Source organism: Balaenoptera musculus, chromosome 5 (genome assembly GCF_009873245.2).
Source record: "Balaenoptera musculus isolate JJ_BM4_2016_0621 chromosome 5, mBalMus1.pri.v3, whole genome shotgun sequence".
NCBI lineage: Eukaryota > Metazoa > Chordata > Mammalia > Artiodactyla > Balaenopteridae > Balaenoptera > Balaenoptera musculus.
Genome location: NC_045789.1, coordinates 34,277,321 through 34,385,305, shown reverse-complemented (window position 1 = coordinate 34,385,305; position 107,985 = coordinate 34,277,321). Strand labels below are relative to the sequence as shown.

At 42.6% G+C, this 107,985-nt stretch overlaps 1 protein-coding gene across 4 annotated transcripts; it reads left to right on the top strand.

The window, feature by feature from the left end:
• Nucleotides 1-43,987: 43,987 nt before the first annotated feature.
• On the top strand, nt 43,988-89,156 carry TMEM154 (transmembrane protein 154). Of its 4 annotated transcripts, none has more exons than XR_005020098.1 (8): nt 43,988-44,131; nt 66,492-66,749; nt 66,840-66,878; nt 72,071-72,098; nt 73,255-73,340; nt 75,186-75,246; nt 75,493-75,708; nt 85,655-89,156. XR_005020098.1 is itself a non-coding variant. In XM_036853971.1 (8 exons), exons 3-8 carry the CDS (start codon nt 66,494-66,496, stop codon nt 85,668-85,670), a joined length of 486 nt encoding a protein of 161 aa, XP_036709866.1. In that variant the 5' UTR covers nt 44,016-44,131; nt 65,935-66,049; nt 66,492-66,493; the 3' UTR covers nt 85,671-85,735. The 4 variants fall into 4 exon arrangements, 3 of the variants coding, with proteins under 3 accessions (XP_036709865.1, XP_036709864.1, XP_036709866.1); XM_036853971.1 differs by lacking the exon at nt 75,493-75,708 and adding an exon at nt 65,935-66,049 and having other exon boundaries at nt 44,016-44,131; nt 85,655-85,735; XM_036853969.1 differs by lacking the exon at nt 75,493-75,708 and having other exon boundaries at nt 43,995-44,131.
• Nucleotides 89,157-107,985: the final 18,829 nt, after the last annotated feature.

Here is a 107,985-nt window from a genome sequence, read left to right as displayed (position 1 = left end):
CTCGCTCTCTTACACTTAAAACTCCCCAACACCCCATGCTGTGTCACAAGGCCGTGTCTTCCCTGCCTGGAAGGCCCTTCCCTCCTTGCCTGCCTGGTCAGCTTCTAGTCATCCTTTAAAACCCTCTTCATGCCAATGTCTCCTCCTCTGCAGAATTCATTTCTGCCTCATTTGTGCTGTCTCTCTTTCTTATAGGTATTTCTATGAGGAATTACATCATTCATATTGAATGTCTTTATATATTTTCTGCCCACTTTCTGAGTCTAATTTTCTCTTCTTCCTGTCTGCCTCTCCTACTTGTTGTAAACTCTTTTTTCTCTTTAGGGCCCAGTGTTTGTTGAACTGAGATCGACTCCATGGTCTACCCCATCCATATTTCTCCAGCTGTATTTGTTCACAACCCTCTAGGATTCACGCTTCTTAGATTGGAGTATGACCTAGACCATCACTCCACGTGGGAAGGGGCCTCACTGGTTACTACTCACTTTGTATATCTAGCATCTGGCTCATAGGAGGGGCTTAATCAAGGTTTGATGAATGAATGTTTGAAACCATGCATATCCCCCTGGAGAGTACAAGGCCACTTTGGGTGCGGATGTGTGAAGTCACATGGATAAAATATATTTTCCTGTAATATCCATTTTACTTGAAGATTTGAAGGGAAAATACTAAAAAGTTTAACTAGTAAGGCACCTAAATCATATTATATAGTGAAATGAACCTATTAGGAGCAAGAATATTAAATTCACAGCAACTTTAAATTCTAAACGGACACTTAAAAGAAGTTTTGAGTTTGTGGCAGGTCCCTCTGGGCTGTGCCTTCTGGTCCGTCAGAGGTAAGAGCTCATTCTCCTCTGCCTGCTGGTGAAGCCGCTTTCCCTTCCACTCACTCCTCCTTTCATTTTACTTGCTCTTATAGGCACCGTCGGAAGGTTCCATTGCACCTCCGACCCTATGTCCATTCAACGTTAGAGGCTTTCCTCTTGTTATCCCTCACCATCGAACCCTTAAAATCCATTCTGACTCCCCCCCCAAACATAACACCCACATTAGTAGATATTTCATAATTGAGAAGATACCCAAATTCTTCGTCCCCTTCCTCCTTGGGGGAACTCCTCCTTGTGTGAGTGTTGGTGGGAGACAGGACTGTGCCTGTCACCACATGATTTGGGCTGTAATTTCGGTGACCCAGCTGCCCTTGGCTTCTTGATACAGGTTTCCTGCCCTCTGTCAATTCTTGGAGCTACCTTGTAACCTTCCAGCAAAATTATTTCCTACTTAAGTTAACTAGATTTCTGTTGCTTCCAAATAAGAACTCCTGCTGACATTGCGTGCCCACACATGCACACACAAACACACAAACACACACACACACCGTGACTTTTTTTTTAAGCTAACAGTCAGTGAGCATTTACCATGGGGCAAGCGCTAGGCTAAGACTTTACATGCATTATCATATTTAATTCTCATAACAACCCAAATGTAGTATCTGGATACTACATATGAAAAAAACAAACACCAAAAGGTTTAATGCTTTGCCTAAGGCCACACCACTTATTAAGTGCTAGAGGAAGGAGTTAAACCTAGGGAATCTGACGTCTGAGCACCTCATACTCCCCACAATAACATGTTGCCTTAACCTCCTGAATTTAACTCTGTCTTCAAAGCCTATGCTCTCTGAAAGTGCAGTTCTGACTTCCTTTTTGAAGCTGTCCTGTCTACACCAACACACATGAGAGGGGCCCCTTCTCAACTCCCGTCGCACTCACTGCTGATGCCAAGTAATTCAACTCTTGTTGTATACGTGTGCTATTATTTCAATTCAATACACTGTGCTACAATAGGTTGCGCTATTATGTAGTAGCTTCATACAGATTCATTTTTTCTTCTCAATTCATTTCTGCTCCCCTCGAACAATCCAGTACTTCTTTGGTACACCGCTTTAGCAACAGAGGGTTAGGCTATACAGGGTCTTGTATGAGATCCTAGGTCTCTGTCCATGGCATGGTAAGGGCTTAATAAAGACTAGGGACCCGGGTTTTTGAGGCTCATTCTATTACACTCCAGATGAATTTTTAGTACCTAGATCACAAATAATAGAGAGATCATAGGCTTTAGGGCCAGACTGTCTCAGGTTCATTCTAGACCTGTCACATTACAACCCCAACAAGTGGCTTGTTTACAGAGCCTACTTCTTCATTTGTACAAATGGAGAAAATACTAAAATACACGGTTGCAGTGAGCATGACAGGTATTAGTTAGTAAAGCCTAAACTGCTCAGTATGACTTTCTGCTCTTCTCCCTTGCCCACCGCCCCTCCCCCCAAGATGGCTCTCAAGAGACATCCGAGAATCATTTTCTTTTAAACAAAATCAGATAAAGCAGGGTTTCTCAACTTGAACATTATGGACACTTTGAGCGGGATAATCTTTTGGGGGGTAGGGGTCTGTCCTGTGCATTGCAGCACGTGTAGCAGCACCCCTGGCCCCGACCTCTCCACTAAATGCCAATACACGCCCCCGCCCATCCCACCCCTCAGTCCTGATGACCAATGATGCCTCCAGACGTGGCCACATGTCCCTGGAGGACAAAATCGGGAACCTATGAGGTAAGCAACATGAAGACATTCTTCAGGGCAGGCAGTTTGTACAAATGACACCCTAGTTAGCAGTTTATACAAAAATCCTTTACAACTGAAAGTGACCTACTTGCAACTTAGGTAATTAGACAAAACCTTGGGGATCAGGTAAGGGAAATAGACCTTGCTTCTCCTTGAGGAAGGAATTTCCTTTTGACCTTTGCCCAGACTGGCCTGCTTTCTGCAGTGGGGCCAGTTGGGGCAGACAAGGGGAGGCTGGTCCAGCAGCGTCAGAGCAAATAAACTGCGTTAAAGATTTGAGATACTTTCCTCTTCCCGTTTGAAGTCAATATATAAGAGAAAGTGAAAGGATGTCTTTTCTGTTTTCTTCCTACATGCAAAATGATATAAAAGTCTTAGCCTGCTACAGTATCTTGCTAAATGCTGGGGGAAAAAATGGCTTGATTAGTTGTAATCAATAATTAAAATCATTCATAGAGTGCCTGATCAGATGCCCAAGGTGAGCATTATGAAGAAAAGGGCAGCTTGTAGAATGGTTGTTCTTTCTTGGGATTTGAAGAACATTTTAAATATTTCTGAATCTAGTTTAAAATTTTTATTATGAAAAAATACTTTATAGTGAAGGTTTCAATATTCCTCTGTAGAGCTGCATTCTTCCATCTTATAAAACTGCTATTTTTTTTCTCTTGCTTCCTTTTCCATTTCAGAGAATTCTAGAGTTTCCAAACTGACAACCGCTTTGGAGGTTTTAAGGAGTTCTTTATTTTTTGTGTCATGGACCCCTTTGGCATTCTTGTGAAGCCCACTGTCCCCTTTCAGAATAATATTTTTAAATGCATAAAATAAAATGCATAAGATTCCAGAAACGTCAACCATGTTGAAATATAGTCATCAATATATATTATTATTTTTTTAAAATTGTGATAAAATACACATAACATAAAATTTGCCATCTTAACCATTTTAAAACGTACTGTTCGTTGTCAGTAAGTACATTCACATTGTTGTGCAACTGTCACCACCGTCCACCTCCAGAATTCTTTTCATCTTCAAAACTGAAACTCTGTGCTGATTGAACAAACACCCTCTGTTCTCTCCCCATCCCAACACTGCCCCAGGCAACCACCCTTCTACTTTCTGTCTCTATAAATTTGTCTACTCTAAGTACCTCAAAAAACAGGGGAATCATATGGTATTGCCCTTTTGTATCTGGCTTATTTCACTTAGCATCAAGTCCTCAAGCTTCATCCATGTTGTAGCATGGATGTAGCTTTTTCACAGCCGAATAATATTTCATTGTAAGTACAAGCCACACTTTATTTATTTCATTCATCCCTTCATGGACATTTGAGTTGTTTCACTTCTTGGCTATTATAAATAATGCTTCTATGAATATGGGTGTAAAAATATCTGTTTGAGCTCTTTCTTTCAATTCTTTTGGGTATATACCCAGAAGTGGAATTTCTGGATCATACGGTAATTCTATATTTAATTTTCTGAGGACCTATCATACTGTTTTTCATAGTGGCTGCACCATTTTACATTCCCACCAACAGTGCAAGAGGGTTCCTTTTTTCTCCACACCCTCTCCAGCATTTGTTATTTTGTTTGTTTGTTTTTAAATAGTAACCATCCTAATGGGTATAAGGTGGAGTTTTCAACATATTTTTAAAAACAAATTTGTAGTAATAGATATATATGCTTTTTATTAACATGTTATTTTTTAAAAAATCTAGCAGCTGGTCTAATAATTACCATAACTTCAAAGTAATAATGAGCCTAAACAATATTTCAACATATTTGCAACAATTGCCAAATGAAGATATCTTTGGTTTCTATTTGTGGCAAAGCACAGCTAATACATAGCTAATACAACTGTGGTTTGTTGCCTACATTCACAATGGGAGGAAATGTACTTTTTCAGTTAGAGGTGAGTGGAAATACAATGCGGTTTTTCCCCATACAAGTTTATTGACTGGAATATTATCCTCGAACACCTTGGGGATCGTAGACCCCAGGTTAGGAACTACTGATCTAGTTTCTTCCTCTTTTTATAGGTGAAGAGAGTGCAGCCTCCAGAGGTTAAGTGATTTGCCAAGAGTCACACTGTCAGTGGCAGACCCAGGACTAGAACTCGATCCCCCAATTTCTAACCCTGTGTGTCCCTTATCCAACACGCAAAATGCAAAATGAGCTACACCTGAGCCATCTCTGTATGCACCAAAGCCTTTAGTGCATTTCTTTGCACATAGTGGGTCTCAGTAAATAGAGGATGAGTGGCGTGTATCATCATAGGCAAGAGAGAACAAAGCTGAACACATGATCAGCCCTCTTTGCTGAGAATCTTAGTGTGAGGGCATTTTTCTATCTAGTAGCAATCGTAAGATAGAAATGATTACTTCACCTATATGAATAAAGAAAATGAGATTTAAAAATTAAAGGTGTTGTTTTGGTTCCAAAATACACGTATAACAAACATTTTTTTCCAAATGAATTCATGAAAGCCCGGGCTTTTAAAAAGTTTTCTGACTAATATTTAGACATAGGTCTTAGAAAATAGTTTCAAATTCCAAACTATTTTTAAAAACACTGTGATCATTTAAAATGTGTGTTTCAGAGGCTATCTCAACAGCATATGTCCCCGTATCAGTTCTTACTGGTTTAGTTTCTAAGACATTAGCTGGATACTGTTAAGAAAGGACTTGCCCCAGCCTGAAAGCAAAAGAAGCAGAAGTAAAGACCCAAAGAAAAATAGACAATGAACTTGGCCTTTCCTTACATTTATTTCCTAGGTCGTCTTCAGACCCTTGCTTACCATCTGAAGGGATTTGCTTGATTTTGCTAGTAGTTTTAAGTTTGTTCTTAAAACTTCTGATGACTAAGACGAAGACGTAGATGACAATTCTTCTAAAGCAGATGTCTAATTATTGTTAGATGAATTGATTCGTTAGTTTGGTTATTTGTATGATACAAGCCCTGCTGCAATGGAATACTTAATGCCAGTTTTTCTAGTCCATAATGGGCTGGGTGGTATCACCAACTTTATATTTCTTTGATTGTGAGAGAAGCTACAGAAACTTTCAAGCTGCTGTTTGCTTCAGTTTTATCCGTCTGCCAACAAGGCGCTTACCTATTCATTTGCCAAATGGCTGAACTAATAAGTGTTCCTGGAAGGGAATCACCTTCATTTCTGATACGTCTGTGGACTTGGCGTGTCTAGCTTTTATCCGAGGCAAAGGGCCAAGTCTCTTAAGAAGTTTGACCTGTGTCAAGGCTAAGGGACTGTTGCTCTTTTGTCTAAACAGATGGACTGTTCCCTAAAATATTTTAAACTCACTAGCAGAGAGAAACAGTGGAATCATTTGGCATCATTTGTATTTTGTTTTCTTGGCTTTGGGGAATGATAGGAAAAAAACAACCTTTATATTTTCAAACTTCTAACTCTTCAGAGGCTTCTATTTTTTACTCTCTGACATACAAGTCATATTTGATTCGTAAATCCTGTCTGACATGACAAGTCCTATTTTTACTTTTTAGTATTTCACAATCTCAGGAAGTTTTAGGATGAATAAATGCACACATTTTCACAAGGTGGGGATGCAACCTCACAGGTTGCTCGATACCGCACATGGGGCTGTTTTTAAGAAAACTGCTGTTCTTAAAACATGTTAGACAAGAGTGCTGGGCACCGTGGCATGTAACCAACTCTGATTCTCAAGGTCCGGAATTATCATTTTATTTGATCTCCCAGACAGTTGTTTTCTTTTTCTTTTTTTCTTGGCACCAGACTAGGCCTGTCTGCTAAAAGTTATTTTGAAAATGTGGCCCTGGATTCCGCTGTAATTCTGCCAGATCATCAACGTTCTAGGCAGGTGAATGTAAATCTCCCTTTAAATCAGCCTGCTCCTGCGTCTTGCCAGATTGAAAAATTATAATAACCACATCGCTCCGTGGGTTATGCCTTAAACCTCAGGAGATTAATTCCAACAGGTTGTGAAGCCCCCTGGGGAGGCTGGTGAGGGGGCTTCGTGGTATTTTAGCCCCTGGACCTTTGAAATCCTGTTTCTGACAAGAGAGGGCTGCTGAGCCAAGATGAAATACACCGGCAGCAACTCCTCCGTCCTGCACGCGCACACATTTTAGGAGGGTCCACAAAGGGAAAGGGAGGGTGGAGCCCAGACTCTGTTTATGCGGAATGATCTGAACAGCAGGAAAGCTCCCCCTTTCATCCTCCTCTTCCGCCCACCCCACCATCTCTGCCACAGATGTTTGCCGTCCTAGCAAAAGCGCTCTCCTCTCCTTGGCTTTCTCTGAAACGTCTCATACTCCCTCCCGAGAAGCTGCAGCAGATCTGATGGGTCATTGTGACTGACATCACTGATTCCTTTCCTCCCGTCGGGCCAACAGGGCGCGGGAGAACCAGGAGAAACGGGCCCCGGGGACGGTCTTGAGCTAAACGCCCCTTCCGACCACGGAGTCATCCCTTGTCACCCAGGGAACAAACCCCGAGTTCCTCGGGCTGCAGCCCTGTTCTGGGTGCTGGGATCCGGTGGGACAGGGTGAATAAGGAGCACAGGCTTCCTCCTCTCACGGCCTCACATTCTAATGGGTCGGGGAGAGGAGAGAGAAACAAACAAATGACAGAGCAGGGTGAGTTCCTACAGTGATAGACGGAATAAAGCGTTTCTTTTCGGAACCCCAAATTTAAGCTTTTAGCTCTGCCAAGCTGGTTGCCTGGTTCAAGGGCACCCTGGTTCAAGGCTTTGCTCCTGTGGTTCTCTGTTCTGGAACGTTCTTTCCCTAGATTTCCACTTGACGCACTCTTAGAGTGGCCTTCCCTTACCACTACATGTATATGTAGTGTACATATATCCTGAACCATCTGAAAATTAGTTGCAGGCATTTTGATGCTTCACTCCAAAATACTTAAGCATGTATCTCTTAAGAATAAGAGACATTTCCCACATAACCACAATACTGGAGATCGGGCTCTTGGAATCTGAACTCCCCTGGTGCCAGGCAGTGTAACCTGCCATGAAACTGTCCCATCGTGCCCTGGATGCAGAGCTGAGGCCTTTGTCGCTGGTGTCCCTGAGTTAGATGAGGAGGGATTTGTCATGGAGGGATGTGTGTGTCGGTGTCCTAGGGTATTCCACAAAGAACTCGGAGAGCTCTGGTTGGAAGCGCTCTGTTCCATAGAGGTGCCTTTCCTTCGGCCTGTGTAAGGGGCGGAGATGATAAAAGTATCCATCTTCCCGTTTATCTCCTAAGGAGTATCACAGCCAGGACGGGCTTCCGGGGCCCTGCAGTCACACAGGGTCCTACACTTAGAAGGGCTCAGTGCTTGATTTAATGCTCTGCTATTGCTGTCTTGAAATTCTTAATACTTTGGTCTTTTTTTCTGGTGGGGGTGGGGGAGCGCTGCAGGGCATGCGGGATCCTAGGTCCCCAACCAGGGATGGAACCTGTGCCCCCTGCAGTGGAAGCTCAGAGCCCTAACCTCTGGACCACCAGGGAAGTCCCTCTAAATACTTTTGAACAAGGGACCCCACCTCTTCATACCTAGGCTTCTTACCTATTATGTAGCTGTTTCTGATCACAGGGCTCAGGAATTTTAATAGATAAGAAACTTAGCGCATCAGCAGCTGCTTATAAAGAACCTCAAAAACCTTTAAAAATTAATAGAAACAGGAGATTGAGATCTGCACAGGCCACTTTGAGCCTGAATTCTGGGGGGATTCCATTGCAGATCATGCTAAGTTAGTATGCTGCCATTTTCACAGCTGGCCGGCGGGCATCCTTCAGGTGGCTTCAGGTGAAGACGGGGTTCTGGAAGCGCACAGCACGCACCCACCTCAAGGTAACGCTGGTCCAAGGCTCGAACGTGGCCCCGCCCAGACCAGCTTCCATGTTCTTGGTCACACTAGCAAGGACAGATAACTTCTGTCTCATTATTCACTGACAATTGATGTAAGCTTTGAAAACCAGCAGTGGTGCTAGATCAACTACGAATTTGAAAGAACTACAGAGGCCAGAGGAAACTCTAACTTCTCCTCAGCAATACCATCAGCAAAATCCAGCCTGGAAAACTCTCAGGATATACAATTGATCACTTCATCAAATAAATTGCAAAACTTACAAAAAAAAAAAAAAAAGGAGAGAGATAAAAAGGGAATTTACAGATTAAACAAGACTTAAAGGACACGTTAATCACAATGTGTGGATCTGATTTGGATCTTGATTTACAAGAAAAACTGTAAAATATACAATAATGAAACAATGCAAAATTTAAATCTTGATGATTTGCTTTTCAGGATTTATTGTTAATTGTTTTAGCTGTGCTCATTGTATCATAGTTATTTTTAAAAAATCCTTGTCTTTTAGGGATACATATAGAAATACCTGAGGGTGTTTGGGGGGCAGAATTGCCCATGGTTTAATGGGTATTGGGGCTGAATGACTGGTACATGAGGGCTTATTACACTATTTTGGTTGCTTTTATATATATTCAAAATATTTTGTAATAAAAAGTAAAAAAAAAAAGAACTATTGGCTAAAGTCATATGGAATTATAACCTAAAGTTATACTATAATTATAACATATATAACTTATATAAATAGAACTTACATATTATAAAATGATAATATAAATGTCCATGAATCAATAGTGATATACATAAAATAAATACATAAGTGTGGAAGAAGAACTCCAAATCATTAATGTGGACACCCTGCCCTCAAGGAAGCAGATCATAGCTCCCCACTCCTGAAGTGTGGCCTCAGCATAACAACTTTTTTCCTGAGAGCATGATGGAAAGGGCACGAAAAAGAGCAACTGTGCAGTGAAGAAACCTGCCCTACACCACCTCAAGCCTGGTGATCAAGGTTAATGTCAACAGTGGTGAAGCATATTGATGGTGTGTGTCCCTGGCCTGATGTGATGAGAATGACCCTTTGCCTCTGTCATCTTCCTCCTAAAAATGTAGTAACGCAGTCTAATCCTGAGAAAAATATCAGACAAACCCAAACTGAGGGCCATTCTACGAAATACCTAACCAGTCCTCATAACTGTCAAGGCCATCAAAAGCAAGGAAAGTCTGAGAAACTGTCACAGTCAAGAGGAGCCTAAGGAGACGTGACAAATACATGTAATGTGGAGTCCTGGGTGGGATCCTGGAACAGAAAAAGGATATTAGGTAAAAACTAAAAAACGTGAATAATGTATGGATTTTGATAATAACGTATCAATATCGGTTCTTTAACTGTAAAAAATGTACCATACTAATGTAAGGTGTTAATAGTTAATAATAGGAGAAACTAGGTATATAGGAACTCTCTCTTCACAATAATTCTGTAAATCTGAAACTGTAAATTCTGTAAATCTAAGAAGGAAAGTGTATTTAGAAAAACAAAACTATTGGTTTTTGGGTTTAGTGTTGATAGTATGCTGAACTGAGTTTCTTAGAATTTCTCATTTCTACTTGTAACGTTCTTTTGCCCCCAGCAGGCCTGAACTCCTCAGTAAAGACTGTTTAAGTGTTTCTGAGAGAAGAAATTGAAAGTGACTGAAAGTTCGTATTTCATAGGCACTTTTTTCCCTCCTCTGTTTCAGGAGAAGGAACAGGTTGCTGCTAACTTCAGACTCACTGCTAGTCTCTACTTCAGGGTTGCAGGAAACCTGTATCTTCTGGTGCAAGGAGGATGGGGAGAAAACTGTGTGATTAGCACAACGATGCTGTTTTCTAAGAATCTGGTCAGACTGAGCCAAGTCCCTCCATCCCTGTGTCAGCTGAGGTGCCTTTCATTCCTACCTTTGTCCTTGTAGGGACAAAACACTTCTCTGTGAGAACTCTTAAAAGACCCTGGTAATAATTGTAATACAGGGGAGAAAAAGATGGTGAAATGAGGGGATGAAGACAACTTATGCAGAGAAAATATTTTTCTTTACTTTTCCTCACATGCGGGGGAGAATTATTATAAGAATCGGGAATTCAGCGGCTCTTCACTCACAAGTGGGTCTATTCGCTTGACTGTCAACTTGACTGTCAGCTTCTTGCTCAGGCATTTAGAATATAGCTCAATCATTCCCCACCTGGTAAAGTTTGTCTAGAAAGACACTCTGTGCCAGCAGTGTGTGACTCTCGTGCACTTAAATTATCTTTTTCTTACTTCCGGTGGCTGCTGAGGCAGTGCAGCTGAATACTGCAAGTCTTCTTGTCACTCAGCAAGAATGCTCCGTGGAGCTTGGAAAACAACTTAACTGAGTAAGGATCACAGCCAGATAGAGGTGGTCCCCTGGGTGGGGTATTCCTGCCGGGAGAAGGTTTAGCGAGCATCTACAAAGGCAATGATTTTTTTTTTTTTTTTTTTAAGAAAAGAAATGTTGGAGTCCTTGGACCAATTTCTCAATGTCTTTGGGAGCTCTAGGTGTTTATTTTTCCTAAACATATTCTTTGGAGAAGCCTGGAGAGGAAAGAAAGTGGTCCAAGTGCACACAGATGGTAAACCCACGGCTCCCATCAACAGCAGCAAAGAAATCATCTTGACTCAAGCAGACAACCTCTGAGATAGGAAATGAAGCCTTGGGGTACGTGGTAAACTAAAGTCCCTGAGTTGGAATGATAGGCAGCTCCCAGGAGACCCACAAAATGGCACCGAGTCCTGTCCTTTCCCAAGAGGGACATTTTTTTAAATGGCAGCAAAGTAGATATTGAGCTGGGCAAACAATCATGTCATTGGACAAGTTGTTCTGATTTTCTGCAGTTTTCCTCACTGGATCATAAAGCCATTAAATGATATTGTTTGGAAAGAACTGCAAGAAAATATAAGTGAATATTAATCTCTTGAGGTAGGGAAATCCTTTCTAGACATGGCATTAAAAATAGAACATAAGGGAAAAGATCAGTGAATTGGACACAGTAAAAACTAAAAATTAAAAATGTCTGTATATTTTTAAAAACCACTGTAAACAACATTAAAAGGCAAATGACAACCTTGAATGATGTTTCCAACACATGTACCTGACATAAGACTTAAAATCTTAATATACTCGCAACACTTCTAATTAAAATAAAAGAGAATACCCTAATAGAAAAAATATGTTAACAAACAAAATGGTTATTTATAAGAAAAAAATGCAACTGGCCAATACTTTAATGAAACAAATTTCTATAAAACTAGTAAACAAGGAAACACACATTAAAACAATCATGAGGAACCATTTCCTCCAGATAAATTGCTAAGAAAAAAAAATACCTAGCATTGGTAAGCATTCTTTAAAAAGTCATACTTTCATATATGCAGAATATAATTTGGTATGTTTCTGAAATTCAGCAATATGTATCAAAAGTCTTAAAAGTGATTTTTCCCTTTGGCCTTGGAATTGTCGTAAAGAAATAATTAAGTGTGTACAAAATTGTGTATTCAAGGATGTTCAATTCAGTATTGTTTATGACAGTAAAAAAGCCCCTGAGCTGGAGTGATCTCCATCAAGAGGGAATTTAGGTTCAGTAAATTTCGTTGCAGTATGATTAAGTGGTTAAGAGCATGGACACTGAGACGGCCTGGGTTCAAATTCTGCCTCTCCACTTACTAGCTGTGTGGCTTCTCTGTGCTTCAGTGTCTTCATATGTAAAATGAGGATAATTTTATAGCATCTGCCCCGTTAAGTTATTGTGAGAATGAAATGAGTTACTCTGTGTAAAGTGCCTGCTATATTCTAAGTGTTAGCTGCTGTCATTATTATTATTCTTTCCATGGATTCAACATGGCCATTAAATATGGTGTCGAAGAACATCTGAAAATGTGAGGAAGTGGACATGACGTATGAAGTGAAAAGAAGAGCAGATTACAAAGGAGATAACTTTGGGAACATATAACATATATGTAGACAAAGCAAGGCTGGCAACAGACCGAACGTGAACAGTGTTTATTTCTGGATGACTCTGATTTCTTCTTAATCCTTTTTAATGTTTGATAAATTTCCACCATAACAGTATTTTTGCTTTTAATCAGAAAAGTAAAAAATACGAATCTATTTTGAAACGAACATCACGTAGCTAGAGGTCTGTTGATTCCCATGTCTGACAGAGGCCGGGTGAGGTAGGCCACGCTTCCTGCTGGTTTGTTAAAGTCTTTTCTTTCGCTCCTCCCTTGAGTTGATGTCCCTGCATCTTCCTTTCCCTGGCCTTAGGCTGGGCTCTGCTCTGGTCCTGGAGGAGCGGATGGAGGGACCGTGGGTCCCGTGCGTCTTGTTAGGGAAGGCAGTGGAGGCAGAAGTGGGCATCCCCAGGTAGGACCGGGCTGTGGGAGCCGCTGCTGGTCCCTAACTGCTGAACAGGAGAAGCTGAGAAGCCGCTGGTCACGGGGCTTCTGCTGGAGCAGGGCCTGGTGTTTGATTTGAGTTTCAAATGTTAAAAATACTCATGTTCCTGTCGCTATGATTAATAGCAAGAATTATCAGGCAGGTAGCGTTCATCCTCACCTCCAGATTGGGCAATGGGGCGAGGTCTTTAAATGCCTGGCACCCCGTGCGGGCCATACTGCCCAGCATTGCCAAAGGATGGGTCTGCTTACACCTCCTAGGTGTGAGGCCTGTGGTCCTAACTGGTTAAGGGAAGCCCCGGAACTGAGACTGCAAATAAAACAGGTTTTCCCCTTTCTCCCTGGCAGAAAGCAGAGTGGTTTGGGCGTGTCTAGGTCTCTGAGTCACTGATGGGCTAGTTGCAGTCTTTCCTGAGGCTCTCTCGGTCTCTTGTTTCTGGAGCCCGGCATGCTGTGGGTGTTTCACTAACATTGTTGACTGGCAGACAGGGAAGTGGATGACTGAGAGGCGGAATAAAAGAACGGACAAGAGGATGGCTGGTTGGCTGGAGACTGGGGAGCTCCAGGCTGACCTGCTGGAACTCCCCAAGCTTTCTCCTCTAATTTTAAACTTCCTGGAGGGAAGGACGTGCCCCCCCCACCCCATGCCCCGCACCTATGCCTGTTAGCACAGTTTCTCCTGTTCTCAACCCTGAAGCTGAAGCAACAGCAGGCTGCCTAAACTGGAGAAAGCTGAACACTGGTTATCTGGTGCAAATAAAGCAAGTAATTTGATAGATGTGGGTTAAAAAAGGCATTTTTTCACGTGACATCTCTTGGGAGAAGGACAGCTACCAAAATTTCCAAATCGAGTCCTAAATCCGGGTGTCAAAGTTCACATAGCTGGACTTCATAGAAATCTAGGTGGACAAATGGTCAGCACTTAACAGAGCTGTCACTGGGTATCAGGGGATTCTGGTGTCCAGGACTAGGAAAACCAGTTTCTTGAGGTCTTTGGGTCTGGACAGAACTTTATTTACAGGTGAGAACACGGAGAAATAACACCACTAGGAAACTGGGCTTTAAGCCAATGATTCACTGTCAGGGAAATGGAGCAGAAGAGAGAAACCACAGATCAGGGCAGGGCGGCTCCAGAAGGACTCAGGGTCCAACCAGAATGCTGATGACGGGGGCCCCGTCTCCCCGCTGAGAGCTGCAGGTACAGGTGAGGGCCTGGTGGCTGCCGAGGGGAGGACAGGGCCCCTAGACGTGGGCAGCCCAGGAGACCTTTACACTCTCGAATCTAGTGCGTTAATTATCTCCTTCATCTTTGAACATTACCACCCCATTGGTTCCTTCTTCCTCTGAATACCAACCTGGCCCAGGCTCGCTCTTTCTTTTTTTTTAAAGGGAAAGTACTTTTTCTTTTTTTTAAATTTATTTATTTTTATTTATTTATTTTTGGCTGCGTTGCGCACAGGCTTTCTCTAGTTGCGGCGAGCGGGGGCTACTCTTTGTTGCGGCGCGCGGACCTCTCACTGTGGTGGCTTCTCTTGTTGCGGAGCAGGGGCTCCAAGCGCACGGGCTTCAGTGCTTGTGGCACATGGGCTCTAGAGCACAGGCTTAGCAGTTGTGGCGCACAGGCTCAGTAGTTGTGGCTCGTGAGCTCTAGAGCGCAGGCTCAGTAGCGTGGCGCATGGGCTTAGTTGCTCCGCGGCATGTGGGATCTTCCCGGACCAGGGCTTGAACCTTTGTCCCCTGCATTGGCAGGTGGATTCTTAACCACTGCGCCACCAGGGAAGTCCTGCCCCAGGCTCTCTTATCTTAAAAAAAAGAATCCTACATTGCTCTCACCTTGAACCAGGAGCACTCATTTTCCCTTTTATTACCAAAATTTTCTAAAAAGACATCTTCACTCAGTGTTCCTCCACCTGCCTTAATCCCTTAGAATATGACTCTCTCTGATGTGTCTTAACTGAAATTGCTACCAAAGGTCACCGTGACCTCTAAGTCCCCAATTCAGTCACCTCTGTTCAGTTCTTCTCCTTCCTGACTTTTTGGTAGTATTTGACATTGATGAGCACGGCTACCACTTGGAATTGTTTCCTTTTTGGCTTCCGGGCATCTCAGTATCTTGATTTCCTACCCCTGGGACTGTTCCCTTCCATTTCCTTCTCTGACTAGTTTCTCTCCTCTGACTAGGCAGACATTACTTAGTGGGACAGTATAGTGCAGCGGGCACGAGTCTGCACTGTGCCGTGCTCAGCCCAGTGCCTGGCTCGTTGTAAACACTGGGAAAATGTAGGCCTGAGAGAAAAGAGCCTGTCCTTCCCTCACACCCCTTGGCCAGCTGTGTTCCCTCAGCTCCGCACACACCTCCACTGCAGATGGCCCTCGGCCCTGGGATCTGTGATTGCAGGAGGGCCTGTTTCCTTTACAAACATGAGAACTCCGCAAGGGAAGGACTCTGTCTCACTTTGAGCCGCAGTGAGCAGCACTGGGTCGGACACTGGAGATTCTCTCGTTTTTGTTTGCTTGATTGTAAAAGGACCTCAGTGTGAGTAACCTAAGCACGTGTCTCTGGGAGGCCCTGGCTTTCAAAGCTGCAGCTTTGTGTTTCTAACTGACTGCTGGACATTTTCACATAAATGTCTCAATTTAACGAAAACCAAACTCACGGTTTGGAACTGTCATTCTCCCAGAAAGACTCAAAATTGCACCTGCCCTCCATCACTTCTGACATGCATCTACCTGATCCTGGGGTGTCTTCCTTCCCTACCCGCTCATCTGAACCACTTTTCTGTTCCCAGAACCCCAACCTGGCCAAGGCCCTCCCACCTAGACTGACACGGTGGCTTCCTAACTGTTCTCCTCACTTCCCGACTCACCCACACTCTGATCCAAGCACGTTGGGGCCAATCAACATTAAAGAACCGTTTTTGTTCTGTCACTTCTGTATCTTCAGTTAGCCATCAAGTGCAGCAGGTAAGCCTCTGGCGTCCCTGCACATCTCCATGTTCCATTCCTCTCGACACAAAGACCAGGTGACTTGCTTTCTCCACAGACAGCTGGCATTCTCAGCTTTGTGACTTTGTCTTGGAAAACCCTCTCCCCAGCTTTCCCCTGACCAGCTCCTAGCGATCATTCAGGTAAGTGCCACCTGCCCGGGGCCGCCTTCCCTGTATACCATGGTTAGAAGTGACCTTCTCTGATCTCCCAAGAAGCTTTGTTTGTACCTCCCCACATGAAGGAGTGTAGATATATCAGTATATATCTCGTCCTCCCTTGAGGGAAGGGGCTGTGTCCACAGCGCCTGGCACATTATAGGAGATGGATATTCATTTGCATGATTGAGTGAATCACTTGATTGAAACTTTTCACCCAGAGATCTGTGATCTCCACAGTTACCATTACCAGCTCATTTCCACCCGAGATAGGTCTGCGATAGTTGGTCCCTACGGAAAAAAGATTCCATTAGGTTTAGGCTCTGGGCCAAGTGTATATGGCCTAAAGAATGAGCCAGATGAATGCAACCGTTTCTCAAACGTGGGGGTTATTGAGGGCCAGTGAAAGGAAGGGGAGGGGCATTTCATGGGGATAGTGGAGCAGCTGAGCCCTTTTGGAAAGTTTTCCTGGGGATCGAGGTTTTAAACTAACAGCACATCTCGGATTCCCCATTCGGTCCTGGGCCTTAAGCTGGATCTGCCTGGGGAACATAATTAGGAGTTCCTCCTTGCTTTCCTCTGAATACCCTTGTTTCCTTTCCCCTTTTTTCCAGTCTTTCAGCCTGTCCCATAATCCATTTCTGCAGAGTCTTAGTTCCTGAACTTAGTATTTCCCAGGAACTAATGTGTAAGGCAGAACACAAGAGAAGCAGTAGATATCTTGCTGATAAGGGATGCTGTTCTTGACCCTCTAGAGTCTGACACCACCCAGTCCTTCTTCCCCCTGGCTTCCAGGGAGCACTGGAGATGTTCAGCAGGCCCTGGCCCCATCAGAGGAGCTGTAGGGATCTCCAGGAGAGATGCAGACTGCAATCAGCCTGTATGTAGTGGCCTTTTATAGGTAGTGATTAAACGCTTGTTAAAAGCAATTACTAAATAATTAAACACCTGTGACTGACCCCCTCCCAAGAGTGTAGTCTGAAGACCACCGGTATCAAATTGTCTAGGATCTTGCTAGAAATCTAGAATCGGAGGTCTCTATCCCAGGCCTACTGAACCAGAATCTGTATTTTTAGCATGATCCTATAATGATTTGTGTCCACATCAAAGTTTAAGAAGCACTGCCATTGATATTCTATATTGGGCTCTTAAAAACATGTTTCAAGAGCCGGTATTATAAAAACTGTCAGCAACCAACTACTCTGCAGAGATGTGCCTTCTTCTCCAAGGCAAACGGAGAGAAGGTGTCACTATTGAACTGCCCCATTCCTCCCAGTTCTCACCTCTCTTTCTGGCTCGAATGAAGGGGCAGTTGAGATTTGAGAGGCCACTGGAATGGGGGTGGTGGGAAGGAGGAGGGCCGTAGGGAGATGTCAGTGCTCCCCACCATAATTCCCTTGCTCTGTGGAATTGTTTTCAGCAAGTGAAGGTCCTTGTCTTCTTTGAAGAAAGAATTCAGCAAAGAGACCAAGATTGCATAGCAGGCACAGAGTTTATCAGAAGCACAGTCAGTGTGGGAGAACACACACGAGAACTTGCAGAGTGAGTTGCCCCCGATAGGGGTAGCTTAGGTTGTTAATATGGGGTTAGTCTTCAGGGGTTTAGATGAGGATGACTCCCTTTTTCCCTCCCCTATGATCATGTCATCTATAATTCCTTATTTGGGCTTCCACCAGGCGCCATTTTGAATCTTTCCAGTGAGCACCTAAGCAAAACCCACAGGGAGGGGGGCTGTCAAAACCACAATGCTAATGATATTATAATGATATTATAATGATATTACCATGCAGCCAAGGTTACTAGAGGATGACTTGAGACCCCTTCTGTGCGTGTGTTGGACTGGGAAATCCTCTCAACCACAAAAATGAGGAGGCTGTGGTGGGCTGCTTTGTCTTTCACCCAGTCAGGGCGCATTGTTCCCGTTGGTAGTTTATCTTAAAGGGTCAGCATGAAACTGGCTTCAGCAGGTTTTCCCAAGATCTATCTACCTCCTACCTCAGAATGACTTCCTGCTGCTCCCACTGGGCAGGTCAGGAGCGGTCAGAGCAAGAAGCCAGAGTGAGGAGCTCTGGGTGTTTCCTAAAGAACTGCCAGCCTGACTGGTTTAAGAAAAAGGTTGCCCCAAACCTTGAAACAATTGAAATGTTCATCAAGAGATGAACGGATAAACAGCTTGTGGTGTAGCTATATGGTGGAATGCTACTTAGCAGTAAAAAGGAATGAATTATTGATGCATGCGGCAACATGGATAAATCTTAAAATAATTTTTCTGAAAATAGCCAGACCCTCCCCAGCCCCACCCCCCAAAAAAGAGCAATTCTGTATGATTGCATTTATGTAAAACTCTAGAAATGCAACTAACCTATAGTGATAGCAGGTTAGTGGTTCTTGGGAATGAGGGGCAAGCAAGGGCAGGAGGAGGGATGACCAAGGGGGCATAAGGAAGCTTTGGGGGGTGATATGTAGGTTCTCTATCTTGATTCTGGTGAGGGTTTCCTGGATGTAGGCACATGGCAAAATATATCCAACTGTGAGCTTTAAAACGTACAGTTTATTGTGTATCAGTTATACCTCAAGGAAGCTGCTAGAGAGAGAGAAGCTGATGGCCAGAATAACTGAGAGCTAGGAAAGAATGTGGAAGAGAAAGACCAGGGGAGAGAGGCCTGGGGCCAGGGCGAGGCAGAAACCAGGGGCAAGGTGAATCCTCATCCTGCCCTCCACGTGCTGCGGGGCTGGCCTGCCTCGCTAGGGACACCCCGCCACCGGGCTCAGCAGGCTGGAGAGGAACTCACCTGGGAGAACCATCCAGGCCCCAGTTCAACTCGGGCCCAAAGGATTCTTTCCAGAAGCAGCAGCTGGCTGGCTCCCAGGAACACGTGCTTTCCGCGTGGAGGGAACCCACAGTCTCAAACTGGCTCAGAGCTAGGCCTCGCTCATCAGGGTAACCAGCGACCAGGAGACCTGGTTTTCTAAGCCAGAGTCAGGCAGCTTTCTGCTTGCAGAGTGAGGCATTACTCACCAGGACAGCCGCCCCCTGCGCCCACCTCCGGCACTGGGCACTGTGTCGGGGAGGGGAGGCATGGGGGGGTAACCTGGGTTGGGGACCTTCTTGAGTTAGCCATGTGCCATGGGGTAGGCAGGGCTGCCTCCTGTCACGTTCACCCTAGAGGTCACCCTAGGCGCTCAGTGGCTCGTGGTGGCCATGTCCTACATGACCCCTGATGACTTGATGTTTATAAAGGGCAGACCTGACAGCGTCCCTCCCAGCTGGATTTAACCAGCTGCACAAGCTGACTTTCATTACCAGCATCACCTCTGTCAACGAAGCAGTAACAGCAATTTCCTCCTGAGCTGGAAAAGCCTGTGGCAAAGCCACATTCCTTTTCAGCAGCTCTGAGGTGACATTTCTCATACAGATGGGGAGGAGAGAAGCAGTGACATGGCCCTTCAGGGGAGGCTGACTGGAAAGGTGACATCGTAAGCATTTATACAGGCTCCTAGAGACTCTGGCTTTGTATTTTAAAAGCTAAGGTATAGTATATGTAGGGTAAAATTCACCCTCAGTGTATAGTTCTGTGAACTTTGATGAATGTGTACAGTAGTGTAACCACCACCCTAATTAAGATCTAGAACGCTCCATCACTCCCAGAATTCCCCCACGCCCCTTTGTAGTTAACCACTCCACACTCCCAGTCCCTGGCCACCACTGGTCTGTTTTCTGCCCCTAAAATTTTGCCTTTGCAAGAATCTCACAAAAATATCATGATAATGGAAAAAACATACATTATGTGGATTTTTGAGCCTGGCTTCTTTCATTCAGCATAATGTTTTTGAGGTTCATCAATGTTGCGGCATGCATATTAGTAGTTCTTTACTTTTCATTGCAGAGTAATATTTCACTGTATGGATGAATCATAGTTTATCTGTTCCCAGTGGAAGGACATTTAGGTTGTTTCCAGCTTTGGGCAATTTTTAATAAGGCTACTGTAGACATTCAAATAAAGTTTGTTATGTGAACATAGGTTTTTATTTCTGTTAGGAGTGGGATTGTTGGGTCATATGCTAAGGTATGTGTTTAATCTTATAAGAAACTGGCAAACTTCTGAAGTTTTCCAAAGTGGTTGCCCATTTTACATTCCCATCAGCAGTGTATGAACGTTCTTGTTGCTTCACATACTCACCAGCACCTGGTATGGTTAGCTTAGTTTAGTTTTAGCTCTTCAAATAGGTGGTGGTATCTCAGTGTGGTTTTAATTTGCATTTCTCTAAGGACAAGTGACACTGAGCATCTTTTCATGTGCTTGTTTGCCATCCACCTAGCTTTTCAGGGACTCATTCAAACGTTTTGCTCTAGCTTCATTCTTAGTAGCTGAGCTTGAGGCTCTCGACACAATAGGGTTCTTGTACCTGCCGACACAAGCTGTTTTAGAAACTCAAAGTAAAACAGTGTGCCTGAGAAATTGGTGGGGAGGGGGGAGCAGATCAGAAAGATCAGTGTCGGGCTTCCCTGGTGGCGCAGTGGTTGAGAATCTGCCTGCCAATGCAGGGGACACGGGTTCGAGCCCTGGTCTGGGAAGATCCCACATGCCGCGGAGCAACTCGGCCCGTGAGCCACAATTACTGAGCCTGCGCGTCTGGAGCCTGTGCTCGGCAACGAGAGGCCGCGATGGTGAGAGGCCCGCGCACCGCGATGAAGAGTGGCCCCCGCACCGCGATGAAGAGTGGCCCCCGCTTGCCACAACTAGAGAAAGCCCTCGCACAGAAACGAAGACCCAACACAGCCATACATACATACATAAATAAAAAGAATGTAAGCAGACAAGAATAGCATTAAAAAAAAAAAAAAATAAAAAAAAAAAAAAAAAAAAAAAGAAAGATCAGTGTCATGGTGTTTAGTTATAATGTAGAAAGGCAGAGGGAATGTGTTCTCAGTGACTCTACCAGTGGGAGGAGGACAGGAAGGGAGAAGGGGCCCTGGTTCGGTTACAGGAGCAAAGGTACCGTCAGCCTGCGGGAGACAAGAAACATTCTGCTATTCTGGAAGGCGCTCGGAGAGATGCTGTTTCCCTGAGCCTTTCTGGAGGAGAGGAAGGAGGCAGAGTGATAAAGTGAGTGGTTGGGAGTTATAAACACACAGCACAGAACTGCAAAAAATGTGGCTAGAAAACGATTGTGCCTCATGGTATTTAGCTTATGGTCAAGGTTCCTGAAGAATCTTTCTAAGAGCTCTCTCCCCCTTTGCACATACAAGGTGATGGTTTTGCTTCTCTGCTGGAGCAGAGGCATTCCCAGGACCACTGTGTATTTACCTCTTAGGTTGCTCAAGAAACATTCTCAGTGCTGTTTGGGCAGAGGGCTCAGGGTGTGAGGGGCCGCCAGCTGGGCCATTTCCCTGCTGTCCTGCTCGGCCCTCCTTTCTGGGGCCTCAGTCTGCACAGACCCTCTGAGTGCTGGGAGGTGGGGAAGGAACAAGCTGTGGATAGCCCCTGACATCACTGAGGGTGGACCGAACTGTAGATTTAATTCACTGTAGGCAGGCAGGCTAGGCCAGGAACAGACGCCTTCTATGCACATCTGCTCCCAAAGATCACCCCGGAGAGGAAGTGAGTCTGGGGTACTTTTGTTCAGCAACAGGGCCAAGAGAGGAGGCAGAAGGAATCTGTTCAGCCAGCGCCCAGTGGAAATGCAGCAACGGGGCACCTCGTCCTTGGCCACCACGTACCCAGGTGCAAACAGTTGCCTGGATCCCTAACCCGCAGGGCAGGGCCTGTGACGTCATTCTGTTTTGTATAGCCCTTGCCCACATCACCTGTTTAATGGTGACAAGACAGATAAGGTGCAGGGTGAGTGTGGAGAATGCCAGAGGCTGGCTCTCCCAGATAGAACACTTGAGATGCTTGCATGACTTTTGCTCTCCCTGAGAGTTCGTTAGAAGATAATCATTGTTTAAGCAACCCGCCCCCAGACCCGGCCCAGCAGGCCTGACGGGTCACTCCTTTGTTTTCCTTAGGACGGTTGTCCCAACACAGCACTGAGGGGTTGGGACCTGGACCAGAGGATGTTTTCACTCTTATGATCTTATTCCGAAGATTTATAGATTTCTTTTTAATTTGCAGGCTTAGAGATGTCCTAGTTTCAAATATTTGTCTTTGTGCAGTGAATGATTCCCTGTCCCCTGACTCCCCACTTGCTGATCCTGTCCTTTCTAGAAGCTCACATGAAAGAAGACACATTCCTTCCCTTTCTGGCTCCAGAGACATTAGAGGTCAAAGGTGATTGTGTCCTTGAGGATCCACTCCCTTTAACTGGGTGGGTAGATTAACCCAGGGCATCGGGTGTGACGGAGTGAGTACTCCCCAACCCAGGGCATCACCTGTGGTCCCTGTTTCACTGGAGAAAGACCTTCACTGGAAGAGGTCTGGACCTGAGGCTTGTTCCTCAAGGGGCCCTGGCTTCACATTGCAGAATCTTCCTTCTTCAAACCTGCACAGCTTTGGTCCCCATTGTACAGGGGTCTCAAACAGAGTCACTTGGGCAGAGAAATGTCAGAGAATTTACTACTTTACAGAGGGCTTCAAACACCAGCTATTAATTGTTTAGGCACTGCTGCAACATGCAAGTTTTGTTTATTGAGTCCTTTAAGTATTTATTATGGTGTATCTGCTGTTGATATTAATCATTTAGATTTACGAGTTGGTAAGTATAAATAATTAGTAAATGCTTAGGCATACCCTCCAGAGCCCTGGAATCCTGAAGAAATGATTATTACACACGTTCTCTTCTTAGATGCCTTTGAGTAGCACTCTCACTGCACGTACAAAATGGGAGTCCAAGGGGAGATTTAGTAGCTGCCTTCTTTCTCATTGAATGGGACATGGGTGGGAGGCTGGTTTTTTTTCTTTCTGCTCCCAAAGAACTATTATTTCCTGGTATAGAGAATAACATAGAGCTAAGTATTTAATTAGGAGAACAAACACCCGGAACACATAAAGAACTTAGTGTGGGGAGAGAAGAGGGAAATTTTAAGGATGGGCAAAGAGGACTTTCTTACACTAAATAATATATACCCATGCAAGAGAAATTATAAAATTCAGAAAAGCAAATTGGAGAAAATTAAAAAGTCACCCATCATCCCCTTATTCTGAGTTAATCACTGTTAATGTTTTGATGTTCACTCTGAGTCTATATGTTGGAATGTGAGTTTGTGCATTTGCATATGCACATGTGTGTGTTTATGTACAATTTTTTTTTTACAAAAACAGCATTCTGTGCATGTTTTATAACTTGCTTTAAAAAAAATCAAATATATCATGACAATCTTTTCATGTCAATATGTACTAAATAAAACATCATCGTATGGATGTACCACAATATCCCAACTAATTCCCTCCTAGGCATGTCTTTTGCATCAAACTAATCAGCCAACTAACAAATCCTAAATGATTCTGGCTCCAAGGTCCAGAAAAGAACTTTATGAACTAAAAAGAAATTAAGTATAATGCCATAGGCTGGGGAAAATAACTAACCATGTAGAGTAGGGGAAAGAACCATTGTGTAATATGCTGAGGATCTAAAAGAATTAGGCTGAGTATAATGGAAATCAGGTAATGGATCTAAAATAATTAAATCTATGAGGTCAAAGAAAAATATAGTTTCGAAGCTGAATATTCTAATTCTTTTCTTAGGCAAGTTGCATAGCTTTTCAGAGCCTCACTTTCTTAATCTATAAAATGGGAATAATTGTTTCTATATCAAAGAGTAACAGCAAACGTAAAGTAAGTTATTATAAAAGACCTGAAGATTGCCTGTCACAGAATAGAATAGGTGTAATTTAAAAAAAAAAAATTTAAAAATTTAAAAATAAATTAAAAATAATTAAAAAAAAGAATAGGTGCCCAAAATGTCTTAGTTTCTTGCTCCATTCCTATCCTTTGGGTTGTGTTCTTCTGAGACACTGTTTGGGAAGGAGAGCTGGACCCCTACACTGTGAGCAGACATACGTGCTATTTTGCTCTGGTAACACAAGGGCCAGCTGTAAAGGTGGTCAGAAGGTAATGGTTTCCATGGAGACTATTTTTGAAACGCAGCTTCTATGGGTCTAAGGCCTTACTGAAATTTTTTTCTATCACTAATCTAGTTGGCCAGCAGGAACTTAGAAATGCAAATTCTCACACTTACTGAATCAGAAACTCGGGGGCGGGGGGTGGCGCTCAGTGACCTGTGCTTTAACAAGCCCTTCTGGAGTTCCTGATGTGTGCTAAAGGCTGAGGACCACTAGTGTGGCAAGAGACCTGGAAACCAAGAACCACTAGGTCTAGAATATACTCTACCTCCCCAATTCACTATGGGACCACAGGCAAGCCACTTCATTTCTTTAAACCTCCATTTTTTCATCTGGAAAATGGGAAAGTAATATCTCCTTGTGACCTCAAATGATTCTTTCATAGAAAGAATGAGTTTAGGAAGGTGAAAGATATTTTTTAAATGTATTATATAAATGGAAGGCATACTTATTATTCCCTGTCTTTAGGCAGGGTGATGTATAAAGCATCCCTACTTGATGAAAAATGATTCTATTTTCATTGACCTTTAAAAGAAGAATCTGTGACCTCCATGGAAAATCTCATTGGATGCTCTAACAACCCTCACAGCATTTTCTCTTGTGTAACCTAAATCCCTTGGGTGAGCTCTTTTAGCATCTCAGAGATGTTCTGAGGATGATATCAACCAATGGGAAGGAAAGGCGTTGGGCAAAGTAAAAGCCCTTACACAGGAGAGGAACTTTTGTTATTTGTTCTCTTTTTTTGGTCCTTAGTGAAGATGGAGAACAGCAGGCCAGCCTGTGGGGCAAACCCTTCATCTACATGAAGGGTGCTATTAAGTTGCCCCTCACTTTCTTTCTTTTCAGGCTGAAGAGCTCTGCTTTTTCACCTCTGTTCGCAGGCTTCCTTGTGCTCCCTTTAGCCATCCCTGTTTCTCTTCTCTGAGCCCTTTCCATGTGTTATAGCAACTGCCTCTTGTGAAAGTGCCATACAGTCCCCTTGAGTTCTGGAGCCTAGGATGTACACAGAACCTTGGTCACCATCAGAGGGGATGCCAGGAGCATGATCTCATGGCTCTAACCACCTCCCTCCACAGACAAAGCACAACCCCGATGCCTCAGAGCAAGGCCATGGCTCTGGCAAAGTTCAAATGCTCTCCACTTTAACTTACTGAGTCATTCATGTTTTCATTTTCATTTCCCTTGGTGTGCCATCTTTCATTAGCGCTGAATGATCTTTTCTACTCTCTCGACATCTTTGATTTCTCTAAGAGAAAAATAAATTTAACATATTTATATATGCATAGAAATTTAGAATATATATGCATAAAAAGATTGAATCTCAAAACGCTAGAATCTCAAAAGTCGTTTACTCTGGGGAATGAGATTACAAGCGATTTCATTTGTCTTCTTCTTGCTTCTCTGGATATTTAAATTTTTCTATGATTGACACATCAATTGCTTAATTTTTTGAAAAAGCAAAAAATAAAATTGGAAAAATAACTCCCTGCATGGGTACAGGGCAACAAAGAAGACAGAAGATGCTTGTGTTAAGGAAGGTCTCACTGCCCCACCTGAGTTTCCATTCCAGAAGGATACAAAGCTGTAGGGTGACCAACTGACCTGGTTTGTCTAATACTGTCCCAGTTTTAGCACTGAAACAAGCAAGCCAGGACAGCTGGTCACTTACCTCCCAGTCCTCTTTTCTGCTGAACCGCCGCCTGCTGGCCCCTGTGGGGCATTCCTCTCATGTGTCTTGCTTTGCCACTGCTGGGAGCTTCAGCAAAGATGGTCTTGAAGACGAGAAGAAACCTCAGGAGCATCACCTGTGTGGTTGGTTCCAGGGAGACTTAGCAGTAGAGGCAGGTGTGAAGAGGCGATTGAACTGAGCTCTCTACCGGTGTGGAGGTCGGTGGGCAGGGGGGCCTGCGGGGGGTGAGTGCGAGTGAAGACTTTGGGCCAGGATGGAAGATGAAGGTTCAATGGAGGAGTCCGTGTGGCTTCAGGGGCCACTGATAGTGCTTTGTGGTGATGCTTCTCAAGCGGGTGAGGGCAGAGGAGGTGACCAGCCAGGGCTTCTTCCCCTGGACATGAATTACTTGGGGACTTTTGTTAGCTGTATTTCTCCCTTTTGCTTTAAATGTGTTATATTTACCTTACCTAGAAATCTGAGTTTACAAAGATTTCATTCTAAATTGGTGGTTCTCAATCTTGGCTGCACAGGAAGATCACCTGAGAAGCTTCTAAAATGCTCAGACCCCGACCTAGACCACGTAAATCAGAATCTCTAAGAAGGGAACCTAGGGAATTTATATATCTATATAATATAAAATAATTACATATAACTAAAGGAATGTACATATATTATTATATATAATATATGAACTTATATAAAGAATTTATATATAATTGCATATAATATGTAATCATATGTAATTAATATATAATATATTAACTACATTATATATAAATTCCTTTCAATATTATATATCATATTAATTATAATAGTTTACATATATATGAATTCCTAAGGAATTTATATATAGGTATATGTATAATAATTACATATAATATATAAAAGGATTTAATATAATATAATTACATGGAACATGTAATTTAATATACATAAATAATTAATATATAATGTATTATATTAATTATACTATAATAGGATATATTGTATGGAAATATATATAATAAAATTTCTTAGAAATTCATATATATGTATATATAATTACATATGTACTATAATTACATACAATATATAAATATAAAGGAATTTTTATATAATATTGTAATCAATATAATATATACTATATTAATTATATATGATTATATATTGTATTTGATTATATTATGTATGTAAATTCCTTTATATATATGAACTTACATATTATATGTTATAACATATATAAATTCCTTTATACATACATTGTATACATATTATATTAATTCTTTTATACATTATATATTATATGTTATATATTATAATTATATATATATATATATATACACACACATAAATTCCTTATGTTCCCTTAGGCTCCTTCCTTAGACCCTTCTTTGTTTCCTCTCTGCACTCACCCTCTTCAGAAGCATCACCACCACGAAGTACTATCCCTATGTATATATATAATCTTTATTTCTTTTCTTTTTTTTTTTTAGCTGTGTCGGGTTTTCATTGTGGCGCGCAGGCTTCTCTCTAGTTGCAGCTCGCAGGCTTCTCTCTAGTTGTGGCATGCAGGTTTTCTCTCTCTAGTTGTGGCGCGTAGGCTCTGGGGCACGTGGGCTCTGTAGTTTTTGCTGCACGCAGGCTCTCTTGTTGAGGCGTGCAAGGTCAGTAGTTGTGGCGTGTGGGCTTAGTTGCCCCGTTGCATGTGGGATCTTAGTTCCCTGACCAGGGATCGAACCCATGTCCCCTGCATTGGAAGGCGGATTCTTTACCACTGGACCACCGGGGAAGTCCCATGTATGTATATAATCTTCTCAGGGGAGTCTAGCCATGACTGAGAATCACTGATTCAGATATTTAAGATGTATGATGAGGGGACTGTGGGGGTCAAGGTTGCTGATTGAAGGACACATAGGGGAAACGAGTCAGCAGGTCCTATCCGCAGAGTGGATAAGGGCAGACAGGCACTAAGGTGTGCAGAGGAGAAGGGATCTGTCTGTAGAGATGTGAAGTTCAGGGAGATGACTCAAGAATGGACGAGAGGCCTGCACTGTGGTCCTTTAATGTTCAGGACTCCAGAAATCTTTCTCCAAGTGAACAGGAAGTGTCTTACCTTGTAGGCACTGCTGATTCAATGAGGGGGTCAGTGGTGTGGGCCATGCGCCCCTAGAGTCCAGTGCATTAGGCTGAAGGATCAAGTAATCCATGTCAGAGAGGGGACGAAAATGAGCCAGGAAGGAAAACTGGCTAATACACCTGCCCAAGATTGAGATAAAAGTGTTGCCGCATTCTTGGTGAGAGAGCAGAGCACCAGATCAGCCTGCGGAGGGGCACTCTTTGAGGGAGTGCTTGGATGATTTGTTGGCCAGTGTGGTTTGCTTTTAACTGCCATGCCCAGCCTCCGTGGGGGCCAAGCTCTGCCCACCCAAGGCAGCTGCACTGATGGGATGCTGCCTAGCTGGAGGGCACTGTGTTCGCAGCAGGGGTTTAGAAGACGCAAGAGACATCAAGGACTCCAGCATCGGCCTGTGCTTTCCCACACTGAGCAACCCAGAGTCCAAATGGAGTTATCTGGTAGGGCAGGATGTGTAGACCTGCTGGAGAAATGAGCTGCACGCGTGCTTGCTTCATCTTTTCCCAAATGTTCTTAGTCAGGTGGTTGGGGATATGAGCAGCAAACGTGAGGCCAAGGGAGCCACGGAGAGCAGGAGGCCTCTCTGACCCTCAGCTCTCAGCCCAGAGGCTCTCAGCCAGTGGTTCAAAGCTATGGGTGTACAATAGAATCACCTAAGGATTTCTTAAGAATACAGATGACAGGTCCCCACCCCTAGGGATTCCAACCTAGATGGTTTGAGGTGGGATCTGAGATATAACATCATTTAAATATTCTCCAGGTGATTCTAAAGGGTAGCCGGGGGAGAACCTCTGATTTGGCTGGGCAACCAAATGGGTGGTCAGTCAGGAAGGGATGGTAAAGGGTGGCGGTGCTAAAGGGAATCAGAGGACCGTTAACCCAGGAATTGGTCCAGCTGCTAGTTTTTACTTTGCCCTTTTGCCTATTGATCTTTTCAGTTTTATAATTCTTAATGTTTGAAAATGTCTATTTCCCTTTTGGATCCTCAGATTTTGGCTACATCAGAATCACCAGGAGAACCTGTTAAAACAGATGCTGGGCCCTACCACCAGAGTTTCTGATTCAGTAACCCTGGGGTGGGTTCCAATCACCTGCATCTCTAACAAGTTCCCAGGTAACACTGCTGCTGCCTGTTCAAGAACCATACTTTGAGAACTGCTGGTCTTAACCTGTTTTATCATTTCATCCTTTCAGTCTTTTAGTTTTCTGGATTTAATGTTTCAGTTAGATCTTATTTTCCGTAGCTTCTGTTTTCCTCTTCTCATTAAACTATGCTGTATTTAATCTTTTTTCTTAATTTATATTTTATCTAGATTTTTCTTACTACCTTTAATTTATTCTCTATTTTATTCTATCAGTATTTTTAACTTGCCCTTTTGACCCATGTGACAGACACTCTCGCCCACTAAAGAGTCATTTTATATCCCCCCACCTCCTGTTTACTAGACCCCTATTAGGTTGAGGGATTGGATAGTCATGAGCCCCTCTAAAGTCTTTTTTTCAGCTTTACTGAGGTGTAATTGACAAATAAAATTGTAAGATACTTAACATGTATATTGTGATGATTTGATATATGTATACATTATGAAAGTATTCCCATCTAGTTAATTAACACATCCGTCATCTTATATATTTATCTTGTGTGTGTGTGCGTGTGTGTGTGTGTGTGTGTGTGTGTGAGAGAGAGAGAAAGAGAGAGAAGGAGAGGGAGGGAGGGAAATAGAACATTTTGCTTGGCAAATTTCAATTATTGTAATACAGTATAATCAGGTGGGACTCTTGATTAGGCTAAACCAATAAAGGTAACTCCATTACCCCTGCCAGTGACTCGTATAAGAAAATGGCAATAAATGTGAAGGGAAGTCAGCTGGTAGGTCTCTGGGAAAATTTCCCTTGGAACAGGACTCAGGAACATTCTCTGTGCCAGTCTTCATACTGTTATGTGAGGTTTGATACTTGGAGGAGGAATAGCTGTCTGGCATCTATGAGGGAACGAGCCTCAGGACCAAAGTCAATACCTTGAAGATGGCAGAGCACAAAGATGGGAGGAACCCGGGTCCTTCCTTGATGATGTCCTTAGGCCACTGAACCAACAAGCTCTGGAGTTGCCTTATCTCCAGACTTCTGGTTATGTGAGATTCTCTTTGTTTAAGCTATTTAAGTTAGGTCTTCTGTTTGCTGAAGTCAAAAGCATCCTAAATGTTACATGTTATTTTAGCCATCTTAAAATTACTATATTTTTATTTGTCTGCAGATATTTGTGTGTACATCTCAAAAATTCCTTGAGATCAGGAATGATGATTATTTTTTGTATTTTTAGAAAATACTTCATATTTTTAGAGTAGTTTTAGGTTCACAGAAAAATTAAGAAAGTACAGAGATTTCCCATATACTCCCTGCCCCACACATGTATAGCACTGTTAAAAGATCTCCCATCAGAGTGGTACATTTGTTACAGTTGAGGAACACACATTGACACATCATTATCACCCAAAGACCATAGTTTACATTAGGGTTCACTCTTGGTGCTGTACATTTTATGGGTTTAGACAAATGTAAATGACATAAGTCCACAATGATAGTATCATACAGAGTAGTTTCACTGACTTAAAACTCCTCTCTGCTCTACCTATTCATCCCTCCCCAGCCCAACCCTTGGCAACTACAAGTCTTTTTACTGTCGCCATAGTTTTGCCTTTTCCAGAATGGCATATAGTTAGAATCACAAAGTATGTATACCTTTGCAGATTGGCTTCCTTTACTTAGTAATATGCATTTAAGGTTCTTCCATGTCTTTTCATGGCTTGAGAGCTCATTTCTTTTTAGTGCTGAATAATATTCCATTGTCTGGATGGACCACAGTTTATCCATTCACCGACTGAAGGACATCTTGGTTGCTTTCAAGTTTTGGCAATTATGAATAAGGCTGCTAGAAACATCCACGTGCAGGTTGTTTTGTGGACATAAAATTTTCACGTCTTCTGGGTAAATACCAAGAAGCATGATTGCTGAATCATGTGGCAAGAATTTGTTTAATTTTGTGAGAAACTGGCAAACTGTCTTCCAAAGTGGCTATAACATTTTGCTTTCCCACCAGCAATAAATGAAAATTCCAGTTGTTCCACATCCTTGTCAGTATTTGGTGTTGTCAGTGTTCTGGATTTTGGCCATTCTAATAGGTGTGTAGTGGTATCTCATTGTTTTAATTTGCATTTCCCTGATGACACATGTGGATTATCATTCCATATGCATATTTGCCATCTGTATATCTTCTTTGGTGAGGTGTCTGTTAAGGTCTTTGGCCCCTTTTTTAATTGAGTTGTTTGTTTTCTTATTGTTGAGTTTCATGAGTTCTTTGTATATTTTGGATAACAGTCCTTTATCAGATATGTCTTTTGCAAGTATTTTCTCCCAGTCTGGGTCTTGTCTGCTAATTCTCTTCATATTGTCTTTCAGAATCATGACATTTTATGTTGAGTTTTCCCAAGGTCTTAAATACAATGTTGTTGGAGAGAACAAATGAATTATTTATTTCCATAAACATTAAGACTCACTTTGTGTAAAGCTTATGCTAATCACCATGAACTCTAGAATGAAAATAAGCATGGAGCACTTTTGATTGTTCAAAACAAAAACAAGGCATGTGATTCCCTTAAAGAGAAAGGCAGTTTATTATAAGGATGCCTGTGGATGGACCACTCACAGCTCCGTCCATCCTCTCCTTGCCTCCAGCTTCTCTGACCCACGTGGTCTCCTGCATAGGCCTCTCTTCCTCTGCTTGTGAATTCTGCCTTCTCCTTTCACTACCCACTGGCCAAAGGGCCACAAATCGTTTAGTCCTCATTTCAGAGGGACAAAGTTTGATTAGCTTGTGATCACCTTTACAGGGCAAAAGCCCTCAGGCCCACTACCTTATGGGTCACCGGACAGTGTTGGATCAAGGGCCCCCTAGAGTGACAATGACAGTGACAACCTCAAGACAATAAGATATCCTGATGTACCTTCCCTGAAACTGTAAGAGGAAGTTAGGAGTGAAAGGCACCATGCCTCGCATGTTTAAAAGGATGACTTAGAAAACAACACTAGAACTAGAATCTTCAGTCACTGCTGTGATACCCTCATGGTACTAACTGTGCCTCCGTCACCTGGAGAGCTGTGAATGAGTGACACACACTGATTCCCCCACTGCAGGTTTAAAGAACGAAGTAAAATTGAATCAAAGTCTCTCTTTTAGAATCGGCAATGATTTTTAACCTGTTTTGGGGAAAAGAAATGAAAACTGAATTATCAGGGCTGAAACAAAAATGTGCTCTATAGGAACAAATAATCCACAATGTCATAATTTCTGAAAGACTAAGAATATTTAGAAATATTAAATTAACTAGTTAAGAAAAAAACAATTCATGAGGCAATGTTGCAGGTTTTTTTAAGGGCAAATACTTTTGTACATGCAATTATACTCCCAGAGAGGTTATCACATTGGCATAAACCTCACCAAGAAGAAAAAGAGTTACCTGGAGGATAGATTAGGTTTATGTACTTACTTAAATGGAAGATTTTAATTAAAAAAAAAAATTTGTTTATTTATTTATTGATTGATTGATGTCTGCTGGGTCTTCGTTGCAGTGCGCAGCCTTCTCATTGCCGTGGCTTTTCTTATTGCAGAGCACGGGCTCTAGGCGCATGGGCTTCAGTAGTTGTGGCACGCAGGCTCAGTAGTTGTGGCGCACGGGCTTTGTTGCTCCGCGGCATGTGGGATCTTCCCAGACCAGGGCTCGAACTCGTGTCCCCTGCACTGGCAGGCGGATTCTTAACCACTGGACCACCAGGGAAGTCCCAAGATTTAATTTTTAAACAGGAAAACACAAGTGTGATTTCAGAATTATTCTTTGTGAAAAATGATAACTTATCTTTATTAATTTGAAAAAAACTCTAGAAAGAAAGAGTGGGTGACACATTTTCTGCCATCTACTTATCTGCATTTTCTAATGTTTCTACAGTGAGAATGTATCACCTGAGAAATATATAAATGTTGTATTAACATATGAATTGGAAGCAATTAAAAGGCAAAGACAGCAATTTATTTGGTAGTAGCCAGCATGGTGCCATAAGTAAGTAAATAAAGGCTCTCTTTTCTAATGCCTTTGAGTGTGATGATCTCCATTCCAGAGTTAGCACATGTAAATGATACTACATACCCTGGGAACACACTGGAGCCTATTTTGGTGCATTTGAATTTAGAATTGGAGTAATAAACCCGTTTGGGTTAGTTCAGATGATAGTTAGTCATGTGAGTATTTGTGCTATGACTTCACTTACTATGTACTTAAACAGGCACCCAGATGGACAGCTGTGCAAGATGCTATTTTCATCTGCCTCCGATCTCTCGGAAAGTGGTTTCATCCAAATTGCAGCAAAGCACCCAGTCCTCAATGAAAACCCACCAACATCAAATGCAATGCTTTCAAAAGCAACCTGTTTTGTAATACGGGCAGGAAGAATAAATGTTCTTTAAAAGACAATGTTCTTCATGGAGCGGGCTTACTAAATACCAGTCAAGTCATGTCACCACTGCCCTTAACAACGTCCAGGGTTCCTCGTCACCGACAGAATCCAATTCTATTCCTCACTCCGTCTCCAGCCCTCGTCCTAGCTTCCTCTCTAACCTTATCGCCCACCATGTCTCTTGATACACCCTACTTTCTGACCGCGTGAGATTGCCTTTCCCTGAGCAAGCCGAGCACTTTCAGATCTCTGTATATCAAAAATTCCTTTTGCGGGTGTACAACAAACGTGACTAAGAGCCACTACTAAGGAGAAAACTCTGTAGCTATTTCACTGACACTTGAATAATTTTCCATCAGTTTCTTCTGATCACTACACCCTGGAATTGGGACATTCCTACTTTGTGCTTCAATGGCAGCCCCTTTCCTGGAGTATAGCACATATTCACTCAACCATTTGGTTGCAAGAGGACTTCAGTGTGTCATGTGGGTTCCACGAGAAAGTCGGACGAGCATGGAGCCCAGGCCCAGTACCTGGATTCCAAGCTCTGTGACCTTGGGTTGGTCCCAGACTTCCCATTCCTCAGCTGCCTCAGGGAAATAAGGATGCCGGCCCTGCTTCCCTCAGGGTTTGGGATGAGGAGTAAATGGGTGGGAAAACACCTTGTAAGCTGTAAAGCACACCCAGGGTGAGGTGTTCACTTCTCAATCTCAATTTTCACTTTAGTCTAGTACAGGGGTTCTCAGCCTCAGTGCTATTGACATTTTGGGTGGCTGGATGATCCCTTTGGTGGCGGTGCTGGCCTGTGTGTTGCAGGACGTCTACTTACTAGATGCCAGTAGCATCACCAAAAATGTTTCTAGACATTTCCAAATGTCCCTGGGGAGAAAGTGCCCCCAGTGAGAACCCCTGGTATAGGATGAATTTTTAGAGTTGTGTTCCTTTTTTTTGTTTTGTTTTGGTGTTTTTTTTTTTTTGGCCATACCACATGGCATGTGGAACGTCCCTGACCAGGGATTGAACCCATGCCCCCTGCATTGGAAGCATGGAGTCTTAACCACTGGACCACCAGGGAAGGCCTTAGAGTTGTATTCTGGTCACCCTTCCATCTCTCCCCCTAAACTGTTCCCTCTAGCGCCATTCACAGTCTTTTCTCATCATCAGATAAACAAGGCTTTTTAAAATTCCCACTCTCTGCCAATCTTTTGTAAAGATGTTTTTACCGTTATCCATGTGCAGACTTAGTAGCTTCTCTGGATTCTGTCCACAGAATCTCCCAGAAGAAAACTTCATTTTCTGGACACTGAACTCAAAAACACTTCCTCTTTTCTAACTCCATCTTCCATCTTTGTTTACTAGACAATCCTACTTTTGATACACAATTTCTCTTAAAAATCCAAATTTTTTCCAACCTACCTGCAGGCCTAAAAGTCATTCCATCATTGTGGGTCTCTTTTTCTCCTCACACATCTATTTTGCTCTGTTTTTTAATATTAAGAAGGTATTAAGAAGGTAATACATGTATTACATTGTTTCCAATAGTACCAAAGTATATTAAAGGAGATCTGTCCCCTTGATTTCCCCTCCTCCTCCTCCTGCCCCCTCCCGCCCGGATTTCACTGTCCCTCTCCAGAGATAACTGTTAATTCCTGGTGGATCTTATCCTCCAGTTTTCTATCCAGATGCAAGCATATTTTTCTCCTCACTGCTTTTTCAACATGCTAATGTTTGTATATGATGTATATGATGATGTATATGATGGCGATCAGTTTTCTCTTATTCTGTGTCTGGCCAGAATAATTCTCCATCCCTAAAGATGGTCAAAGAGGAGGCTTTATTAGTGCTCTGCAGGTATCAAAAACAGAGTCCACTCCTGCCAAAGCCCCACGGGAGCAGCCACGTGTGCCGGAACCACTGGGTAGCCCAACGAGGCCAGGCGAACCCCTTCAGGTATTCACACCCTAACCCACACGTGAAGACCTCCATTCCATTCTCTTTGATTCTTTTTTTTTTTTTTTTTTTTTTAAAGAAGCAACATGTTTTGCAAAGGACCCTGAGGAGAGAGGACAGACAGGTTTATGCAATGGCAAAAAATAGCTACACCAGAGGAGGAGAATTAGGCAGGGTGTGACTGGGGCTCATTCCAGGGACTGTGCTCCTTTGAAAAGGCTCTCGGATTAAATTCCTGGCTGGGAGATGGTAAGAATTATTTTGTTTCTGATTCAGTAACTTGTGACTATTTACAAATGCAGGTGCCCAAGTGCAAAGAAGAGAGTTTTAAAAATCCCATTTGAATAAGGGCCATTTTTAGATTCTTCCTCTAATTCCTCTGTTCATTCAACATGTATTCAGTAGTTTTAGGCTCTCTTGTGGGGCAGAGTTTTGAGGAGGAGGAAGTCATCAAGTTGATTCAGACATGGATCCTGCTCTCCAGAAGCACATGGTCCATCAGGGCAGAAAGAGATTGTCTAAATTATATAATCCAAATATAATGTGATAAAGGTCACGAGTACAGCTAACATGCTGCAGATGCTGTCAGTATACCTCCTCTCCAATAAACACTGCCATGAACAGTGTTTCCAGCACAATTGTCCAGGGACCCAGAGATCCAGGAAGGCCATGGGTGATAGCTCAGCATGACTCAGCCGTGTGTATTGCACAGCATGACTCAGCCATGTATATTGCACAGCATGACTCAGCCATGTACATTTGCTGGCTCTGCACTGAACATTGGCCCCCACAGGTGGGGGGCAGGAAGATGACAGTGGCGAGTTAAGTGTAAACAGCTCTATCTCCACAAGCCTTATCTTTACTGTTTACAGGATGATGTGACAGCCACATTTCTCAGTGCTTTCACGACTTCTCCAAAAGCAGCTCTTATTTTCTCCTCTGACATTTTCTATTCAGGTCTGCAACTTGTGAATGAAGAATCTTAAGAGCTTTATTAGTCAGCTGTTGCTGCACTGATGCTATGTGAAAACAACCCTAAATCTCTCCATAGCTTACAATCATAAACATTTATGTTCAAGGATCTGTTAGTCAGCTGAGATTTGGCTGATCCAGGCTGAGCTGGACTGGATTCCAGGTTGCTGATCTTGTTGAGATCTGTTTTGCATTACAGGGCTCAGGATCTCAGATCACAGAAATGCAAGATCCCGGGAACACAAGACGGCGAGCCAGACTGTGATGGCTCTGAAAGAATTTAGCCCACACTGTCTCTTCCACCCGTATTTTTTTTGGTCAGAGCAAGTCATACGTGGCCTGGGTCAAGATCGAGAAGGCGGGGAAGTAAATGTTGCCTACGTGAGTGGAAGAAACTGCCAAGTTACAGGGCATGGATGAAATTCCTGTCATTCCTATCTAATCAGCTATAAGGGATTGCCGTTGTCCTCAAGAGAAAACCTCACAATGAGATCTAGAAGTAAGTGACCTCTTTCCATGTAGTAGAGTTGTTGCTGGCCCGTGGGTGCTGCGACACCAGTGCCAGTGCCCCTGTGTGGTTGTAGCTGAAATGATCATCACTGTAGAGACTTGAAGACTTTTGTCCCCGCCTTCAGATAAGTTTTGTGCCTGCTGCTTCACAAACAGTGAAGGAAACACATCATCTTTCTTTTCAGTGTACTTGCCTGTTCATTTCCTTCCTCTTGCCTCAGATCCACAGCTGTCATGCTGCTCCAACCCCCATGTTAATAGCTGCTCCATTTCAACTTCATCGTACTCAGCTGTCTGGCAATTCTGGAGGTCCTCCGCCCTCCTCTCTCATTCAGCCCAAGGCTTCAACGTTGCTGTAAATATCTGCCTACATTTCTGGAGCTCAGTGATGAAGGACAGGCTTGAGAATGGGCTGGGTTGTTTGTTGCAGGTCCTCTCTTTAGAAGCTGAGGTCTATTTCTCCACTAAGAACTTTTAAATGAGCATGCTCCCAAAAGAACCTCATAGACTCATAGAATATGGGCTTTAGCAATCATCTAGTCAACCTCACTGTTTCACAGACAAAGCAAATGAGGCCAGAGAATCTAGTTCATGAAAGAACCAGGACTGGGGCCTTGAACTTGGGATTCTCAGTCCAATGGAGCCAGTGTCTTACCACATCCATCCTTCCTCCAGGGGAATTAGTTTCACTGTTATTGAAGTTATGAATATGGTGGCAGGATACTAGATGAAATTTAAAAAATATGTGGACCAGGGGGCTCTGGACTCCATTTACACACCCGTCTAAAGACCCCATAACTAGCAAATTAGGCTACTATTTGGTCTAGGAAAAGGAGGACTCAGCTAAAATGCAAAGATAAAGAGTCGATCACTTGTGATCTTCTAAAGGCCCAAGGAAGGAGACAGCCCTCCCTACCAGCTCTGGCATTCCCAAGGCAATCTCAGAGAAAAGGAGGAGGATGGAGGGAGAGAGATGACGGGTTGTATCTGTGACTGTATTCAGTTTACCACGACCAGAACTGAAATTTGAAATTGATGCTATAATAGAAAAATAGAGCAAATTACCATTTTTCCATACCCGAGTTTGTACCTTCAGTCTGTTGGCAGGATAATGACATGAATGGCTAGTGCTGCAAGTGGAAGTAGAGGTGATACTGCTAGCTAATATCTATAGAAAAAGATCTGAAGGATTTAAGCATGGAATACTTTTGTTTTGCTTATATGCATTTAAAATTGTTCCACAATAGGGACTTCCCTGCTGGCGTAGAATTCACCTGCCAATGCAGGGGACATGGGTTTGAGCCCTGGTCCGGGAAGATCCCACATGCTGCAGAGCCCGTGCGCCACAACTACTGAGCCTGCACTCTAGAGCCCGCGAGCCACAACTACTGAGCCCTCGTGCCACAACTACTGAAGCCTGCGTGCCTAGAGCCCATGCTCAGCAACAAAAGAAGCCACCGCAATGAGAAGCCCACGCACCGCAACGAAGAGTAACCTCCATTCGCCGCAACTAGAGAAAGCCCACACTCATCAACGAAGACCCAAACAGATAAATTTATAAAAAAAAAAAGTTCCACAATAAACATGTACTGCTTTTGTAATTTAAAAATATATTATTTTAATTTAAAAATAATTACCTCCCAGCCTGCCCTACTCTCTCCCACTTGATTCAAATCCTCCCAATTTTTGCTTATTTTTGGCATGACCCACATACCTTGGCACTGGAGTTGTTCCTCGTGGTGTCTTTCTTTATTCTATTATAGTTTACTATTTCCCCCAAATCTTCGTGCCTTTGTATTTTCTAGTTACATTGGTGTTGAGGACTTAGTTGGCCAGCACATCATCAACTGTGAATCTGGAAAGTCAAATTAAACAGAAAAAGAAATAAAAGAACAAGCGCTGAGGTCACTCATCTGCATTTATCATTCTCAAGTGGACTTTGATATAGATACTCTGTATTTGTTAGTGATGTATGTCCTACTTCAAAAATACTTGAAGGGACTTACAAAGAAAAGCTATCAAGATATGATTTGATCAAAACTGAAACAGCAGTGGAAGGAAGTTTAATTCCTTTTAACAGGTGTGGGAGGCCACCAGGGCAGTGAGGTGGGGAGACCGACCAACCGGATCTTCTTGGTACATTCTGATGGGTGTTGTGGGGTGAGGTGGGGGAAGGCCCCTTAGGCCAGCTGGGGGCAGGGGGAGGCTTCTGAGAAGGTTCCCTGGTGCAGATGTCTCCTAGACTAAGTCCTGCAGGATGAGTTAGAGTTAGCCAGGGAAAGGAATGCCCCTAGAAGTGGTAAGGAAACCTGGGCTCATGAAAGTTCTACACCCAAGCTTTACTTCTAGTTCCAGGTTTTTTGGCAAACAAGGCAAAAATGAAAATACATCGTGCTATTTATTTCTTACTGTGTGACATAGGGGACATAACTTTCTAGGAACCAAAAATGAAACGCCAGAAGAGTGATTCTCTAGTTTTATCGTGTGTGAAAATGCCCCCAAGCATCATTAAAAATTCAGAGTTCTGTAGCTCAGCTCCAGAGACTCAGACTCAGTAGTGCTGGGGTGGGGTCCAAGGCTACGCATTTTGACAAACTCCCCGAATAATTCTGGGGTAGGTGCCCCCACCTCCAGCCCACCTAAAAAATACTGCTGTAAAGGGAATTTTTTATCTGCCTACCCAGTCATTCATTTGTTCATTCAAAAAAACAAACCAGAACAAAACAAACACTGTCCTAAATGCTGTGGCTAGACTGGAGAACCAGACAGAGAAGCCCCCTGCCCTCAGGGGCTTGCTGATCGCTGAGAGGAGGACCCTGAATCTCCAGACCAGCCAGCTTCTTCTCCTCAGGTGCTCCCCACAGGACCCTCCAGACCAGAGCCCACACGCCACTTCAGCTCTTAACTTCAATCCTTCTCAGTTTCGTTTTTGGTGACCAGACCATCTGCTTAGGCCCTGAAGACTCTGTCGTGGAGGTGTAATAGGGAAGAACCTTTTGTATTCTATTACAAGTTAATCACAAAAGGGATGTTGCCTATAGGCTTACATTATACATAATGGCCCATCTCTGGGAATCCTGCCTCCCAGGTAATGAGCATTAAGTAAAATACCTTTGTTTGGCTCACAGGAAACATCCTGACCAGGTCCACCAGTGAATGACTGCAGGAAGGAAGAAATGAACACATTCCCCTCTGGAGGCTGATGGGAACCAGGAAGTGTTTGACTTTACTCCCTCCCCTTTCAGTATAAAAGGAGGCTGAATTCTAACTCAGGCAGGATGGTTCCTTGGGGTATGAGTCCACCATCTCTCGGCCTGCTGGCTTTCCAAATAAAGTCATTATTCCTTGCCCTAACAACTCGTCTCTCGATTATTGGCCTGTCGTGCAATCCCTGTAAGAGTTGGCCCTAATTATTCCTCTGCTTCCAATTTCGGAGAAGCCAGATATGTACCCCTTAACCAATCACTGGAACCAGTCACTAGAACTGGCTTCTAGTTCCCCATGCCAACGGCTCCCATCAGGGTGCTGAAGCCTCCCCTTTTTTCCACTGTAGAGCTTTCCCACTCCTCTGCTAGACTTTGAGTTTCTGCGTAATGCAAGTGATGGTGGCCGACTCCCTTGCTGCAGCAAGCTCTTGATACATGGCCTTTGCCATTTGGCTTGTTCTAATTTGGTTGGCCTTCCTGTATTTCCACAGCGTCCATGAGTGTGTGTAAGCATGTGTAGGGGGTGTGCCTGTGTGTTGGAAATGGCGGGGTTGGCGGCTAGAGGGGGAAAATGGGGGCGGGTGCACTCCCTGCAAGATCTTATCATTTCTGGGCTGTTCCCTTGGAGTCCCTCTTCCTTTAGGGCTGCGGAGGAGGGGCAGAAGGGAAGGGAGGAGGAATTGGATGAGAGTTGATTGTAAAAGCCAGACTCTCGTGTGAAAGTCATAAAGAGCACCTCCAACCAGTAACGGGCTTCTCTTCCTGCCCTCCTGAGCAGGAGGAGGCCTCAGGGCACCTCCTAGGCACCCTACCTCCTTACCTCCCCTCCTCCTACCTGCGCTGAAAGCCGAAGGCAGGCACCGCTGACCTCATGCCTGGCCCGTGTGCCTGCCATTCTCGCTGAGGCTCTCCGCTGCCTCACAGCCGTGACTGGGGCCCTGACTTCCTGCCACGAGTGTATCAGGATTTAATCTGAGGCCAGGCGGCCACTGCCAAAATGAATGGTTGGTAAAATTAGAACAAACAAAGGTAAATAGCCCTTTACCTAGTGCACAGTCACCCTGGGATTTAACTGCAGCAAAGAGATCATGGAGGTGTCACGGTTTTCTGATCAATGATGGTAATTTTCTTCCCCTGGAGATCAGCTTATCACTCGAAGGGTCTTAGAGAGCACAGGAGTCAAAAGAAAAGTACAAGGTGATGCAGGGTTTCTCTGCAGCTTATTTTGCACATCATTCTAAGTGATGTAGTGTTGCCTGCTCAGAAGCAACACTTGGCACCCTTAGAGAGACTGAGACACTGGCTGGCAGGGTGTGGGCTCCACGGATGTCTGTGCTCCAGCCGCAGACACCTGACTCTGCAAAGCCTCCAGCAAGCTGTATTTTAAAATCAAAGAAACCAAGGCTCACACCTTGCTGTTGCCAAACACATGCCTCAAGCCTGGGATCCAAGATGGTTTTAATAGAGCGTAAATGGCAAAATGAAGAGATCTCCCAAGCCCTGGGTCTTCTCTCTGGCACACGTGCGTTGCAGCGGGAGAAATGCCTGCTAGTGCAGGAATGATCGCCCTCAAACTTAGCACTAGAGGGTCTTGGAGCCAGTGGTCTTTTCACTTGCTCATCCATAGTTTGATTAATAGGTCTTTCTCCGTTGTTTTCAAATCAATCATCCAGTTTTGAACTCTTTTCTTCTGTTGTTTGTTCTGTATTGTCACCTAGAGTGCAAAAGCATATTTTATCAGGAATTGACTTAACTGCCAGTTTAAAATATTGAAATGCAGACTGTAAATCCAGTAACACGGATTAGCACGTGCATCGTCAACCTATTTCTGTGGATAAGAACTGTGATAAGCGGTGACTAATGACAGTGAAGAGCAGCAATGCGCTAAACAAAAAATTAATGGCCATGTCAGGGCCTGAGGAATCCAGTCACCTCGTGTGCTCACAGCAATCGGATCAGTGAAGATGGTATGGACCAGAAGTTGGTGACTCACGATAGGCTGCCAGCAAAGGGTTAGAGATGAGATGGGTGTCTGGTGCCTCTCTCTGTCTGCCTGTCTCTCTTGGCACCATAACAAACATGATTATGAAATTCCATTCTTTTTTTGTTGTTTTTCTATAAACTTTATTTCTCAAAACGGTCTTATGATATTTGTGGGATAAATACTCAACATTTATGTGAAATTCCATTCTGCAGTGTTTAGACCTAATCCAAGGAAAGGACTTCAATAGAACACAGAAAACCTAACCTACTCTAATCACCCCAAACACTGCTATGAACTATGAACTTCCTGCATTGTTTCAATTGGGTAGGATTTCCACCCCCATTCTAATCCAACTCAGTTCTATTTTGTTTGTTGTTAACAACCTCTGAGAAAATAGTCATTCAAGAAGGAAGAAAGGTAAAATACAGAATTTATTTCCCCCCCTGAGAACATATTCTGCTTTGGAAATAGGCCCCTTAAAAGATCATTTATCTCTTACCATAGATCTAGCAATTGAGCTCCCTGGTATTTTCCCAAAGGAGTTGAACATTTACGTCCACACAAATAGCCATACACGGATGCTTCTAGCAGCTTTGTTCCTAATCACCAAAACGTGGAAGCAACCTCGATGTCCTTCAGTAGGTGAATGGATAAATAAACTGTGGTCCATCCAGACAATGGAATATTATTCAGCACTAAAAAGAAATGAGCTCTTAAGCCAGGAAGAGACATGGAGGAAACTTAAATGCATATCACTAAGTGAAATAAGCCAGTCCGAAAAGGCTACGTACTTCATGAGTCTAGCTATCTGTCATTTTGGAAAAGGCAAAACTGTGGTGACAGTAAAAAGATCAGTAGTTGTCAGCTGTTGGGGTGGTGGTGAGAGAGGCATGAACAGGTGGACCACAGAGGAGTTTTAGGGCAGGGAAACTACTCACTATGATACTATAATGATGATACATATCATTACTATACCTTTGCCCAAACCCATAGCATATACAACGCCAAGAGTGAATTCTAATGTGAACTATGGACTTGGGGTGGTTATGATGTATCCATGTAAGTTTACCAATGGTAACAAATGTACCACTCTGCAGGGGGTATTGATAATGGGGGAGGCTGTGCATGTTTGGGGACTGGGGGTGTATGGAAAATCTCTGTGCTTTCCTCTTAATTTTGCTGTGAACTTAAAACTGCTCTAAAAAATAAAGTCTTTATAATGAAAAAAAATAAACCAACCAAACCTAAAAAGATGATTTCTCTCTGGAGAAGAAGAGCACAGCCTTCAGGCATGGGTGTAGCATTGTCCTTTTCCTTCTGATGAGCTGGGGGGGGGCGGGGCATTCAGGGCCCAAGGAGGAGCATATGTGCCTGGCCAGAGAGAAGTGGGATGGCCATTTCCTGATGGCACAGGTGTCCCTGCTGTCTGGTGTCCAATATGGTAGCCACTAGCCACTAGCCACATGGAGTTACTGAAATTTACATTAAAAAAATAAAAACTAACAATTCACTTCTCGCTAGCCCTATTTCGAGTGCTCAGCAGCCTATGTGGCTAATGGCTACTGTATTGGACCTCTCAGATTCAGAACATTTCCATCAGGTCAGAAAGTTCTACCGGAGAGCGCTGCTCTAGACTCCAGGCAGCCCCGGAGGCTGACCTGGGGACTGAGGATCAATAAAATCACAAATCGAGACCCGACCCCCAGTCCCAGATTCTGAATGACATCTAAGCAACGGACACTGCTTCCACGGGGACAATGTCAAAAGATGGAGGCCCACGCGGGGCCGAGACGGAAAAGGGCTTGAGAGGCGTGTTAACTAAATCAGTGCTTGAAGAGCAACTTCTCTTTGGCAATTCTTGCTGGTCTGACAGGCTCCTGACGAATTACATCACTTCCTAAAAAACAGGCAAACACCTCTCCTTCAAGTCAGCACCGACCCAAACAAGCAGGAAACAGGAAACGTTCACGTTTCGGCGGGGCTGAAAGTGCGCGCAGCATCATGATGCCGGGGCGCGCGGATCCCGAGGCGCCCCGCGCCGCCCTCATCTTCGCCCTGCTCATCGCGTTCCTCCCCACCCGCCAGGCGCAGGGTAAGCACCCCTAGGCTTTCCACTCCAGGCGAGGAGGAAAATGAACGCTTGTCTCGTGCCGAGGCTACAGAACTCTGCCGGGGAGGGTAACACCCAGAAAACTCTAAGCCTTCCTGTGAAAAAAGTGGAGAAAAGTCGAACTGTCTTTTTTGGGGGAAGGAGGGAGGAGGGACTTGGCTTCGTTTGCAGCCGGCTAATCCAGCTCCAGCTCACTCCCTGAATTTACCCTTCCCGCAGTCTTTGTTTTCTAAGATGTAATTTACCGGTCCCAGTCATTTACTGGCTTTAATGGGCATATTAAGAAAATGATCAACTCTTTGGCAGTTCCTGTAAAAGAACGTTTCAGTCAGCTGAAACAGAGAAATTATGAATTTACTTTTAATAATGTGGGCTGAGAAGTCTGCTGGTTCCAAAAATTCCTGGAAAACTGGGGTATGGAAATTTACTACTGGAAAGTAGACTAAAGAAACACCATAATTAAAAAAAAAAAAAAGTAAACAGGAAATTATCTGAGGAATTACCAGGCATACACTGTAACTTATTAAATCTTTCATCTGCTTTCCTTTGATCTTGTTACTTTGGGAGAGATTTTCTTTGCATTGATTGCGACTAATGAAGCTTTGTTTTAAAAAGTAATGTGACTGTAGTGAATCAAAGGTACCAGAAAAGACAAAATATTAAATCTCATAATTCTGAGCTAAGAGCAGCAATTGATTTATACCCTGGCAACAAGTACAATCACCCTCCATTGCCTCTTACAGCTGTGTGGATTTGCCCTTGGGTAAATAAGCTAGTTGCCTGTGGTTCCTGTCAGTGGACACCGCCTGCTGCTAGTGTAGAGCTGTACTGGGGGGTGCAGCTATACTGCGTGTACAGCTGTTCTGGGGGTGCAGATGAAGAAACTGAGGTGGAGGAAGGTGAGACCCACCGACAGTCAGCTCTCCTGATTTGGACTCCAGGGTCTCCCCTCTCGCCGCAGGGGATCGACCACGCCCCCTGCCTGGACCTCTGGACCATATTCCTTTCCGAGGGGCGTCCCTCAGCACCCACGGGAGCAGGGCCCAGCCATCCCTCTTCACCTCTTTCAACTATCACAGCTACCACACTTTCCTCAAACACGCTCCTGAGAATGACATTTAACCTGCCTGAGTAGTTTCTTGAACATCTGAAAATGATTGACTCAAAGTGTCTGCAATTCAGGAGATGCAAAGGACTCAGTGAAAGGTGTCCCTCTGAGACCCGTATCTGATCAGTGACTCTTCCCCTGAAAGAGCTCCGGTGGGTCCTCATTTATGGCCCCTGGCCTCTCGCTGCAACCTCCTTTCCACGGCATCTCCTTCTGTCTCCCTCCTGCTCCCCAACTGCAGCCCCTCAGTCACGGTACAGAGCGTGTGCTCCAGGCTTCTGGGGCTCTGGCCACAAGTGATGACAAATTCCCTTTTTTTCTACTGAATGGATGCCTATGTAACCTTAAAAGGCTCAGACTGAATGTTACCTCTTCTTTGGTGTCTCTCTCACTGCCCCTTCCCTGGCACGCTGCCTGTTTTACCCCCAGAGACCTAAACTTCTGTAAACCCAGCTAACCACCTGGAATCATAACTGTGTCTACGTCCATGCCTCCCACCAGGCTGTGAGCACCTCCAGGGAAAAGAAAATCCCCTTTTGTTCATCTTTGATTTCCCCAAATCTCGTAAAGGGTCAGCATAAATTAGGAACTCAGTTTTTCTTGATAAGTACTAAAATCGTCCTAGAATGGATATGAGACTGATCACTAAAGACTGATGAGCTCCTGAGAGCAGGTAGTGTTAGGATGTCAGGAGAAGTGGAAGATGAAAAGCTGCATTTCAGGGGAGAACAGGGATTATCTGAATCATCCCACACACTCACCTGTCTCCATTCCCAGTGCCTGAAAATGCAAAAATGCCCACTTGCAAGCAGCTGTATAATCAAAGCCTATTACTTTGAGATTAGCCAAGGGAAAGGCTGTTCTAAATTAAGGATTGAATATATATTGTAAAATTAAGTAAGGTATATCCTTTTGAGCTAATGGTGCCTAAGACTTTAGGATGTGAGTTCGTTTAAAGGTGTCACAGTTGTATCTATTTCCTTGAATTCTTCAAAAAATACCTTGGAGATGTTTGGTAAAAGAATCCGATCTACTGAACAGCCTGATTCTCCTTTGCAAGCATAATCCAGGTTTATCTCAAGTCAAGCCTTTATTAACCACAAATAGGCAACATTATTTAATAACTGCAGTTACCTGAGACCAGCATCATTATGGTTGAGTCAGCATCTGTTTTGCTTTATGTAGATAGAGAGTCTGGTGCAGAACTGATTACTATCACAAGTGAAATAATCCACTTAGAAGTGAGAGAAATGAGAAAAGAGCTTTTCTGGGATTTTGACAAAACAGATGAGAATAATTAAAGAGAAGCGCTGGGCCTAGGTATCTTGGCCAGTGTAGGATGCCAAGAAAGTTCAGACTCAAGGCAACATTCTGCCTGTGGAATGAAGGGCCACCTCATTCCTTACCCTGTGCCCTCTCAATGTCAGCTTAACACTATCAGAAAGCTAAAAGCAACTTCCAGATACCAAAAGCACAGGATTTATTAGCTGCTAAAAGCAGAACGGTCTGTAGAAAAAAGAGCAAAAAGTCACAAGGCAGAAATAAGCCCTCTGTAACTGTTTTGGTGACCAGAGTTAAACACTGAATTTGACAGAGAGGACTAGGAGGTTTTTCTGGGCTGTTTCAGAACAGTAAGGATCATATAATTATTGGACGAACCTTCAGAAGGAGAGAAAGAAGAGAAGAAAATAATGGTTGCAAAGTTGAAACTGCACTTTCTGATACTGTTCTTATTTCAATGAATGTGACTACCACCTGCTATTTCCTGGGACAGTCCCCATTTCAAGTAGTAAAAATGCTGATGGCCAACATAGATAGTGCTCAGTATATGCCTGTTCTGAACACTTTATATCTACCAACTCATTTAATTCTCATAACAAACCTTATACAGTGGCTACTATTATTCCTATTTTACAAATGAGAAAACAGGGACAGAGGGGTTAACTGACTTGCCAAGGTCACACAGCTAAGTAGTGGATCTAAGTAAGATTCAGCCTCAGGAGTCCACGCTCTAACAATACACTGTATTACCTCTGGGTATTCAGGCTCTGCCAGGCTATGTGTCTAGTTTTAGGTTTGGAAAAGTATGCCTTCCTGACTGTGTAGGTGTATCACACAAACTCTTGGCTGGGCTGTAAGTTTATCACATGTTCATAAAGGAGCTGTATTTGTTTGATTGGGTCAGAGACTGGCTGACAGGAAAAGGGATAGTGGAGTTGGGTTAAACTTTGGCCTGTGGAGGGGAAGGGAGAGGTTGAAAGGTACAGAGTGAGCAACAGAGAATCTGGGGATTAGCATAGTTAAGACCAGAAGCAGGAAAAATAGAATGTTGAAGTCACTGGGTAAGAGGCTTTGGGGTGTGGGAACCAGGGAGAGAAAGCCCAGCCTTCTGTCAGGCAGAGTCACACCGTGGGAGAGCCCTGCTGAGAACTGACCCCAAGGACCAAACAGCCCTCAGGGGCAAAAAGAAAAGAAAAAAAAAAAAACAAACAAGCAGAGAGGGTTTTATTAAGGCTTAAAGTTCTTCCGTGTCTAAAAGGTTGACCCAGGAAAACAGAAGAGGGCAGGACTTTGGCTGGGATAGGCTCAGTTCTGTAAAGAAACAGTGCAACCTGTAATTTGCCTACCTGTGTATAGTTTGCACCACCCTCAACTGTTGGCAAAGATGTGGAGGGACAGAAACCTGGCACCGCCCACGGGAGGGCAGATCAGTGCAATCCTCTAGTGTCTCCTGCCGCTGAACCCATGCACTGGGCTTTGAATTTAAGTTACCATATTTTTCATTTCTAGAAAATCCTAGAATACAGAATATTGTACAATATATAGAGAGAGTCTTGGTTTTATTTTTGCTTATTTGTTCCTTCTTTTATGTCTTTAAACATACTATTCACTATTTGATAATTTTTATCTGAAGTTTATGTAGATCGAATCTTGTTGCTTCTTGTATCTGTCACCTCCCATCATGATAAAAATCTTGGGGGAATGAGGGCCAAACCCAGCACACAGAGCGTGGCCCACCCTATTTAACAGAACCCCACATTTTCTGATCCTGTCACCAAGCTACTGTAAATACTTTCCCAGTGCAGCCTCAGTCCTGTCACCACAAAATAGGGTTTGGAAGAAACTCAGATAGGGGTGTGCTCTGGGCCTGAGGAGAGCGGGTGCTTGGACCTTAGGCTTAAACCCCAGCCTTGGGATGGGGAGAGGGAGACCTCAGGGATCAGCCTCCAAGAGCTGCGTGAGGTACCAAAACCTCATGAGAGGTGCAGGCCAGCAGAGGCAAGCCGGTAACCAGAAGCAGGTGACCAAAGAGGCCAAAGTGACTGCCAAGGAGAAAGAAGCAGACAAAACCGAATTCAAAACCAGGCTGTGGGTCAGGGGTCCACAGTGTCAGGATGATGATGAGGTCAGCCTGGGGGAAGTGCACCTGACTTTGAACTTTGCCAGAATCATTGCAGCTGCTTTTCTTTTTTCTTTCTTTCTTTTTTAAAACCATGAACTGGTGTTTTAGCTTTCACTTTTGACCCAGTAGGTGGACAGGAACGCCTGAAAGTACTATATAGCTTATCATATCCTGTGGGATTCGGGCAAGTCCCCATAGGTGGGTAGGTATGGCTCTGAATTTAAATTTCCTCTACAAGTTTTTTTTTTCTTTCTCCATATTTTCTGGGCCCTGGGGAATTCCTTGCTTTTTTTTTTTTGTGATTTCTTTATACATTTAAGAAGTTGTTTCTTCTATTTCATCTAGTATTTCTAGGTGCTGCATACTGGGTGAATTTTTCAGGTTACTAACTATATGAGGTTATTGGAAAAGGAATTTTTTTTGATACAACCATTCTGGAGAACAATCTGGAAATATTTAGTCAACTGGAGATGTTCATACCCTACAACTACAACAATTCACTGTCAGATCACTCACAAATGTACGACGGCAAAGAGTCATGGCCAAGGATGTGGATTGTAGCATTGTTTGTAAAAATGGGAAAAATAGAAACAATCTAAATATCTATTAACAAAAGAAAAATACATGAAACTTGGTATAGTCACAGAATGAGATATCAGAGAGCAGGTAAACTTAATGAACTACAGCCAAATGTATTAAGATAAATCAGTCTCAAATGTAATGTTGACCAAAAAACCAGTGGAAGATTATTATGCGCAGAATAATTACATTTATTTAAAGTTTTTAAAACACTCCAAATTCTGCTTCTATTGCTTAGGGACACGGGCGTATTTGGAAAGTGTGGGACTGATACGTGCTAATTGAGAAGAGCGGTTAACTTGAAAGAGATTGGGGGAAGGAGGGCTTCAGCTGTATTTACAATGTTGTGTTTCTTTCAGAAAAAAACATGGTGGTCCCGGGTCAGCAAACCAAGAATCATGGGCCAAACTCAGCCAGCTTCCTGCTTTTTTCCAACACTTGAGCTAAGAATAGAATGGTTTTTATATTTTTAATGGTTACATAAAAACAGATAATAGCCTGTATTTTGCCTCTTGGCCCACAAGATCTAAAACAGTTACTCTCTGGCCTGCTAAGAAAAAGTTTGCCAACCCCTGCTCTAGTCATTATGGGGAAATAGAAGATAATTAGGGTGGGTCCCCTGTTATTTGTTACATTCGTCTCTATTCCCTTTGGTAGGTATACGTTCATAATGAAAAGTGAGGGAGCCTGTGAGTTCTTTTCCAGCTCTCCTGAGTCCCCACGAGCTCTCCTCCCTCTTCCCTTTCTATAACTCCCAGTCTCTTTGAAAGACAGCCAACACATCTTCATTTTCACTCGCCGTTCACTTCTCAACCCCCTGCGATCTGGCTGCCATGTCAAGCGCGGCACTCAAATTGCTCTGTCTGGGTCACCAGTGCCTTCTAATAGCCGAACCCAAAGGACCCATTACCGTCTTTATCTTCTGTTTTTCTCTGTAGCACTTAACATAATCAATTATTGAAACCGTCCTCTTCCTTGGGTCTTATGAGGCCATTTTCTTCTTGGTCTCCTATGACTCTGATTGTTCCTTTCCGGTTTGGGGTTATGAATCTCTCTCTTCCACCTGTTTCGTTTGTATTTATCTTTTCTTTTCTCACTCCTTACATCATCTCAGGGTCATGACACACTTTCATCGTTTCTATCCCCCTCCTAGGCTGACGGTTCCCCAAATCACTCCAATCAGGGATGTCTGCCTAGCTCTAGCCCTACATATTCATCGTCTGTCCTCCTAGGAGACGTCCCAGGGGCCCTGGGCTCAGCCTGGCCAAAACGGAACTCTTTCTCTGCTCCCTACTGGTTTAGGCCCTTCTTAGCTCTCACCTAGGTTACTTCATTAACTTCTTAACTAGTCTCTTTGCCTTTAGTCTCCTCTCCAACCCAATTTCACATAACCTCCAGAGTGATGGTTCTCTAACAAAACTGTGATTATTTTTCTCTTGTTTTCACCCCTTCAGTGGTTTTTCATTTCCTTCGGATAGATTCCAGCCCCCTCGGCCTCATTACGAGGCCCCTTGTAAGCTTGTGCTGTGTTCCTTTCCCACTAGACACTTCCCACCATGCATCCTATGATAAGTACTTGAATGTGCCAACCTCTGTCGGGCCACGGAGCTTTCCATAGCTGTGCTTCAGCTGCAGTGCCTTCCTTGCCATCGTTGCTTGACGAACTCCTGAGATTCAATTCAGTGGTCACCTCCTCTGGGAAGTTCTCCTGAATCCTCCACCCCGGATGCAATGAATGCCTTCCCCTCCCATGTCCTCATGATGCTCTGTGCCCAAACATATTATGACTTTTATGAAACTGTAATGTAATTATTGATTTGTATGCCATTGTCCCTACTTACCAGTCACTTCCCAGGGAGGTTGGGGCCTGGTCTCATTCACCCTTATGTCTCTAGAATAGTTCCTGGTACATGACAGGCACACAACTCACTGACTAAAGGAATGAATGACATGAAATTTATTCTATAGCCCAAGACTTACTTGTGTTTGTGACAAAATTATAATCATTTCAATAATGCAATGAAACTGTGGTGATACCTGGATAAATATGACTTTTCGTTAATCCAGTTTTATTTTGTTCTGAAATGTTAAAAGTCTCCCAAATCATTTTGTGTGTGAATAGTTCAGTTCTGGCTCCTCAAACCAAACAGGAAACAGCTATATCTCCCTCTCTTGTAGAGAAAGCTACATGGCTGCACCTATGAGTAGTTCCGAGAGAGCCTTCTGTCCATCTCCCTCTCAGAATATAGAGGGAAGTTCAGACCCAGAAGATAGGCATTGAGCAGCATGACAATTTGCAGAAAAGCCAGGTAGTTACAGACATTTTGGGGAAGTACTTTTTTTTTTTTTACATATTTATTTATTTGGCCGTGCCCCGTGGCATGCTGGATCTTAGTTCCCCGACCAGGGATTGAACATGTGTCCCCTGCAATGGAAGCACAGGGTCCTTACCACTGAACCACCAGGGAAGTCCCTGGGGAAGTATTTTTGAAAAAAAAAAGGGGAATATAAGTTTCATAGACATGAAATTTCAAGCCAGTAAGAGCTGATTTGAAAACTTGAAAAAAAAGTTATGTAACATAAAAAGAATAGAAAAGTCTGCCTCTGGTGCTAAAGACAGCATAGAAGCATTTCCTGAGAAATTAGAGGAGGTGGTTGGAAAGGAGAGCTATCCACCACAGCAGGATCTGATGGGTGGTCGTGTTTTGTGTTTGCTTCCTTAAAACAAAACCAGCAAATCTAGGTTTTTTTTTGCAATCTGAATTTTTTTCTGTGCTTCTATATTTTATATGAATTAAAACGATCTTTATTATTTCTTATTTCCCCACCCCACTGTGGCTTTCAGAAACAGGAGACCAGTTGTTAGGAGGGTTTGTTGACATTTTTTTCCCCTGACAACACTGTTTATTAATTTAAAAATCTATTTATTGTTTTCTAAAAATTATGCTTCTTTATTTGTCTATGATTCAGATGGCCGGATTTAGCAAATAATATAAAACACTCAGATAAATGTAAATTTCCAATAAACAAAAATTTTTTAGTATAACTATTGTACATCCCATGCAATTTAATGTAAGTATACATAAAATATTGCATGGGATACATTTATACTAAAACATTATTTGTTGTTTACCTGATACTCAAATTTAACAGGTGTCCTGTATTTTATCTAGTAACTCTATTTATGATTATGATGACCTTTTGCCAGGCAAAGACCATCCCTGTATTGGTGCATCACTAAGACCAGAGACATTTTGGCTATGTAGCCAGTTAACAAATATTAGAATATTTAAGTTGAGTCCTAAATCAGTCATTCAAATAACAAGGAATTATCACTAAAAAATAAACAAACAAACAAACCCCTGGTGATTAAGTAGACTAAAACTAGGAATCCAAGAGTGGATCAACTTTAGAGAATCTATTCATGTAATTTGTCACATCAAAAACTAAATGAGAGGGACTTCCCTGGTGGCGCAGTGGTTAAGAATCCGCCTGCCAATGCAGGGGACATGGGTTCGATCCCTGGTCCAGGAAGATCCCATGTGCCACGGAGCAGCTGAGCCCGTGCACCACAACTACTGAAGTCCACGCGCCTAGAGCCCGTGCTCCGCAACAAGGGAAGCCACCACAATGAGAAGCCCACACATCGCGACCGAGAGTAGCCCCCGCTCAGCTCACCGCAACTAGAGAAAGCCCATGCGCAGCAACCAAGACCCAACACAGCCAAAAATAAAATTAATTAATTAATTAATTAATTTAAAAAAACTAAATGGGAAAAAAGTCATGGGATTGTATTAATAAACGCAGAAAAGAGGTTGACAAAAGAGAGTGAGAATAGCTCATCAGAAGCTCAAGCTGCGATACTGAAATTCTGAGGACTTGGATGGATGGGCAAGGATCTTGGATGGAAGGGCAGGATTGATTCTCTTTGGAGGTAAAATAGGATCACAAGCCAGGCCAGACTTAGAGACATGCTAAGTGGCTTTGCTGACCCTAGAAAATCCCATCCACCATTTTCTCCCCTCAGATGCCACTTGGAAGACCTCATGACCTTGCTTCCTTCTTGAGCCTCCTGTAAGAAAACTTCCAATAGCAAACACACTCTGGCCCTCTGCTGCCCCAAAGGCTGGCACGGAGAACTTTTGGTTATACCCTCCCCCCTTCCCTCCTGCAGCTCCTTGTGAAGGCACATCAGCCACTGAGCTGGGCGCCCACATCTCCTTCCCCTGCCTTCCTCTTCTCTGATGATCACAAGCATACATCTACCGCTTAGGTTTTGGTTTGTCTCTCCTGCAGTGGCTTCTGGTAACTCTGAGCTTGTGCTGACCTGAGCAAGGAGGCCAGGCCAGCACAGAGACCTGTGTGACCTGCACCAGAGTTTCCCTCATTTATCCACCCAGAGGGAGGCTGACACAGCAGCCAGGGAGGGCAGGACAGGTCGAGGAGCATTTGTTTTCATGTTACTCTTTTACATTGTAATTTTGAAATTGGCTTCAAAAGAGAGGTAGAAATATAATAAAAGTAGTAATTATCATTGCTAACCTGAATACTTTTCTATCACTTAATAATCTTTCTTTTCTCATTTTAAAGTATTTTTCACACTACTATATATAAAATAATCAACAAGGACCTACTGTATAGCACAGGGAACTGTACTCAATACTCTGTAATAACCTATATGGGAAAGAATCTGAAAAAGAATAGATATATGTGTATGTATAACTGAACCACTTTGCTCTACACCTGAAACTAACACAACACTGTAAATCAACTATACTCCAATATAAAATAAAAATTAAGAAAAATAAAGTACTTTTGTATCTATCATCCCACTGATGGTAGGAAGAAATTTTAAATGTTAAAAAGTGTATTCTGTGTCATAAAAATATATACATTTCTTAAAACTGCCAGGTACTGACAGGCCAAGATAGGATTCCAGTGTTTGAAAACGTACTCAGATGGTCAAAAATGCAGCTTCCCCAGGTGAGTAACTTCAAACCAGAGACAGCCTTAGGGTCTGGGCAAGTCTGCTTAGAAACAAGCAAGCTTTCTCTGAAAAAGACACCAAATAAAAAGTATAAAATGAAAAATGCATCTGAGCATTGTGGGCCTCCATGGTGGGACATGTTTTCCTTCCTTTTCTTTTTTTTTAATGTTATTGGAGTATAGTTGATTTAAAATGTTGTGTCAAGTTCAGGTGTACAGCAAAGTGATTCAGTTATACATAAACATATATCCAGTCTTTTTAAGATTCTTTTCCCATATATGTTATTACAGAGTATTGAGTAGAGTTCCCTGTGCTATACAGTAGGTCCTTGTTGGTTATCTACTTCATATATAGTAGTATGTGTATGTTAATCCCAAGCTCCTGATTTCTCCCTCCCCACCACGTTTCCCCTTTGGTAACCATAAGTTTGTTTTCAGTATCTGTAAGTCTGTTTCTGTTTTGTAAATAAGTTCATTTGTATCATTTTTAAAAATTAGATTCCACATATGAGTGATATCATATGATAGGCATGTTGTAATCTGATAGTAAATTGCAATTGCAGGGTGCTTCTCAAGGCAATGGGGTAAAACACAATGGTGCTTCACAGGTGCTTTCCAGAGCAGACTATTTTATGAAAGCCTTTTATCAGATGACCCTGCTCAAAATAAGCAAAAGAGACATTTCTTAATGATCTTTCTACATAAGGCGTTGTCACCTTTCGTCATCTGATGGCTGAAGAGAAAGGGTATACGAAACACAGGCACCAATTTACCTAAACTGCCCTTCGGTGCTTACCATCTGCCACTAACCTTCGCTGATTTTGCACTGAGCCTGTTCCCCCAACTATTTATTCGTCTTCAAGTATAATGTCAGAGAGAACGTACTAAGTGAACATATTCACTAAATAAAAAAGGTCAGCTGCATAGTACACCAGAGCTTACAGAGGAAACAGCAGTCCCTCCACCCCGGCTAGTCCTGCTCCCCAGAGAGAGTTCAGGTGCCTGGGCTATACACGTGGGGAGCCCTGTGACACACCTGATTCCAAAACCGAAACCAAAACCAGCAAACAAAAAGAAAACCCAAAAAGCTAGAAACGTGAAATTTCATCATTAGAGATGCTTATCTTTTCACTAAACAATTCCTCTCATTTCCCAGTGTTTTCTTTAAAATTCAGATAAGTTTTTGAGAAAACCACCGTAGATCCCTTTTCTCTCCGTGACTAAGAACACACGGTGTGTGTTCCTGGAAGGGGGTTCGGTTGCTTGAGGGAGGAAGATATCGGTCTCTTGATAGAAAGGCGAGAGGCCTGTCTAGCACTTTACCTCCGGCTCATCTGGCCTTTTTCCTAAATAGCTGTCCAGTGAAGAGCAACCGTACAGCAGACACGGTTCCCGGGGCTGGAGATAGATACAGAGCAGAGCAAAGGAGGACGGACACAGGCAATAAGCAAATAGGTACAGGGAGGAAATCATGTCAGGTAATTAACAGCTCATAGTACTGTTTCAAAACCAAGTAAACTAGAGAAAGGGCAGAACCCTTCAGAGCTCCCCCTGTGCCTTACGCAGGATGGTGTCCCAGTGGCACCGTCTGGTCCACGCCAGCACCCCAGCGCCGGGGAGGTGGTCCATCCCCTCGGCGTTAGTGCCCCCTGCATCAGCACAATCATCCTCCTGCAGCCCAGCTGGGGCCTGGAGGGTCGGGTAACGTCATGCGTTCCTGTTGTATTCCCGACTTACCCCTGGCCACATCACAGTCAGGTGTCACAGATACTGAACAACTGATTTTTTTAAAAAAGATGTCAGAGTTGAAGAGATAGACTACTTGACAGGTACATGCACCTATTTTTGTTGCTGTTGTTGTTAAAGTATACTTGATTTACATTATTATATTAGTTTCAGGTGTACAGCATAATGATTCAGTATTTTTATAGATTATACTCCATTACAAGTTATTACAAGATAATGGCTATAATTCCCCGTGTTGTACAATATATCTTTGCTGCTTATCTATTTTATACATAGTGGTTTTCATCTCTTAATCCCATATCCCTAATTTGCCCCTCCCCCCTTCCTTCTCCTCACTGGTAACCACTAGTTTGTTTTCTGTATCTGTGAGTCTGTTTCTGTTTTGCATGTAGATTCATTTGTATTATTTTTTAGATTCCACATATAAGTAATCTCATACAGTATTTGTCTTTCTCTGTCTGACTTATTTCACTAAGCATAATATTGTCTAGGTGATTCCATGTTGCTGCAAGTGGCAGAATTTCATTCTTTTTTATGGCTGAGTAGTATTCCATTGTATATATTGGGTGGGCCAAAAACTGCCTTCAGTTTTTTAAGTAAAAACAAAAGACACATTTTTCATTTTCACCAAGAACTTTATTGAACAATGTATTCACCCTTTTGTTTCACTACCTTCTGCCATTTTCCAGGCAACTTCATAATTCCATCTTCCCAAAACTTTTTATCTTTTTGAGCAAAGAACTGTTCCTGGTGCCTTTTACAGTCTTCCAGGGAATTGAAATTTTTTCCATTCAAAGAATTTTGTAAAGACTGAAATAAATGGAAATCCGAAGGTGCGATGTCTGATGAATATGGTGGATGAATCAGAACTTCCCAGCCAAGCTGTAACAGTTTTCACCTGGTCATCAAACAAACATGCGGTCTTGCATTATCCTGATGGAAGATTTTGCGTTTTCTGTTGACTAATTCTGGACGCTTTTCATCGAGTGCTGCTTTCAGTTGGTCTAATTGGTAGTAGCACTTACTGGAATTAATCATTTGGTTTTCCAGAAGGAGTTCATAATAGAGGACTCCCTTCCAGTCCCACCATACACACAACATCACCTTCTTTGGATGAAGATCGGCCTTTGGTGTGGTTGGTGGTGGTTCATTTCGCTTGCCCCACAATCTCTTCCGTTCCACCTTATTGTTCAGTATCCACTTTTCATCGCCCAGCACAACTTGTTTTAAAAACAGAACGTTTTCATTACTTTTCAGTAGAGAATCACATGTGGAAATATGGTCAAGAAGGTTTTCTTTGCTTAACTTATGTGGAACCCAAACATCAAAGGAATTCGCATAACCAAGCTGGTGCAAATGATTTTCAATGCTTGATTTGGATATTTTGAGTATATCAGCTATCTCCTGCGTGGTATAACGTTGATTGTTGTTAATCATTGTTTTGATTTGATCACTATCAACTTCAACTGGTCTACCCAACTGTGGAGCATTGTCCAGCAACAAATCTCTAGCATGAAACTTTGCAAACCACTTATGACACGTTCGATCAGTCACAGCACTTTCTGCATACACTGCACAAATCTTTCTGTGTGTTTCAGTTACATTTTTACCTTTCTTGAAATAATAAAGCATAATATGCCGAAAATGTTGCTTTTTTCTTCCATCTTCAATATTAAAATGGCTACACAAAAATTCACTAATTTTGATAAGTCTTTTTTTAAATGCACGCTGATATGACAGCTGTCACTATACAATCTAACAAAATTGTTGTGAATGAAGTTAAAGACATCCAAGTGCTACTAGAGCCATGTTGAGGAAAAATCTGAATGAACCTTTTGGCCCCCCCAATATATACCACATCTTCTTTATCCATTCATCTGTTGATGGACACTTGGGTTGCTTCCCTATCTTGGCTATTGTAAATAGTGCTGCTGTGAAGATTGGGGTACATGTATCTTTTTGAATTAGGATTTTCATTTTTTCTGGATACATACCCAAGAGTGGAATTGCTGGATCATGTGGTAGTTCTATTTTTAGTTTTTTGAGGACCCTCCAGACTGTTTTCCACAGTGGCTGTACCAATTTACATTCTCACCAATAGTGTAGGAGGGTTCCCTTTTCTCTACACCCTCTTCAACATTTGTTATTTGTAGACTTTTTGATGATGGCCATCTGACAGGTGTGAGGTGATATCTCATTGTGATTTTGATTTGCATTTCTCTAATAATTAGTGATACTGAGCATCTTTTCATGTGCCTGTTGGCCATGTCTATGTCTTCTTTGGAAAAATGTCTGTTCAGGTCCTCTGCCCATTTTTGGACTGGGTTATTTGTTTTTTGATATTGAGTTGTATGAGCTGTTTATGTATTTTGGATATTGAGTTGTATGAGCTGTTTATGTATTTTGGATATTAACCACTTGTCATCCATATCATTTGCAAATATTTTCTCCCATTCCATAGGTTGTGCTTTCGTTTTGTAGGTGGTTTCCTTTGCTGTGGAAAAGCTTTTTGTAATTAGGTCCCATTTGTTTATTTTTGCTTTTATTTCTTTTGTATTAGGAGACAGATCTAAAAATATATTGCTACAATTTATGTCAAACAGTATTCTGCCTATGTTCTCTCCTAGGACTTTTATGGTTTCAGGTCTTACATTTAGGACTTTAAACCATTTTGACTTTATTTGTGTATATGATGTGAGGGAATGTTTTTATTTCATTCTTTTACATGTAGCTGTCCAGTTTTCCCAGCACCACTTATTGAAGAGACTGTCTTTTCTCCATTGTATATTCTTGCCTCCTCATAGATTAATTGACCATAGATGCTTGGGTTTATTTCTAGGCTCTCTATTCTCTTCCACTGATCTATGTGTCTCTTTTTGTGCCAATACTATGTTTCTATTATTCTGGCTTTGTAGTATAGTCTGAAGTCTGGGAGGGTTATGCTTCCAGCTTTGTTCTTTTTCTTCAGGATTGTTTTGGCAATTCTGGGTCTTTTATGGTTCCATATGAATTGTAGGATTAGTTGTTCTAGTTCTGTGAAAAATGTCATGGATATTTTGAGAGGGATTGCATTAAACTTGTAGATTGCTTTAGGCAGTATTAATTCTTCCAATCCAAGAGGATGGGATATCTTTCCATTTCTTTGTATCATCTTCAATTTCCTTCATGAATGTTTTATAGTATTCAGAGTATACGTCTTTCACCTCCTTGGTTAAGTTTATTCTGAGGTATTTTCTTCTTTCTGATGCAATTTTAAACAGCATTTTTAAAAACTTTCTCTTTCTGATAGTTCATTATTAATGTATAGAAATGTAACAGATTTCTGTATATTAATCTTGTATCCTGCAACTTTGCTGAATTCATTTATTAGTTCTAATAGTCTGGGGGTGGAGACTTTAGGGTTTTCTATATAAAGTATCATGTGATCTGCAAATAGTGACAGTTTTACTCTTTACTTCCAATTTCAATGCCAAAATACACCTTATTAATTTTGCTCCCAAAGGCTTCTTTCTGTGTAGGATTCTCCAGTCATCTTTAAAGCTAATAGGACTATCTTCATGAATAACAGCAAATTAAAGTCAATTGAATTATGATTTAACTCAGTAATTTTCAACCCAGCAAAAATACTTAATGGACTCATCTAGGGAGCTTTAAAAACATCCTGTTGCTCAGGGCCACAACCTCGGATGTCCTCAAGTAACTGATTTGGGTGGAGCTTAAAAAACCAGATGATGCTGGTGCACAGTAAGTGCCGTGAGCAACAATAGGTATGACTGATAATTAAACACAACTCCATGAGATTGTTTGGGCCTCTCAAACCCATGGTTCTCCAGGTATAGCCCCCAGACCAGCAGCATCAGCATTTTGTTAGAAGTGAAAGTTCTTGGCCTCATCCTAGACCTGCTAAATCAGAAGCTCTGGGGGTGGCGCCCAGCCATGTGTGTGGGAGGAGCCCTCCCGATGATTCTGGAACACACTAATGCGGGTGGACTGCTGGTTCAGACCTCCAAGCCGTTCTGCCAGCAGTGACCTTTGCTGGAGATGTGGTTTTTAAGTTCCAGCACAATCTCTCTTATTAATAAGTCTCTTATTCAAACTTATTCGAATAATAAGGCACGACTGTCACAGCCCTCTCTCAATATATCCCGGCCAGAGGCTCTCAGGGGTTCAAGGCTTCAGTGATGATTTTTAAACGATTGTGTTCTTGTGATAGAGTGGGCAGCTGCTGGGAGCTGGGATCCAAATCCCTGGCCTGATTCTCCTCCAGTTCACCAAGAAGGAACAGAGAGAAAGAGGGGTAGACAGGGGAGGGCCAGGAGTGGGCAGGGTCTGGAGCCCTGGTTCTCAACCTTGGCTGCACACTGAACTCTGTAAAAGATACTGAGGCCTGGGTTCACCCCAGGTATTCAGATGTAATGGTTTGGGTGTGTGCCCTGGGCATTGGGAGGGTTGAAAGGGCCCTAGGTGACTCTAATGTATGGCCAAGGCTGAGAAGCACAGGAGGACTTCTTGGTTTGGTTTGATCTCTTCCTTCTAACATGAATCTGACTCTTTGCTGTAGACAGAGGTACTGGGGAATGGAAAGTGGGCAGGCTTCTTGGGTTTGGTTTCTTGAACATCCTGAAATCCATATTAAATCCAGTTTCTCCACCGAGCAGGACAGCATTTGAATACCTGACGCCTGCCGTGTTTTCTTCGTTTCACTACCTGAATTATAAGATGGTTTCAACAATCTGTGTATGGAGTCGACATAACAAGTGAAAGAATGGAGCATCTGATTGAGGTCCAACATGCTTCCCGATATTCTGAGTTTAATAACATTCTCTCCTCATTGTTTTATTTTACACTGTAATATCAGTGTGGCAACCTTGCAGTTGCTATATAAGACTTTTATTTTAACTTTAAGAACTAGAGCTTGGTCGCACATTTGTTCCATTTTCAAAAAGAGAAGTCAGCTAGTTTGCTTCACCGAGAAACAGAGTCACTTCCACTGGGGGACGATGCTTGGAGCGGTGAGAAAGGGGCGAGGTGCCCACCCAGTTGCTGAGCTGCCAGGTTCACCTCAAGCATTTTCCCTCTTTTCCCACTTATGAGGATCCCTCCCAGGGTCCCCGCCAGATGTGTGAAATACGCATCCCAGCTGTGTTTGCATGGATATTGTCAATAGTCGCTTCTAAGTGACTCTCTACACTGTGCAGTTAATTATCTGGCCATTTTAGGATTTTAGGATTAAAAGTAAAGGGAAGTGTTGCAGCTTAATTTCATCGCTCACATGACCACTCCCATTATCTCCTATTAATGCTCCATTTTCTGAGCAGAGAGAGAGAGCGTGAAAGGGAGAATCCCGGGAGGTTTGCACTGGGGTCACTGGAGAGAGCGTGACTAAGGCCCCTGGAGGGAAGAGGGGTCCCGGCAGACTCGCCCTCAAGCCCCTACACCAGGGCAGGCAGGGTTCAAAGCCACGCCCGCTGCCCTTCACACAGCCCTTCTGCTTTCAACGATGGTCCTCCTTCTTTCTTCTGCTTCTTCTCTTGTGCACTTCGCTGACTGCTGCCCGTCTCTCCACTCTCACGCTTGGTCCTCTCTCTATTTCTGCAGCCTCTTCAGTTTTACCACCCCCTAACCCCTGGCTGCACCCCTTTTTCCATGAACTATGTCCACATTTAGACAAGAAGACAAAATGAAGAAGTTATACCGGACAGATTAGTCTCCTGGGCAACAGAGAATAGATCAGTCTAGAGATGGGGAAACAGAGTGGGCAGAGGACGGAAGAAATAGCAAACTACCAACACCAGGCATGAGCGTGGGCCTTTGTGGAACACACAGCATTTTCACAGCTGGAATTCCCGTCCCCCTGGCGACTCACTCCTGGTTAGAGATGCTTGGCCTGCCCTGGTTTTCCGGCTCCCCCTTTGATGACATTTGATGCTCTTCGCACAAACTCTTGGGCTGATCCCCAACATTTTCAACTTTTCCATCACAGACCCCCTTCGTACCCAGCCCTTCTCCAACTTAGTTTCTGCCGATTCTCATTGCACAGGGACTGGCTGGAGTTGTCTTGGAGCAGTTGTGAGGGCAGACCCCCCAAAAGCAGTTTGGTGCTGCACCCAACCTCCTCTCCCCAGTCTGGAGATACACTGCAGATGTGCAAGCTGACAGGTGTGCAGGGGCGATTGTGGCAGCATCATGGGAAACACAAAACAAATAACCTACAAATACGAATACAAAAGAAATAACCTAAGTCCCCATCAATAGGAATAGGTTGTGATATATACAAATAATGGAAGGAAAAGGCAGCTCTCTGTATACAGACAAGGAATAATCTTCAAGATCTAATTTTAAGTGAAAAAAGCAAGGGGCAGCACAGTATATAAATTTTGCTACCATTTGTGTTCAAAAAGGAAACAGGAAATGATACTTACACTTGTACATGCAGAGAGTTTTCTGGCAGAAACAGTGGTGACCTCTGGGGAGGAAAACTGAGTGGCTGGGGAAAGGGTGTAGTGAAATGTCCTCTCTGAGCTTAGTGCCATGTGTGTAGTGCCTGTTCAAAAAGTCTAATTAAAAACAAGATAAATGCTTTAGAACCAACATAGAGATGTGGAAATAGATGGGATCTTGGGTCTCATTCCTTAGTTGTACAGATTAGAACATTGAGCCCAAATTTCCATAACCACTAAGTGACTAGAACCCTCACCGTCACTGGCACCTATGCTCAAGGGAACACAGCTTCAAAACCCTACATATCACATGCACTCCTATGTTCACAGCAGCACTATTCACAATAGCCAAGATATGGAAGCAACCTCAATGTCCATCAACAGATGAATAGATAAAGGCAATGTGGCATATATATACAATGGAATACTACTCAGCCATAAACAAGAATGAAATGCCATTTGCAGCAACATAGATGGACGTAGAGATTATCATATTAAGCGAAATAAGTCAGAAAAAGACAAATATCACGATATCACTTATATATGGAATCTAAAATACGGCACAAATGGACTTATCTACAAAACAGAAACAGACTCACAGACATAGAGAACAGACTTGTGGTTGCCAAGGGGGAGGAGAGTGGGGGAGGGAAGTATTGGGCTCTTGGGATTAGCAGATGCAAACTATTATATATAGGATGGATAAACAACAAAAGGAAAGGGAGGGTTGGAGGCGAGAGAGGCTCTTCCCAGGTCACTGTATAGCACAAGGAACTATACTGAATATCCTGTGATAAACCATAATGGAAAAGAATATGAAAAGAATATATATATATTATATGTGTGTGTGTATATATATATATCTGAGTCACTTCGCTGTACAGCAGAAATAAACAACATTGCAAATCAACTGTACTTCAATAAAATTTAAAAAGAACTCTATGTATTAGTAGAGCTGACAGAGTAAATATCGGGGTTGTACCACAGGGCGAGACATTTGAGACTGTTTCTTTATTTGTATTGTGAACAATGAACTTGTTGTGAAGATAGTTAGATGGTGCATGTTTATCCTAGTACCTAGCATATACTATCAGCATCTGATAAATGACTGTTATTTGTTATTTGGAGCTATTATGGTCTTGTTTGGGAAGGGAGGGATGTGAGGAAGGATGTCACAGGAGTGTCTGGAGATGAAGGCTTGCAGAGTAAAGAAAAATAAAACACACACAGAGAACCCTTGACTCTCATTTATTTAAATAGTCACTAGAGAATCAGAGAGAGTAAATGATGGTTAACATGGAAAACATATGTTAGGGTGTGTGTAAGAGGGATATTGTGGAGAAAATTTCCAGTCCTTTTCACTCCAAAATGCCACTAAGAGCCACCTGTGACCAGCATTGTCCCTTGTACTGAGAAATAAATGTGCACAACCCAGGACCATCTGTGTGCTTCTCCCCATTTCTCTTTCATGCCTGATTGTCCAAACACCCTCATTATTCTTGCTAGCTTATTTCCTTTCCCATTTTCTCCTCTTCTGGGGCAACAGGTCAAGTGTGACTCAGAGCTCTGAGTGTTCTACTGGGAAATTGTTCGTCTTCCGTGGAGAGGCTGGAAAGATCCTGTTGTTCTGGGCAGCTCTGCTCACAGCTGCCTGGGCTGAGGAGCTTAGCAAGAGTCCAATGAGAGCCCCTCATTGCCTTTGTGCCAGAAATCCACCTTCCTGTAGGCTGAGGGGCAAGAACACAAGTTTCCCTCTCTTGGTTACCAGTTCGTGATTTGTAATCATTCCATTCCTGCCTGATGGGAAGGAAAATATTGTGTGAGTTTCCAAGCTCAGGTTCTGCAATCATCCCTCCTGGGTTTAAATCTTCACTCCCCTGTGATAGCTTTGTGGTTGTGTGCTAGTTGTATAAGCTCCCTGCCCAGTTTCTATCTGAAAAAATGGTGGGGACAAAATGAGATAATCTGGGTACAAGGCAGAGCACAGGGCTTGGCTCTTAGTAAATTATCTGAAAAGGTAACTTGAAATCATAGCAGCAGCTATAGCAGTAGCAGAAGTAAATAAACAGAAGAAATAAAAAGGAGGTCTGGTTATTGGAGGAAGGTCCATCAGCACTGACTTCAAGGAACAGGGCCATTGTCACCAACTGCATTTGTGTGTGTGCCACTGCTCCCACTGCCCACCCGTCCCCCCCAAATGTATCCAGTCTTTGCTGGCCTGGGTTACCAGTGAAGAATGCTGTTTGGTCTCAGTAGTTCTGCAAGCAGGGTGATTTTAAGGAGGAGATTGTCCTGGTGGACAAATATCTTTTCCTGGTCCAGGGTGATACATGATATATCAAAGTTTTTAACAAGTATGTGAATACGTTATTGACTTACCTTATTTCAAAGACATAAATATAGGGCAAAGTCACTTAACCCTGAAGGCAGAGGTCAATAAGTGGTAGGTTTTTTTTTTAATACATTTTTTTAAAATTAATTAATTTATTTATTTATCTTTGGCTGTGTCGGGTCTTCGTTTCTGTGCGAGGGCTTTCTCTAGTTGCAGCAAGCGGGGGCCATTCTTCATCGCGGTGCGCGGGCCTCTCACTATCGCGGCCTCTCTTGTTGCGGAGCACAGGCTCCAGACGCGCAGGCTCAGTAGTTGTGGCGCACGGGCTTAGTTGCTCCGCGGCATGTAGGATCTTCCCAGACCAGGGCTCGAACCCATGTCCCCTGCATTGGCAGGCAGATTCCTAACCACTGCGCCACCAGGGAAGCCCCTAGTGGTAGATATTTTTAAATCCTGCTTTCAGTATATACACGAGAAGAACACCAGTTACTTAGACTCTGCAGTTTGTAATTGATTCTGAGGGTTTGGGGTGGCATTAACAGATGTGATTACCAAGTGGATCCCCTGGTCTTTGGAGAAATTGAAGTGTTTATGTAACTGAAAAGTTAGACTGTGATCAGAGGAATACTTTTATAAATCATTGTCATGCAGTCATGTGGAGAGCTAAGGACTGAATTGACCCTGCCGTACCCAGTCGGTCACCCTCTGGGTGGTGGCCTAACGTGCCTGAACATGGCTTCAGGAAGTGGACATCTTCCTTTGCAGAGTAGCTTTCGCCTTAGAAAGAACTTTCACATAAATTATTCCATTGGGTAAGTTGTCTGTAGCCTCAGCTCATATGCTGGTTTTCTCATTGGACCCCACCTGAACGATAGGCAACACTGTACCACGATGGGAAGAAAACCTGGGCTCTCCTGACCACGGTCACTACAGAGCCAGGTGAGGAAAGATTTTTCAAATAATCATCTAGCTACTAGTCTTTTCCTATCCTGTGATGAGCCACGGATGTTTTCCAACACAGTCTGAAGTCCCAACAGAATAAACCTGCGTATAGCTTATTAATAGGGAAAGTTCTAAAGATGCATGTTATTCAATAAATTTAAATATTGGTGCAGTTGCCTTAGTTTCTAAGGGAACTTCCCCTTGAGAATTTCACTTTACAAATGAGATACACATTATATTTTTATTTAGAGTCCAGGAGGATTTCTGTAGGATCATTTCAGAGGCGACTTAGTTCTCTGCAGAACTGAGGCCTGACACTGACATCTGATCAGTCACCCTGATTTCAAAGAATTCTTTTCCATTGGTAGGTTAACTTTTATTAAAAAAAAAAAAAATTAGGACATAGTGCAATCCTTTTACCTAAAAGTGTTACGTGGCAGGTGCTTAACTCTCAGTAAAAGGGAATTTAGATTTATTCAGAAATGTTATTAAAATACCCTATAGGATAACCTGGAATATCGCCCTTGACACAATAAAGCTTCTCAACGCCCTTGGCTTAAGTGCGTCTAAACTGCCTGCCTTTGTGGGAGGTTTATCTCTGGGCTCTGATCCATGTTCAATATACTCCCAGGTTGAGCTCCATTTATGTTCAATCAATAATATTCTGTGTCACACTGAACTGGAAGACCAAAGCCAGTGGATCAAGTTTATCACTGGATGCATGTAGGATAAATTTCAAATCATTGAAAACATACCATACTAACTTTGTCTCCATGACAGTCTCAATTTTGTGTGTGTTCCCACAGAAATGGAGGAAACAGAACTGTCAGCAGAAATGTCCGGAGACATGCAAAACCTGGAGGAAGAGGCTACGGCTCCAAGCACATCTGCTGCGGTGACCACAGAAATATTCACTGCCAGTATGACTTCTACCGTTATTGATGACGATGCAGGCCAATTAGAGTTTATATTAATGGTGTTGATCCCGTTGATTGTATTGGCCGTCCTACTTTTATCCGTGATACTCTTTGTAATATACCATAAAAGAAAAAGGAATAAACAAGGTAAATATTTTGCCTGTTCCCATTTCCAGACAACTGCTTCATATGTTAATGAATAACTGATAAAACACAATACTTTTTGCTTCCACACAGAGCCCTCTAGCCAAGGATCGCAAAGTGCTTTACAGACACGTAAGTATTATCCTAACACCTGCCTGGAGCTGGGACGGTGTGGGAAAAGAAACCGAGAGGTTTTTAAGTGAAGCAACTACATAAAATAATACGTGATGAATGACTTGTTTCAATGAAGTTTTCCAGAGTTTAGAAATGCCATATTCCTTCCTATTTAAAAAAAAAAAAAGAAGAGAGAATGCTTTCAGCCTAAATTGAAAATTAAAATACACAGCTGCCATCTCTGTATCTAATCTAGATGAGGGCCCTGTGTAATTTTGGCCAATAGGTCAACGCAACATTTCCCAACCATTGGAGGAAACGGTTAGGCTGGTGAAGCTGTGGGTCAGACTGGGGGCAGGGTGGGAAGGCTGGAGTCCTTGGGCTCTTCGCCACAAGAAGAGGATTCTTCCATCTGTGCTTTGTCACAGATACTGTTTTCTCCCCCATGCCCCATCCCCATTTAATCTTGAAAAGCCCTGGGTGAAGCATGGTTCCTATTCCTATTAAAGCTATGCTAACTTTTAGAATGAAATTCCTGATTGGCTAAAGATGACTATCATCAATGGAAAACTAATCTGATAGAACATTCCAGGGGTCAGAGGTACACTCTGAGAGGATTCACTTCCAATGCCAGGACTATCAAATACTAGGTGTCAGGATAGTTCTGAGTCCAAAGCAGACTTGGTTTCTTTTGGCTTGTGCTGGTAAAAGTGACTCCAATTAGATTTTCAAGTTGAAGCCTTTAGGCATTCCAAAAATCACTCAAGGGTGATAAGATACATATTTATATGTGCATACAAAACTCACTCTGTGTCCTTCACATCGACTAACAGGGCACCTCTGGCTTTGAGATCATGCCCTTGGCCTGCGGGCCCCCTCACCATCCTTGTACCAGGAGAGGCTTTAAGCTCTCCTGGAGCTGTAAATGGTCATTTTCCATTATGCCAGCAGGTAGGGCAAATGCGAGCTGGGAAGGAAGCACTGAAGAGCAAGCATTACCTTTCATGGCAGGGTAGTAGATTCCAAGAAAGTAGAAAATACACATGTTTCTCCACTGCTTGCAATTTCAGGGTGACCTAATAACAGTCATCACGTGGGAGCTCCTTTGTAAGCTAGAGAAAGAGAAAAAGCAAACAGAGCTGCCTGGACCCATTTTTTTTTAAGTAGGGAAAGTAGGAATTTCCTGCCCAAACCCTAGCCTATAGCTGATCTTACCTAATGGAGTCATGGGGTCAGGGGGAGGTCGGGGCTGACTAGTCAAATGGTCATGCTCTGAAGCTCTAAATCCAGAAAGGGACTTTTCACTGAACTTTATTTGGAGAATCTCAAAATTCAAAAGCCATTCACAAGTGAGAACTGACCTCAGACACGGTCCAGGCAGTATTTGCTGTTCCCTTTCCTGATGCCTCCATGCCTGATTGATGCTATGTCTTCTGTCTGGAATTTCCTTCTTAGTTGCTTGGCAAACTGCCACCCCCTTCTTCAATGCCCAGTTCTAAAGTTTTTATGAAGAGTTGAGTAATCACACCCCAGGCAAAATTAATCACCACCTCTTGACTGTTCACACTTATTGTGCACAGTATTTACACTGGCATAAGTTGGTGACTTGCCTTTTTTTGGTCTCTCTTTCTTACTAGGTTATGTTCTCTTTAAGGTCCAAGAGAACTAAGAAATATAGATTCAGATGGTTAACTGATGAATCTCTCTTCAGACAGACTGACAGCTAAAAGGTTCACAACCACTGCCCACTGAAGTCCCCCCATTCATATTTAGCATTACAATGCAAGTCAGTAAAAGGAAAATATATTTAAATTAATGGAATTTGATCTAAACATATTTTTAATTTATTTTTCCAGGAAAAATAAAACTGTCATACTGGGTCAGACCAGCATTTTGCTTGGAAAGTTCCCAAAGGAATGTTTTGTGGGAGGGCATGGGTGATGTCTCCGGTTAGGAATAGACACATTGTTTCTGTCCTCAGGTGAATAGAGCCTGCTGTATTCTTCCACACCAAGAAATGTCTTTAAATTTGACAACTGGGGAGCACTTGGCCAATATTTGTAGAAAGAACACTTCACCTGTTTGGAAATTACCTTTTTTCTTTGGGCCTGTCCGTTCCTTGTCCAGGAAAGGGAAGGCTGTGTAGTGACTTAATGTGCTATTGTCCTTCTCCCTAGACTTGCAGGCATTAGATTTGCAGTTGTTATTATTTAACATTTATTAGGTGTCCTGATGTGCTGCATCTCTGGGAAAGAGCTGCAGGGGAAACAGCTGGCAGTAAAGCATCCCTTTGAACAGGCTTTAACTACAGGACACCTGGCTGGGCTCAATCTCCATAAAGACACTCTCTTGCTCACTGTTCAGCACAGAAACCAGATAAGCAAGTCGGTGTCCTGCTGGCCCCCCCGTCCCCACCCCTAACCTGCAATCCTACAGTCAAGTGCACCCGGGAGTCTAGCCCGCAGGAGGGCTTCCTGGGGCTAAGTGGGTGTCAGGGGGGAACTGAAGGAGGCGGAGGGAGTGGGGAGGCCAACAGGAAGTGGCAGGGCTGTGGGAGGGAAAGTGGAATCAAGTGCGGGTCGGGGGTTGTGTGAGACCTGCGTCTGCCTCCCGGTGCAGAAGGAGTAGGTGGCTATTAATAAAGAGACAGAAGCCAGGTGGAGTGGAGCGGGCAGGGTCTGATCGCTGAGGACGGGTAATTGGTCTCCCTCCCAGTTTAATGCTCGGCTCCGGGGCGCTCTCCCAGATGTTTTCCCGTTGCCATGGCGACTGGGGCAGGGGTAATGGCCGTGGAGCAGGGGAGACGAGGCCACAGGAGGCTTTTTGCTCTCTTTGAATACTGATTACAGGAGCTTCACGTTTGTAATGCACTTTTGTAATGGGTTTTTAAACTTTTCTATCATCCGCATGCAGGGCTAGCTTTGGCTCACCGCGAAGCCTGCGGGCACCCAGATTAGAAAGATAAATCCCCCCCCTCGACAGTGGGGCTGTGAGGGGTTATTAAGCAGGGAAAGAGGGAGGGGGAGGCGGGAGGGACAAAACAGGGGCATTTTTATGGGTCACCTGTAAGGGAGGTTCAGCTGTATAGGGGCTTTATTTCTAGTAAAATCCCTTAAGGAAATAGCCTGTACATTTTAGATGAAAAATGCGTGGATATAAAATAAGATGAGCGTACTCCCCTTTCCCCAATTTAAGTGTCTGAGGAGTTAGGCACCTGCGGGAAGCTTCAGATTCCTACCGAGAGGCAGGAGGGCACAACCTACAGCCCCTCGAAGGGAAGCAGTGATGGCATGAAACTGACATCTGAGCCCAACTTTCCTGGGTTAGCGGTGCCATTAAAGCTTGCCAACCCACAGGAAATTACAGCAGCTCCCGGCTGCCAGGAGCTCAGTTCCAGGTGCCTGCTGGTTGTGTCCCCTCGCTGAGGACCTGCACCTCTGCCTGCCAGACAAAGGAGGCCTCTGATGGCTAAGGATCGAGACCATTTGACTATTCGGTGGACCTCTACAAAGTGGTTTGCTTCTCAGTGGTTTTCACATCATAAAAGGTGCAGTGGGGCTGTGCTATCCACTCTCTGGCCATCATTGCCTCGTTTCTCTGGGTGCATTGGTTCCCCTGCCAAACAAAACAGAGTTTGAGCACTGGGCCCTAATTCTTGCCCGTGTTCATCTGGAGTCTGGTCAGCATTCGAGCCATTTTGCAAACTGTTACCTGACTCACCTCAACTAACAGCAACAAAAAGCAGGCTTGTTGGAAGTTTCACTATTATGAGAATGCTAAATCCAAAACATTGGGCACGAATTTAACCCCAGGGCTGGACAATCCAGATTAAGACCTATTCATTTATTCAATAAATATTTACGGGGTGTTTGTCAGGTACCGTGCAAGCTGGATGGGGTAGGGCTGGGGGACGCCACCATGAACAAGGCAGACATGATCCCCGCCCTTTGGCAGCTATGGTCTAGTGGGAGTGACAGACAAAAAAGAGTTAAACAGAGAAACTGATCAATGACAAATTGTGGCAGACACTGTGAAGGAGCACACGAGGAGCTGAGCTGGGAAGCAGTAGGAAAGATGGGCCTTCCTTCAGACAGAGGAGGTAGGGGAGGCCTCTCTGAGGAAAGAGTATAAGCTGATGTAACTGGGCAAAGGGCTCGAGTGCCTGCGGTACAGGAAGCCAGGCTCTGAAAGAGCAAAGGAAGCCAGAGTTTGCAGCAAAGGAAGGATTTATGGCAGGGCGCCAAGCAAGGGGGTGGGAGACAAGCCTCAGATCCACTCCAACTTGATCATTGAGTTAGGGGTGTTTTTAAAGAAGAACAAAGAAGCTGCGATTAATCATCGTCTTGTGACATTTCTGTGACATTTCTTAATCGTGATTCTAGGAGTCAGGATGTTTCTGGTTTACGATTCTCTGGCCAGGTGGTCCATGGCTGGGGGTCTGTGAGCACCACTTGCCCTGGAGAAACAACCTGAGTTTGTGCTTTAATGATGAGATCTACAACAGCAATTTTAGTACATTAACGATGTTATCGATAACAGCAGTTTTAGTCATCTGACTCTGGTTGATTAGTGTTCAGTTAGCACAGGACTGAGGTCAGAGGGAACAAGAAGGGGGATGAAGATTTGGATAGAGAGATTAATCATAAACTCGGTAGGGGACCTTCTGTTTTAGCGGGGACTTGGTTTCAGTGAGACCAGAAGGGTGTGAGAGATCCACCCACACAAAGAGCAGGGCGAAAGGAGAGTTCCAGGGGGAGCCCGTGATTGATACCCCACGTCCTACTCCGGGACAAAGGGACAGTGTCACGTTTGGTTTGGTGTGTTGCAAGGAGATGAGACAGCAGTGGTTTGAACCGGCACATGTGGGGGCCCAGGAACAAGCCCTTTTTTCAACTCCTCCTTTCTCCCTCTTACCACTGTTTTCCTCTTCCTATGGATAAAAATAGTCAAGAGGGATGGACATCCGCTGTGAAGTGAGCGCTCTCAGAGGACCACCAGATCTAAAAGAACAGATTTCACGTGGATGGGACCACATTTCAATATGGCAGTCTGCCCTTGTTTGACATAGAGGTTAACTATTGCTCCTTTCAAAACGTTATCTACTTGAAGTCATTTCCTCTCTTTGTAGAGGAGATTTCAGCTGTTGTGGAAATAAAAAGTTGTTACACACACTGAACGCTAACATGACTTTCCTATTTACTCTCTTGCAGATCACCTGGGAAGTGAAAACATGAAAGTGTAAGTTCCCCACTGCGTCCAGTCCAGCTCGGGATGGTCCAGGATGTCGGGGGATGAACAGATTAGAGAGCCGGCTTTTCAAGAGTTTTGGGTTTGACACCCCTTGCGGGGACCTTTGGCTTCCCCAGCCCCAGGAGGATGTGCCAGAGTGCCCACACTTCACCCCAGGGGAGATCTGAGAGGAGGGCAAGGTCCTTTGTTCAGAAAAGAACTTTTTTTCTGACTGCTACTGATTCCAAATGCATTGTTAGTTGAGTATGCTGATGCTGGGTGTATTTCAACGACATCCGTTCATTTATTCTGATTAAAAATTTTATCTCCAGGGAAGAGACTTTAGCTGGTATTAAGGGAGGGGAGCCCTGGTAGAAGCCTGGGGTTTGTATGTTGAGAAGTAGAGCGTGGTGGGGAGAGGGGGCGAGAAGAGGAATGGAGGTGGCGGGAGGGGTGGAGGAGAGAGAGGAAGAGAGGATGCCACCCGGAGGAGCCTGGGGCGATGTCACCACCACCTCTGCCCCCCTTCCCCGGTTGTTTGGACACTAGGCTGGCTTCCTCTGCAGGGTGGCGCCTACGCAGCGCAGCGGTCAGAGCAGGTGGTCCCCTCCCCCAACCCCACCTACATTAACCTGGGCTTCTCCCCTGAACTGCGCGCTGAGCCCCGGCCAGGGAGGACGGTGGATTTTTTAGCACAAGGGCTCCATTTCTTCAAGGCAGGAAAGCCTGGGAATGGAAGGGCGAGGTGATGAAAGTAGCCTGTTGACCGTGGCCTCTGGACCTGGAGCACTGATCAGAAACCCCCAAAGAAAGGGAAGTGAAATTGAGCAAGGCTAAAATGCTAAATGTGGCAACTCCCCGGAGGAGTCTCGGGCTTGGTACCTTCCGGGGGAGCAGAGTCTCCTGGGCTGCCTTTCAGCCCATCATCAGTAATGGATGAAGGTTTATTTTCGTTTTTGCCTTTTTTCCTATTAGAGTTTGGTCCTCTTGAATAGGGCAAACCCCCAGCCTACCCTGGAGTGTAAGACACTGAATCAAGTTCATCTTCCTTACAGTCAACGGTCAACGTCCTAGGCGCTCCTCAAACAAAATTCAGCACATCACACATGTTGGTTTTGTTTTTTGTTTTGTTTTTTCCAACAAGCTCTTTATTTTCTCTCTCCAGCCCTATTTTTGAGGAAGACACACCCTCTGTGATGGAAATAGAAATGGAAGAGCTTGATAAGTGGATGAACAGCATGAATAGAAATGGTATGTGGTGTGGAATAACCTAAGGTGGTTTTTTCTGTGCTCTCTGGTAAGAGAGGGCTGCCCCCGCTTTGTAACTATTCCATGAGTCCTGGAGGGACCCTGTGAGCCCACCCACATTACATCTGGCACATGCATGAAGTAAGCGGGGGGTCTGACCATCCTTAAATATGCAGTTTAATTATTGCATCAATTGTTGCCACTCTTTTGTATTTTTGCACAAGTTTTTCAAATGGCCTCTTTCTTCTTGAAAATGATCTTATTTTTGAGTAAGGAAATCTCTTGAAACCAAACTGTCTGGAAAAATTTACCATCTGGCATTACCTGATATATTATAGAATCTAGAGATTTGTGATTTTAATCTGTATATAAATATAAAACTTTATCAAATATGGTTTACATAGATCTGTCTGTCTAGTAGGCACTAGCCATATATGTCTATTTAACTTAAAATTTAAAAAATTAAATGAAATTTAAAATTTTGTTCCTTACTCACTCCAGCCACATTTTGAGGGCTCAGTAGCCACCTGTGGCTAACAGCTATTATATCAGACAGTGCAAATCTAGAACACTCCCTTCACTGTAGAAAGTTCTACTGGACAGCACTAATAGAGATAGTAATATAAATATCCAATTATAACTTAATTTCCAATTGATATCTGGCAATAATTGTAGTATATGTCCCTTACTTTTCATTAAATCAATATTTAGATTTAAAAATGATGACAGCTGTTTTTTCTATTTTTTATTCCATTAAAAAATCAATCAAATTATTTTAATGCTCATGCTAAATTAATACAATCTACTATTTATATTATCATATCACTTGTATTTTTAACATTTATCTTAAAGAAAATACACTGGGAGCTGTCAGATTCAACAATCTACAATGGAGTTCTCAAATCCAGAGGCTTGGTGTTAGAATTTTTGTACCAGAGGCTCATCAAGATGAGCTTTCCAAAAGATGAGAACCATTTAACTAAATTGTACAATTTTGAACAGTTTTTCGTAGTCCAGTATTGAGGGAAGAATGGTTCTGTAAAGCATTTGAGGATAGGGGTGGGTCATTGAGATAACCCTTAAAGTAGTTTCATTTTGTTGTTTTTAGTTTATAAAAATAATATACATACACAGTAGAATTTGGAAAATGCAAAAAAAAAAGAAGAAGAAGAAAAGTGTTCCACCACCCAGAACCAATCTCTCTTCATATTTTGGTGTATTTCCTTTTGTGACTGAGATAATTGTAATATAAAATCATGATCCTGTTACACTCACTAAAACCAGAAATCTGGAAAAAGGCATTTCCATTTGACAACTAAAGCAGAGAGTGGTTTTGACACATAGGTGATAGATCCAATTGATATTTCTCTCCCTTGAAAACAGCAGTCGTGTAATAGGAGAGAATTCTGATGACTTTAAGAAGGTCAGCTGTTCCCCACTTTACCTGCTTCTTTCCTGTTGTGCCCCCGGACTGAAATCACTCTGCAGACACAACAGGACCTTGGGTGAAGCTGTTTTATTCCAGTATCTACCCTGCTCCACGCAGACTCTAGCCTTTGGAGCCCCAGTGGTGTTCTTCAGGGACTGAATAACCAAGCAGTGATGAATTGTGCCCTTTCCAACGGGGCCAGAGGCACGTTGAAGTCTTGTGTCTGTGCTGTTAGTGCTTTTTCCATTTCAAGAGCCTTGCCGTCATTAATCTTTTAACCTCTGAAACTCCCTGGTGAGGCCATTTCTGCACAGCTAACCATACAGATCAGAGAAATGTGATGCTCAACTGCACGAGTTTTGTGGATAAAAAACAGAATCTTAGTGACTAACAATGAGCTTGCTTTTATTCTGTCCTAGCCAACTATGAGTGTTTACCTACTTTAGAGGAAGAAAAGGAACCAAACCACAGCAACCCAAGGTACTTCTAATTTCTACCACAGATTATATATGGTTGGGAGGGGGAGATTGGAGACCACAGTTGAGGACTTTTGCTCACCTTCTCTGTGCCTGTAAATTTTTTTTTTTAAGATTTCTTTATTATTCATTTATTTATTTTATTATTTTTGGCCGCGTCGGGTCTTAGTTGCCGGCACACAGGCTCTTTGTTGTGGTACGCGGGCTTCTCACTAGTTGTGGTATGCGGGTTTTCTCTTCTGTATTTCAGGGCACCAGCTCAGTAGTTGTGGCGTGCGGGCTTAGCTGCCCCGCGGCATGTGGGGATCTTAGTTCCCTGACCAGGGATGGAACCCACGTCCCCTGCATTGGAAGGCGGATTCTTTACCACTGGACCACCAGGGAAGTCCCTGTGCCTATAAATTTTATGTGACAATTTTCATGGGTGTATGGAGAAACGGAAGTGTGAGTTATGGAAAATAGAAAGGTACAAAGTAAATATCCTAGTGACTCTTTATCTTTAGAAATAAATTAGTAGTGACATTTTTTTGCCCTTCTAAAGAGACACTGTTGAGTCGGCTTCTGTTTTAGTCCTAAAACTTTCTGATTATGACAAACTGTAGGTTTGTTTACCTTGGATGAGTAGCTGTTTGGTAAGGAAAACAGATGGAGGTGACAATCTCAAAGGGGTAACTGTAAACAAGAGTGAGTAAAATGAACATAAACAAAACAAAAGAAAACCCCGCCTGAATTGGATTGTTATATGAGAGAAATTAAATGAGAATTTTTAAAAACCTATATTCCATTCTACCACTAGGTGGCTCTGCTTAATAGAAAATTTTAGTGCGCTGGGGCCTGTGCGTCCTTTAGCCTTCCACAATCTTGTTTACATTATATTATCTTTTGTGAGGATAGAAATTACCGTGTCTGGGTGTTTTTGATCAGAGAATCCTTTGGTCAGGACTTGGGACATGCTCGCAGGAAATAGGATTGATGATTCAGTAAGTCAGGGACTTGCTCCACAGAGCACTGCTGTGATTTGGGGGGCACAGAATTGCTGATGGGGTGACTCCGAGATGACCAACAAGTAGGGAACTTGACTGAGCCTGTAACTGAGATATTACACTTCTGTCGGAATAAACAAAATGAACTTTCAAAGCAGGGTAAAGACCACCCACTGTTTCTCCTTCCAAGTTAACCAGAGGTCCTGCACCAGTCACCTTAAATGTTTCCAGAGTGCAGTCACTTGTCATAAGCAGTTTCTGAAGCCAGAGCATTGCAAGGAAAGACTGATTATTAGACAGTGATTGGGGCAGTCAGATGTTTGTCTTCCGGACCCTTGTTCTGCTTCTTCCCCTAAGCCTTACCTAAGAAGTCATGCCACCACAATCTTACTGAGGTGAACCTCCGCTCTGATGCAGAATATGCATCTTATTGTAGATGTCAGTCATTGTTACCTCTGCAGGTACTTGCATGTTAGAATTCATCACTGGTTCAGAAAAGAGTCTATCCTATTTAAAGGAGATATCAGGCATTAACAAGCAGATGAAAGAAAAAAAGAATGCTAGTGGGAGTATCACAGAGGACATTACGAAGGAATTATTTCCTTTGCATTTTTACCTAAAAATGAACATCTATGTGTGTCCAGTTTAGGGCTCAGATCACCCCCCAAAACCTTATAAATATCTTAGTACTGTATCTCTGATGTGCACCCTCAAAAGATATGAGATGTCATTGGTTTTTATATACCTGCCTCTTTTTCCTTGAAATTATTGGCAACATAGAAGAAGCTTAACATTATAGAATTGTATGGTGCTAAAAGCTTCTTAGAAATCATGTTTTTGAAATACTGAGAGGCTGGTCTCTGAAATAAGCTCTACCACATTTCTGCCTTTAAGGCAAAAAGCCTTAACCTATTTGGAGAGCTGCTTTATGCTAAATTATTGATTTTAAAGGGAATGTCTACATTCCTCTGTTGGTCTGGTTTTAATTCACAGGACAACTGTCAGGCTGTCACCTCATTCCCTCTTGATGAAGCCAGGACCAGGGTTATAGAACCAAGAGTGGCGAGTCCCCAGTCTTTGGTGCTGATGACACTGTCTGATTACTTCAAAGGGTATCATGATATTGCAGAGCAAATTTAATTTTTATTCACTAAAAACTCAGAAAAGTACAAAGCACTTAGAACAAATCCTGGTACAAAATTAACTCTCAATAAGTATTAGTTATTTTTAATTATTATAAAAGTTAGAATTGATATACATAAACTTATTGCCTTTTGGGTTAATGAGCCTGTGTCCTAAGGTCCAGGCACATCTAGTATGTGGAGCATTATTTTTGCTCCTGGTTTCCCTGGGGACTTCTTTTTGGAGCTTACCAATCCTGAGAAATCATGAATTTGTTTCATCCCCTAGTAATGATCTGGAGCCTTTAGGTTCCCCATCCATTACCAGCATAGGTAATATGCTGGTGATTTCAGAATAGTCCTCTTAGCCGTCTGGAATTTTTGAAACGGTACATAGTTTGGATTATCTTATAGTTTGCATAATCTTTTCTGTTGTGATTTTATTTATATTTCTTTCTCTTATTGTCTTAATTACATTGATAATTGATGAAACATTTGCTTTGAATCTCGAATCCAGGACAGATAGAAGATTTTTTTTCTGAAAGCTTGTGAATCATTAGAGATACAAGTGGTGAGTGCAATGGTCACTGGGCTTAGAATCAGAAGACTGGTTTCAAGACCCGACTTGGATGATCATTTGTTCTTTGTACTAAGACAAGTCACTTTAACTCTGTAAGCTTCAGTTTCCTCATCTTGTAAAATGGATATAATGCCACCTGTCCTTCTAGTTTAACAGGATTCCAAGAGAGAAAAAAAACTTTGTAAGTTTTAAAGCACCACACAAATGAAATGAATTCTTTTATGCTCTGGCAATAATTCTCGCCATCCTCTCCACCTGACTTTTTTTTTTTTTTCTAAGATTTTCTATTTTAGAGCAGTTTTAGGTTCACAGCAAAATCGAGCAGAAAGTACATAGAAGACCCCGTACCCCTGGCTCCCACATGCACAGCCCTCCCCGCTGCTGACATCCCCCACCAGAGTGGGACCTTCGTTACAATCAGTTAACCTGTTTTGACACATCATTACGTCCAAAGTTCCCCAGTGGTTTTGACCTCTGTGAATCATCCTTCCTCTACCGTCTAAGCAGTATACAGGTGACTCTAATGCTTCAGAAAATTTATAACAGTCACTGCAGATTGAACTTAGTGGAAAACACACTTCCCCATCCTGCTTGGATTAGCAGGAGGATGGGGAGCTAAGACTTCTGGAATCCATTTACTTCTTGATGCTAGAAAGACACCGTGACATAGAGCTTCTGTTATCCATAAAGTCCACTCTGATCCTGGGAAAAACGAGGTGATCTGGTCACCATCCTACACTTAATGCACTACATTGTGTGCAGACGTCAACCCTTCACCTTCTTTTGTTCAGGTCCATAATCTCAGGTCTTTCCGGACTTTTCCCACACATCCCATTAGACAGCAGTTCCTCATTACTTTGCCTTGTCCTCACTGAGTGGACATTTTCCTTGAGCTGTGGAATCTGAAATTTAGCACAGGAATTTAATAAGGGCCAGGGATGTACAAAGTACCATGGGAAGTTTAAAGTATGGTTTTCATGTTTTCATAAAATCAGTGGGAAAAGACAGCAAAGGAATGGTGGGGGAAGGGGAATTCTATATCCTTATTTCCCACCTTAGCATTTTTCCCTATAGTTCATACATGTTATGTGCCAGGCAACGTATGGGGTACTGGGAACAGTGTCAGTGGAACAGTGTCCAAGGGGTGGGCAGGGTGGAGCCGAGGTCTGCCCTAGAGTTGAAGAGAATTTCATCACTGACATTGTTCAGCCTTGCCAGCGTGTGTTGATAACAAAAAACAGATCCATTGAGTTGGTTTTATTATTGTTTAAATTATCTTGAAAGAATTCACTCCCTTATTGTCTACCCCCATCCTTACAATACTTTCTCGAATGCCACTCGACAGTGGCAAAAACAAGATGGAATTCCTTTCATCTTGGTGCTTACAGTCTGGGCAGTCTCTTCCTTCTTCCTGAGGCCTTTATAACTAGACAATTTCCTGAAAGCGTGGTGTTTCTGCCTCTGCAAGCTTAGGTGAATAACCACAGAAAAGGAATTGCAAATATTAACCAAGCGCACGTCTTCTTTCCCTTTATGCCTGTTGGCCACAGTGATGATTTTATGTTGAGTAACAGCATTGGGAAAGATTGGGGGAGAATTAGATTTCATCCAAGTCGATTTATAACTTTGAAAGTATAGTAATAAAAACAATAATAAGACATTTATTCTAGATGCCAGATACCTAGCTACTATTACCTAGGAAATTAACCAAGTCAGAGAAGGTAAGTAACAGTATACCTGTTCTGCTTTTGTAATAATTCCATTGTTCATTTTATGATTCATGTCTGAGCTCAATAATATTATAAAAATGTATCACTTTAGTATTTCTCAGGAAAATGCAGGTTAGCTTAATAGAGAATTTTTTGAATTTCTCCCTGTTTCTTCCCTTCTCTTTGTCTTTTTTTGGAGGAAGTATGATCGTCAATGTAGTTTTTCAAATATATTTATTGAGTGCCTAATATGTGCCTGGCATTGTCCACATCATGCCAAGACAACCAGCTAAAAATGAAACAATCCAGCTGAGTAAACCTGGAACTCAGAGAGGTTAAGTGATTTGTCCAAGTTTGCACAGCAAGTTTTTGATGAAGCTCAATCTAGAGAAGCTTTTCTTTTAAAATTGGATTTTCATTTTCTTTGACTAATTAGTTAAAATAAAAGAGGTATTCCATAAATGAAAAGACAAGTTAGAAACTTTTAAAAAGAACCCTTAGTAGCAAGAAAGCCATCCACCATGAGGCCCACTATGAAAGTCTTTGGTGGCTGATGCAGTGCAGACATTGACAAGACTGAACCATGAATTGCAAGAAAACAGCAGTTTTGTGTGAACCATTTTGGCCTCTCCACTCCAGTAAATCTCTGTGGCCACTTCCAATTACTTTATGAGTTTCCTTCCTCTTTTTCTCTCTAGTCCCTCAAGTCACTTAAAAGTCAACAAGTATTAAATATTAAGTATATTAAGTGCCAACTGATTTCCCTCAAATCTGAGCTAAGTATCATGAGGGATACAAAGTAACAGTTTATAATCCTGCAGGATGCTAACCTCAAATGAGATGGTAAACATGCAGGGGTGTGTGTATGTGTGTGTGTCTACGCCTGTGTGTGGTGGGTGAGGGAAGATGCACTAAATTCAATACACCACAGCCTTGCTTGAATACTAGCCCAGATTGTGTCTACACCGTGGGCATGATCTATGTGTCTTGGACCAATTCTGGGCCTGGCTCTGATGGCAGCCAGATTCTCGTCTCTATAATTCCACCTGGGCAGGCCTCTTACGGGAAGGAGAAGGGACATTCTATTGATGAAGAGGAAGAGAGCATGATCTAACTGTTCCGTGACTTTGTGCTAAGCTGAACTTTGCATTCCTCCCCAAACCAAGTTAGAGAGCATCATAATTAGAGAAAGGTTTAGCATAGGTTTATTACATCTTGGGAGACAAGCAACATTAGCTGTGGTCAGAAAGAGGGATTGTTACAAGGTAGGTAAACTGGTCAGAAGGACAAAGATGGCTTATTTGATCCTGACTGCAACCAAGGGGCAGTTATGAAACGAGGTGTTACAATTGCACCTCCTCATTTAACTGGTGGCGTTCCACTTGAATGCTTTCTTAAAAATCATCAGATGATGCTTTTTAATCAATTCAATTGGTTTTTTACAGTTTGGAGGCTTGTTACTATACAGCTTTTGGGAAAGCTACCCCACATTCTTAAAATATCTACATATAACACTCTGAGAAAAATCACTCACTCATGCCGCTGTCACAGATAAGTGACCAAAACTGTACGAATTAACATCAAGGCAAGCAATAGAGGTTTGAAGCGGGATCGCTGATTTTATTTGTTGCAATTCTGTGGCAGTTTGCCAAGATATTTTTAACAGGGAACTCTAAGATTTGCCAGAGCTGGAAATATCTGGGCTGATTTGATCATTTCACAGAGATGATAAATAGCCACAAAGATAGCAGGGAACACACCTAACTCAATAAAGGAATGAGCGTGAGGGAGAATAATGCCTCCAGGCTCGGGCATGGGTGGGGAGCCAGGTCCCGAGTTGCTGACTTGCTAACAGGCACGCTGGCCATCACACCACTGGTGAAAGTCGCGTGTGAGAGTTGCGACACTAGGAATGACCTGCTGACCCACTGCTGAAGCAACTTGTACCCACACTGGGACTGTCTCTGGTGTGGCAGGCCTGGCACGTTGTCGGTGTGGCAGGCCTGGCACGTTGTCAGTGCCCAGATCTCTAAGCACATAAGCTCCACACGTATCATGCGTGAGGTCCTGTGCTCTTTGATGCTTTAAATGAATGGGTTCTGGTTGGTGGACAGTGTCACACTCTAAGCCTTCATAATGTTTGTAGAGTGTTCTAAACAAACCGCATTTAGGTTACACTGTCCTCAGAAACTGAAAGTTTGTTTTGGAAGATGGTTTCTTAAAGGCTCTGGCTGTTTGAAGCAATGTTCAAGCTTGTGTTTAACTGAACATTTGCTAGCATAGAGTCTAGCAAAATCAGAATGCCCGTTCATGTGTCTGGAGGTCAGGCCCGTGGCATAGAGCTTCGCCTACATTTTCTCATTGATTTTTTCCAACAGCCTTCTAAGGCACATGGTATTATTATGCATGTTTTGCAGATGAGATGGGCTAAGAAATGTTAACTTGCTCAAGGTCACACAGCGAGAAAGTGACTGAGCCCTGATTTAAGCTCTGCCCACCTGACCTTGTGCTCAGAAAGCCACCATGAGCACACGACAGCATTGGCTCAACCATAGAAGTAGCCCAAGAAGAGAAATACCTAGGCAAAAACTTAATCAAAAAATGTATGGATAATATAAAAAGAAATTGTTCAAATTTTTATGGAGGGACATCAAAGATATAAACAAATGGAGAGAGACATACTGTGTTTCTGAATGAAAGATTCAACAGTGTGAAAATTATCCTTTTAAATTCAACTTAGTCTTTTAAAGATCCCAATGAGCATTTCATCTGGAAGAATAATTGTGCACAGATAGTCAGGGTAATTCTAAAAGAAGGAAAGAGAACAATTGTGTGTGGGGAGGTGGATTTGCAGGGAACATGCTCCAATAATTAAAACTGTGTACACCCAGAACCAAATAAGTATTACTGGCATAGAATAGAATATTCAAAACAGCCTCAAGTATATGTAAACATTTAATATATTATAAAAGTAGCAATTCATAGCAAGTGGATTATTCAGTAAATAGTCTTAAGACAACTGACTAACATTTGGAGGGAAAATTTAGAACTCGACCTCACACTTTAGATTAAAATAGACTCCGGATAAGTTTATATGTGAAAAAGAAAGAAAAAAAATCCAGAAAAATTAAAGGTAAATATTATAACTGTAAGGTGAGGTCTGGTTGAAAAGCATGACACACGGTCAGAAACCATATCAGAAAAGGATAGACTTAACTACACTAAAAACGCAAATTTTTTATACTTCCAAAAACACAATATAAAATTAGGAGGAAAATGACAAATTGGGGGAAAGTATGTGTGATATGTATGATGAACAAAGAATTATTATTCTTAATACATAAATCAATAAAAAGATAATGTCCCATATGAGCAAAGAATATTAATAAGCAGTTTGGCAAAAGAAGAAATTAAAATTACCAATAGAGCTTTGAAAAAACCTTTAGTCTTCCTAGTAACAAAAAAAAGTAACCCAAGAATACGTTAAGGTAAATATTAGATTATTTTCACCTATTGAATTTACAAAAGCTGAAAATAATAATATCCAGTATTAGAATGTTGGGGAAAGGATATTTCCCGAAAGGAAAGTGTCAAGAGAAGGTAAATTTCTAAGGAAGGGGGGTAATTCGACAATGGGCTGGTCAAGCTTTAAAATTGCATACATTTTAACCTAGCAATTCCTCTTCTAGATATTTATGCAAAGGTAACAACTGGAAGCATGCAAAGATGTAGCAATTTTTAGAATAAACAAAAATTATAAATTGGAAATAGCTTAAATGTTTAACAATAAGGATATGCCTAAAAATAATGTTCTTGGTATAGTGAGACAATGGTGTGCTCTATAGCCACTTAAAAAGATATGGTATATTTATTAGCCAGAAAAGAGGTCTATATATGAATGAGAGTGAGAAAAGCAGATTACAGCACAATATGCATAATTCCATTTTTGTACAAAAAGAATACATATCATTATCACAGAAAAAAGTTTGGAAGAATAAATACCAAAATGTTAACTGTAGTGAGGTTGTTAGTATTTTTATTTGGTTTATTTGTATTTTGTATTTTTTCAACAATGAATATGGATTGGTTTTATAATAATTAACTTTAAAAATCACTTCTATTTTAACTGCTGGACACAGATTAGTGTTGTGGACAAAAGAGGGATTTTGCCCATTGCTGTACAGCCTTGTATTTTGGTCTGCTTAGAGTAGCTGAAATGTCAAGATAAGGCCACAAAAGGAAAACATGCACTTCAGAGACTTATACTCCATAGAGATGAACTCCTGGATCTCAGAAATATTATCTTGCTACCACCCAATTTCCAAGAAAGGAAGCCTCCTTGCCCAGTTTAAGAGTTGTTCAGTGTGACTTATGAAACGGGTTGTTACGTTTGTTCTTCAGATAAAGAATGTCTTCATTTTCAGTCAGGTTTCCATTAAATAAGTTTTCCTACAGAAGTTGTCCTTTTGTCCATGTCTGCTTTCCCCTTTCTTTCCCATTGGTCATCCTTCCTGGTCACAGCTTCTTCCCCCTGTCTTCACAACACAGACACAGACACACAAACACACACACAATGTCTCCCCTCCTCTTTCTTGGATAAATCTAGCTAGCTAGCTAGCTAGCTAGCTCTCTATCATCTAGTTAGCTAGCTAGCTGGCTCTCTATCATCTAGCTAGCTGGCTAGCTGGTTCTCTATCATCTAGCTAGCTAGCTAGCTGGCTCTCTATCATCTAGCTAGCTAGCTAGCTCTCTATCATCTAGCTAGCTAGCTAGCTGGCTCTCTATCATCTAGCTAGCTAGCTAGCTGGCTCTCTATCATCTAGCTAGCTAGCTAGCTGGCTCTCTATCATCTAGTTAGCTAGCTGGCTCTCTATCATCTAGCTAGCTAGCTAGCTGGCTCTCTATCATCTAGTTAGCTAGCTAGCTCTCTATCATCTAGCTAGCTAGCTAGCTGGCTCTCTATCATCTAGCTAGCTAGCTAGCTGGCTCTCTATCATCTAGCTGGCTAGCTGGCTCTCTATCATCTAGCTGGCTAGCTGGCTCTCTATCATCTAGCTGGCTAGCTGGGTCTCTATCATCTAGCTGGCTAGCTGGCTCTCTATCATCTAGCTGGCTAGCTGTCTATCATCTATCAAGTTGTTTCAGAGACCTTCTGGAAACACCTGGTGTATCACTGAGCAGGCGAGAACTGAAGTAGGAGTCAGAACAACATGGTCTATTGCAGCCTCTATGAGCCTCTGAGCTAAGGAGACACCAGGTCCTGTTGATGATCATCATTCAGGCACTTCCTTGGAAACACAGGTCACTTCAAGTAGAGACATGCTAGAATTTGGGTGAAAGGACACAAAATTTTTAAAAAGTAGGTGGAGGCAAGGGAGGTCAAGCAGTCTGCTTTCCAGGAGACTTGGGTGGAGACATGGTCTCACTGGGAAAGAGCTACAGAGCCAGATCTGTGGCTGAGAGAGCCAAGTGAGAAACAAAAGCAGAAATTAGCCCGCTAGCGTGGTTATGTCCACACACCATGTCCATAATTTATGTCTACTCACACCTCAAGATGCCTGATGATCGAATTCTAAATGACACTGAGAAGGCACTTCCAGATCCTCTGTGCATGGGGGGAAAATGGGCTTTTGAAAACACGCCAGGACCACAAACCCTTGAGAGAAAATAACATATTCGAAATTTTTTTTTAAGGAAAAAAAAAGGCAGTTTGGCATCTATTCATAGAGAATGGGATTCGATTTCTTTAAAGGGGGAACCCCGACTCCATCTGGTTCTCTCCACATCAGCCCTGGGGAAGGATATTACAACTAGAGCTAGGGATTATTTCTTGGCTTTCCTAGATTTCCTCCTCAGGGTTCAGATATAAAATCCAAACTGAACTGACCTTTGTTTCAGAAATTGTAATCTGGACACCGTCGGCTCCCTGACTGCTTATGTTCTCCTGAGTCACCTCCATAGCTGAGTGACCAGCTCTCAGTAGCTTCTTGGAAATATACTATTGTTCTGTTTTTTGCAGTGACAATGAATCCTGAAACTGAATCGTGCTAATGTTTTCCAAGAGAAAGCAGCCCCGGAGGAAGCCTGCTGGGCCTGCCAGCAGAGGATGAAGAGGATCCGAATTTAATTAATTTCAAATCAACGTAAACACAAGAACCTTTTGCTGTTGCTTCCAGCGCCCACTCTTCCAACGCCCAGTGCATCACCTGTACTTGGAAGAATGCTCGATTGAGAAGTGCTAGGCAAAGGCGTGGCTGCTGAGGGTGGAGGAACCATAACATGCAGTCAGCGCTTATCAGTGGGTGTTCCCTCCACTCAGCCAACCTCTAGATGACTGTACCATTACCCTGGTCACGCTCTCAAGTCCTTGTTACCTTTCTGCTTCATTCCTCAGGGTACAAATCAGGAAGCTGTCTATGGTTTCCTTCTGGGTCACCTTGCGACCTAGATAGCTTTGGATAATTTCCTCTCATGAGTTAAGTTCTCTGATAGGTCAATTACATTCAGTGGGAACTTTGCTCAAGGTGAGTTATGTCATGGAAAAGACAGCAAACAAAGCAAGTGTTTCAATGTGGACACCATCCCAGGGGGTGGGTAAGCTCATTTCCACCTGCCATGAGACACAGTGTGAGAGCCCACAGTCCTGAAGGGATGCTGTTTGGTGACGTGTTGACCCTGAGTTGGCCAGGTGATGGAGGAGTGGAATTCTCAGTGAAAGAGCAACTGTTTTCCTTCTCGGAGAAAATCAACTGCTTGTTCACATTTCCCCACGGCTCATCCCTGTCCTCACCACAACTCCCTTGCGTGTGATGTATGGATAGATGTGTGCAGCTGGGCCTCCTCTGCCACCTTCTGTGTCTCTGAGATCTTTAAGGTTGTTTGGAACAAGCAGAACAGCAATAGGCTCTGTCTGTGCCCGAGGCAGGTACCCTTCCTCACACTCGGGATCTTTCCTGCCAGCCGGACCAGGGCTCGTGTCCTCAACGCAGCTCCCAGGGGGCCACCACCGGTCATCAGAGATGACATTCTACGTGATATTTGTTGACATCCTCCTGCTAGGAGCAATGGTGCAAAATGCAGAAGGGCCTAGTTATTGCTCCCACTCACGTAAAATCAATCTCCATTTAATCCTTAATTTTCCAATTCTGACCTTTAAAGCAATCTAGCAAATTAGGAGCCCTCAGCTCTTCCACGGCACCTGATGTTTTATTCCAGGAAAGAAACAAAGAATGAAAACTGTATCTTACTCCCCGCATATAAACTGAGGGGGGCTTGAGGTTCACCAAATATTTGCTGCTGTTATTTGGGTTCTTGTGTTTGAAAGGCTGCCTTAGTGCATAACGAAAACAGTCCTTTTTTTTCAGAATCCCTTTAACCAGCACTTGCCTTCTGAACTATGCCCACAATTTTAAAGGCAGAGTTCCAAGCCAGGGAGGTCTTTCCACCGCAGTGAAAGATAGAACTATCTGGCTGTGTTTAACCACTGCTCTTAGGCCATCCCGGGATTGCAAAGAGCTTTGGCAAAAGACAGTCTTCATGGTACAGAACCACAACAGATCTGTCTGTTGTATTCTCTTTAGCACATCCTAATATGGCATTTTTGTTTTCATTGCTATTTTGCATATTCATATTCAACTTGTGGTCCATAGTGACTCTCAAGATATTTATGCCAAAATTGCTACTTTCCAAATCATCATTTCTGGCTGTTTTGTTACTTTGTTTCTCATCCACATTTTGACTCTAAAGAGTCTCTTCTTTCTCTAGGTAGCTAAGATTTTTGCTTAACTTTTAGGCCTGTAAGCGTCATCCAATCCTATCAAATAGTGGACTTTAGCAGTTCAGAGAAGGATAGGAGGTCTTGGAGTCTCACTTTGATGAAGTTATATTTTATGATATGGTAAATATATTCTCATTCAGTATTTGAAATGACTTCAAATTCCAGAAGAAGCAAGCTTCAGCAATATGTCATTGTGTTTATATCTGAAAAATGTACTAACCTCTATAGTTGCATAATGTGCAAAGCACTTTAAAAAAAGAGTTTATTCTGGCAAGATATATGACATTAGTATGAGTCAAAACAGCCAAAGTTCAATTCTAGTGCTCTGTATCTTTTTATTACTGTCCAGTCAAGAGGCATCATAGATTATGATCATTCCAAGAACTGTTTTTAAACCCAAACTTAATTTTTATGTTTCAGATTATTGTTAGTAAAAATCTTAATAATTTGCCCTAATTGGGTAGCCAATCAGAGCAAAATCTGACTTTAGAATATTTTCAAGTTGTGTAAATTTTATTGCATTTTTGTACGTATTAAGTAAGCTAAGTTAGCAACATTGCCTTGTTGAACTCCTCAGGAAACTTGTTGTAATAAAGATGTGAAAACCTCAGTCTTAACTCAGTGATGTGACTCCTCTCTCTGGGAAGGTCATTGTCATCCAAACAGCGAGCACATAGCATGGATCGATCTTGACATCCATGGGGTGACAGATGCTTCTGATCACCCTTGTAGCTCTAGCAACGTAAACAGGCGCTTTAAAAAATACTTTTGTCTGTTCATTTGCTTTGGTTGCTTAAACTATCAGTTTTCACCATCTCTGTAAGAAGGCCCTTATGTTGAGTAAACATAAAGTGTACACATTAGTTTCAACTTCTGTCAGAATTAGTACAAATTCTGAATATAGTAGAGCAATAAGACATGGCTCACACTGGGAAGACATGGCTGAAATTCTCACTGTGAGGAAGACATTGACATTTTCTACTGAATTAAATTTACACATGCTGCTTTTTCACACGCAGGATGAATTCTGGCCTGTCTATTTAATATCTACAATAGGTGGTCCAGAGTAGCTTCATTCATAGATTACATTTCTTTGCTTTTACAATAACCAGAAGATCACCGTATATTAGTGTGGTGTGGAAGTAGTCAAATTGGTTATTAATAATTGCATAACCCAAATACCCAATTGCCTGAATTATTTATTTTTTCGCACATCTCTTTCACATTGCCTTGATACTGTCTTGTCTGGTAACCAAATTTTATTTTCCTCTTAGTCCTTTTGTAGATATCTGGTGGGGTTTGTATTGATTTTTGCCCTATTATCTTTTCTAAATAATACGCCATGTTCATGAGACAGCAATCCATACAATATATAAAATAAAACTTTTAAAGTCACCTCTATGGATACTCTAAGCCATTTCTGAAATGATATTTTAAGAAGTTAACTTCTTAAACCAAAGTACTTACAGTAACATAAGGACTTTAATCTCATTGCTGTACAAGATTAGAAATATATGTTGAACTGCTTAAGACAACCAAAGGTGGATGGGGTCCCGTGCCAATTGGTCTCCAGGTGCAGAAGGCTCTGTTAATCCTCCTCCTTCGTTGCCATCATATTATTATCACTGGCCTTTGGTAGGTTATAAATAAATAATTAGACTTTTACAAAAAGCCTATTCTTCACATTTTTCACTTCTTTTGTCTGCATGGAAAGGAATAAGTTAATGATCTCTAGATACTACAAACAGTAGGTGACATCTTTGCCAGTGTATAGATCAGTTGACTGAACCTTCAAGATGGCAGACGAGTAAGACATGGAGATCACCTTCCTCCTCACAAATACATCAGAAATACATCTACATGTGGAACAACTCCTACAAAACACCTACTGAACGCTGGCAGAAGACCTCAGACCTCAGACCTCAGTTTCTTCCCAAAAGGCAAGAAACTCCCCACGTACCTGGGTAGGGCAAAAGAAAAAAGAAAAAACAGAGACAAAAGAATAGGGATGGGACCTGCACCTCTAGGAGGGAACGTGAAGGAGGAAAAGCATCCACACACTAGGAAGCCCCTATGCTGGCAGAGACAGGTGAGGGGGAAGCTTCGGAGCCACGGAGGAGAGCGCAGCAACAGGGGTGCAGAGGGCAAAGAGGAGAGATTCCCGCACAGAGGATCGGTGCCGAGCAGCACTCACCAGCCCGAGTGGCTTGTCTGCTCCCCCGCCGGGGCGGGTGGGGGCTGGGAGCTGAGGCTCGGGCTTCGGAGGTCGGATCCCAGGGAGAGGACTGGGGTTGGCTGCGTGAACACAGCCTGAAGGGGGCTAGTGCGCCATGGCTAGCCGGGAGGGAGTCCCGGAAAATGTCTGGAGATGCGGAAGAGGCAAGAGACTTTTCTTGCCTCTGTGTTTCCTGGTGCGCGAGGAGAGGGGATTCAGAGAACAGCCTAAACGAGCTCCAGAGACAGGAGTGAGACGTGGCTATCAGCGTGGACCCCAGAGACAGGCATGAGATGCTAAGGCTGCTGCTGCTGCCACCAAGAAGCCCGTGTGTGAGCACAGGTCACTATCCACACCTCCCCTCCTGGGAGCCTGTGCAGCCCGCCACTGCCAGGCTCCCGTGATCCAGGGACAACTTCCCCGGGAGAACGCACGGCGCGCCTCAGGCTGCTGCAATGTCACTCCCACCTCTGCCACCGCAGGCTCGCCCCGCATCCGTACCCTTCCCTCCCCCACGCCTGACTGAGCCAGAGCCCCCGAATCAGCTGCTCCTTTAACCCCGTCCTGTCTGGGCGAAAAACAGACGCCCTCAGGCGACCTACATGCAGAGGCGGGGCCAAATCCAAAGCTGAACCCCAGGAGCTGTGCGAACAAAGAAGAGAAAGGGAACTCTCTCCCAGCAGCCTCAGGAACAGCAGATTAAATCTCCACAATCAACTTGATGTACCCTGCATCTGTGGAATACCTGAATAGACAACGAATCATCCCAAAATTGAGGCAGTGGACTTTGGGAGCAACTGTAGACTTGGGGTTTGCTGTATGTGACTGACTGGTTTCTGGGTTTATGTTTATCTTAGTTTAGTATTTAGAGTTTATTATCATTGGTAGATTTGTATATTGATTTGGTTGCTCTCTTCCTTTTTTTTTTAATATATAGATATATTTTTTTTCCTTTTTCTCTTTTTGTGGGTGTGTATATGTATGCTTCTTTGTGTGATTTTGTCTGTATAGCTTTGCTTTTACCATTTGTCCTAGGGTTCTGTCTGTCCGTTTATTTATTTATTTATTTATTTTTTTAGTATAGTTTTCAGTGCTTGTTATCATTGGTGGATTTGTTTTTTGGTCTGGTTGCTCTCTTCTTTTTTTTTTCTTTTTTTAAAATTACTTTAAAATTTTTTTATTTTTAATAATTAAAAAGTTTTTTTATTTTAATAAGTTTATTTCTTTTTATTTTATTTTTTTCTTTCTTTCTTTCTTTTTTTCTCCCTTTTCTTCTGAACCGTATGTCTGACAGGGTTTTGGTGCTCCGGCCGGGTGTCAGGCCTGTGCCTCTGAGGTGGGAGAGCTGAGTACTGGACATTGGTCCACAAGAGACCTCCCAGCTCCATGTAATATCAAATGAAAAAAGCTCTCCCAGAGATCTCCATCTTAATGTTAAGACCCAGCTCCACTCAACAACCAGGAAGCTACAGTGCTGGACACCCTATGCCAAACAACTAGCAAGACAGGAACACAACCACAACCATTAGCAGAGAGGCTGCCTAAAAACATAATAAGGTCACAGACACCCCAAAACACACGACCAGATGCGGTCCTCCCCACTAGAAAGACAAGATCCAGCCTCATCCACCAGAACACAGGCACCAGTCCCCTCCACCAGGAAGCCTACACAACGCACTGAACCAACTTTAGCCACTGGGGGCAGACACCAAAAACAACGGGAACTACGAACCTGCAGCCTGCAAAAAGGAGACCCCAAACACAGTAAGTTAAGCAAAATGAGAAGACAGAGAAACACACAGAAGATGAAGGAGCAACGTAAAACCCACCAGACCAAAAAATGAAGAGGAAATAGGCAGTCTACCTGAAAAAGTATTCAGAATAATGATAGTAAAGATGATCCAAAATCTTGGAAATAGAATGGAGAATATACAAGAAACGTTTAACAAGGACCTAGAAGAACTAAAGAGCAAACAAACAATGATGAACAACACAATAAATGAATTAAAAATTCTCTAGAAGGAATCAATAGCAGAATAACTGAGGCAGAAGAACGGATAAGTGACCTGGAAGATAAAATAGTGGAAATAACTACCACAGAGCAGAATAAAGAAAAAAGAATGAAAAGAACTGAGGACAGTCTTAGAGACCTCTGGGAAAACATGAAACGCCCCAACATTGGAATTATAGGGGTCCCAGAAGAAGAAGAGAAAAAGAAAGGTACTGAGAAAATATTTGAAGAGATTATAGTTGTAAACTTCCCTAATATGGGAAAGGAAATAGTCAAGTCCAGGAAGTGCAGAGAGTCCCATACAGGATAAATCCAAGGAGAAACACACCAAGACACATATTAATCAAACTATTAAAACTTAAATACAAAGAAAAAATATTAAAAGCAGCAAGGGAAAAACAACAAATAACATACAAGGGAATCCCCATAAGATTAAGAGCTGATCTTTCACCAGAAACTGTGAAAGCCAGAAGGGAGTAGCAGGACATATTTAAAGTGAAGAAAGGGAAAAACCTACAACCAAATTACTCTACCCAGCAAGGATCTCATTCAGATCTGACAGAGAAATTAAAAGCTTTACAGAGAAGCAAAAGCTAAGAGAATTCAGCACCACAAACCAGCTTTATAACAAATGCTAAAGGAACTTCTCTAGGCAGGAAACACAAGAGGAGGAAAAGACCTACAATAACAAACCCAAAACAATCAAGAAAATGGTAATAGGAACATACATATCTATAACTACCTTAAACGTAGATGGATTAAATGCTCCAACCAAAAGACACAGGCTCACTGAATGGATACAAAAACAAGACCCATATATATGCTGTCTACAAGAGACCCACTTCAGACCTAGGGACACATACAGACTGAAAGTGAGGGAATGGAAAAAGATATTCTATGCAAATGGAATTCAAAAGAAAGCTGGAGTAGCAATTCTCATATCAGACAAAATAGACTTTAAAATAAAGACAATTAAAAGAGACAAAGAAGGACACTACATAATGATCAAGGGATCAATCCAAGAAGAAGATATAACAATTGTAAATATTTATGCACCCAACATAGGAGCACCTCAATACATAAGGCAAATGCTAACAGCCATAAAAGGGGAAATCAACAGTAACACAATCATAGTAGGGGACATTAACACCCCACTTTCACCAATGGACAGATCATCCAAAATGAAAATAAATAAGGAAACACAAGCTTTAAATGATACATGAAACAAGATGGACTTTTAATTGATATTTACAGGACATTTCATCCAAAAACAACAGAATACACTTTCTTCTCAAGTGCTCATGGAACACTCTCCAGGATAGATTATACCTTGGGTCAGAAATCAAGCCTTGGTAAATTTAAGAAAATTGAAATTGTATCAAGGATGATTTCCGACCACAATGCTATGACACTAGATATCAATTACAGGAAAAAAAAATCTGTAAAAATACAAACACATGGAGGCTAAACAATACACTACTTAATAACCAAGAGATCACTGAAGAAATCAAAGAGGAGATCAAAAAAATACCTAGAAACAAATGACAATGAAAACACGACGACCCAAAACCTATGGGATGCGGCAAAAGCAGTTCTAAGAGGGAAGTTTATAGCAACACAATCCTACCTCAAGAAACAAGAAACATCTCAAATAAACAACCTAACCTTAAACCTAAAGCAATTAGAGAAAGAAGAACAAAAAAAACCCAAAGTTAGCAGAACGAAAAAAATCATAAAGATCAGATCAGAAATAAATGGAAAAGAAATGAAGGAAATGATAGCAAAGATCAATAAAACTAAAAGCTGGTTCTTTGAGAATATAAACAAAATTGATAAACCATTAGCCAGACTCATCAAGAAAAAAAGGGAGAAGACTCAAATCAATAGAATTAGAATGGAAAAAGGAGAAGTAACAACTGACACTGCAGAAATACAAAGCATCATGAGAGATTACTACAAGCAATTATATGCCAATAAAATGGACAACCTGGAAGAAATGGACAAATTCTTAGAAAAGTACAATCTTCAGAGACTGAACCAGGAAGAAATAGAAAATATGAACAGACCAATCACAAGCACTGAAATTGAAACTAGGATTAAAAATCTTCCAACAAACAAAAGCCCAGGACCAGATGGCTTTACAGGTGAATTCTATCAAACATTTAGAGAAGAGCTAACACCTATCCTTCTCAAACTCTTCCAAAATATTGCAGAGGGAGGAACACTCCCAAACTCATTCTACGAGGCCACCATCACCCGGATACCAAAACCAGACAAAGATGTCACAAAGAAAGAAAACTACAGGCCAATATCACTGACGAACATAGATGTAAAAATCCTCAACAAAATACTAGCAAACAAAATCCAACAGCACATTTAAAGGATAATACACCATGATCAACTGGGGTTTATCCCAGGAATGCAAGGATTCTTTAATATACACAAATCAATCAATGTGATAAACCATATTAACAAATTGAAGGAGAAAAACCATATGATCATCTCCATAGATGCAGTAAAAGCTTTTGACAAAATTCAACACCCACTTATGATAAAAAACCCTCCAGAAAGTAGGCATAGAGGGAACTTTCCTCAACATAATAAAGGCCATATATGACAAACCCACAGCCAACATCATTCTCAATGGTGAAAAACTGAAACCATTTCCACTAAGATCACGAACAAGACAAGGTTGCCCACTCTCACCACTATTATTCAACACAGTTTTGGAAGTTTTAGCCACAGCAATCAGAGAAGAAAAAGAAATAAAAGGAATCCAAATAAGAAAAGAAGAAATAAAGCTGTCACAGTTTGCAGATGACCTGATGCTATACATAGAGAATCCTAAAGATGTAACCAGAAAACTACTAGAGCTAATCAATGAATCTGGTAAAGTAGCAGGGTACAAAATTAATGCACAAAAATCTCTTGCATTCCTATACACTAATGATGAAAAATCTGAAAGAGAAATTAAGGAAACACTCCCATTTACCACTGCAACAAAAAGAATAAAATATCTAGGAATAAACCTACCTAAGGAGACAAAAGACCTGTATGCAGAAAATTATAAGACACTGATGAAAGATATTAAAGATGACACCAACAGATGGAGATATATACCATGTTCTTGGATTGGAAGAATCAACATTGTGAAAATGACTATGCTACCCAAAGCAATCTACAGATTCAATGCAATCCCTATCAAGTTACTAATGGCATTTTTCACAGAACTAGAACAAAAAATTTCACAATTTGTATTGAAACACAGAAGAACCCAAAGAGCCAAAACAATCTTGAGAAAGAAAAACAGAGCTGGAGGAATCAGGCTCCCTGACTTCAGACTATACTACAAAGCTACAGTAATCAAGACAGTATGGTACTGGCACAAAAACAGAAATAGAGATCAATGGAACAGGATAGAAAGCCCAGAGATAAACCCACACACCTATGGTCACCTTATTTTTGACAAAGGAGGCAAGGATATACAGTGGAGAAAAGACAGCCTCTTCAATAAGTGGTGCTGGGAAAACTGGATAGCTACATGTAAAAGAATGAAATTAGAACACTCCCTAACACCATACACAAAAATAAACTCAAAATGGATTAAAGACCTAAATGTAAGGCCAGACACCATCAAACTCTTAGAGGAAAACATAGGCAGAACGCTCTATGACATAAATCACAGCAAGATCCTTTTTGACCCACCTCCTAGAGAAATGGAAATAAGAACAAAAATAAACAAATGGGACCTAATGAAACTTCAAAGCTTTTGCACAGCAAAGGAAACCATAAACAAGATGAAAAGACAACCCTCAGAATAGGAGAAAATATTTGCAAATGAAGCAACTGACAAAGGATTAATCTCCAAAACATACAAACAACTCATGCAACTCAATATCAAAAAAGCAAACAACCCAATCCAAAAATGGGCAGAAGACCTAAATAGACATTTCTCCAAAGAAGATATACAGATTGCAAACAAACACATGAAAGGATGCTCAACATCACTAATCATTAGAGAAATGCAAATCAAAACTACAATGAGGTATCACCTCACACCAGTCAGAATGACCATCATCAAAAAATCTACAAACAATAAATGCTGGAGAGGGTGTGGAGAAAAGGGAACCCTCTTGCACTGTTGGTGGGAATGTAAGTTGATACAGCCACTATGGAGAACAATATGGAGGTTCCTTAAAAAACTAAAAATAGAACTACCATACGACCCAGCAATCCCACTACTGGGCATATACCCTGAGAAAACCATAATTCAAAAAGAGTCATGTACCACAATGTTCATTTCAGCTCTATTTACAATAGCCAGGACATGGAAAGAACCTAAGTATCCATCGACAGATGAATGGATAAAGAAGATGTGGCACATATATACAATGGAACATTGTGTATATATATATATATATAATAATAATATTATACTACAGCCATAAAAAGAAACAAAATTGAGTTATTTGTAGTGAGATGGATGGACCTAGAGACTGTCATACAGAGTGAAGTAAGTCAGAAAGAGAAAAATAAATGCTGTATGCTAACACATATATATGGAACCAAAAAAAAAAAAAGGTTCTGAAGAACCTAGGGGCAGGACAGGAATAAAGATGCAGATGTGGAGAATGGGCTTGAGGACACGGGGAGGGGGAAGGGTAAGGTGTGACGAAGTGAGAGAGTGGCATGGACTTATATATACTACCAAATATAAAATAGATAGCTGGGGGAAGCAGCCGCATAGCACAGGGAGATCAGCTTGGTGCTTTGTGACCACCTAGAGGGGTGGGATAGGGAGGATGGGATGGAGACACAAGAGGGAGGACATATGGGGATTTATGTATACGTATAGCTGATTCACTTTGTTATACAGCAGAAACTAACACAACATTGTAAAGCAATTATACTCCAATAAAGATGTTAAAAAAAAAAAAAAGATCAGTTGAGAGTAATCACTGTATTAGTCTGACTTAGGTGAAACCCCTGAAATTATAAATAACATAAGGAACATGGGAAAACTGCATGTTTAATAAATGTCAGCTTTCAGAAAGAGCAAGAATTGTAGTGATTCAACAAGTTAAAAAACAATCTGATACATCAGCAATAATTTAGTATATGTATATCTTGCTTTTAAAGTTAAAAGTGAGATTAATGTAAAAAAATACTGTGTTAGATGCTCTCATTTTACAAGCAATGTAAAGTATTTCCTCAGGAGGTCAGTAAGATCATCAGATGTCATATTTATCACTTGGCTTTTGTCCCACCAACGTATAAATTCTACCTTGTAAGCCTCATACAAGAAATGGTCTCATTGCTGCTGATTGGAACTGATTTGCAAAACTATCAAAGTTTTAAGAGTGATTGAAGGTTTCAGGTTTTTTCTCCTACCTTGCATGCTGAGAATGATATATATAATAATATTTTTTCTTTATGACTTATGGCTTCATAAATGTCAGGTATACATGTATAAATATATGTATGTATAGATTATTCTATTCTCAGCTGCATGGTTTTTGGTACATGTTTATATGCCAAATTGCTCATTCAGCAGTGATAGACTGAAAAGCATTTCTAAATTTAATTGAAAAAGCTCTACAAGATAGGAGAAAAGAAATCTTTTGCGTTAATTTGCAGGTAATTAATGTATACCAATATTTAGAATAAATGTTTATTTGAAAATAAGATATTTGTTTACTAAAGTGTTGATGACTTAGTTACTAAAGTGTTGATGACTTAGTGTAAAGAGGTGAATTATGCATCTTTCTAAAGGAAAATCCTTTTAATTTAACTTCCATGACTATTAAAAAGGATTGTTATCTTCATAGTCGTACTCTTTTGATCCATATACATCTTTAAAATAAATGAAGCAATATCAATGCAAAAAATTCTCTTAGAATTGAACCTGCTTTATGCAAAATTGTTGAGACGAAAAATTAATTGGATTATCTGCATATCGAAATGGTATTATTACCCATTCTTGTCTTTTTCTTTCTTTTTAAGTTGAGGAATAAAATATTAATTGTCTATGGGAATGTAATTTTAAAAAATATTTTTAGTAAAAATGGAAAAATCTTAGAGATAAAACCTTCTCTTTTTCCTGATTACTCACTTTTCTTCATGCCTTTAATTCTAATCTCATTTTCCACACCTTGACATTGTAACAGTTACAGCAAGGCCGACTGGCAGGTTCGTGATGTAGAAAACACGAAGACTTCTTTGAATGGGGATGCATTCTTGCAGGTCACAAAAACTAGTCAGTACATTGACAAAGGATGAGCAGAAAGATTCCTCCTCATGGTCTCAATTAAAGTAAAACTAGTCAGGGACTTCTCTGGTGGTCCAGTGGCTAAGACTCAACACTCCCAATGCAGGGGACCCGGGTTCGATCCCTGGTCAAGGAACTAGATCCCGCATGCTGCAACTAAGAGTTCACATGCCGCAACTAAAGATCCCACATGTGGCAACAAAGATCCTGCATGCTGCAACTAAGACCCGGTGCAGCCAAATTAAAAAATATATATATATATTTTTAAGCAGTACCAACTGTTTAAAAAAATAAATAAATAAAGTAAACCTGGTCAGTTATGGCATCGATAGGCCTCTAGAGTCTGCTGCAGTGTGGATTTCCTTCTTATTTTAACTGGAATGACCGAGCAACTGAAGTGATGGGACTGATCTGCCTGGAGATGACTTGGCCCCAAAGAGCACACAGTTTCCACAGTTTCACAGAGTTAGGGAAATGATGCTTAGAGAGAACAATAATTTCGACTAGCATTTATTATGTGTATCAGATATGGATTAAGTTCAGCCTCTAATAAAATTGTTTTTGACAAGATGGTTTTTCTCTCACACATGAAGGAGTAGAGAGGTAAGCAGGTATGGTAACTCCATGGTCATCTGGGACCCGGGCTCCTGCTGACTCTCCCCCGTGTCCATCAGTGCTGAGCTTCCATCCACGGGGTCACCATGTGATCAAAGATGGTTGCCCCAGCTCCAGCATGATATTCACAAGAAGGGGAGTGAGGGAACCAGGGCAAGGGTGAGGCTCCAAACTAGGTCAGCCACTTTTCCCCACCAGCCCAATGAAACAACTCGGCCTGCATCTCGTTGGCCAACCCATCTGGAAGGCAGCAGGGAACTGTAGTCTCTATGGTTGGAACCTATCACACCCAACAGTGAGGGTTCTGTTTCACAAAGCAGTGAAAGAATATGGGGCATTTGATGGAGTAGCAATCCTGGCCATAGGTTATAAACACTTAATATGTCATCTCATTTTAATGCTCACAGTATACTTTTCAGGTCTCCCCAACTGCAAAGCACATGCTTTAGACCACTGTTTGACACTGCCTCCCCCCATTAAAAGCAATAGGAAAATGTTTCAGAAGGTGTTAATCATTGTCAAGGAGGCCTGAAGGTGGGCACTGCCTGAGATAAATAACAGAAGCTGCAGCATGACAGTAAAGGCAGGACCCTGGAGCCAGTGGAAATGGTGTATCATGCTGAGAAAAAAGGCCAGGTCTTAGAATAGGGGTGAAAAGGAAAAAGCCTAGTTTCTGGACCCAGGTACTGGTAAGGGTTTGGTCACCTGGGAAAAAAATTTCCCACTTGCTGAGGTCAGCAGGATAGCAAGTATACTCTTGAAGGCTGCAATGGAGAGGCGTGCCCAGATACTCTCAAGATGGGTGTTGGGGGTTTCCCCGGTGGTGGAGTGGTTAAGAATCTGCTTGCCAATGCCTGGGGCACGGGTTCAAGCCCTGGTCCGGGAAGATCCCACATTTCTCAGAGCAACTAAGCCCGTGAGCCACAACTACTGAGCCCACGTGCCACAGCTACTGAAGCCCGCGTGCCTACAGCCCGTGCTCCACAACAAGAGAAGCCACCACAATGAGAAGCCCGCACACTGCAACAAAGAGTAGCCCCTACTCACTGCAACTAGAGAAAGCCCACGCAGCAAAGAAGACCTAATGCAGCCAAAAATAAATAAATAAAATAAATTTAAGAATGGGTGTTGGTGTTAGAATTTGAAAGAATTTAAAATAGCATGAAATATCACCTCTTTCACAGTCACAGTCATCTTGGCTTTCAGAATAGCCAAGCATTGGAACTTCCTTGGCGGCACAGTGGTTAAGACTCCACACTCCCAACACAGGGGGCCTGCGCTCGATCCCTGTTCAGTGAAGTAGATCCCACATGCATGCCGCAACTAAGAATTCTAATGCCACAACTAAGGATCCCACGTGCCACAACTATGGAACCCATGAGCTGCAACTAAGGAGCCCGCCTGCCGCAACTAAGACCCAGCACAACCAAATAAATAAATATTAAAATAAAAAAAAGAATAGCCAAGCATAACGTATACATAAGACTTGTGTAGAAGAGGAAAAGCAGCATTGTTTGGGATTCAGCCTGAGTTCAAGGGGCCTACCTCTGGATGCATTCATACTTCCCAAGAGAGAAAATCTGATTGGATTGGTGCTCTGGCCATCTGTTGCTGCCGAGCAAACCAGCTCAAAACTTAGTAGCTTAAAATAGCAACATTCATTAATTTCGCTCATGCATCTGCAACTTGGGTGATGCTCAGTGGGAATGGCTTATCTCTGTTCTGCATGGCATCAGCTGGGGCTGGGGTATCCACTCTCAGATGGCTCACTCACATGGCTGTCAAGTTGGTGCCAGCTGTTGTATTGGGGCTCAGCCAGGTCTGTGGGCCAGGGGCCTTGGTTCCCATGGTAGGGGCCTCTCCGTGGATTTCTTTTCTTTTTTTTTTTTTTATTTTTGGCTGTGTTGGGTCTTCGTTTCTGTGCGAAGTCTTTCTCTAGTTGTGGTGAGCGGGGGCCACTCTTCATCGCGGTGCGTGGGCCTCTCACTGTCGCGGCCTCTCCCGTTGTGGAGCACAGGCTCCAGACGCGCAGGCTCAGTAGTTGTGGCTCACGGGCCCAGTTGCTCCATGGCATGTGGGATCTTCCCAGACCAGGGCTCGAACCCATGTCCTCTGCATTGGCAGGCAGATTCTCAACCACTGCACCACCAGGGAAGCCCCTCCATGGATTTCTTGGGCTTCCACACAGCATGGTAGCTGAGCTAGTCCAAGAGCTAGTCTCCCTAGAGACCAAAGTGGAAGTACATGGCATTTTTATAAGCTGGACTCAGAAGTCACATCCCATCACTTCTGCCATACTGTTATTTGAGACAGTAAAGAGTTCAAGGTGGAGAGGACATACACTCTACCCCTCAATGGGAGGGTTGTCAAGGTCACATTGTGAGAAGACAAGTGAGATAAGCGATATGCTGTAGACATCTTTGGAAAATACGATCTGCCCAAATTGGTGTAGCCCTAAGCATTACAGAGGAAATATGTTAGGCAGTCTCACATCAAGTGTCCTCAGGAATATATGACATCTCTTGAGGCCAGTGCCCCTATGGCTGTCTTTGGCTTAGACATACATCCCTGGTCTAATAATTTTTAGTAGGTGGTAGAACTGGTTTCACTCACTTCATGAGGCATGAGCTGTGGCACAGAACAGATTGTGGGTGGGTCAGACACATAGAAATTTATGACTATTCTCAGTTCATAGGTTATGATGGGACCGGATTGGTTGTGAGCACCTTGAGGATAGATGTTGAAAAGTCTCAGGCAAGTGTATCCCAAACAGTGTTTCGCACTAGTAGATGCTCAATAATCATGGAAAAACCAAACACCTACTGAGCTAAGAGTCACTGTACTACCCTTACTCTGATACCTAGTCAGTCTTTATCAGCAGAGAGAGCAGAACCCAAAGAATTACTCAATTTCCATCATCATTTTCTCTCCAAGTTTCCCAGTTTGTGTTCTTTCTCACCTTCCATCTAGTGGATTCTGATATCACTTTTAATCTTTATTTGAAATTGTCCTATTGTATGTGTGTTTTATTTTTAGCTACCTTAAATCCATTCTGGAAGGAGGCTGAGAACAATCATAATTGAACTAACAAGCAAGTGGAGCTGGAGGAGATAAAGTGGCCCCAATTTGGAGGGTGAAGGAATCCTGGGGAAGGAGCCCAGAAGATCATTAAGATCCTCTCCACAGTTCTTTCTGCCTCAGCTCTGGGCTTCTCTTCTTTGCCCTCTGGAGGGTCCATGGAGAAAAGAAATAGAGGTTTTATTAATCAAAGAGTAAATAATCTACTTAAGGTGATGATACAAGCACAAGATATGGGTTGTTTCTTCTCTGGGCAGGAAGACAGATTAACTAGATAAGAGGTGCTATACATTCTTGCCGAGATGTTCTCCAGCCAGCACCGGATGTCGGTGAAGGCAGCCAAGCCAGTTGACAGGGTGAGATAGTAAACTAGGAGACCCATTTATTTCACACTTCCATGAATCTGGACAGAAATGTCTCCATCTTGTTCCAAGTGGTGACTGATGACTTTTTACCTGGTGTGAATGTATCCCCACCCCTGTTCATTCCAGATGGACCTCCATCCTTCCTCTGTGCTTATACTACCCAACTTCCATCTTCAGGGAGTTGGGATAGATCTACCTGAGGAAGCAGCCACATGGATTAATGTCAGGATTTGTGTTCTCAGTGGGGCTGGGAAGTGAGCAAGGAGAACTTAGTGGGCTGGGGGTTGGGGGAGAATGTGAGAAAAAATTCTTAAGGAGTTCTCTGGTTAAACAGGAGAAACCAAGATTAGTTGTGAAGATCAAAAAAGGGCAGGAGAGGAGTCAAAACCTGGGACACAGATTAGAGGCAGGAGTTAGAAGCGGGATAGAAAGGGATGGGAGTGGGATGAGGGGGCTCTGGGTGATTCCACAGTGGAGCCGAGATGTCCACAGCCTGCCTCTATTGGCCCCTGGACGCACAGGGAGCGGTGGTCAGCCTGGCCTAATGGTGGGAGGGTGGGAAAGACACCGAAGAGCCAGTGCTTTCTCTTCGCCAGAGTTGCACACCCTCCCTGTCAAGTGGGGAACCCCAGCTCCAGGGAGACAGCATGAACAGCAGACCCTGGGCTAGGACGAGTGTCCCCACAGCACAGGGCACATACCCCGACTCCTGTCAGAGCTGACAGGGCCACCTGAGGGAGGGGGCAGGCCACCTACATCTCTGGCCAGATCCAGAGTAGTGACATGAGGTGTGGACAGGGCAAGGCCCAATGATTTCCTTTGAATAAACAAAAAAATTACCCTTAATAAACATACTTCTCCTAATTTTTTTTTCTTAAATGTTGGTGTGTTTGTTTAAACAAGACTCTTGTTTCCAGTAAGAAAATGTCCCACTCAAATTGGCCCAGGCCAAGAAACTTAGGGACTCCTGGACCCAAACTGGGGAAAGGCAGGAAGACAGCCAGTACCAGGAGTGTCTGGAACGAGGGACGCCAGCCTGGTGACTCCAACACAACCAGGCTTCCAGTTTTCTCTCTATCTTTCATTCTGAGACCAACCTTCTCCACAGGGCTATGACGATTGCAGCTAGTAGCTCCAGGGAGCTCATCTTTCCATCTTGTCCATCAGAGTAGAAGGGAATCTCTTTCCTTGCATCAAATTAAGAAAAGTCCCCCAGAAGGAAGTAGATTAGACCATCTGGGTTTTATGTCTAACCCCGTGAAAATGGGGATTGGGACTGACTGCGATGGACATTTCTTTCTTTTGCCACAGGTTGAAGTCTGTGCATGTGTGTGCATGCACTGGTTGGATGGTTGGATGGGTGGATGGGTGGGTGGATGAGTAGGTGGGTGGTTGACTAGTTGGTTGGTTGGTTAGTTGGTTGGTCGAGGAGAAGAGGATGCGGGGGAAGCAGTTTCCAAGGGGAATCAGAGCGTGGCAACCAGATGAAGGGCATTTGGGCCCAGCCACGTACACAATTATTCACTACTAGGTATGCTCCTCTTTCCCATTCCACTCATTTACCCATGCAGAGAGTCAGAGCTCCAGAACCATCCAGGTTCCCAGGATGGTGGATTTACCGATGCTTTTCACATCCTTCTTTGTGCATTTAAAGTATTTTCTAAATGTTCTGCAGTAAATATCTATTGCCTTTGTAGCATAAGTTTTTTAAAAAAAGAACAGAGTGGGTAAGTTTTCATTAACCAAGGCAGAACTATTAGGAACCAAAACAGAAAAATCCTAATTTTAGGTCTGATATTCTTGCAGCATAAATGTCTTTTGAAACTTAGTTGCAAAGCTGACTGACTATATTTAGGTGTACATGACCAGGACCATTTTTTGTAGGTAGGAAAAAGGATACTGAAAAAAAAAAAAAAAAAAAGGTAAGAGGGCTTCAAAAACTTGCTCCATAAGGCAGAATATATAGATTTTTCTACATGCTCTCCTGTAAGCCAGGCAGTTTCCCTCTTTCTCTTCGGAGACTATGGGAGAAGCAGGGCAGTTTCTGGAACTCTGTATATACCCTGTGCATGAAGTCACTGTTTAGGACAGGAGCGGAGGAGGCTAAGGCGATTGTCAGGACCCTGAGAAGCTAAGCAAGACTAAGGCAGACCAGGAAAGATGTTCTCTCCCCACAATGCATAATATCTAATCACTAGGGTTCTTTTCATTTTCTTGCCCTAAGGATCATTTAACATTGAAGAAGGTTTTGAATAAAGAGCAGAAATATGCTCCATTTAAAATTCTCTTTCTCATGCACTTTTGTAGCAGTCAGAGTTTCCACAATGAATACACACAACTTTGATAGAGTAAAAAGTTATTGAAAATAAATTCCAGTTAAAATCCTCTTTCTAAGAAAGAGGCAGTGAGAAGAGGGCTGGGGGTGGACCTTGGTGGGGCGTTCACGGGGTGACTCCCTAGAGCAGCCTAGCAGGAGCAGGGTTTCCTGAAAAGGGCAGGCTCACTTACCAGCTGCTAGTGGAGAGTTTAAAAAAAAGGGTCAGTGAGAGAGGAAGCCAGTCAGAAATCCTGTATAGAGAAAATACTGGAAGGCTTCCCTTCCACTGGGATTCCTTCATTCAGCAAACATGTATTGAGTGCCTATTATGCTCCAGCTGTTAGAGACGCAGAGGGGGTGGAGGAGTCTGGTAAAGCCCAGAGCCCCTGGAGCCAGATGGCCTGGGTTGAAATGCTGGCTGTGTGCCCCTGGACAGGTCACCTGACCTCTCTGTGTCCTAGTTGCCTCATGAGATTTTTCTGGTGAATGCTCTGAATAGTGAGCGCCTGGTGTATGTTAACGATTGTATAGTACTGGCTGGCGCTCTTATGGTCTCTGCCCTTAAGGAGTTCAGTCCACAGGCCGAAACAGCACAAACTGGAAGTCTATGAAACAGGACGAAAGGCCTGCCAGGTTCATTTCGTCAAGTTACAGAGTTGCTGGGAGGCTCCCCCGATGAACAGCTTGTGGGGAGTCGTGCTGCCCAGGGCTCTGGCCCCAGGCGCCATTTTGTAGGTCACTGGGTCACAGAAGGCATTTCTCACAAAGGTAGAGTCCTTCTAAGTCAGCACGACAGGGTGATGATGAAGATTTTATTGAGTAATTCCTCTGTAATAGGCACTTTCCTAAGTGTCCGTGTGAGGTAACTCATTTACCTCACCAGATAGGTATATTATTACCCCCATTTTACAGATGAGGCAACTGAGGCACGGAGAGGTGAGGTAACTTGCTCATGGTCATACAGGTAGTATGTGGTAGAGCTGGGATTTGAACCCAGATCGTCTGTTTCCGAAATCAGCCTGCATCTCACCAGGGTCACCATGCAGATGTGCCATTTTTATTGACTTCAGAGAAAGTTTGCAAAGTGTGACCCTGGATGCTGTTTGCATGCTTATTTGAGTTTCATTCATCTGTTCCTTCAGTTGCCATTTGCTGAGCCGCTTGCTCTCAGTGGGGCACAGTGAGACCTGTTGGGTGCAGAAGGGAAGCTAGGATCCTCCCATCAAGGTGTTTCGGGCGATAAGGCTTGTGCCCAAATGCAGAGAGTGACAAGTTCCTGGTGAGGAGCAGGTACAGAGCTCAGAGACACAGGAGCAAAGATGGCTTTGGGATGGGAAAGCCGGCAACACCTCAAGGAAAGAGTTGACTTGGAGCAGAGTCTTGAAGGACAGAAGGTTTTTACAGATGGTCATTCAAGAAAATGACATTGCAGTCAATGATAATTTCTTGGTTTGACAAATATATCATGGTTATGGCAATATCACTAGATGAAGTACCTATGGAAACTCTTTGTACTATCTTTGCAACTTTTCTGGAAATTGAAGTTTATTCCAAACTAAAAAAAAAAAAAGTTTATTAAAAAAGTAATAGCAGTGAATACGAAAATGTATAATAAGTTTTGGAGACATTAAATATAGATCGAATAATATTTACACATGAGATATTGAATCTCCACAGGATACATTTATTTACTGCAGGGCAGTGCCAAGATTATGTCTGTACTATAACATTTTAATCAACATATAGCAAACTATGACTTTGAATTTATGACTACTATCTTGCTAAATTAACATCACACAATTTTACCTATCAGACAATAATATCTATACTAATTCCATAATTTTTAAAATGTCCTAGTAAAGTCCTCATTTCTATTTATCAAATTATTTTTCATTTTTGTTTAAAAGTATTTTTTGCATCTTCAGTGTATTATTATACATCTCATACATTATCATACAGGTAGCCTTTGGAATATGTAACAACTTAGACACAATGGGTGTTTAATAAATGCTGGCAGAATCAATTAATAAAAGAAGTTCAAAAAAAAAATAGGAAGAAAATGACATTGCAGTTCCCAGGGAAGGGCGGGGGGAAGGGCAGGGAGATGGAGGCACAGCGAGGTGCTGTCTGTCTGGAGCGCACAGGGATGGGAGGGAGACCGGCCGGTGACAAAGGCTGCACAGTTCAAGTTGGATTTCATTTGGCAGGAAATGAGGAGCTCGTGAAGACTTTTGAGAATGGGGGCAAGATAATCAGCCCTGGGATTTGGGATAATGATGCTCAGTCCGTGGAGGGAGCGCTTCAGGAAGAGAAGCGGGCAAGAGGGAACGAGTGTAACAGCAGACGGAATTACGAGAAGAGGAGGAAAGAACTAGGAATGACACCGCAAATATGGTCAGGTCACTGCCCACCGTCTCTTTGCCACTTAAAACCCTGCAAATGGCTTCCTGTTGATCTTAGAATGAAGCTCAAAGTCCTTGATGTGCCTGCACCCTGCCTTTGCCTCTTGGATCCCTCAAGGCTCCTAGTGCTTCAGCCAACAGCCTTCTTTCAGCTCATGGACTGTCCTCTGCCCTTCCTTCCTTGGGCCCCCATACCCAAGGTTCCACTCATCCTTTGGGTTTCAGCTCAGTTGAAGCCTTCCCTGGCCCTCACTGTGTGTCCTCAGCACCTTTTTGTGTGTGTGTAACACTTGCTTGTTTGTGTGTGTTTTTTCCAACTCATGCCTGCCTTGATTATAAGTGTCATGAGAACAGATAAATGTTTGCCCTTGATTATAAGCGTCACGAGAATAGATTAATATCTGTTTGGCTTAGCATCGTACCCCAGTGCCAAGCATCTCTTGAGATAATATGCCCTCAAAATGTTAGATCAATGAGTGGAGAAACTATAGGATTTGATAACTGATTAAGAGGAATGGAGGTTTTTGAACACTAGTGACAGAAAAAGTGGCCCTGTCATTTACTGCAAAAGGGAACAGGAGAAAAAGTTTCTAGGGATGATTATGCATCTGGCATTGTACATATTTATTTGGAGGGGCCAGCAGGTCATGAATTTGTCCAGCAGGATGTAGCAAATTTAACACTACAACTTAAGGGAAATATTACAGCTAGAGGGAAAGAGAGAAAGAATGAAGAGTTTGTAGGTATATCTGTGAGAGTTAGTTTGCCTGCATATAGCAAAAAAAAAAATCTAAAGACAGAGACTTAAATTTGTAAAGGCTTATTTTTCTCTCCCCTAAAATAAGTCTGGAGGTAGGAAGTCCAGGGCTGGTCTGGTGGGTCCATGGTCCCCTGAACCCACACTCTCCCTCTCTTTTCTGTGCCACCATTCAATCCTCAGAGTCGCCTTTGTCCCCAGGTGGCTGCTGGGGCTCCAGTCATCAAAGCTGCCTTTCTGGCAGCAGGAAAGAAGAAGAGGGAGGTGAAATGGACTCCCCTGAAAGCCCGATCCACTTCCATCTCATCAGCCAAAGCTTAGACAAGAGGTGCCCCTTGCTTTAAGTAAAGCTGGGAATGTAGCCTTTGAGATGCGCGCACTGCTACATTGAAGAAAATCAAGGATTCTTCTACTAAGAATAATGTATATCAGGTGGGTGGGGCTGATTCTACCACACAGAGCAACAGCCTAGAGGAGACCGTCGAGGTCATGAGAGGAAAGTGAGGTTTCATAAACGTTCGCCCAGCTGAGAGGCATGAGTGTCC

Excerpts from the sequence above, each read along its gene's own strand:
- TMEM154 (XM_036853969.1), top strand. The coding sequence starts at position 44,041 with ATGATGCCGGGGCGCGCGGATCCCGAGGCGCCCCGCGCCGCCCTCATC. Across the intron at positions 44,132-66,491 it reads CCCCACCCGCCAGGCGCAGG|AAATGGAGGAAACAGAACTG; the intron begins GTAAGCACCCCT and ends GTGTTCCCACAG. Across the intron at positions 73,341-75,185 it reads GAACAGCATGAATAGAAATG|CCAACTATGAGTGTTTACCT; the intron begins GTATGTGGTGTG and ends ATTCTGTCCTAG.